General features: G+C 33.0%; 9 protein-coding genes across 12 annotated transcripts; 3 read left to right on the top strand and 6 right to left on the bottom strand.

The window, feature by feature from the left end:
* Nucleotides 1–829: 829 nt before the first annotated feature.
* Nucleotides 830–10782, bottom strand: LOC145630103 (protein trichome birefringence-like 13). Its single transcript, XM_081682344.1, has 6 exons — nt 10301–10782; nt 9423–9600; nt 8741–8881; nt 2001–2121; nt 1240–1374; nt 830–1124 (listed from the first exon to the last, which is right to left on the bottom strand). The coding sequence occupies exons 1-6, from the start codon at nt 10698–10700 to the stop codon at nt 861–863; spliced, it is 1239 nt and encodes a 412-aa protein (XP_081538470.1). The 5' UTR covers nt 10701–10782; the 3' UTR covers nt 830–860.
* A 1614-nt stretch (nt 10783–12396) lies between these two features.
* On the bottom strand, nt 12397–15396 carry LOC145631338 (receptor-like protein EIX2). The gene has a single exon (XM_081683412.1). It carries the CDS (start codon nt 15394–15396, stop codon nt 12397–12399), a length of 3000 nt encoding a protein of 999 aa, XP_081539538.1.
* Nucleotides 15397–17757: 2361 nt separating this feature from the next.
* LOC145631572 (uncharacterized) lies at nt 17758–26128 on the bottom strand. 3 transcript variants are annotated; one of them, XM_081683682.1, is made up of 17 exons: nt 26011–26108; nt 25059–25814; nt 24524–24917; nt 24304–24425; nt 23584–23726; nt 22863–23113; nt 21438–21496; nt 21079–21173; nt 20454–20556; nt 20218–20312; nt 20083–20145; nt 19645–19720; nt 19461–19569; nt 18984–19096; nt 18844–18902; nt 18234–18342; nt 17758–18020 (listed from the first exon to the last, which is right to left on the bottom strand). In XM_081683682.1, the coding sequence occupies exons 3-17, from the start codon at nt 24909–24911 to the stop codon at nt 17886–17888; spliced, it is 1920 nt and encodes a 639-aa protein (XP_081539808.1). In that variant the 5' UTR covers nt 24912–24917; nt 25059–25814; nt 26011–26108; the 3' UTR covers nt 17758–17885. The 3 variants fall into 3 exon arrangements, with proteins under 3 accessions (XP_081539808.1, XP_081539807.1, XP_081539809.1); XM_081683681.1 differs by lacking the exon at nt 25059–25814 and having other exon boundaries at nt 26011–26128; XM_081683683.1 differs by lacking the exon at nt 25059–25814 and having other exon boundaries at nt 20218–20302; nt 20471–20556; nt 26011–26128.
* Nucleotides 26129–26218: 90 nt separating this feature from the next.
* On the bottom strand, nt 26219–30841 carry LOC145631573 (G-type lectin S-receptor-like serine/threonine-protein kinase At5g24080). Its single transcript, XM_081683684.1, has 5 exons — nt 30570–30841; nt 28360–29723; nt 27988–28168; nt 27325–27778; nt 26219–27226 (listed from the first exon to the last, which is right to left on the bottom strand). The coding sequence occupies exons 1-5, from the start codon at nt 30839–30841 to the stop codon at nt 26885–26887; spliced, it is 2613 nt and encodes an 870-aa protein (XP_081539810.1). The 3' UTR covers nt 26219–26884.
* Nucleotides 30842–33795: 2954 nt separating this feature from the next.
* On the top strand, nt 33796–41643 carry LOC145631571 (putative membrane-associated kinase regulator 6). 2 transcript variants are annotated; one of them, XM_081683679.1, is made up of 3 exons: nt 33796–34001; nt 37781–37943; nt 39167–41643. In XM_081683679.1, exon 3 carries the CDS (start codon nt 40623–40625, stop codon nt 41298–41300), a length of 678 nt encoding a protein of 225 aa, XP_081539805.1. In that variant the 5' UTR covers nt 33796–34001; nt 37781–37943; nt 39167–40622; the 3' UTR covers nt 41301–41643. The 2 variants fall into 2 exon arrangements, with proteins under 2 accessions (XP_081539805.1, XP_081539806.1); XM_081683680.1 differs by lacking the exon at nt 37781–37943.
* An 11810-nt stretch (nt 41644–53453) lies between these two features.
* LOC145631570 (S-type anion channel SLAH2-like) lies at nt 53454–56901 on the bottom strand. Its single transcript, XM_081683678.1, has 5 exons — nt 56678–56901; nt 55860–56027; nt 55266–55763; nt 54386–55156; nt 53454–54271 (listed from the first exon to the last, which is right to left on the bottom strand). The coding sequence occupies exons 2-5, from the start codon at nt 56013–56015 to the stop codon at nt 53846–53848; spliced, it is 1851 nt and encodes a 616-aa protein (XP_081539804.1). The 5' UTR covers nt 56016–56027; nt 56678–56901; the 3' UTR covers nt 53454–53845.
* A 30752-nt stretch (nt 56902–87653) lies between these two features.
* On the top strand, nt 87654–93579 carry LOC145631568 (uncharacterized). Its single transcript, XM_081683676.1, has 15 exons — nt 87654–88276; nt 89159–89280; nt 89374–89462; nt 89544–89579; nt 89868–89961; nt 90134–90179; nt 90276–90376; nt 90590–90648; nt 90781–91359; nt 91468–91584; nt 91684–92252; nt 92367–92502; nt 92590–92658; nt 92773–92919; nt 93045–93579. The coding sequence occupies exons 1-15, from the start codon at nt 88059–88061 to the stop codon at nt 93156–93158; spliced, it is 2496 nt and encodes an 831-aa protein (XP_081539802.1). The 5' UTR covers nt 87654–88058; the 3' UTR covers nt 93159–93579.
* Nucleotides 93580–105896: 12317 nt separating this feature from the next.
* LOC145631569 (F-box protein At5g52880-like) lies at nt 105897–109756 on the top strand. Its single transcript, XM_081683677.1, has 6 exons — nt 105897–106378; nt 107018–107172; nt 107986–108073; nt 108275–108474; nt 109060–109193; nt 109470–109756. The coding sequence occupies exons 1-6, from the start codon at nt 106194–106196 to the stop codon at nt 109584–109586; spliced, it is 879 nt and encodes a 292-aa protein (XP_081539803.1). The 5' UTR covers nt 105897–106193; the 3' UTR covers nt 109587–109756.
* A 1012-nt stretch (nt 109757–110768) lies between these two features.
* On the bottom strand, nt 110769–114079 carry LOC145631567 (reticulon-like protein B6). Its single transcript, XM_081683675.1, has 5 exons — nt 113714–114079; nt 112001–112181; nt 111778–111919; nt 111359–111428; nt 110769–111263 (listed from the first exon to the last, which is right to left on the bottom strand). The coding sequence occupies exons 1-5, from the start codon at nt 113991–113993 to the stop codon at nt 111094–111096; spliced, it is 843 nt and encodes a 280-aa protein (XP_081539801.1). The 5' UTR covers nt 113994–114079; the 3' UTR covers nt 110769–111093.
* Nucleotides 114080–121896: the final 7817 nt, after the last annotated feature.

Genomic DNA, 121896 nt, shown 5'->3' with positions numbered 1-121896 from the left:
TAATCTATTTATAGTTAGTTGAACTCAAATATGACCTGACTTGGAAATGACCCGACGTGATTGTATACTGCAAATTATTGGCTGGAACATAACCCGACTTGAAAAATCCGAGAATGACTCAACCTGATTGTAACCCGCAAATTATTGACTTGAACCAAACCCGACTTAAACCCGAGAATGACCCGACCTGATTATAATCCGCAAATCATTGACTTGGATCGAACCCAACTCAAACTCGAGAATGACCCGACCTGATTCTAACCCGCAAATTATTGACTTGAACTGAACCCGAGAATTACCCTACCCGTTTTAACCCGTGAAAACCCGAATTAAACCCAACCTATTGTTCACCCGACTCGAATAAAACCCGACCTTTTACTAACCCGACCTAAACCCAACCCAAACCTGATAAGAAGTATGACCCTACTCAAGCATGACCCAACCCAAACCGACCAGCATAGGTTATAGCTTTAATCTGAATTGACCCGACCCGAGTTGACCCGACCCACTCTTACCCGACCTAAACCCGACCCGTTTACCCGAATTGACAGCTCTATGTGTGGCTAATAGAGAGCAATTGAACCTTGTTAATTCTCTATCAGAGAAATATTTAAGATCTTGTTGACAAAAATGTACAAGTTCAAGCAGTTTTCAGGATCATTCATCCTGCATCAAGGCTATAGCTTGAACCCAAAGTAGCTTAATGGCCAAAACAGACAGGAAATTCTAGGTTATCCCCCTCTAACCAGACTCAGTGGGATATAAAGACTCAGTGCCTCAGTGGCTAATGAGGGGCGATTGGGCCTAGAGATTAATAATGAACAATATATATCAACAAAACTACCAATAAATAGAATGAACTAGCTATGATCTTTTACAAAATTCAAGTATGCAGCAAATAAATCATTCCATGTATCTGTAAGGCCAGGTAAACACCAATGCATGCAATCATCATGCCTCTTTCCACCAGCTTTTGAGGGATGGGCATCTGCTCTATATTCACTCATATGGGTTATGTTCAAAACATAGAAACTGGATCCTTTAAGGGTCTTGTACAAGTGATGGTTGACAAGGCGTGTCTCAACATTTGTTCCATTATTTTCCATGTTGAAAAGTTCTTCAACCTGGGCAGGTCAAACATAAGTCTGGTTTTGGTAACAAATTTTCTGTTGAAGGAAAAATATACGAAGTAAAGACTTTCACATGTCAAAATCAGCAGCAACTGATAAAATGACCTACTTCTTGTGATAACAAAGGCTTTGAGCGCGGGCAAGAACCACCATGGTCCCAGTCGCCTCCCTCAAAATGTCTGGGGGATTGTGTGCGGAATATTCTTATTGCACCAGGTCGCATTTTGCTTTCTACATATGATATCTGAAATCAAGAAGAAAGATTAACATTTACAAAAACTCGTGAACTTGAGAAAGAACATAAGCATAACAAGGACAGAGATAGACAAAAAGACATGGATCTTTGGTTGCTTATCGTTGATGAGTATGCCATGCAAGAGGCCTACTACGGAAATTGTTTCAGGGTGTGAGCCAGGGCAAATGACCAATGCATCTACTTATAATCAATGTTTAACTTTTGCCTCACTCAATCTTCTAAGGATAAGAAGATGTTTGATGAAATCCAACAAAGGATCTGACAAACATGTGGTGCCTTACTTAAAGGGTGGTGGACTGATTGTTATGTATAGGTATAATAAACAGCACAATCGACAGAGGTTGCGAGCCTAACTTGCTAAATGTGATTACAAGCTGCTGAACCGACCTCATAAGATTAAAGACAAGAACATGTGATGCACAAATATAAGCATCCTTCAGCAATGTCTCAACTCTCTCCTCCATTTCTAGGAGAAAATCAAAAAAGAGCAGCCTAACATCAAGAGAAGCCATTTTGACGTTTCTATTGGTTCCATAGGCATAGAAAAGTTTCTAGTTCCCATCATACACTAAATTTAACAGGCGGACGCATAGGAAAATAAAATAACTCAGTACCATTTGTTTCAGGACCATATCCAGACCGACATCAGGAGCTACTGGAGGCAGTATAGGCATTCCTTTCTCAAAAAAGAGCATAGGTGACTTTACTGGATCAAACTTTGAGGGAGCCCACCACCTGCAATATCAGTGAGGTAAACAAAGTTACTCCACTTTTCCCTGACCTATAAACTTTTGACAACAACTTGAAAGCATAGATTTGTTTAGTAATTATCTAGATTCTAATTTTATCTTAAGACAAAAACAACTTTTTTTTTTTTTTCTTCTATAAATGCAAAATAGTTCAAACCTTCCATTCATACTAGACATAGAAGTAGAGCGCGAAATACCGATTCAAACACAATTATTAACCAAACCATCTGAACTCGAAAAGACCCAAACCCGACTTGACCCGACCTAAAACTAACCCTAGACCCGAGTTGACCCGAATACGTGAGACCTGAACCCGAACATGAATTGACCTAGAGATGACCCGACCCGACCCGAATATAACCCGTAAATTATTGACCTGAATAAAACCCGACTTGAACCGAAATTGACCCAAACCCGTTTTAACCCGTCAAAACCCGAATTTAACCCAACTTGTTACTAACCGGACCAGAATTCAACCCGACCCTAGTTTAACCCAACCTGTTACAAACCTGACCCGAAATCAATCCAACTTGTTATCAACCCGACCCAAATTAACCCCGACTTGTTATTGACCCGACCCGAATTTTACCAAACCTAAAACTAACCCGACCAAAAAATTCAACCCGATCTGTTACTAACCCGACTCGAAATCAACACGACTTGTTATTGACCCGACCTAAATTCAACCAAAATTGTTCCTGACCCGATTTCAAATCACCTTAAATACAATTTAGACCACCTTATTATTGTTGATCAAAGCATTTTGTCTAGGGAGACCAAGTCGGTCCACGCAACAAAAGAAATGAGCATCATCCTCAAATTTAAGAATTAAACATAATATATATTTGTTGTAGGGTCAAAGAAGAAAATTATCTTCCTAAATTATAGACTATAGTTCCCTGGTATATTGTCATATATATTACACTCAAAGGAAATAATTAGCTTAATAAAAATGATAATTATCTATTTATAGTTAGTTAAACCCGAATATGACCTGACATAAAAATAACCCAACCTGATTGTAACCTGTAAATTATTGACTTGAACATAACCCAACTTGAATCCGAGAAAGACCCGACTTGAAATGACCCAACCTAACTATAACCCGCAAATTATTAACTTGAACCAAAACCGACTTGAACTCGAGAATGACCCGACTTGAAAATGACTCAACCAAATTATAACCCGCAAATTATTGACTTGAATCGAACCCGACTCAAACCCGAGAATGACCCGACCGGATTCTAACCCTCAAATTATTGACTTGAACCGGAGTCAACTCGAAACCGATAATTAACCTAACGCGTTTTAACCCGTGAACAGCTGAATTAAACCCGACCTATTGTTCACCCGACCCAAATGTGACCCAACCTATTATTAACCTGACCTAAACCTGCTAAGAATTATGACCCGACATGACCCGACACAAGCATGACCCAACCCAAACTCGACCCGCATAGGTTATGGAATTAATCCTAATTGACCCGACCCGACTCGACCCACTCTTAATAATCTAAATCCGACCCGTTTACCAGAATTGACAGCTCTACCTGAAACCTCCAAAATTTCTCAAAGGCGTGGATATTAGTCTTCAATTTTGGAATTTTTTGACTTTTTTTCACCCAGTATTAAAAATTGCCGAAATGTTTACCATGGTCCCTGATACCCTCCGCCCCTCCGGGAGTCCAATTGGCTGGGTGGAACCATCCCATTTGCCTTTAAACGACCAATTTACCGATTTACAACTTGCAACGATTTCATTAACTTAAGCCTACCACGAACATTTATGACAACATATAATGATCATATATGGTTCCAAACGACATTATATGACCCCGAGATGTATCCCCTAAAATCTCAATGCTTTTCGACACCGGGCCCCGAAACAATCAAAATTTCTTAAAAAGCGTGGATATTAGCCTTCAATTTTTTAATTTTTTGATTTTTTTCGCCCAAATTTGAAAATTGCTAAAATGTATACCATGGTCCCTAATACATTTCGGGAGTCCAATTGGGTGGGTGGAACCATCCAATTTGTTTTTAAACGACCAATTTACCGGTTTACAACTTACACCGATTTCATTAACTCAAGCTTACCACGAAAATTTATGACAACATATAATGATCATATATGGTTTCAAACGTCACTATATGACCCCGATATTTATCGTCTAGAATTTCTAACACTTTTCGACACCGGACACCCAAGCCTCCAAAATTTCGCAAAATGCGTTGGATAAATGACTTCAATTTTGGAATTTTTCGAATATTTTTCACGTGGAAATAAAAATAGCCGTAATGTTTACAATGATCACTAATACCCTGTGGGAGTCCACCTAGCTAGGTGCAACCAACCAATTTGCTTTTAAACAGCCGAGTTACCGGTTTACAACTTAAACTGATTTCATTAACTAAAGCCTACAACAAACATTTATGACATAAAAAAATGATCATATATGGTTCCAAATGACATTATATGACCCCGAAATATATTCCCTAAAATTACTAAGCTTTTCGACACAGGGCCCTGAAAACACCAAAATGTCTCAAAAAGCGTGGATACTATACTTCAATTTTGGAATTTTATAAAACGTTTTTCGCCTAAGAATAAAAACTTTCGAAATGTTTACTATGGACCCTAATACCCTACGTGAGTCCAATTGAGTGGCCGGAAGCATCAAATTTGCCTTTAAACGGCTAATTTACCGATTTACAACTCGCACCGATTTCATTAACTCAAGCCTACCACAAACATTTATGACAAAATATAATGATTATATATGATTCTAAATGGCATTATATGACCCCGAGATGTATTCTCTAAAATCTCAAGGCTTTTCAACACGTGGCCCCGAACCCTCTAAAATTTCTTAAAAAGCATGGATATAAACCTTCAATTTTGGAATTTTTTGACTTATTTTCGCCTGAATATAAAAATTGCCGAAATGTTTACCATAATCCCTAATACCCTCCGAGAGTCCAATTTGATGGGTGGAACCATCCAATTTGCCTTTAAACGGCCAATTTACCGATTTACAACTTGCACCGATTTCATTAAATCAAGCCTACCATGAACATTTTTGGCAACAAACGATGATTACAAATGGTTACAAACGACATTATATGAGTTTGAGATGTATTAACTTGAATTTCAAGACTTTTAGACACCAGACCCCAAACACTCTAAAATTTCCCAAAAAGGTGGATAGCCTTCAATTTTTGAATTTTTTGCCTTTTTATCATCCGGAATAAAAATTGCAAAAATGTTTATCATGGTCCCTAATACACTCCAGGAGGCCAATTGGGTGGGTGGAAATCAAATTTGCCTTTAAACGGTCAATTTACCGGTTTACAACTTGCACCCATCAACTCACGTCTAACACGAACATTTATGACAACATTTGATGATTATATATGATTCCAAACGGCATTATATGACCCCGAGATAAATCCTTTTAATTTTCAAGGCTTTCCGACACCGGGCCTCGAAATCTCCAAAATTTCTCAAAAAACATGGATTTTAGCTAATACCCTCTGGGAGTTCAATTGGGTGGGTGTGACCATCCAATTCGCCGTTAAAAAGCCAATTTACCGGTTTAAAACTTGCACTGATTTCATTAAATCAAGCCTAACACGTACATTTATGACAGCATATAATGATCATATATGATTCCAAACGGCATTATATTAACCCAAAATGTATCTCCTTAAATTTCAAGGCTATCAGACACCGGGGTCCTGAAACCTCCAAAATTTCTCAAAAAGCGTGGATATTAGTCTTTAATTTTTGAATTTTTTTGACTTTTTTTTCGCCCGGAAATAAAAATTGCCCAAATTTTTACCAGTCCCTAATACCCTCCGAGAGTCCAATTGGGTAGGTGGAACAAACCAATTTCCCATTTAAACGACCAATTTACCGATTTACAACTTGCACCAATTTCATTAAATCAAGCCTACCACTAACATTTATGACAATATATAATGATCATATATGGTTCCAAACGACATTATATGAACTCGAGATGTATCCCCTAAAATTTCAAGGTTTTTCGACACCGAGCCTCGAAACATCCAAAATTTCTGAATAAGCGTGGATCTTAGCCTTCAATTTTGATTTTTTTTTACTTTTATTCGCCTGGAAATAAAAATTGCCGAAATGTTTACCATGGTCCCTAATACCCTCTGAGAGTCCAATTGGGTGGGTGTAACTGGTTAATACTTGCACCGATTTTATTAACTAAACCCTACCACGAACATGTATAACAACATATAATGATCATATATGGCTTCAAACGTAATTATATGACCCCTAAATGTATTACCTAAAATATCAAGACTTTGCAACACTAGGTTCCGAAACCTCCAAAATTTTTTAAAAAGCGTGGACATTAGCCTTCAATTTTGGAAATTTTTACTTATTTTCGCTGGAATAAAAATTGCCGAAATGTTTATCATGGTCCGTAATATCCTCCGGGAGTCTAATTGGGTGGGTGGAACCATCAAATTTGCTTTTAAACGACCTATTTACTGGTTAACAACTTGCACTGATTTACCGGTTTACAACGGCCAATTTAATTAACTTGCACCGAATCCGACTTGAACCGAAATTTACCCAAACCTGTGTTAATCCGTCAAAACCCAAATTTAACCCGACTTGTTACTAACCTCACCTGAATTTAATCCGACCCGTTCCTAACCCGACCTGAAATTAACCCAACCTATTACAAACCCGACTCGAAATCAACCCGACTTGTTATTGACCTGACCAAAATTAAACCCGACTTGTTATTGACCCGTTTCGAATTTTACCAGACCTATTACTTACCCGACCCAACAATGCAACCCGTTCTATAACTAACTCGACTCGAAATTAACACGACTTGTTATTCACCCGACCTAAATTCAATCCAAATTATTCCAGACCCGATTTCAAATCACCTTAAATGCAATTACGACCACCTTATTATTGTTGATCAAAACATTTTGTTTTGAGAGACCAAGTCGGTCTAGGCCAGCAAAAGAAAGGAGCATTATCTTCAAATTTAAGAGTTAAATATAATATACATTTGTTGTATGGTCAAAGGAGATAATTATCTTCCTAAATTATAAACTATAGTTCCCTAGTATATTGCCATATATATTATAGTCAAAGGAAATAATTAGCTTGATAAAAATGATAATAATTTATTTATAGTTAGTTGAACCCGAATATGACCTGACATGGAAATGACCCGATCTGATCGTAACCTGCAAATTATTGACTTTTACATAACCGGACTTGAATCCGAGAATGACCCAACTTGATTATAACCCGCAAATTACTGACTTGAACCGAACCTGACTTGAACCCAAGAATGACCCGACTTGAAAATGACCCGACCTGATTCTAACCCGCAAATTATTGACTTGAATCGAACTCGACTCGAACTCGAGAATTACCCTAACCCGTTTTAACCCATGAAAACCCGAATTAAACCCGACCTATTGTTCACCCGACCCGAATGTAACCCGACCTAAACCCGACAAGAAGTATGACCCGACGTGACCCGACTCAAGCATGGCCCAACCCAAACCCGACCCGCAAATGTTATGGAATTAATCCGAATTGACCCGACCCGAGTTAACCCGACCTACTTTTACCCGACCCAAACCCGACTTGTTTACCCGAATTGACAACTCTACATAGAAGCAACAAGAGGGAAAAGCCTCTGATGCTACAGAACACAAACAAGTACACACACCACCAACAAAAAAGCCGACCTCCATTGTAGAGAGTGTACCCCATGTTTGCTCCTTTTCAAACCACTTGACTTGCATATAGCCAAGCAAAACAAATCAAAAACTCCCCTTTAAACCAGAAAGTCTATAAAAATAAAACCTAGATGGCTAGATGCTAGTACGTTGACCTATTTCTCACTATAAAAAGCACAAAAAATTGACAAATTTCCGCAACATTGTACTTAGTAGTTAGTACATACTTATGGTCAGATTATATGGCCATGGTGCATCATAATGTTCCTTCATGGAGATAAGTTTAGTATGTCATAACTTAAAATGTGGAACGAAGGTTCTAAATTGTGAAAATTGAAAAATTCCACTGACAAAGGATGCAGATAATATGCATTTATTGTGTATCAGCTCGCCATGGTGATTGGTGGCAGAGTGCAGGTTATATAAGATGGAGGGAGTAGTAGTATAGGAAGTATTTAACCAGGTACGAGGTTAGAAGCATTTTATCCGTGTCTTGTAACCCTGATAGTTATGTTTAATTTCATACTGCAATAGTTCTACTAGCTTGATATGATGTAGCTTCAAAAACTCAGTTCATATAAGGCTTCTTTGTCTCTTATATTGGCTTGTGAAAATGCAACAGTATAGGTCATGGGTTGTAAATAGAGTTTTTTTGGGAAGGAGAAATGCAAAGGATATGCGCTTTCATTGTATGCAGTTCATAAAAGGAGGTAAAAAAAAAGCAGACAAATGATCTGCTTCAATGCTTCATCCAAAACATAAAATTTAAGTAAAATAAGCATGGGCAAAAAAACAATGTAAGTCATTACAGTAATTTAAATGAAGCTGGATCTAGTATAGATTGTAGACATTACCAGTGTCCAGTATTAATGATGACAACATCATGGAAGCTAGGAGCTTCAGCCCATTTGCTATCGGGGACATCAATATCAACTCGGTACCCATCATTGTATCCAAGAGATTCTAGAGCTCCACCTTTGGTATTAGGTGACCACCTATTCAAGGAAAGGAAACATAAGGTCCTCTATAAGTGGAAAGTTAAAAATGATATCTAATAGCTCCATTTTAAACATAGCTTATCAAGATGGTAATTTTAGACTAGTTCTTTTCAACTTGTAAATATTTGAGGAACATATGCTGATAATCTTCTGCATTCAAGAGCACATTTTTATTTTTAATCTCATTCACTGAGCATAAGAAACTGTTGAATCCATATTACACCATAAAAAAGTAATAAGTAGAAGGAAATTTGAGTACAAAGTTTGTTCTATTACATATAATCAAGTGACTTTGTTTTCTTCTAAACAGTTGCTATCCACACCTGTTGGTACATATAAAGCACAGAGAAGGTTGCACAAAAGAGACTGAAACATCTTGGTAAATTCATATAGTATAATTGATCAACCAAATGTATCATCTTGGTAAACATTTGATTAGGTTCAGTGGAACTTTAAACAATTTTACTCTAAAAACAAGCAGTGGCAGAAGCAAATAATTCAATAGCACTTGTACAATAACACAGAAGACATGGCTTACCTACCGTAACGTGCTAATAGATTAGTACGGTGATAAGCAATAGTAAGATTGTACTGAAGAAAAGTAAACCCTCGATCTGCTTTAGCTGGGTGCCACTTCTTCACATCACTTGATACTTGCCTCAGCATGCAAAACAGAGACACAAACATATTTCTATTCAATGAATCACCTATAAATCCTGCACGCACCAAAACTTCATAAAGTCAGTAACTTCAGAGTCTATGCTTAAAAGTTAAAACATATCTAGCTTCAACTCCTTCAAGGACTCGAAATTTAATACTCCCTTTCGGGGTGATTACGGATGTCTTTTACATGCATTTTACTGATGCTTTCTCTCTGATAACTTCATTTCGATTATCTTAACTTTATACTAATACTTCAACTTTGTTGGTATGAACAACAAAAACTTAACAATTTTCCAAAATTGGAAAGTTCTGAACCTAAAACTCAAAATATGAAAATCTATCTAGTACGGCCACCATAACTTAAATGCCACTAAAACTTCCCATTAGCTATGAATCAGCCCCAATCCAACTATTTATCATCTATAAAGAACTGAAATTTTCAGAAAAAAAAAAAAAATTAAAAAATCAAATTCAAACCTAAATAGCCCAACAAAAACCAGGTACCTTAAATAAGTAAAAAATCCCATATTCTTATCTACCTTCTTCAATAGCCCATTTGGTAGGCGATAATAAATAACAATACGATCATGAATTGATATAAAAATATTTTACTGATAAATCGTGCCAATGAAATTCACAACAAAGGCAATCAAAATTAAACCAAAAAATTCCAATCCAACAAAACCCATCAAAATTACTGAGAAATAAACAATACCCAGAAAAATCAATTACAATTAAAATGAAAGAAAGTACCTATACTAGTATCCCTAAACCGTTCAAGAAATCTTCGAGCATCAAAAGGGGGAAGATCACAATTTCTGGGCTTCCATCTCCACTTAGAAATATCAAAAGCATTGGATTTATTATTCAATATGCAATTCCAACCCTTGAAAATCTCCTTGCAAGTGTGATCATATCGAACAGATCTAACAGTAGGATCGTAAAACCAATTCCCATCAGTGAAATCGCAGGGTTCTGATGATGGGTGAAATTGGGGGGTTTGAGAAGAAGGAGATGAAAAGGGGAAGAGAGAGAAAGCGAGGAGGAGAGAGGCGAAGCAGAGGAGAGATAAGAAGAGGAAAGAGGTTAGAGAAAGAGAGAATGGGGTTGTGGGTTTCTTGGAGGTTGCGTTGTAATGGTGGTTTTGCGCCATTGATTAATGGTGGAAGTGAGGAGAGAGAAAGAGAGATGAAGGAGATTTGAGTTCCTCCTCCACCTTCAACAACGGCAGCATCACCCGCCGAACAAGAGTGACTGTAAATTGCAACCAAGCCTCTAACACCGACATATTTTAATTTATTTTTTTCTAATTTTAAAATTTATACTCTTAGACACTCTCTTCGGCTTATTTTCATTTTTATATATATATATTTTTTTTTGAGAACTTTCAGTTATGTTCATCGTTTCTGATTTCTTTCTCTCATAAAATATTCACTTCACTTTAGATCTAATCATTTCACTTCAATTTCAATCAGTTCAGTTTAGATCCAATCATTTCAGTTCAGCTTCAATCAATTCAGTAAATCAGAATAAAGCCTTCTTTATTTTAAGAAAAAATTTATAGTCTAATATCATTCCATAGAAACGAGAAAATACAAGTTTAACATTATTACCTACATTTCCCACACCAAAAAAAAAAAAAAAAAAAAAAAAATACCTACATACTTCTACAAGTATTTTATAAAAAGTACTTTTAGTACTAAACTTTCTTTTTTTTTGAAGACAATACTAAACTTTCTTAATTACCCTTTAAAATTGGTACATGTATACTTCACATTGCTCAAATACGGTTTTTTTTTTTTCCTTATTGTCTCCCTTAAATAATTACAAGTACTTATTATGATTACTCTCAATGACTGCATGCATGTTTTTTTATAATTCATTTATACTCCGTGTTAAAATTTGTAAACTATGGAAAACGAGCCCTTATTAATGAGATGGAGGGAATATTACGTTTTGGTGGGGTAAATTAAAGAGCGAGAAATGGTGGAACTTAAAATAATTTTTGCGCAAACAATGATAAAAAAAAAAAAAAAAAAAAAAAAAAAAAAAAAAAAAAAAAACGACCCACAATGGCAATGCCCTAAAGAATCAACTTTAGTTAGCAGTCCAGTATTGTGCAGCGAAGAAATATGAAGCTACAAAGACCCCAGAGTGTTGACCCTGGTTGCAAGCTTGCTACGCCTTACGCAAGTCGAATTTGACTCTTTGGTAGGGTGGAATGTAGAACAGTCGATGCTAATCCAAATTTAAGTAGTACAATAATCCAATATTACAAACTTTGGAAAGTCTGAATCTTCCACACAAAAGCACCTGTCATTTAATTCCACTTTCAGCAGAAAATTCAAGCTTCTACTCCGTATAGTATACTAGGAGAGTAGGAGCACTCACTTTTACGAGCGAATCATAACTCTGGTAAAATTCAACACCACCAGATTCAAGAAATCAAACAGCTTTATCACGTCGACAAATTGGAAGACTTCAAAGAAACAGTTAGTTCACTACTAATCACACAAAGGAAGGCTTCAAAGAATCAGCAAGTTCACTAATACTCACACGACGCATACAGAGTTATTCACAGCTAAGACTTGGATAAGATTAGATCAACAGGTTGCACTTAGGCATCAGACTATCAGAGCATGCACTCTACAAGAAACACTATCTAAAAGTGCTTGCTCAAAGAAAAACGTTAGCAAAAAAGAGCTTAGACAAAAAAAAAAAAAAAAATCACCAGTTTTATTGATCTGTCTTCTGATTTGAGCATGTTACAAGCTAGACATTTATAAGAGTTCATTCTTTAAAAACTACTTTTGTATTCAGCAAACTGAACAGATGGAGAACCATAGAAATCAAGCTTGGAAACATCTTCGAATAGAAGCAAGTTTCAGAGAAGTGATCACATAGAGCCTGTCATACAAATGAATCCATAAACGAAAATACGCATATCTCCAAGATCTCTTGAATATCAAGAAACCACAGACCATCCAAAAACCAGAGATAAACCCAAGAGCAATGCTAATATACAACCCCAAAAATATATCTTCATCGTTGTTTTTGGGCTCGTGATTATTGTTCTCATCTGCTTTGGCTCCCTTTTCAATGCACTTCTTCGGAAGTGGGTCCCCGCAAAGTCTAGGATTTCCTGCAAACGCTGAAGCATCAAAGGTTTGAATTTGAGTTCCTGTCGGAATCCTCCCGGACAAGTTGTTATTTGCCAAGCTCAAAGTTCCCAAGAAGTTCAAATTTGAAAGAGTTGAAGGAATCTGGCTAGAAAGACGGTTATTAGACAAGTCCAAGGACTCTAGAGACTTCATCTGACCAATCTTTACAGTGATAGGTCCAATGAGATTGTTTCCTGAAAGGTTCAATGAAATCAATCCTGTAAGACAAGAAATTTCAGCAGGAATGATCCCTCCTAACATGTTACTTGAAAGATCGACGCTCTTTACAAGTTCCAGGTGGTTTTTGTACTCATAAATGAATCCTTTCAATACAAGGGAGATGTAGTCTTTGTATGGGCCGATGGAAGAGAAAGTACCATTCGTGTCCTGAATATCTACAGGGGGTCTCAGTTCCTGTGTCATTGCAGCAAAGCTGCACAGACAATTTGGAATCACTCCAGAGATATTGTTTGTAGACAGATCAAGAATTTGAATAGAAGATAAACGGCAAAGTTCTGGAGGTATTTTTCCAGAGAAGGAATTGTTCCGAAGACTAAGAACTGTCAAATTTGGTAGCATATGCCCCATCCACTTTGGTATGTCTCCAGAAAATAGGTTGTCACCAAGATCTAAATAAAATAGTTGGGTTAAGTTGCGAAAAAACGAAGGTATCTTCCCAGAGAACTTGTTATTTCTCAAATGCAAACTGTTTAACCTGACTAAGGAACCAAATGAACTAGGAAGCTCACCAGACAAGTTATTATTTGACAAATCTAAGACAGATAGATCAAAACCAAACAAAGACCAACAATCAGGTAACTTACCAGAAAAGAGGTTATGTGAAAGGTCAAGGCCTAATAACCATGCACTTTTGCAGATAAAAGATATTGACCCAGAGAAACTATTTCTAGAGAGATTAAGATAATCATAAACTTGAAAGAACGGTGTTAAAGAACCCTCAAGGAGGTTAGAGCTCAAATCAATGGAAGAGATCGAGGAAGCCATGATATTTTTAGTTGATGGAATGATTAGCTCACCACGAAGTCTGTTATGAGATAGGTTGATGAATGTAGCTCTTGAAGAAAGATTCCAAAACCAAAAAGGAATGGTATCCGATATCCCAGCATGTGACATATCCAAGATTCGATAATTTGTTTGAGTTCGAAGCCATTCTGGGAAGCGAGATCCTAACCTACAAGAAGCAAGTCCTATAGTGTCCAATCTAAATGGAGGCACCCAACTAGAGCAAACATTAAAAGACAATGAGTTAAAGGACATATCCAAGTGGTGCAACCTAGAGAGGTTCAAGAGGTGACTCACACTAATCTCACCTTTCAATGAGTTTGAGGAAATATCCAGCTGCTCAAGCCTTGAAAGTTGCCCTAGACCTGCATGTATTGTGCCATTTAATTGGTTATTTTGAAGTTGCAACACTCTCAGTGACCTAGATTTGGAAAGATCAGGCACAGATCCTGTAAGTTGATTTTCTTGAAGATATAATGTGACAAGATTTGAACGTCTTTCAAAAGTAGAGGGAAATGAACCATTTAGTGTGTTTGAGGCCAGGTTCAACTCTGTTAAGGAATGAAACTTCGTGAAATCTGGCAATGAACCAGTAAGGTTGTTACTCTGCAAGGAGAGAAACATCAATGACTTGTTTGAACAAGATATAGATTGAAAGATGCTCGAAAGATCTCCCTTGAGAATATTCCCAGATAGATCCAATTTTTGAAGCCTGCAAAGACCCTTAATAGAACTAGGAAGGTCACCTTCGAGATCATTATTAGAGAGATCGAGATGTGAGAGAGAAGTCATTTCCCTAAATCTAATTGGAATTTTACTACCAATCGATAGGGTATCAGATAGGGAGATTCGAACTAGAGAGGTATGGTTGAAAATCCAAGTCCATATCGAGGAAGGTTTGAGAAAATTATAAGACAGATCAAGGAAAACAAGCGACTTGGAGGAATTAATAATAGAATGAGGGTGAAGAATAGCATTAGGAAGACTGCATTCACTCAACTCCAAGTGCTCCAGGGAAGGGAGGCTATTGACAACATGAAGCCAATTTGTAGCTTCACTGAGATCAACATTCAGTAAAATGAGGCGCCTTAGTGAAGTAAGATGAGACAGCATGTTAAGGCTTCTAGCAAACATATTGCTATACTCCGATATTTCCAGATATTGCAACTTTGTAAGATTGCCAACCTGATGAGGAATATCTATATCTCTACTTAAATGAATACTTGTGAAAATAAGATGTCTCAATTTAGGAAATGAGCCAATAAAGCTTAGGTTGGCATGAAATTCATAAGTACCTGCTAGGTTGGTGATCTCTAGGTAGATCAAGTCTTCAAGAGCAATCAAGGAAGGATCCAAATGGATAGTGTAACTTTGAAGAGGCCAAAGACCATCATCACAGTACGTTAAGAACTCACTCAACAAAAGTTGGTTAACATGACCAGTGAGGTTGCTGCAATAGACACCAGGCCAATTGCAGCAGTCATGATAATACTGACTGTAGTGTTTAGCACAGGTGGGGAGAATGCTGCGAATGGCCTCTCCTTCCTTCTCTATGCACTTATGGGTGTTAATTTCAAAGCTAAAGGAGGGGGTTTTTATGAAGCAAATCCCAACTAGAAAAACCAAGAGAAACTGTATTTCTCGTATTAAATGTAATCCTGACATATTTTTTTTTCCAGAGGAATTTTGGGTTTGAAACTTGTTGAGCCCAAGAATAATGTGTTTGTAGAATATATACTGAGAAATCATTGACTAATCACAATGATGAATGATGATACATAAGATGCATAGGAATGTGAGTGGGGCAGATCAAATAGAAGACCACAAGGATGGAGAGAGGTTTGGCGAATGATGGGGATAAAAATTGTACTGAGTGATGGGTCGGGTATGGAGTTTACACTAGACTTGCCCCATCCCCATAAAAAAGAAATTATATAAGTCTAAGTCAAGCATTACTCGTATAATTAAGGGAATTATGGTCATATTGTATGAATAGAAATGGACAAATGGTATATATGTCCAATTAGCCGATATGGGGTGGATATGAATATCCAAGTGGTGGAGCGGGGATAATATTTTTAGGTGGGGAAGGGTGTGGAGAGACCCTCCTCCGCCTCCAACCCACCCAATTGACATCCTTACATGCAATAGCTTAAAGATAACAGTAGTGTCCAAATTCAAATCATGTTCATAAGGTTGCCTAAAAGTCGTAAATTATGAAGTTTTCCTGCTATTTCACATAATAATGCAAGTAACCGAGTTTTGGACTTTGCTTCATCCTCCCCTACTTTAAAGATGAAGAATATCAGTCGAGCTTCAAAGCAGTCACTACTTACAGACGTTACAGTTGGTACTTAATCTTCCACACCCCTTGAAAATGAAAGAAACGACAAGGAATAAAGTCATTCCCACGCTGTATGAAAATTAGATTTTTGATTGCTATAGACTAATTCAAACCTAGGTCCATTAGACCTATGTTACCTAGAAAAGGATAAGTATATAGGTGTCCAAAGAATTAAGTATATGGGTGTCCAAAGGATTAAGTATATGGGTGTCTAAGTATCAAACTCAGCCATTTGATTGAAAAAAGTAAAGTTTTTAGTTAAAAATAAAGTATCTAATTGACATAGCAAAAACAAAACACAACACGCCACGACACAATTTTTGAGGTAAATGAAGGTGCTGAAGTGACATAGCTTTAGACTAATTCAAGTCTTGGCCAGTCAGATTTTCAATGCCTTTAGACTAATTCAAATCTTGGTCATAATAGGGCGGAACTGCATACCTATTATATATTGTTAATCATGGGCTAATTAAGTCTATCCACACCGGAAGTGGAGATTGCACTAATGCATTTTCATGAGATTTTCCCCCTACCCCATTACTGACATTTAATTCAAAGCATCTGTTTATACAGTATTAACATTGACACGAAAAAAAAAAAAAAATTAACACGCCCAACACTCTAACAGCATTTAAGTGTGGACATTTGATATTTCGTCCAAAGAAATACAGGAAATAAAAATAAAATCAACGCGTCATTGGACATTAGTTTCTATCAGGATATATTAATCACAGTTGTACAAATATACAAATGACATACTTTTTAAATATACAATGTCATAATATATGCAAAAGGATGTGGTTAGCAACATGAAGCTTTTATCTACGCAGGCCATTGACAAAGATCATCTCCCTCCATTTACTTCTATGAAGTAGTTATATGCTTATGTAAACCTATTTCTTTATATCAACTCGAACTCCCTCAATCCAAGTCATCTTTGGCCTTCGTTGGCTTCTTCTAAAATCTCGGTGATCTAAACTCTTTACATTAATTATGTATCTTCCGGTCATCACCTCAAAAGCCCAAAACAACACAACTGATTCTTCCTTATCCTCAATATCGGTAACTCCAACTACCCTCCAAATTATGTCATTCCTAATTCTATCCTTAAAAAGTTCCCACGTATCTATCTCAATATATGCATCTTTGCAGTACCCATCTTTCTAAAATGATTTTTCATCGCTGCCACTTTTTAAACATAAGCACAACAAATTCATTCTCACACTATCATGGATTGTATCTAGTGAGAAAGCAACAATTAAAATCTGGTTTAAAAGGCATAGTTGAATGACAGTGGATGGGTGATAAAGTGGGTCTCCCTCATGAAAATACAAGTTTATCTTCATGATAAACAAAAAAGTTTTTTTTTTCTAAAAAGAAATAGTAAATAAAAAAAATACCGTATATATCTAGTGGCATTTCTATAAATAAGTCGACAACTTTTATTAAATACGGGTCCCACAAAGTTGATTTATTTACAAAAATGGCATGCTAATTAAGATGTTTTGTTGATTTATTTACGAAGATGCCACTAGATAAACGATTTTTGTTTATCACGAAGATAAATTGACTGGGTCTCCCTCTAATTTTACTACTTGAATGATTTTAAGATTTTAAAACAGTACACTAAAAGTTCTGGAAATTCATCTTTGCTGAGTAAAGAGAAAAAAAAAAAAGGTTCCTACAAACATGCATCTAGTTATAGCAAGAAAAATAAGATTTTCCAAGCCAAATTCCATACCTTTTAGGCTGTAACTAGAGAACAGATAAGAACCTGTACTATTGCCCAATTAGGCATAAATATGATTTCTTACAAAATGGATGTAACACGAACTGAATTATCACCAGAACCAGTAAGATATATAGGTAGGGTCAGATGCCAATCGACAGTTGTCACAGCAGCACTGTGTGGTAGAGTTTTTGATCCGTTTGCAAGACTTCCAACCTAGAAAACAGAAAACAAACTATAAGATGTAAAGGAAAAAAATGCCAGCCCAGTATCATCTTTACTTCTTTAGTAATATGTGGTCTAGAATCAAAAAAAGATTTTGCATTCTTAGTTAAGGAAAAAAATTTAGGCCAGTGACATTGATGAATTTATTATGGAAATAGACGTACTAGATTGATGTATTAGTTCAGCAACAGAAGTGAACTGTACCTGATACATTGGTGATCGTACTAAATCAGAGGTCACTAGCAGTCTCTTTCCAGTACAGTCCAGCGCCATTTCATGACGGCAGTGTTTCGAGGTATCAGGATTGCAGAACCTACAGAATGAGAAAACTTGTGATTCTAATAATTCATTTTCAGCATCTCTTGATGTCTATATATATATTTTTAAGACAAGTACTTCATAACAACACATAGTACGAGTCAAATATACAGTTGGCAAGAAGATCCATACAACAACAGTTAAAAAACAAGTTTCAGATTAGCAAAGACATTAAGACAAGGAACAAAAATCCACCTCACCATGAGTGGGAGCTGTAGTAATCTGAAGTATTTAGTCTATTTGCAAAATTAATTTAACAATGTTAGGTAACATTGATACATTAGGTACCTCTACAGCTTAACTTGATCCAGGCCGGTTCTATAATGATGCAGCACACGGCAAGAAAAGCAAAGAATGAAGAAGTCATATGATAAACACCTTGCCATAGGTCATTGCGTCAAAAAAGGCATCTATACACAAAATGATACATGCAACTAGCCAAAATGGTGTAAAAATTCACGTGGCATCAATATTTTTTATACAGGAATGCTAATACCTGCTGCAATCTGCTGACCAGACAACTCGACCTTGATTTTGTAAGCTCCATTCAAATACCTGAACCCATAAAATATCCGATTCCTTTTCAGCAACAGTCCAAATTATTGCTGAAGTTGCACAAAAGATTAAACTACTTACTTTTCCATCCGATCCCAAAGTAAATATACTTGTCTCATCATGTCCGAAAAGAATGGAGCTGATGGAACAATCGTGAGCTGGCCATCCAGTAATTTGCAGACCCGCAGACATGTCTTATGTTAGTCAAGGACTCAGAATACTCAGACATCTGGCTACAGATATGAGTATAGCCTGAAATTAATATCAATACATTTCCATGCATTCAAGAACCTGAGTAGCATAATCATGCATCTGGAATTTTTATAATGGGGTAATAAAAAGAAGGCTATTAAAACAATCTCTCTACTTTGAGAACAGATAAGAGGTCCACGATGTAGAATTTTGAATCTCCATGGGATGGATAGTGCAGGGCTTGGCAGGATATGATCCTACAAACTAAGTATCCAGATACTCTCACTTTGATATGTAATGCAGAGCAACCAACAAAATATACATATATCACCACACCAAAGGAGACATGCAAACGTGTAAGGATACCAAACATGTGAATCATCCCATCAACAGCAGCAGCAGCTAAAATCTTTCCATTGTGATTGAAGCACATAGAGGTTATCGCTGGGGGCTCTTCACCAAGCGGAAGGACTGTCTTCACAGAGTAAAATGTCATCAAAAGATTGATCTTTATTATTAAAATAATAATTTTTGGAAAACCACAACATACCACAGGCTTCCACGTCTTCATGTTCCAAACAGTTAGTGAAGCATATCCCATGGTGTTAGCATATGTTGTTTCATCCCTATTCATGAAAAAGAAAATAACAAATGACTATTGCATGTCACCCTCGAGTTATAAAAAATGAACAGAAAGTTCAGAAACATAGAGAAGCACAACCAATCTATGATTCCCGAATCTAGATTCTTTCGGCCATAAAGAGTTTGGACAAATAAATAAGAAAATAATGCTCATATTTAATAGCTATCCTTGATTTTCAAAAACTAAAAGAACAATATGCCTTAGTTTGACTGAGTAAAAGTTTTATAACGAGAAGCTGTCCTCCTTTTCAAGGAACATAAATGAACTAGAATGAAAGATGAACAAAAAATTAAATAAGGATCATGTACTAAAAATGAATAGGAAAAAGTGAAAGCAGATGTATACCCTTCAGATGCAGCTGCAGAAACAAAAATGGGTTCCACAGGGCTGCATTTTATATCTAGTACCCTGTTATGTAGGCACAGCAATCAGCACAATGAATCAACTAGGACTTAAAAAAGTTCTTAGTCCAGAAACAACCTTCGAAATGTTTGACCAGTGCTGAGATCACAAACGACTCTTTTTGCATCCACATTCCATGCCTTGATGCCTCCCTCAGCAGTGCCTATCAGAAGCTTTTGTCAAGCCAAAAAGAGATATAATTAAAGGGTAATATCAATTGAAGAAAGCAAACTTTTCATTGAATGTCGATTAGAGAAAAGTAATGCAATGTACACCCACACACCCCTAAAAGGGATAGAAGAGAAGCAGCATACCAAGCGATCAGACTTACAATCCCAGTCAAGAGACAGAATTTCCGCTCCACAATATATGGTGGCGTTTCTAGATCCTGGCGTGGATGAGTCATACGTCCAAATCCTTTATCACCAACACACCAAACCTAACGTCAGTATTCCACTTCAGGAATCATAGAGAGCAGAATAATAAAACAATCGATTAAATTTCACTGGTTCCCCATTAAAGATATAATATTAAGCCCCTCCAATCTCTGTTCTTTTAAAGAAGGTGACTACCAAAGTACCATGGTCCTTAATTTCTATTTAAAGGAACACCAAATAAATAAATAAAAATACAAGTAAATACTCTCCCATCTCCATACATATCTTGCTTCCCATGAACCAAAATAAAAATTCACCTTTCAAAGAAAGAAGGGTGCTCCATCCAAATAATACAATGACGTAAGCATGTAATTAGCCAGACATCATTAGGCAGCTTATTTAACTTTATATTGCAAGCCCACATTAAAAGATTGAAAACAATTTAAAATACCTCTGCTCAGACAATCAAGTGAAATTGGCATTATGCATTTAAAATTATCACCCTTCTCTTCAAAAAGCAAGAAAGAGCTCAACATTAAACGTGAACAGCTACAGTAGATACCTGACTGTCCCATCTGTAGAAGCACTTGCAATAATATCCCCAGATGCTGAAAAGCGGGACCTACTTATGGGACTTGTATGCCCCAGAAATGTTTCCTTATAACAAATGCCATCAGAATTTTATATGAGCTAAGAGAACAATGATGAAATTAAGATAATAAAAAACAAAGTTAGATGGCATCTTCATCCTCCGAAAAAGTGAAGAGTAACATATAGTTGATTATCTGCATTATCATGAGTTCATGACTAAACTTAATATTCATTGGAGCTGATGAAGTAGGTGCCAGTGTTTGCTGACATGTGAAAGTTGGTGCATCATATAGCAAATTTCCCAAAAATAACTTAAACATGAAGCTCTACCTGGAACTGCACTTTTACTTCTGAAAATTCTTCCTCACCTAGGACCACAGCCGACTTTTCTGTCATAACACAATCAACAAGACGTAATTCAGCAAGAAAAATCTTTAGATAGCCTAAAAGCACATGCAAGTCATGCAATATACATGATTAATAACAAAGGCATTTTTTCATGTCACAAAATCAGAAAGTCAGCAACTGATGCTCAGTTGGCAACATCTACAATCTCGTTACTCCTTAACTAGATAGCTATTTTTTCCCTTTTTTAAAACCCAAGGAGCAATTGGTATCAGGATCCTTGACATGGGATCAAAACTTATATAATTTATATGACAAACCCTGCTTAGGGAGGAGGGGGTGGAGGAAGAAACTAATACATCAAGCTCTACTACCCATTCAAAAAACTAGAAGTCATACTCCTACTAGTTTATCCGGAAGCAATCATAAAAGCAGAAAACAAAACCAAAAGGTGCAAACGCAAATATTACTAACTACCTATAAGATCAAGAGCCTTGAAGTCACTGCTTTTTGGGAAGAAAATAATGGACCTTTTTTCCCTACTCTCCTCACTGAGATTCTAACTTGAGGGCAGTAGTAAAAATTTAATACTTAGTACTTCTCTTTCTCTCCAATTTCATAGTCACCAGGACTCCATAATTCATAACTAATAATTTATTATGCACTTTGATGAGTAAGCCAATCATTCCTCTATGCAGTGAATATTATTTTATCTTAATCTTGGGACAGTGTGGGCCCAAATATCAAATGCAAAAGGATTCTTCCACCGTTCTTTAATACTTGCAACATTTGGATTTTTTTTTTTTTTTTTTTTTGGAGGGAGGACTTTAAAATTATTAACACATTGTCTTTTAACTATATTTTGTGTCTTTTAACTATATTTTGTGACATATACATAAGGAAGATTATAGTCATATGAGATCTTTTCAAACTTGTCTCAATATATAATTTCAAAATATCAACTTTTTATAATTTTACTAAAATATGATCAAATATATTCACGGTCAAAGTTATGCATAGATAAGCATGATAATCCAAATGATGAAAGTAAAACGGAGGGGAGGAAGTAATGCATAGTAAAAAAAAAAAATCAAATGCCACTTTTAAGCCTTATTCGATTCACAATTTCATATAAGGATCAAATGCTCAACTAAATTGGCTTGCTGTGTAGTTAGTTTCCTGTTACAAAAATATAGAGCTCATAAGCTCAACCATAGAAATAACATTTTTTTTTTTTTCCAAATTCCATGTGTTACCGGGTTTTAGGAATTTCCAATAAGAATTCTGCTATAGGTCAACTCATTAGTTTACTTTTACATTCAAAAAAAAAAAAAAAAAAAAACCATTGTTTTGCACAATATGTAAATCCAATGAATATATAATCAGGTACCAAAGATAAGATAATATTACCACTATATATTCCATATTTGGAAACATGGATTCCATTATGATCACTGCTAACTGGTGGATTTCCAGAAGAACTTGGGGCATGATCAGCATTGTAGGCAGTCGTGTTGGACAAATCTGAACATCCAACCACTTCATGGCTCTTGAATCCAGTTTCAAGCTCACTTTTAGATGTAGTGGATAGACTTGCCTCTTCAGAAACCACAGAAGCACTTTTCACAGAGTTATCTTCTTGTCCCATTAACACAGTACCACTGTGCGAGAAAAACAACAAAGTCAAGAATTTTTTTTTTCTCTTTTTTTAGTGTTGGGAGGGAGACAAACACCTATGGAAAGAGCCCATAAGCTACATAACAAGGGAGTTGAGATCATCATCTCCTAACAATTCTATTGTAGTAGGAGTATAGTGAGGCAAAAAACGTTGTCTACATCACTTGACCATTCATTTCAAAGTATTCCTGTTCAATACTCAGATATCCAGATAAAGATGAATGCCAATTTCACTGTGGTTGAACTGACTTTATCCTTTTGTAATTTATGAACTCTAAGTCCGTAATTCAGCTACAACTTAATAACATATAAGGAAACTAGAAAGCTACAATTCCTAGTGTACAAACAAACAACAAACAAGCAGCAACTTGAATCTAAGGAACAGCTTCCGTTTTGGAGGTATTGGGTATAAATATAATAATTGTATAAAAACAGCAATAATGCAATAGACTACCGTCTAAGCTGATGTAGTTGAGCCTCCCTTTCTTCCAGGACAGCCTGAAGTTGTGATAACTTCAAATTTAGCTGCTTAATGTCTTTTCTGAGACGGTTGATAGTGTTCTTCTCAGTGCTTATCTTCATTAAAGCAGGAATGCGTGAAGAGGTCAAGGAAACACCAAGTATACTCCTTTATGTCACTAAAGTATACTTTAATTGGTAATTAAAAGAACAAACATATTGATAAGAGTTCTTCTTTTAAAAATTATAAAAAAAAAAAAAAAAAAAAAAAAAAAACAATCCAAGCCGAGGGCAGAGAGCAGAGCTTCTCGATCCAGAATATTCAGTTCCATGATATACACTTGCTGAGACCATTGTTAAAAAAAAATCAAATATCTTCTTTCAATTTTTTTTTTATTTTTTTTTAAAAATAAAAATATCTAGAGCACCAGAAGTCAACAAAAAGGTAACAGGGGTCGTTCCCAGGATAAAAGTTAATTGGCACAGGGGTGTATTTAGTGTGTTCATTTTCTGAATGTTCACATTGAGTCGAGTTTCAACCACATGTCAAATACCTCAGCAATAACAGTTTCAAAGCTGAGCCAAATTGTATGTAAGAGCAGGGCAATGAGGCAGTAGTCACAAGTCATCAAGCTAACATCAGTATTAGTCACTTCCATATTAATAAGACAGTATTAGTCATGAAATGATAGGAAAAAAAAAAACATAGGATATGAGTTCCACTAAACATCTGGCTCAGAAAATTCCTTAGTGAAAGATGCAAAGCATCCAACCACTCCTTTGAGAAATAAATGCGAAACTGAGGATCTAAAGCAGGATTCTTTAGGTAGGGCATAGCTGCATATGAAGCAAAGGTCAGACAGTATTCGAACAAGGTAATATCTGGAAAAAAAAAAGGTTGGTTAAGAATAACTTAATGAAAAAAGATAACACACCAAACCATGGAGTCCAGTCATCTCCTTTTTGCTGCAAGTCATCACCCAGCATATCAAAAAACTCCTTGACCTTGTCATTCCTTCCTGAACGAACAGCATGTACTATATAATGGCGGAGAATAGAGGCCTCCAGTTTGGACAGTGTAGCATAAAACACTGTCTCGGAGGAAGAAATACACTGCTTAAAGAAACTAAGGAGGCCAACCAATTTCTCAGGCTCAAACTTAGGTATATATTTTGAGAAAATCAAGTCAAGTATCTTGTCCACTTGAAAACCTTTCCCAACATCCATATTTAGTTCCATCTCAAAAGCTTGTAGTGTACTAGTGAAACCTCTGAATACAAGAAATTCTCTTACTAGCTCCTCAGCATAATGCATATTTTCCATCTTCTCCTAAAATACATACACAAAAAGTAAATTACGATCAGCTCACTGCACATAAGAAAATGGCAGTATGATTCCAAATAAAATTATCACTTTTAAAGAATTAAAACACATATTCATATCAGAGGACAAAATGCATCAATACTTTACCTCCAAAAGTCACTTGAATGTGAACTTGGAAGTAGACACTTGATAGCGGGTAACTCAGGTCACAAAGATGTTCAAGAAACACAAAAGGCTACAAGTTACAAAATATTGGTATTCATAAAAGAGAAGGCTTGTTCTGGTATGACAACCAATTTGGCTTTTCTGAAAGAAAGAACACAATATCACTTGTCCCAGGTGACCACTGCCATTCTCAATTACTCCAGCTCCTCATCAATTCCAAGCTAAACACATCCCTCCCTTGGATTTTTACATACAATCAAACACTAGGACACTCAAAAATTCTTCACAGCAGTCAAAATTATTATCATTCTATTTCATTAAATCAAACGTTCAATACTTTTTTCGTACACGATGCCGTAAATCATACCCAATATATCAATATCCATTTTGGGTAGGATGGGGTGTTGAAGACTCAATGTGCAGAATCCCAACTTGAAAAAAGAAACCCTAAATACAACAAAAGACTCAGATTCCTTAATCAGAAGTACTTATGATCAATACTTTTCTAGATAAAGCTTCGGTAACTTCGTTCCAGAGCAAAATTCTAGGGTAAGACTATCTACATTTTATGGGGTGACTTTGATTCACTTATAGAACTCATCTTATCCCAGAATTTGCTCTTCAGTATACCAAATAAAATTTACCCAAAATTAAACCTAAAAAAGCAGAATTTTCACTTTATTCAATCCAATTCTTCACTGTTGAAATTGATAAGCACGCCAGATAACGAATGGGAGCCTAAAATCCAACCAAAACATGACAAAATCAAGAACCAGCGCTCAAATTCCTAATTAAACTAGATGCAGCAGAAATTAAACAATGTATTGAACTGGAAACTAAGAGAGTATTCACACGGAATTAAGATTGAAGGTTGCCGTAAGAGAAGATCTAGGGTTTATAAATTGGGAATTAAGAAATTGGGGAAGAATAGTACCTTCAGCATAGATTAAGATTAAAATGGATGAAGTTGAATGCACTTTGAATCCAGCTGATCTTGCAGTTGAAATATTCAGGAGAGAGAGCAAGAGAAGGTGTCTGAAATCTGTAAAGCCACGAATTCTTAATGTAAATAATTGAATTTTGCAATTTATACATTGCCCCTGTATATTTTTTTTTTTTTTTTTTTTTTTTTTTTTTTTTTTGGTGTGTGTTTCTAGAGTAACTCACGAGGGGCGGATGATGAAAATTGATCGCGAGATCTCCTTGGACTTTAACCACTTGAGCTATATCTCACTCTCTCTTCATGAGTTTCCAGATTTGATGAACTATATATGTGGTTTGGAAATGTGAATTTCAATAAACTTATTTTATTAAATTTTTAAAGATTAGTTTGGTTGGAGTTTAAAATACTTTCATTGATGTAAAGACATAGTGTAAAAAAATATATATATCAAAGACGAAAGATTTTGTAGAAAACCCAACAATTACTACATTTTTATAGAGGAACAATGTTACATTAAAAAAAATTCCTAAAAATGAATTAATACAAAAAAAAAAAAAATGGCATTTATTAACGAGGTGAGACAGTGGAATAACTACATGTAGCTCGAGATGACGGGTTTGTGTTAATGGTAAAGGTACTTATATGATCATCATTTCCTCTTTTGATGAAATTCTTAAAGATCGGTCTTGGAGTTGAAAAAAAATACTTTCATTAATGTAACGACATAGTGGGAGAAAAAATATTGAACAAGAAATATTTTGTAGAAAAATTAACAATTACTCCGTACTACATTTTATGGGAACAATGTTACTTTAAAAAATCCTAAAATTGACTTAATTAATTAATACAACAAAATTGGCTTTTATCATCGAGGTGACACAGTGGAATAACTACATGTAGCACGAGATGACGGGTTTGTGTTAATTGTAAAAGTACTTGTATGATCATCATTTTCTCTTTTCATAGCTTTGTATACATTATCTAAACCTTCTTCAATCAACTCCAAAATGTTTTGTGGCATTGGAGGCATATTGACTTCCATTGTGCCTTCAAACATTTTTACCACTTCTCCCATTGAAGGTCTCACTGATACTTCATCTTGCACACACCAAAATGCTATCTTGAGAGCCCTTGTAACTTCTTCCTCATCGACGGCTACTCCTAATCGCTTATCCACGACTTTGATCGCTTGTTCATTTACCATCTCCTGAAAATAGCGATTGTTATTTACAAACTCGACTTTGAGTAGCTATGTAAAAACAAATATTGAACAAAGATATATAGACGAAGTGCTAAAAAGCATACCTTAAAAGCCCATCCAGGGTAAAAGAAATCTTCTGCATCATAAGACATGTCAAGGTTCCTCCTCCCTCCAATAATTTCTAATAATAGCATTCCATAGCTATAAACATCTGCCTTAACGGTTATGGGGCGATTACTTATCCATTCAGGAGCCAAGTATCCTCGTGTACCTCGAACCATGGTAACAACATGTGAGTGTTCTCTTCCCATCAATTTAGCTAGTCCAAAATCTGAAACTTTAGGGCAGAAGTTTTCATCTAATAAGATGTTTTCTGGCTTAATGTCACAATGAATTATTCGGTTCCTACATTGTTCGTGGAAGTAAGCTATCCCTTGAGCCGTGCCTAAGGCTACATTATAACGTGTAGGCCAATCGAGTACTTTGTCTCGATTATAGTTTGGAGCAAAGATCCATTTGTCCAATGATCCATTTTTCATGAATTCATAAACCAACAACCTACATATAACCACATAAGTTCAATCAAAGTCAATATACAAATAGAGCTAGCAATTCGTGCTTACTAATTGAGTTCAAATATGGCTTTGGATTGATTTCAATTATACTCGACATACGTTAAAAACCTATAACTATCTACATAAACGAGGAGCTTCTCAAGAGTATAAGTAGTACCACATAAGCGTGTCGTGTCACAAAATATTATATACCTGCGTGAACCCTCGGAGCAATAGCCACAAAGACGGACCAAGTTCATGTGATGCATAGAGCCAATTGTATTGACTTCAGTGATAAATTCGCGCTCTCCATGGGGCAAAATTTTGTCAAGCTTCTTCACTGCAATGTAAGTCCCATCTCCTAGGCTTCCTTTGTATACAGTTCCAAACCCACCTGTCACAAATAATATCATAATCCGATCATTAAAATCATAACCTTAAAAATGCTTTATAACATTAATCCAATCATTAACATCATAACATTAGAAATGGTTAATAAAATACAAAACAGAGGAAAACAGAGTCCTCTGTTTTTTCCTCTGTTTTTATGGTTAATTCAAATTAAGGAGAGTTTTGAAGCCATACCTCTTCCTAATAGCTGGGAAAAGTTAGAAGTGCAATGCTGCAAATCTCGGTAGCTGAAACTAATAGGAGCACCCGAGAAGATCAACGAGCTCTCCATTGCTCGCGTCAACAATCTCTTCCTATGAACATTATAGTACAACAAAAGACATAACAACCCTATTAACACCCCCATACTCAATACAATGGGAATGACCAAAGCCTTCTCATGAGCACTTCTATCATCCCCTCTTGAGTCACCTTCTTTTCTCGACGATCCACCCCAATTCGATTCATTCCCTAAGACCTTAACAAAAAGAGTTGAGCTCGGGTCTTGAAATCCTCCGTAATCCAACCTTCTTAACACCCAACAATAAGGCTTTTCCTCATTCAACCCATACACTGAAGCAACACACTCACAATTTTCCAAGCAAGCATCTCCACACTTTGAAACTGTAGGGATGTCACTATAGTTAGCTATCACAGATTCTTCTGAGAAGTGATAGTTTGTTTGTTGGACCGCGATTATCTTGAACTCTTTAGTAAGGTTTTCGTGTTTCCCATTGCATTTCCCGGTCAATGTAGAGTTCTCAAAACACCTATCATCATCCTCCCCTACCCTTACAGTCCCAGGCAAGCAAGAGCAAGACGAATTCGCCTTAGTCCTATCTAGGACACACACACCATTCCCACATATTCCAGCAATGTCACACGAGCTAGTCACGGCTGCCCACTCGGACACCCACTGACGTGACCCATTAACGTCGTTATCCCACCTATACAACCTCAAATTCCCGTTTACCTCTAGCACTAACCGCCTTAGGGACACTGCACGTGTAGACGGTGTCAACGACTTATTGTACAATAATCCATCACTGTCGCGGTCATTTTTGTACACGTACACTGCACCATTAGCTGACCCTGGACCATACACCACCCCAAAACTCCCCTTCTCATCTAGCATTGCCACTACATCACCCGTGGAATTCGATATATCAGGGCCGGCCCAATACGAATAATTCGACAGTGTGTCATCAGGTGCATCAGGTAAGTTATAACTTAATGCTAAGCTAAGAGAAGTTGGTTGTTGGAGCATTTTTAAAGTGTAGTAACCTCCATGAGAAGGTGACTTCTTAGAAGATGTAAGCTCCATTGATACATTCAAAGGTTGACCAGGTAATAAAGTATCAGAAGGATAAGAAAAAGTCTGAAACACAGGCTCCTGAAGTTTATCATACAGGATAAAGTTGCCACTTTCTGACATTACAGCTGCTTCAACTCCTGCCCTTGAAGTGTTGGATGACCATAAGGTGGCTCGGCCGTCGCGGAGGACGAGGTTTCCGGTGTTGTCGAAGCTCAGCACCGCGTTTTTGGTGGCGAAATTGTCTCTAGAAGGAAATCATTGGGATGTTTCAGGACATATTAGTAGGGAAAATGTACATGTGATGATCATCCCCTGCAATAGGATGATGTAAAATGACTAAGGAAAAAAAAAAGTAATGATCTAGGTTTTAATCTTGATTTATGTTTCATTGACTAAATTTATTTAACTAGTTAGTATGTTCATCAAAATTATTGTTCTTTTGGCTAAAATACATCAAATTTATGAACTCATCTAGAAAAACTGTAAAAATAATTTGTTTAATGGTGCAATCTTTGACCAATAACACTTAATACTTAAGAGGAACAGAGAAAAAATGACATAAACAAATACAAGTATATATAATCATTGGAAAGTAGCTAGTCTTAAACTCTTTATCATGGATCTACTCGTATAAAAATATTTGTATACATATATATATATATATACATATATATATATATATATATATATATATATATATACGACTTATGTTAAACTTATGTATACATACAAAAAAATTTGTATACATATATACGACTTATGTTAGCTTGTGTATCATTGGAAAGTAATCCAGATCAATCCTAAAATCGTGTAATCCTCCTCTACATAAAATTTTACAAAAACAACTATAAAATGTAACACAAAGTTTCTAAAGCTTATATCAAGCATATTTAGTACGAGAAATGACACAAGTATGAGTCTATTGATTATATCGATAATACAATTTACTCGAAAGTCATGACCAAAATTCATATAGTTCTACAATGCCGATAGTTATAAACAGATGTGTAGATGATATATGATTTACAACTAGTGTGTAAAAAAAGTTGGACATGCGAAAAATAGTACAATGTGGTGGATTGGAGCTTACCTATTAGCAGACCAAACCAAAATTCTTTCTCCAGGAACTTGATTATACCAAATACCAAGCTGCAATTGATCATTTGTATACATAGGAGTGAACCCAAATGCAAAAGTTCCATTCTCAGAGATCCAAGCTTTGTTTTCCTTAGCTACCAAGTTTGAACCAGGCCTAATTTGGCTAGTCACTGAACCAAAAAATCCAAGTACTAAAATTGATGCAATATAACATAACGTTTTAGTATATGAACAAATATGAAACTTATTAGTATTAGGTGCCATTGTTATATGAAATGACGAACTTATTTTCATTGTGAAACTTTGGTTTATATAGTTGTCAAAAAATGAGTAAGAGGGAAATTGGGTTTTGGACACGTGGACAAAGTGGGTGAGCTAAAACCCTAAAAAGTTCAAAAATAAAATAAAATAGATTAAAAACTGGATATGGTCGGTCCTAAATCTAAAAATTGAACTTTGGAGCTTTGAGATTATGGCACGTGTTGAAGTTGCTATAGTTTTGCAAAATATTTTAGGTAAATTCAATGAATATATTATGGGTGATTTATAGGTGTTTGAAATTAAGATTGAGGCACGTCTCTTTTATGGTTTATACTTGGTTATTATTTCTTGAATTCAAACAGTTTTCAGCCTCTTGTCAATGGTGTATTCACACTTAGGCTATTTAACAGCCCATGCAAAACTATTGTTGCATGGTAGGAGAAATAAAGCTTAAAAAGTCTATGTAATGATTGTGAATTTGTTCAAGATTCAACGTTATTAAAGCCTATGGTTTAGATGTCAATTCGTGAAAAAACTAACACTACGCATAATTTGAATTTGGTAATAATGTCAAAAGTGAAGCAAAGTGAAATGTGTATAACTATATATACATATACTCTCTATGTGTTGTATATATGCTATAATGTTAATTTTAATGAATATCGATTAATTAAAATGTATAATTGATACATTTTTACGTATACTGCATTTTAGAATGTGAAGTGCATGTTTGTTCATCTTTCAATTAATTTGAAGTAATAGTTTTAATTAACAATGATCACAATTATCTTTTTATTTATGTGTTTGTGAGATGACAATGATGTAGTTGTTTAATGTCCATCATGGTGCAACATGTTGTGAATGTCACAATATCAATTTTTATGCCGGGTTTGAAAAATTGATAAAATTGCTAAATCTCAAATTTCTTAATAGTAAAGAATTCAATTATTCAAAATCTAAGATAATACAGAGTAAGAAATTTAATTCTGAGAGTTTAATTTTATATATAAAAATCAAGTGTAATACGAAATCACGAAGTATACATTTACCTCAACCATGAATGACTAAGGAGTAAAATACTTTTCACATTTTGGCAATGGGAAGTGGGAACGCAAGTACTTATATAGTTATATGAAATGAAGTAGCTAAGCCTTTATTTATTTATTTATTATATAGATTTATAGGTGAATAATGCATTGTCATGCAATTATAGTAAGAAAAATTTCCATAGTTAGGTTGTTTGTGTGGGTCATAAGTTGACAAAATGTATTTCAATCATATACTTATGTCTTATCCGCATCTAATCTAATTATAAGAAGAGAGAAAACGACCAAAAATTATAAATTAATTATGTGGAATCATATTGATTATTACTCCGTACGTAATACTCTTACACTATACAAGTAGTATATAGTAGACTATCTGACTATGACAATGGAGGATTAATTAGATTATTGAGGTTAATTAACTAAATTAGGTATGATGTATAGATGATATCACAAGAATATGTTTTGTATTATAAGACATGGATTAAATAGACGATGTAAGGTCAACAGTCTACATTAAGTTAAGGATAAAAAAAATATATGAAATCCACCGGCTTTGAATCACCTTTATTGACCGATCGACATATGTTCTAGTAGCATTCGAGTAGCAAAGCAAAATCCCGCATGTTAATTATATCTTATTGATATAAAATTATTTGGAAGTTTTAACTGTATATGTATCTATGAAATTATATGAAAGTTGTACGCTTTTAAAAAAAAATATAATAATTATCCTTAAATCTAAAATATAAATAATATTGATCGACTACTGATCCTCAAATCCGAATTAGTTCATAGGGTGAACCGGGAGGTACACCAAAAAAATATCACAAATTTTTGTATGTGGCTGGCCACATGGTGTGGCTTGCTGCCAAATCAGTATAAATAACGGGCTCATACGCGCGCATAACGGGTTACTGGTTTTGTCAGGGTTACTTGTATTTTTCAGGGGTTACTTGTTTTTTTTTTCGAGGTTACTTGTATTGATTACTTATCCAGTGATTACTTGTATTTTTTAGGGATTACTTGTATTTTTTTCAGAGGTTACTTGTATGGATTACTTATTTTAGGGGTTACTTGTATGGGTTAATTCAAGGGTTACTTGTATTTTTTTTTTCGGGGTTACTTGTATTGATTACTTGTATGGATTACTTATTTTTTATTTGTTGAATTTTGTTTTCGATGGACCTAATGATAGTTTGGAAGGAATTGTGTTGATTGTTTCCTTTGGCTGAATTAATGGTTTCTCTCTCCTCCATTGTAGGGTGTTACTGGTTTGGTTATGGGTTACTTGTAGGGTGTTACTAGTTTGGTCAGGCGTTACTTGTAGGGTGTTATTGGTTTTGACTAGGGGTTACTTGTATGGTGATACTGGTATAGTATGGGGCCTACAAGTAATCCTTGAATAAGTAACTCATACAAGTAACCACTAAATAAGTAACTCATACAAGTAACCCTTGAATTAACTTATACAAGTAACCCTTGAATAAGTAACCCCTAAAATAAGTAATCCATACAAGTAACCCCTAAAAAATACAAGTAACCACTGGATAAGTAATCAATACAAGTAACCCCGAAAAAAAAAATACAAGTAACCCCGAAAAAAAAAATATAAGTAACCCTGACAAAACCAGTAACCCTGTTATGCGCGCGTCTGAGTATGTTATTTTTGCTGATTTGGCAGCAGGTCACACCGTGTGGCTTGCTGCACCAAAAAGGCTCTGAAAAAATATATATAGTGAATAATAATTATTGTTGTGTATAGTCGTCTACTTTTACGAACACTTTTGAGCACTTCTTCAGCTAGCTTGTACTCCCTCTGTTCCGGAATAATTGAGACAAATTCACAAACAAACTTTTTAACTCTGTATACTAAAATTTGAGAATCCAAGCCAACAACTTAGACAGAAGAGTTCGTTGGTGAATTTAATATCCAACGGCGGGTGCAGGATGGTTTGCAACCGCGCATTACTGTTTTTGGCGCGAATTATTGTCTATCTCCCTTCTCATACATTTTCGCCCAAAATTTCTGCAACATAACAATCTCACCTGCAATTCAATGGCGATTCAAATTCATCCATCTCTTCGATCATTCCTCTTAACGTCTTCAGAGTATCGTGAGTTTTTCTAATCCTTCGAATCAATTATTTATTTATTTTTATATAAAAGTTGATCTATAATTTAGGGTTTCTATACAATTGAGCCTCCGATGTTGTCGATTGGGTTTTAATCATGCTTATTTGACTTGCATTATTGAAATTGCTCAAGTTTTGTGATTATAGTTTGATGGAATTAGTAATTTAGGGTTTCCCCTTTTCAATTTTTCATTTTAGGGTTTACTTGATGACTTGTTTTGTTGTAATTACTGATTGATTACAACAATTTTATTGGTTTACGTTCTTCTAAAGCTTGTTTTGGTACAAATGTTTTGTAATTGTATTCACTCAATGAGTATTGGGGGTGCGATTTGCCACTCTTGCCAATTGTCTTCTTTTCCAATTGAGAGGATAAGTCATTTGTTAGGGTGTAGTGCTATAATTGTTGCTTCTTTTTTTTCATTTAAATTGAGAAACTGTTGATCTTAAAATAGGAGTATGAGATGGTTGATGTAGTATTGTCATGAAATTGAACAAGCTCTTATCTGCGGCCGAATTAAGGAGGGTGTGGGAGGGGGGCTGCTTGTTTGGGTGTGGATTTAGGTTGGAATTCACCACTTTAAGCTCATACATTTCGACATTGAACGGTTTAGAAGTGTTTTGAACTTAAAGGTAACCTTATTCTTCCATCTTTATTGTTGAGGAATATTGATCCTTTTAAGTCTATTAAATGAGACGGTGATCAATTGAATTTCTTATTTTCTTTGTTTTGATAAGTTAGTCTTTAGTCTTGTGGGTGTGTGTGTGTGTGAGAGAGAGAGAGAGAAAAAGAAAATTGAGGTGGTGATAATAGTATATGTATGTAGTTTTGTTCATAGGTTTTGCTGTTAAAGATTTGGTATGAATGTATGATGCTATTGTAGCTGCAAATGAGCAATTCCCAGGCTGGCATAGATGTGTGATATAAGGGTTTGGTTTTTCTTATAATTTCTTGGCTAGAGTTTGAGGTGATCTACATAGATTAGATAGGTTTGGGACCCTAGAAAATGAAATAGTTTCTTGGACTCTCATTTTTTATTGATGCCTTTGAATCTTTGATGGAGTATTAGGGTATACCTTTGGGTACTAAACTACTAAACATAGGATTCCGAGAGATAATGGCATTTAATGGAGCATTTTATTGCATTCATGACTAGTGTTGAATTACTATTGTGTGCCCAATGTCTGTGCCATATGTACCATACAATCACATTGTGTATTCTCTTTATGAGTAAGGTGTTGTCTCACCTGTTTAGTCTTTCACTGTGTTTGTGCTTGGAAGGTGGGACTTAATAAATAGTATGCCTCGTTTTAGGTGGGCACTTTTATGGCTATCACCTGAGTATCCATTATTGATGCTAGTTTAGTCATTTAAGACGTTTGTTTAGTTTGTCCAATGGGTTGTACCATGTGCATTGTACTGTTTTATCGAAGACCAATTGAATTATAATACTGCTATGTGGGGTGACCATCAAATCTCTTGTAACTTAATATAGTGAAGCCCATTTAGATCTAAACTATCCTTGGAACCATCTTGAACTCATTAACTAATGGAGACAAATCAAAGAAAATAGGGAAATTCTCTTTGGTAAACTCCAACTTTTTCATTTTCTAAGTGGTAAACAAAGTTTTATAAAATTATCTTTGGTAAACTCTAACTTTTTATACTTATTACCTATGACATTAATTATTATATTTTATTAAAAATTTAACTATAGTTAGGTTTTTTTTTAACAATAGTTAGGTTTTTAATTATTTTTAACAATTTAAAATTATACTAAAATTAAAAAAATCAACCACCCCTTCCCCCGGCGGCCGGCACCCCTACCAAACCCCCGGTGCCGACGACGTCTGACCCGAAACCTCTTACCCATCCCGACATCTCCCAAACCACCACCTCTAACCCCCCACTAATGAGCCACCTTAGCCCAACAACCTCCCCACAACACCCACCTAGCCTCCTCGCCACCACCGACGCCTGACCCGAATCCCCTTCGCCGGCAGCCCAAGTCCCCTCCCCTAGGCCCACGTCGTCGCCGCCCAGCCAAAAATACCACGCGAAACCTTAAAACCCCAAAATCGAAGCCCTAAAAATCGATTTTGGGGCTTTTAATTTTGGGGTTCGACGTGGTGTTTCAGAGGGTGGAGATGGTAGGGGGAGGGGCGGTTTGGGTTCGCCGGTGCGGGGTTGAGAGTCTGGACACCGGTGGTGGGGAGGAAAGTGGTTTTCGAGGGAGTTGTTGGTTCATGTCGGGGAAATGGGTTTGGGTTTTAGGGGAGTGTGGAGGTGTCATAGGTAGAGGAGAGGGAGGAGGTAGGGGTCGCCGGAGTTAGTGGAGGTAGTTCGCCGGTTTCCGGCCGCCGGCAAGGGGCTGGGTTGGGGGAGGGGGCTGGCAGTGGGTTGGAGGAGGGGTTGGTTTTTTTTTTAAATTATTTTTTTTTTAATATTTTCAATATAATTTTAAAAATAAAAAACTAACTATAGTTAAGGAAATAACACTTATCAATGGTAAACAATAATTTGGGTTTACCATTGATAATAAAATTTAAGAATGTTTACCACTTAGAAAATGAAAAAGTTGGAGTTCACCAAAGAGAATTTCCCAAGAAAATAATCAATTCAACAGAGCATAAGATTTTGATCTATCCTTTCAACTGTATGTGGTAGAATAATGTTGTAGGTAAGAATGTAAGATTCTTTTATGTTTCATGTTTTGGTCTCAAATTTCTTTCACATACTTATGTACAGGCTACCAATTAGATATCAGCATTTATTCACCAATTTCAATTATTTTGTCTTCTATAGCAAATTAACATTCCTTACAAATAAAGGCCTAGCTGTATGAGATCAATGTAGATTAAGCTTGATCTACATTTCTGTAATGTTGCAGTTTTGCGATGAAATCCATGCAAATCTGTTCCACAGACTAGACCCCTTATGTAATATGAAATATATGATTATGATTATAGAAGCTGTAGGCAGAAGCAATGAGTTATAGATAGACTGGGTACAGGCAATTCAGAAAGTTGACCAAAGTCCTCGCCTTTTGTAATTTTGCGGGAATCATCCACTTTTCATGTTTTCTCTCCTTCCCTTTCTTTTTTTTTTAGGCAAGATGGCTTGGAGGTATTTCTCAGGAAAGCTAATGCTCCAATCATAGTATTGTTTAATTTATGTTACTTTGATCTAAAATATGTAACGAATTAAGTAATTTTTGCTAGTCTGCATTACTCGCAGTGGATACTAGATTTAAGTGTCCTGTAACAATACCCTGTCGCTAACTTTTTCTGTTACATTGTCCTTGGTTCTGAAGTTCCAAAAAAAATGTCATTTGTCTGTTGTAATTTTTTCCTCAACCCATGATTGGTGTCAAGTTCTTTGACAGTCAAAGAAATTACAGTGAAACAGGCATTTACTGGGATCTCTTCTGATCACATATCTGTCCTGTTGTTTTTTATTACAGCTTCCTGTGAAAGTAATGGCTAACGAGAATGCGTCTACCAATCTGATGATTCTACTGTTTAAGTTGTGTTGCTTGGAGTCTTCATTTCCTCTCAAAGATTTGTCTTACAAGAAATCGGAATTTTGATGCTTATTGGACCAAAAGAACGTAAAAGTTCCATAAAAGTGTCTGCATCTGACACTTGAAATTTAACTCTGTCCAACACTGGTTCCGGATTTGAGTAATAGCATGTGGCAATCAGACTAATATCTTAGTGTTATAGTTGATCCGCTGACTTCTTATATGGTGTCCCGACAGGCCGACAGAAACAATAATGTGATATTCAGAACATGAGCTGCAGCCTGCAGTAGTTTAAATGATGTTATTATGAGAGTTTCAAGAAAATCGAGGACCACTGACATGAAAAATCATTTGTGACAAACATACCTTTCTGACAGCCATGAAGAGAATTTATTGAGAGGTATATATCTTGGTAAACTCAAAATGTATTCATGTTACTACTGTCTTTCTTTCACTTGCTCCCTACCTGTCTTAAACTTTTTAATTCACCCGTCTTACCTAGGATAAGAACTAAGAAGTTACCTGGGTGCTTTATCTTCTTTAACTCTTTTCCAGCAGAAATGGCTTTAATCTGGGCCTTATTTAGGTTGCAACCTATGACTTCATCTAGGTCATTAAGTGTAGTTTTTAAGATATTGTATGAATGTTTTGATGTACTCTAAATCTGTAAATTTTATGTTATGTTATTGATATAAGAGCATCATGAGATGTATATATTTTGAATCACTTTCTCTTTCTGGTCCTTAATTACCTTGGCTACTGTTCTCCTCTTTACTAGACAAGTATGGGACCCTTGTCTTCTGATTTTGCTGTTCTAGGTTGGCTTTGAGATAGAAGCTAAATATTTTGGCTCCACTTTTATCTCTTGTACGTATTCCTTTTATTTCTTTCTTTGTAAATTGAGAGCATAAGGGTAGGGATTACACTCGTAAGGAAATCTATCTTGTGGATCAAATCTTAAGAAGAACAGCCTTGTGGATGTGAAATTCTGAGCTCTGATTACCAAGAGTATTTGATATTTTCCGCCTTTCATTTTCAGATATGTCTGTACAGTGTTAAGTGTAAACATTTTTAAAGACTCGCCTGCAGATAAAATGCCAACTCATGTTAATGTCTTCTTTGCGTCTCTTATTTGTACTGACCTTTAGTACCTTCTTTTATCTCGGGAGGGGGATGCGGTGTTTGGCTGTACACAAGGACAACACTAACGACAATGATTTAGTATAGATTGAAGGTGAGGTTCTGAGGAAGTTCAAGTATGCAATCTTGTCCTTAAAAATATAAAAACTGTATTAGAGGAATATAGGAGAATGTGGGGAGCATAAGAAATGGCTTAGGGATTTTATGTGCCCGCTAGATTACCTAAACCACTTATTTAGTTGTTTTCTTTCTAAATTGGGTTATTTAGTTCTTACAACATATTGTTCACGTTGATTGTTGTAATGGCCTAATTATTATCAAAATTTGACCATTCATTTTCAATTTAGCCTCATCAATTTGTGATCTAGTTGATAACACTACAAATTTCGATTACTGCTCAATATTTTGAAAGGTTACTGCTCATTTTTAAGCCTACATTTGATTGCTTTTTAAATATTCTACCTAAAACACCATTACTTGCAGGACATTGTATGCAGCCGTCCAAGTTCCAAGTTCCAAGTTCTGCTGCAGCAGTTGGGTTTTTACAAATGTAAGATAATGAGCTCATTCTCTTAAAATTGCTCTATTATTCTCTCCATTAAAAATATTATTAGAGTACCTGAAGTTATGATTATAACAAAACAAAGGCAGGTGGCTCAAGATCAACTTCTTTGTTCAAAATGGAACAGAATGTACCTCTTTAGGAAAAGTTAAAAGCATAGGACTTGATAAAATGCTTTATTATTTTTTTTTTCTGGATGAGAAAAGTGTTTAAAGTATCATTTGTAGCATGCATGAACCTGTTCTCATAATCCCTAATCACTGTTATGCCTTTTTCTAGATTAAGCTATAATTAAAACCTTTAAGTGGCTGTATGGTGCATGAACCTAATTCAAGTTCTTCAGACTTTTACTACTTCATACTAAGGCCCTGCTCTCTTCTTATTTTTGCTGAAGTGAAACAAGTGATTGAACTTAATATCTTTTTACTGGTTAAAATTGATTTTTACTTGTCAACACTGATCTTTACCAATTCAAACTTATCTTAATAATTTCCTTAATTATTTGCTCTTTGGAGTCACTAAGTTCACTAAACTTAGGCCATATTCTCTTCACTTGATAGCTACTGAGTTTATATTATTTGCCTAACTTAAATCATTTTTGTTGAACTTAAGTTATTTTTTGCTAAATATATATTATTTTTACTAATTATAACTCATTTTTGCGGAACAATCTTATTTTATTTTATTTATTTATTTATTTATTAACTTAATGTATTTTTACTATACTAAAATTGTAATAATTGAACTTAACTATGAGGGGAAAATCCAAGTTTATCTTTGAGATGAATATGTAAATATATCTCCTCTCACAACATAATGTTTTTCTTTTATTTTTTTAAATTATAAAAGTGAAATAATAAAGTGACACAAAAATAAATGCATAAAGGTGTAAGAGGAGATAAAATGAAATGTTAATCAACTGGGGATCCTCCAACTACGAGTACTAAACATTTTTTTAAAGGTGAAGAGAACATAGGCCTAGATAGATTTACATCATATTTTTTTCTTAAGGTGTATTAAACACCTATACTCATTTAAATTTCATGTGGAGTAGACTTCGTTAGGAAAACGTGACAGAACTGAATATAAATTGAAAAAGTGACAATAAACTAGAGATGCTGGGAGGGTTACATCTATTGTGGCCTTTGTGGGTACATGTGGGGTTGCTATATTCTGTTTCTTTTTCCTTTTCCTTTTCGAATCATTAAATATCGTTGTCTCTTGTCATAACACAGTCATAATTTATTATATGCTCTCATTGTTTGGTGTGGGTATATATATATGTCCTAGATGCATTTCAGAATGCAGAGGTCAGGCAACTGCTTATATATATTACAAGTATAATTCTGTCTTCTGTGTTTAGTTATTTTTTGCAGTATGGCCATTGTTGAATCATCCCAACCTCTTTCTATTGAAAGCTTTTCCTACAGTTGGCTGATAAACCTAAAACCTTCCCTTGAAAGCCTCAGTGAATCCTTCAGAGCTGCTATGGATTCATCCGATGAATCTTTTTTCATCGAGATGGACCCAAACATGCCGGCTTCAAAGAGGTTTAAGAAACTTGACAAGGATTTTGATTTTAATCTTCCATTCTCGGAGCAAACTACGGCTGCCATTGTACATGCCGATGAGCTCTTCTGTGATGGCCTCCTCATGCCTCTTGTTAACTCATCAAGGAACAAAGCATATAGTGATTCAAGTCCATGTGCTTCTCCTTTGTCAGAATTTCAGAACACAAACACTGCTTCAGGTGATCGTAAGATCCGTTGTTCTTCCTTGAGAAGGTGTAGGAGCTTATTGTCCAGGAAGATGTTTGAAAAATATTTGTACTTTATGTTCCCATTATTGGAAAAATTGAGATGCTGCAGATCAAAGTCCAAAATTAGAGCAGCTGATGATGGAATCTGGGTGAAGAATAAGAGCAGTTCATTTTCACCACAAGCATCACCTCGAACTAGTGTAGGTTCCTTCCCTGGTGACATGAGGCGGTCTTGTGATTCCGAGAGCTCAATTAATGAGGCGGTTCTTCACTGTAAAAAATCATTTGGTATGTAATTTTAGAGTTCTTCAGTATTCTTGTAGTTATGTAATGACAGGTTTTGTACATAGAGAAGGAACCATAATACCGTGATGATAGAAACAAGTACCATATTACCGAGTACTAAATTTTACAATTTTGCAGATAAAGGGAATGAGAGGTTGAGAGATGTCTGTGTTCTCCCTCTCATCCCCTCCATGTACTCTCCCTTTCTTTGCTACCAGTATGGTGCAACTTAATGTAGTGGTCCTGTTATGGGACGAAGAAAAAAGAGAATATTCATCTATAAGAATTTCCTTTTTATCTTCTATTTTTCCCTTGTGACCTAAACAATAGAAGAATATTGCAATTTTGATGATATATTGTATTGATTCGTATTATTCCAATTTTATCGGATGTATGTCTTTATAACATCGATATCAAAATACCGTTTTACATTTCATGGTAGCAACTGGGTTTCTCTATTTGTTCCTCAATAAACAAAATATTGTAAATTTTCTGTGTGTGATATGTATTTGTGATATGACAGTTTAACATGAAGATTGTCTCACCATTTTTTCCAGTTTGGGCCTATAATTTCAATATAATGACAATAATTATATCATTATTTGGTACAGCCTGTAACTAAAATAACAAAATTATTCCTTGTAATATCATTCAAGTATACAGACTCCTTGCTGTTCTCGTGGTGTGTCTCTAACAATTGGGCATTGCTTAACATTTTGCCCCATAACATAATTTCATTGCTTGAAACACGAGTTTATGAATTGAATTGAATCATTTGGTAACATTTTGAATTGAGTTGAGCTCAGCTCGGCTTGATGAATTAGGTTAAGGTATATTCAGTTCAATCTATTCTTATCGAGATCAACCTCGAAATAACCTCACTCAATCAAGTTTGAATCAATCCTCCTCCGTACAAAAACAAGCTCAACCCGTACAACGCTTCAACTAGTTGAGAGTTTTGATCTTGTCTTCCTTTTATTTTAAACGTACTGACCCTCAATTCCTAGTCAAGTCTAGCTATTGTAGGAACCTCTACCAATCCTTTCCAACCAACCAACCAAAAAGAGATGAACATGGATGAGGTGGGGCAAAAATATTATTCTTTTTCAATTCTTTGCTATATATAATTAAATTAAAATTCGACGAAATTGCCTTTAATATTTCGTGATCGGTCTCATATCATAAGTCACGGCACAAAAGTACACCGTATACTATATACTATTAATGCATATATTTATAACAATTATTCTTGAGTAGGTTTTTAGTTGCTTATGTCATAAAATTCTTCCCTTTTTTGTGAGGAAAAAGATGGGGTTTATACTTCATACAAAACTTAAGAGATGGTCCACTATGATGATATATCAAGCAAATTAAGGGAAGCATCCAAACAAAGGAATCCTTATCTTCTCCTAGTTTTTTAAGATATGTTTCGTCTAATTCTAGCCATTCATCATCTAATTATGCCTTTAAATTGGGAGTTTATGTATTGTATTTATATATTCCTTTCATACATAATTCATTACGTTGTATATTAATGGAGAATAATATAATGCAAATCAACTATAATGTAATTAGACTATTCTTGCTATATTTAATAGTCCAAATACCATGAGAATTACTATATGCAATCAAAACTGTATAAACCTTGACAAAAAATCTTTACCATTAAATAAGAAAGAACACATTATTTTGAACACAAACTCTTAATAACACCCGGTTTACACTAAATTAGTGTAAATCGGGCTAGGCTAGGCAACTTCATCACCGAGAAAAATGATTTTGAGGAGAGAGAAAATGATTTAACAGCGAGGTGGTCGTCAATGGAGAGATGATCGAGGATTATGAACAGGAGTTCTTCGTTGAGGAGGTCGAAGGGGTTGTTGTTGTTCTCATGCTTCATCGATTTCGCCATTGAAGAATTGAAGGAGAGAGAAAATGGAGGAAAGTAGAGGGAGAAGTACTGTATGTAGTTGCTAATTGTAGAAGAAAAATGGTTGAATTTTGAGGAAAGTGAATACTCCTATGATGGAGGATAATTATATTGAATTGTATTGTTGGGAAGAAGGTGGTAAGGGCAGACTATAATTGATTTCGCCATTAAAGGAGAGAGAAAATGGAGGAAAATACTTGCTAATTGTAGAAGAAAAGGATAACTTTTTGATTTTGATACTCTGTTTTTGTGGGAAAAAAAAGGTCACTTTTGTGAAGAAAAAAAGGGTCACTTTTGTGTAAAAAAAGGGTAACTTTTGTGAAAATATAGGTCACTTTTATAATAATAATAATAAAAAAAGGTCACTTTTGTAAAAAAAAAAGTGTCACTTTTGTGAAAAAAAAGGGTCACTTTTGTGAAAATATGGGTCCCTTTTGTAAAAAAAGGTCACTTTTATAAGAAAAAAGGGTCACTTTTCGTAAAATGTTCGATATATAATAAAATTATTGTAAATCGGGTGCATGCAAAAGGTTTTGTTTTTTGAATAGAATAAGAAAGAACATATTATGGAGTATTATAATTGTTTTGATGTTAATTTAAACTATCAATCTAAAAGTGAAGGATAACTCAAGTGATTAGAGTCTTCCTCCCAGTTCTAGAAGATCTTAATATTAATTTTCACCCCACTCTTATAGCTTTCTAAACACCCAAAAAAAAAAAAAAAAAAAAAAAAAAAAAAAAAAAAAAAAAAAAAATTAAAACTACCGGTCTTTTATAATTTTTCTACGTACAAAATTTTAAAATTGTTAATCAAATAGATTCTAGCATTAAAAATTCCAAACCTTGGTCTAGTGTGTATGGTAGTTATACAAGACAATATACAGCGTTACAAAAAATATACTTTGTATATATTTATCATTTAATTTATTGTTTATTTGGTAACTAGTGTATTGCACTGATAGGACTATAGGAGTATGAAATACTATACTTGTATAAGACATGATTTTAGAAAAATAGAGTAGGTGATGCATAAATTAAACATCTACGAATTTAATTTTATTTTTGAGGGGAGCATATACGTAGTATGTAAGGCAGGATGCTCCTTTCTCCTCCTTTTGTTTCTAATATAGACTCATATTTTAAAACGAGTATGCATTAAATAATCGAGTTGCCCCCCTTTTTCTTTCAATATAAATCATCATCAAATTGATATGTACTACGATTATTTATGTATGAATTGAGGTCGATGCTTGACCCCAACATACATGTTTAAATTCTCATTTGAATTATAAAGTTGTGCTCAATTTGAAAAAGATATTTTTGAATAAAATGAATTTTTATTTATTTATTTATATTTTTTTAAGAAGGATGGATTGGAATATGGAACCATGGAATTGAATGAAACTTGTGTAATTTATCCCCCATTTAAATAAATACATTTTATTAGTTTAAATACTAAGTTAAAATCTTTAATGGAAGCACAATTATATTATTTTTTCAAACAAATTGCAGTTGAACTTGACAAGTTTATTTCTTGTTTTAATGTATATTTTAAACTTGGATTAATGTACATGAGTTTTCGGTTAAGAATAAGATTGAATCGTTTTGTTTGCTTTGAAACTTGAGAGTATGAGAAACCAAAGGTAAAAGGAATGGAAGCATACAATTAGTCAAATAATTAGGAAGAGAAGACAAAAAAAAAAAAATTTATGAATTTGCTTTTTTATATAGAACATTTTTAACTATATGATGAACCAACCAACCATAGACAAATTTGAACGAGCAAATTCTTTGTAAAGAATCGCGTTTCACATAACGTATTATGTTCAATTCATTCAAATTTTTACTGTAATATATAATATTATGTGTACGTGTTATTATAACCCTTTTTATTACTCATATTTCTTTTAACATAAAAACATTTTCCCTCTTCAAATTCATTGATCTAAGTTGAATCCTATCCATTATTGCATTGATCTCATAGTGAATCTTACAATAAATGAAGTCATGATATAAAAATATTAGTTACTCGTATAGTTTTACTTTTCCAACTTAGTTTACTATTCTCATTACTTAATTTACTTCAATATTCTAGTTATTGATATTATTGCGTGGGAAAATCTTACGAAGTTTCATATTTTATATCACAAATTAAATACAATGGTCCCTCACTAAAATCAGGAAAAAAACAATTTTCTTCATCTTTTTCCAATAAATTAATTTAATATATAATTATATAATGTGGAGTAACAAATAAACATCACAAACTTAGAAAATAAAAATAAAAATTTAAAACAAGCTAAGGGGCCTTCTCTTCCCGACATAGGCAAATGGGATAGAGGTTGTATTTCTTGAGCTTGAATTTGAAAGAACAGTGATATTGTCACATGTCTTTTAGCGAGATAAGGAGACATAGACAAACGTTGCTACCATATATTCCAAAAATCCTTGATAATGTCTCTTTTGTTTGTCTTCTGGAATCATGATACGTACTCTCTCTATTCCTAAATAGTACTCCGATCTGTATTATTATATGGCTATACGCGTATATTATAATATGCTAATCTAAAACTAACAAGAATCATCTTATTGTTATGATGTAATTATTGAAACTAATCAAAACATTGTATAATGTATTAATATTATAAATTAAATTACGTATAAAATGTGATTAATATGAAATGGAAAAAGTATTTTCTCTAATTTCTTTACGTATATTGATTTCTTCTAGTTGAAAATCATGAAAGTTAGGGACCGATAACAAAGTTCTTTATATTCCACCACTTGGAGCCCTAATCCATCGTAATAAGGCTAGGTTTACGGGGGACCAAAACCTTATAATAGTTATAATATTTAGTCGTACTTGTACTTTTGCTAGATTTGTTGCTAACATTAATTTGCTAGTCACTATTGTTTACAAAAATAGTGTGTTTATCATACATATATGTCCAAGATGAATAAATAAAATTGTTCCTATTGCTTGAATATGTGGAGTTCTTCAAATGAAGCTCCAATTATACCAACAACTAATGGTCCCTAATATCATCAATGTCCTTGACAAATTGATAGAAATTCTCAAGGGTCATTGAGGGAGAATTAGGTTTTCTAAATTGGTACGATATTTTATTAGAAGATGAATACTCAATAGCTTTATCTCTTAATTAAGTGACAAATTACTCGAGATGGATATATTATCGTGCAATATTTGATTAATTAGCAATTATAGTGCGTCCTAGTAAATTGACAATCTTTCTTGTTTGTCTTGATTTGATCGTACAAGTGTGTATATATTCTCAATAGATGTATATGAGTAGATTTCGTATTAAATATAACTCTCTCCGAAAAGCCTAAATTCTAAAAGATTTATATTGCATATTAGTGTCTGTTCACTTCAGCTTAATTTCAGTTTAGTTCAGTTCAACTCTAATTAGTTCAGTTTGGTTCAGTATATAGCTCTAATCAGTTCAGCTCCTAATTTCCTTCTCTCATAAAATATTCATTTTACAGTTCAGCTCACCTCAATAAATTTGAACAGACCCTTAATAAAACTGGGATTTTGAATAACAAATTAAAGTTACGATCAAGAATATTTAATTTATCTCCGTTCAGTCACTTGTCTTACATAATATGGTAATAAATATCATTATAAGATTAAAAAACGTAAATTATATTCATCTGTATACGAAGTATGTTGTTAGTAAGAGTATTGTAATGTATTGGTAGCTAAGGACAAACACATCATCTTGAACCCTAGCATGCAATACTGAATTACTGACTTACAGATTGATCGAAGGAATGAATTGAATGATCTTAATACGGAGTAAGTGAACATCTTCTTGTAATTGAAGTATTTTAGGGAACACAAAGAATTTTTTAATGAGAGAAAATTTAACATCAAAGCTAAGGCTTTTATTTTTTTTTTTTTTTTTTATTGCCAACTTAATAAATTGTTTAGAATTCGATGCTACTATATTTAATATTGGATATTTCCGTCAAAAAAAAATGTTGGATATTTTGTAGAATATTTAGTCAAATTTTACACTGCATATGTAAATTGTAGACGAGTAGACCTAATTGATATATTTAATATCAATTGCGAATATCAACCAGTCAATCAAAGTCTTAATTTCATAAGTACTAGTTGCATATATTTAAAACAAATTTAAATAGGATGAAATTAAAGTTAAATAAGTAACCTAATTTAATAAATAAAAGCGGTTTTATGGTGAAATTAAAGTTTATTATAGGTATTTTAGACTAAACAAAAAATGCGTGCGCGTCTACGTGGCAAAAGGAATAGAGGCCAGGGCAACCAATAACGTGTGTACGTAGTTTAGTCGTGAATAAATGTTATTACCCTAAGAGCATTCCCAACAATGAGCAAAAATTGGTTTCCTCATTCTCTCTCTACCCACTTTCTCTCTCTTTTAACCCATGAGCATTTTTGTAATCATATTTTTATCCCACCAATGATCAAAAAAAAATTCTTCCTCATTCTCTCTCTAGTACATCTTCTCTCTTACTTTTACTAATATCCTATTATATTTCTCTCTACTATATTATTTTTAATTCTTTTTTTACTTGCATTGTGGACCCCACATGATTACTATTCATCTTAAAAAATGCTCATCCTATGAGCAATTTTCATTTTGCTCATGAGCATTTTTCAATATGCTCATTGATGGGGAACATCTTCTACCATTTTTGCTCACCGTTTTTGCTCATGAGCAAAAAAATGCTCATTGATGGAGATGCTCTAAGAGTCTTTCAAAAAAATAGAAACAATTAGAAACTGATAGAGCATAAAACATATTTCTAGGCCTCAACCAAAAGCTAACCAAAAGGTTAAACTGATGGTTGAGACCCAAAAAATGTTTTATACTCTATCAAAACCCCCTCACAAGAAGAATCCCTAAAGCAAGAGTCAAAAGAAAGGATGTGTTAGTATAGTACAAAGTAAATTAAAGACGAATATTTCCAGAGCGAGTGTGGCATTCATACTATCACTTATAAGATAGCTAACATTTATAATTCAGTTTGTTGTTCTGTTTGCTTCTCAATAGATGTATGTTTAATTTCTCTCAAGTTGTTAAGGAGACTGGTCAGAGTTTGTTCAGATATCGACAATAATAATGTGTTCTATTTGCTACAAAATCATACAAACCAGCTAGCTAGGTTTCTATGATTCTATCTCAAGTATTTGATCAACTGAACAGAAACTTGTTAACACCTTACATCTATCTACATTCATGATCGTTCATTATTATACTTGGAACACAGAATACTCGAGAAGTTGGCAAAGGACCAAAATGAAACACGTACGTAATAATTAAATAAAAGCAGCATGATTTGCCAATGATATATCAACATACTTGTTGTATATAATATGTTGGTTTTTTCTCTTCGTCTAGCTTCTATCTGATTTGACTAATCTTTGTTTGTAATCTTTTTACGAATCTAGTGAGTCGCTCTTCTTATAAAGTTAAAGACAATCATATACTATACGTATATATAACTCGTAATATAGTTAAAGCATATATTATAATTTAATTTGCATAACTTTAAAGGTTCTCTTCGAAAACAAAAGGCTGCTGAAGTGTTGAATATGACACTCACAAAAAAGATTGTTATATTCAGGGCTTGTTCACATTTACTGAACTGAGATGAAGTGAATTGAACTGAACTGATTGGAGCTGAACTGAACTGAACTGAACTGAACTAAGCTGAAATGAATATTTTATGAGAGAGGGAAATTAAGAGCTGAACTGAACTGAACTGATTGGAGCTGAACTGAACTAAACTGAACTGAACTGATTGGAGCTGAATTGAAATGAACTGAAATTAAGTAAATGTGAACAGGCCCTCAGTATCTATCTGTTAAAGGCATATGCCTCAGCTAAAGGGGGAATTTCCATGCAATCAAAATTCAATTACCATAAATATTATGGTTATTTAGAAAAAAAGTAGTTTAATAGGGCCACATAGGACTTGATTATGATATTTAGCTAGCTAGTTAGTGTTATTTTTCTCATTAAGGCTCTGTTGTCTACACCTCGATAGCTAATACATTCAATAAAAGTTAATTGGTTCAAATAATAAGCTAACTTAATATATATAATAAATGTTAAAAAGTTCAAATTAAATAAAATTAGGGTTGATCGATGGGTTCAAGTTTGACAAGATAATTGTCAATAAGTTTATATAAGATAAATTCAAAACTAACAAAATAAGTAAAATTCAGGTGCTGAGAACACTAGCTTATTAACCTATTAGTGTTTTTAAATTTGAATTATTGAATATGTTGGTCTTGACTTGATCTTGAATACGGCTAGTCACATCCAATTTAATTCATGGCATCAAGGAGGCTAGTTATTTAAGCATGTTAATGTATGTTACAGGTCACCACGGCACTTAAGAATATAAAAACACCACAATTCACCCCTCGATAAATATAAGTCACCACATATGTGATCAATCAACAAGTTATATAGCCATCAACAATGTATTAAGTCATTCGTTTGTTCAATCGAAAAAAATGGTCTTTGATCAGCTGAACAAAGGTTATTAATGAAGTAATATATACTTTAATAATCAAAACTTATTTATCGTGATTTGATAACATGATTATAGCCTTTAAAAAATTACCATGACACTTCATGACATTATAATATATTATATCGACCAATGCAATTTTTGTTTATAATCCCTTAAATTCTTCGCATTATTGTGGTGACTGGTGAGATAAAAACAACTAATACGTTAATTTTCGCTGTTATTTGATTAATCTTGACATTAATTTTTCAAATTAAGAGTGCCTCACTGCATGCCAAGATATCAAATCCAAACGTTAATTACGTCCAAGCTACGAAATTCATTCATGAAAAGACAATATAATCACTAAAATTTTACAACAAAATTCAGCTCAAATAAAACAAATTAACCAAATTCGTCATTGGGCTGGACCAGTAAACTGATTTGGCATTTCAACCTTATATGAGCCGTAAACATTTGGTACAGTTCAACATAAAGCCCATAAAAGTCACACTTCCAAAAAATTAAATACAAGTAAATAAATATATAAATAAAAGTTGACAAATCATTTCAAGCCAAATTCCAAAAGAGAAACCGTATTTTCATTTGTTTTCACTCATTTTATTGTACTTGTACAGTTGTATGGTCTAATATATCGGTGTTGATTATGACGATACCTAGCTAGCTAGATTATGTCACATGTCAAATTAAGATTTAATAAGAACCTTATTTCAATTCATATTCTACATGAGATCTAGTAAAGGAAGATATGAAATTTGATGCTATGCAAAAGTAATTGAAGGGACAATTCTTGAAATAGCATGGATTTAGGTGGACGGTTGGAGAGATATGCACGTAAAGTTTTTTGGTGCATATATGTCGACCAAATTTGTTTCGAAATGTTGATATCATCTTTTCAGTACTTAATACTGTATCAATAAATATAGCAAGCGCTTTCATAATATCAATTGCGTTTTCTATTGAGATTCAACTAACTATACAGCCACGTAGTTTTTCCAATGTGATTCATCAATTGATTGTGAATACATTGCATTGTTTGTTTGATTCATTTTGTAGTTTTCTACAATTAAGTATTGAAACTAAGCTAATTTCCAAAATTGTGTATTCCCATGGCAAAAAATTAAAGAAAGAGGTCAATATAAAATACTATTGAGTACAATTATATGGCTAAAAAAGCATGCAATAAAGTATAAACCTACCACATTGGGCTGTAGCATGCAGTAACCTAAAGATGGGTTGTACTTCACGTTACAGACATGAGTCGTAAACCACTTGGTGCGGATGGTGCAATGCAACATGCAAATCCCATTTCTAATTACTCGCACGTTGAAAAAGTTGTCAAATCACTAGTTATGTAGAAAATCATTAGCTAATAATTATACCTTTGAAATCCAAACCATGTCATTCCAAAAAAAAAAAAAAAAGAAAAAAAAAAGAGTACTAGTATATAAAATTTTAGGAAAATGATATGTAAAAAGTACTACTCATAATATTTGATAAAATGAAGCATTTATTAAATTGATTTACACGTAAATTTATGATGAATTTACAAATTATTTTCATTTTAGGAAGTATAATAATGTCTAGCTTAAACATAGCCCTAAGGGCATGTATAACATTACCCAAAATTTTAAATCTCTGATTATTGTATTTATATAAAATTAATAAATAATGTTGTATTGAAATTTAAAATTGACGAATAAGAATTGAGATTTAAAGTAGAATCTAAAGCAGAATCATAATTGATTGGATTGAGTAGACATATTATGAGGAATAGAAGATGTATTAATTTGTTTCACACATCAAAGTAATAAATCTTAATCTTATGTCATATTCAATAAGAAAAGGAGAAATGATGGTTCATTAAGTGTAAGTTTGTTATCATATAAAGCTTTTTGATTAAGACAATTCTTCAAGTGATATATATCAACGTGATACTTTCGTAAAATGAACAACAAAGAAGTTACTGGGTAGGAAGATTGATGTCTATTACTGCATCAAAAAAAAAAAAGAATTGATGTATATTAGCGTGTGAAAGTCTAATAGTAGCACCAATCGTTAGAACATTTCATCATTCTTGTTGTATAAGAGACATGTGACCCATAATACAACACAATGTGTTGTCGCGTATATGTTGAAACGTGTCAAAGTTATTTTGTACATTCAACAATATACTTTCAATTAGTTACATTGACGGTGCTGATATTTTATTTGTGCCATCATATGTACACTTAATAGATTGTAGCTTAATTTATCGATTTATCATATTTTTGTGTCGTGAAATTCGTGATGCTAGTCCATACTAAGTCACATATCAACAAATTTTCTCACTAACTTGTGTAAAATTGTCCATGTTGATTCATCAATATAATATCTAAGGATATTTTTCGTCAAAAATAAATAAAACGTAAATGTGTTGGGTTGGTCCAAAAGACATAGCTCATACTCTTGGGCTTGAGCCTTGTGCAGTTGTGCTATAATATTTAGTAAATGTGTTGGGTTGGTCCAAAAGGGCCTATTCAAAACCCATATTATTTCTGAAATTTGTATTTATTTTTAACAAAAAGAAAAAGAAAAAATAAAACGTTGAAAAATGTACAAGATGATTTTTTTGGATTGGACAGTCCCAACTCAAAGTGGATTCATGGCTTCTACCCCAATTTATAAAGCAACATGCTTACGTATAATGATTAGGTACAGATAATAAGGATAATTAAAATTGACTAGCAAGACGTAATTAGATTGTTAATGTATGCTTAGGTACACGTAATCATAGGATATAGTACATTTTTTTTATTATTATACATTTTTGATAAGGTTCAAATGATCAAATCATGTGTTATACAAGGAAAATATTTTCCCCTCATCTGCCAACTATTAACCAATTCAATACTTCTAATCTTGATAATGATGATAATATTACTATGACACAAGTTATATCATACAATAATACAACAACATGCATATTGTTTTGTCAATCTACAGTTGTGCTAGCGCACATTTTTTATTATGCACCTAGATACACATATGCCCGATTGAGACACGCACCATGGTGTAAGAGGTGACTTGTGCGCTGATGCACGGGCCAAAATGTGATCAATTACACTATGAAAATATTGGGCTCAGCTCGAGTGATGCACTTTTATTGTTCTTAAAAATAAAAATTTAATTTTTTAAAAAAATAAACTTTTGGACTGGTGGTTTGGCCCACAGTCACTAGCCTAGTGGACTACAGTATTTTGCTTAGGCTAGCCCAATAATCAAGCACTCAAGCCCAACTCACTGAGCTGTCCACCTCTAACTATAAGTAATTAAGTATGAACTGATATGGTGGTACATTAGCAACTTCTCTTTGATAAACTTGGGTGTATGTAGTAGAATTTACAGACCAAGCGCACCAACCCAATCAATTACAAAGTACAAGTAATGGTACCTTCCCTTAGATATATGCATATGTTCTTGAACACTCGAACAAGCAAGTCGTGCGCATGATTCCACGCACCCACACATCAGTGTACTATGTGTGTGTAGCACAAATCAAATGTTACATCATGATGCGATTGCAAAACACAAATATTAATGGGTATAAAAGGATCAGAATTGGTTTGCAATTTCGCAAAAGTAGTAACATGAACAAATTTGACACAAGACTTAAAGCTAGGCTCTACATTTGTTTTGTCAAAAAAAAAAAAAAAAAAAAAAAAAGGCTCTACATTTGTTTGAAGATCTTGTTCATACTATTATGTAAAGTTTTTCACTACAACCTGGAGGAAAGACACCTTCCTTCTAAGTAATAAAATAGCTTCAAGATCCTTCTCTTATCCTCACCTCTCTTCATAATCCTCTAACTCTTTGTACACAATGTACAAACCGAAAATTATTTATATACTTAATTAACAAGATCAACTCATATATTAGTAGCACATATTATTAAGCCTCTGTCTCAATACTTGGCAGTGTTAAGAGAATTCATTGGCTCTGTTGCTGAGTGATGAAGCTTAATCCGATTTAACAACGTGTTTAGTCCCTTGCTCTTCATCATTTGACTGACCGAAACATATTGCAAGACTATTTCTAGACTTCAACATTTTCCTTTTCATTGCTTTTAGGAGGTTCAACAGAAGCTTCCAAGTCATTATTCCCTTCAGCATTGACAAACTTTAGGTACTGTTCAATGTCTTTAGTGTCTGAGCTACCATGTCTCAAGTGTGGAAACCACCTCTTACGCGATGCCTTAACTGGCCTGTCACTGATGGCAATAGCAATGTCATTAGGGAACAGGTTCCGGAACACAAAGGCGTGGAGGAGAGTAGACACAAGTAAGGATGTGACTACAAGTGTAGATATCGCGGTTAGGATCAAGGCCAAGGTCCGTGTTACCCAATTTGTTACTTCATTAGAGTACTTTAAGGTAGCAATAGCTGCTCCGGTCATAGGAAATGTGTAAGCCCACCACGCCAATGAGAATGTAAATCCTCGGAAGAAATTGATCCGAACAGCCTGTTCAAACATACAAAGGACTTAAAATGTTAAGTTACTAGTCACCAAAAACAGAACAAAATTAGCCTAAATTAAACTTAACATTTTGTTGACAGGACTAATAGATAAACTTACCAATGAGAAGTATAGGAAGAGGGCAATAAAGTAAGCAATTCGCGATCCATAATCAAAAGAGCCTTGGATCTTAGCCCAAGCCATGGATGCAACACTAGGTGCTGCAACAAAGAGGAAAAACACAGGGTGAAGCTCCTTAGGAAGTGTCTTATTAGTAGGAAGACGTTGGTAGAGAGTCACAAACAAGACGGTGTAGTGAGCCATGCCAACGGCGAAGAAGAAGATAGGTCCTTCCTTAAGACCCATAGATGCACCCAACAATGCACCAACAAAGTTGCCAACAACAGATAAGTGGTTCACAGGGTTAGCCACTTTGGAGAGCCTTCGTTGCCCCCCGGACATCCACTGGCCGTAGATCTTAAGCTCGAGGCACAAAAATGGGAACATTAGCACATACCATAGTGATTGATGAAGGTCTTTAGTCACCGATGCAGGGCAACCAAGGGCTAGGAAAAGGAGCGATATGAACGGAGCAAAGAAGAAATTCACCCTGATTGGATGGTAATACTCACGACGAACAGCCTCGAAGTAGAAGATCAACTTCAATCCATAGATAATGGCAACTATTACTACCAATGCAATGGAGATTGTCCAGAGTATCAAGTTTACCAAAGGGCTAACTTTGAGGAAACTTGTGGAAGACGAATTCGCAATGGTTTTCCACAATATGGCTTGGCTACTCACACCAAGACATATACCAAATGATGCAATAGGAAATCTAAGAAGAAATGGCCACGTCTTGTCATCCGGGAGCATCAACTCCTCTGATGGCTGCAAAAAAAAAAAAAAAAAAAAAAAAAAAAAAAAAAGTTAAACTTATAACCTCGTTACATCTTCTAACATGGTATCAGAGCCATTAAAAAAAAAACTAAAAACTCACCCGAAGAGTATCCAACTCGGGCCCTTCTAAGGCATCAAAATACCGATCCACAGGCATAGCCTCGCCGTCTGCATGATCACGAGGCTTACGTTCCTGCTGAGGCTCAACCGGTTTGCCTCTAAGTTGCGATAACGACCTCTCGAGTTTCCCTGACCATGTCTTAAAAGAATCAAACCTCACATCCTTAAGACGTTCGACATGAGGATTCCTTGGCATGGGGCCGGAATACTGAGAAGCACTCGCACTTGACCTCGCACCCTCCGCATAAGTTGCCGCTCTTGGCATTGGTTGCGAATAAAATTTGGCCTCAGTATTTGGTTCAGTGGAAGGCGAACCATGTGGAACAACTTTGGATGAAACTTCTTGAGGTTGATCATTAAAATAAACCTTCTTTGGTGTTTGTGAACGACTTCCTACTGGTGTTGCTGGCATACTTATTGAAACAGAATGAATTCTTTCTGCTTCATTCATATTTTGCCCAATTATTACTTCACTTTCCTGTTTTTTTATCAGAACATATAATAAATTAATTAATACAATTACATCTTAAATACTTGTATATATTATTAGTACAAGATTAATATTAAAACTTACTCTGACAATATTTTGTTGATCTGTTGTAATCTTATCAATGCCTTCAATAGTATCAAATCCTTGAATTTCCTTAGATGATATAACAGTAAACAAAGTTGGAATCTCAATTTCTTCTGGTTTCGGGTTCGATCCCGGGTGCTCGCCGGCCTTCTCCATCACCAATTCTGACTGCAAATTAAGGATTTCTTTTAATCAATCAACAATACTCACTAGAATATTCCATACAAAAATAATTAAACAAACTAATCAAAAAATGTAATATGAACTAGTATTGAAAAGTACATTTATACCTGTACCTAATAATAATTAAAACTCTACCAAAAACTGGTAAACAAAATATGAATCACTTGCTTAAAACCCAGTTGCTTAATTTGATTAGCTACTTATAAATATTAATTAAGATGGATGCATCTAGAAAAGTTTACACAATTACACCTACTGTTTACTTTAAATAAATTTGTAGCAGTTGATTTTGACTTGGCTGCTTTGCTTTTTTTTTTTTTTTTTTTTTTTTTTTTTTTTGGTTGGGATTATCATTTGATAAACATTAATACTCATAATCCGTTCATATTGTCTGCTAATATGGTATCTAAATAAGTAAAGGTAAAGAAGCACGGCTAAATCTCGACCTTACATTAGAATGCACCAATGTACAATAACTAAGCCGCGAAAAAAAGGTAAAAACATTATACGGGAATAAATTCATTAATTGAAAGTCATACGACCACACATCAAATATGGTACACCTGCATGTTGCGTAAGTACTGAAAAAACATGTTATTGCATAAACATTAGATGTGATTCAAAATAATTCTTACCTGAAATCTGGAAAATCTGAAACGTTGTTCAAATCTAAGTGATGATTTTGTACTTGAACCAAAATTTATGCCGCGATCTTAGCCTTAATGTTTTTGTAAAAATAAGATAGTATATTTTATCTTTTTCTTTTGGGAAAATGAATAAAATTGAGAATATGTAAAGAGTAGTAAACAAAGCCAAGCTGTATTCTTGGTTTTGTTGGTAGAGCATGTGCCTTAGATTGAGAGGAGTGAGTAATATATATAGCCTACAATTTGTGGGAGATTTTATTTTTTCGACGAAGTTACGTCAAAGGTACTATTTTTTTTATGTATATAATATAGTTTTATTTTGTTTTATATGACCCTGACGTGTATTTATTTATTAATTTTGAAAATATGTGTTTAACTTAATTATTTATCTGATTTTGAAGTGGCAAATCAGGTAAAGAAAATGGTGACAATATATTTGCAAAGGTTATAATCTGGGATTTTTTGTTAGGTCAGCAAAATTGTTAATTGTATAAATAAATTATTATATACTCCATTGATAATTGATTGGTGTAAAATTAGTGATTACTATTGGGATACTAACCTCCTTGTTAATGGGAAACTTTAGAATAACGGTTTATTAGAAAATGAGGGTATAGTGGTTTTTTATGCGTGAAAATAAGTGGTATGTTGGTCATTTTAATGGTTATAAATAAATGAAAATTGAAGAATATAGCCTTATATTCGACAAGTTTATATCTCATCAATACTAAGGGTCTGTTCTGATTGACTTAACAGAGCTTAATTGAATATTTTATGAAAGAAGAAAATTAAGAATTGAACTGAACTTATCGAAACTGAATTAAACAGAAAATAATCTGAAAAGAGTACAGGCCCTAAATACATAGTAAAAAACAATTTTTTGTTAATTTTTTGTTACTTTTTATCGTCCTACTTGACATATAAGACCAAATAAAGGACGTAATAAAACAAAATTAAACCATTAAATAACAATATAAAGAGGGATTTAGTTGGGTCATTTGAGTGAAAAAAGTGAGGTTAAAGTTGAAACAAATTAATAAGTTATTGACTCAAACCAAAAAAAGATGTCAAGTAAAAAGGTGAAAAAGAAAATGTTTCAAAAAAAAAAAAAAGGTGAAAAAGAAAAGGGGTCACTCATTCAATGAATATTTCCAAGTGACTTTGTTCTACTATCTACAAAGTTTGTGCTATAGAAAGAAAGCAAGCCTTGCTCAACTTGTATTGAGCAAACGAGCACAACACTTATCAATAGACAGATATATATACTCCTTTTTAGTACTTGTATATATTTTTAAATTGTTAAATTTTCACTATATTTTTCTTTAAGACTAAAATTACAGTCATATACTACTTCTGTTAAATATTAGTTACAATTTTGAAATATTTTATATCTCACAAATATTACCCCAAACTTGCAACTAATATTTACCCCAAACTTGCAACTAATATTTAACGGAGGTAATAAAATACATTTTTTACTTAATTGAATTTATATCACGGAATACGTTGGAGAGGGTAAAATGTATTGACAAGCCACTGTGTTTAGTTTAACTAAAATTACAATGTTGCATAAATTCTTGTTTATACTAATAAAAAATATCATATAAAGTATATATTTCTTTGTTGAAGGGAGTATAAAGTGTTTTTAAAAACTAAAAAAAAGTGCTCTCATATAATTAATTCACTAAAGAGACGACACAAGCAACCATGTATATACTGATGTACATCCTTAGGGATATACTCATACACGTAAAAAATTAAAAAAAAATAATAATAATAAAAAAAAAGATACATAGAACTGAAAATATAGAGTACAAATAAACAAATCCCGAATACAATGATATAAGCATCATTTTTTCATGCTAATAAAAAGTATTATAGCATACATTCATTTAATTTTACAAATCTAAAAAGCAATGCAATTAGAATGAAGATGATCGAGGTGACGAGATGAGATGATAATAGTAGGTTGTAATGTTTTATGGTCGACAAATTAGGTATACCATGGATATGACGTGCAAAATGCAAACTTTTTATTTTGAGTTTTGGGAGACAAGAGTTTAAAGTGCAACTTTATTTTCTTGAGAATTGCAAAGTGCAAACTTACTTGTACAAAAAAAATAGGGAAATTTTCTTTGGTAAACCTAAATTTTTATACTTAATCAAATTAGGTATACCATGGATATGACGTGCAAAATGCAAACAATTTTAATTTTTATTATCAATGGTAAACCTAAATTTTTATACTTAATCAAATATAACATTAATGATTAAATTTAACTACATATTTAACCATAGTTAGTTAGGTTTTTTTTTTACATACTTTAAAAATATTTTTTATAAAAATAAATAAATAAATAAATAAAAAAACAAACAAACAAACCCTTCACCTAGCCACCAGCACCACTACCGGCGGCCAACCCCCAGCCGGAACGCCTGGCCTCCCCACCTTCGACCAGCGATGTCCGGCCTCCCTCACCTCTCGCACCTCCTCTCTTTCCCTTTTCCCCCACCGCCGCTCGCCCCGCACGTTCTCTCTTTCCCATTTCCCCCACCACCGCCGGCAGAAATTCGACCAAAAATCACCCAGAAATTCGACCCAAAACCCTCAGAATTTCGACCAACAAACCCCCACAAATTCAACAACCAAATCGCCGATTATCCGAGCAAATTCGATCCTAAAGTCCCATCAAACTCAACAACAAAATAGCAATCAAATCAACACCCATGCATAATCGGAAAAAATTCAGAGCTACAATCCCCCAATTTCGAGCAAAACACCAAAAAAAAACCCTAAGAAATTCGAACCCACACCAACCCATAAAAATTGAGCAAATTCGAGCATAAATCCTCCATTTAGAGCAAAAATCGGGTAGGGGGGAAGGAGTTGGTGGTCGGAATCGGGGAAGGGAATGAAGATGGTGGCTGAAATCGGGTAGGGGGTCGGTGGTTGGGGCGCCGGGATCTGGGAGATATCGGGATGGGGGAAAGAGAGAAGGTAGGGCGGGGGTGGCTGGGCGTCGACGTCGATGGGGGAGGTCGGGCATCTCCGGCAGAGGCATGGACACCGGCAAGGAAGGGTTACCGGTGGCTAGGTTGGGTGGGGGAGGGGTTTAGGTTTTTTTTTTCTGAAAAATATTTTGAAAATAATTTAATTATTAAAAAAATAAAAAACTAACCATAGTTAAGAATTTTTATTAAAATAACACTTATCAATGGTAATCAATAATTTAAGTTTACCATTGATAATAAAATTTAAGAACATTTACCACTTAGAAAATGAAAAAGTTGGAGTTCACCAAAGAGAGTTTCCCAAAAAAATATTTACTCGTAGCGTAATATTACTTTGTTGACTAATACCATTTAAACAAGATTATCTCCTAAAGTTATTGGGCATAATGTATATGCATTTCCTCTAAAGTTGATAAACTTTACTACTATGAAATTTGGTAACGAGGTCATCAAGGAAATTAAATACCTTATTTTTTTACTTTACAAATATTAGGTTATCGATCGTATCTAATCTATATTAACATGTTAAATCTTCTTAGAATATGTATTGATTTATATATATCTTAGGACAAGATAAGATTAATTAGCAACTTCTAAAATTAAAATATAAAACAATACTCCAATCAAGCTTTTAGATATGTAGTTACTTTTTGACAAAAGATATGTAGTTACTTTTGTTTGTTGAAATACGAGTAATTAATAGTACAGAGTATTATACTCCGTAATTATTACTCAGTACTATTATATTACTTGTCGTAATTTGACAGGGAAAACTGATATCAAACAAATTAATTAAGTTAAGTACAGCAAAGAAAGCGGCTAGAGATAAAGAAAATAGTTAATTAAACATTAGAAGTATATTTTTATAATTATAATTATTAATTTAATCATCAAGCCGGCATATGAATGGTTGCTTGTATGCTGTACCTATAAATAGATTTAGACGCGAAAAATAGACATTGAACATAAAACAAGCATCTTATACCATAATACGGAGTATCCAACCTTAGTTCATCATAATAAATAAATAACCTCAATTATTTTATTGATTGATTATTAAACAAAATTTTACTAGTTTTCCTATTGAAATTATTCTCGTATACTCTTTCTAATCCTAATATGTAATCCTTCTTTATTGCAGTATTTGGAAAAGTCAATATTAAGCTAAGCTAAGAGTTAGGATCGGTTCATATTTACAGAACTGGGCTGAAATGATGAGCTGTAGTATAAGATACAAAAAAAAAAAAAAAAAAAAAAAATAAAAAAATAAAAAAGAGCGCTAATAATACAATAGTAATAAATTTTCAAAAATTTATCTTTACAATATGATCCATTCTAAACCCACCACTGTTTGAAAGTACAGATATTTGTTTTTGTGTACATAAATATCATAAATTCGTAATAAATGGTGAAAGAGGAACTCAAATGTGGCAATAAAAATACAGATAGGAGGAAGTATGTAGTTGTTAGTCTAACACAATTTGCATGCCGATCACATAAATTAAGGAGAATTGTCAAAGGATTAACACCAACTATATGTAGCAGAATTGGTAATCATCAAATTAAAGAACTCCATATATGATTACCAATACATGATTAATTAGATCCTTATCGTCTAACTAACAACTTGTTAGACAGCTGTGGCAAAAATGCTTGTAATTACATACAACACATAAATTAAAGATTATTATAAAATTAGTAGACTACAATTGGAAAGAAAATGAAGCTATAAATATAACACATTTAAAGCAAGGTCGTTATTAATGGCGTAATATTCAAATAACTAGCCCGTAAGATGAAAAGGAAGTCAATAATTTTGTTACAACAAAATAGAAATAAAAAGTCAAATTAGATGTACTGGTTTAGAGTGACAAAAATAGTAGGTCCCGGGATTACAGCTAATTCCAAAAATAATTCAACAGGGATTTGACACGGACACCCAGCTGTTTTTAGTGTACAGCGTGTACTCCGTAATATGTACTTTGCCAAAGACTGTTAATTACGGAGTACTTTAGGGGGAAAAAAAAAGTACTTCGATTTTTTATTTGTATTTATTTTTTTTAAGGTAAGAAGAAATGGATATTAGAAAGTCATTCTCACGATGAGAAATCCTAATGTGATGTAGTAATACGTAAATGACTTTTTTACCCCGGCTTTGGTTATTTGTACAAGTGTAATTACCGATCAAGTATTACTGTATTAGGGATAGAAATGGACATGCATGCAGGGGCGGAGTCAAGGGGGGCTGGCGGGGACCTTGGCCTCCCCCTTAGCTCAAGATATTAATTAAATTTGCTCTTAATTGTCATTAATTTTGGTGTAGAGGAGTTGGTTTTTTTCCATGTGATAGTATGCAAGTTGTCAAGAAATCGAATCTTGTACCTAAAAAAATTTGTTTTTTTTTTTTAAAGTAAATGTGATACGTAGGTATAATCTTGACCACCCTCACTTAGAAATTCTGGCTCCGCCACTATGCATGCTCTGGGCCTTCACAATATAAAACATTTGAGAGTTCAGACTTGGATCCGAAAAATTCGAATTCGGGCTGATCTTGAAGGATGAGAAAATGGGTACGGCTCTTAGCTAGGTATGAGAAAGAAGAAGAAATTGGAAATATCCAAGACAATTCTTTATTATAATAAAAAAGCAAATAACAAGTTGGATTTTGGATTGTTATACACATTATGCTCCCGAATTGATGGATGCTTTGCAAATTTATCATTAGTTAAGTGAACAAATACGAAATACATAGTACCTGCAAAATTATATAATCTATTAATTAATTATAACTAGCTGGACCGAAAAAGATAGACTAATAATAAACAATTCTACCAATTTTTTGTAGAAAGTATAGTACAATCTTACACTTTTACTAATCTTTTTTCATTAAAATATTACCTGAAAATATTTCATTGTGTTTCAAAGATAATGCTATACACTGTTATTACCTGAAAATGTAGTAGTGAATTGTGACAATAACCTAACTTAGCTTGAATAATTGTAGATTTATGTTTTAATAATTCAATTTGGGTTGATCTTTATGTTAGAGAAAATCTAATGTCCTCCACTCTTAACAATTTGATTATAAATTAAACATCATTATTATTGTTTGGTCAGAACAAAATATTTATAAGGAAGAACAATCAATTACTCACGACCCTTGTTACAAATGAATTGATGATTAGATGAGATGTAAGTATTTTAATTACGAGTAAGTTGCTTTTCTTTTTTTTACGTATTATTTGTCATCCACCTTAAATTGTTTTGAAAATTAAGACCGACATAACGAATTTAAAATAGAAATAAAGTTGATATATTGACGTCTAAACCTAGCCACACCCTCACACTGCCTCGATCACAAGTCACTACTATACTGTGTGTGGAGATTGAAGGATGCTCATACAACCATTAAGCTTTATTTTCATTGGTGTTATTGTAATTCATAATTGCTTTGTTGATTGTTTATGATATTGTTATGTTTGGTTCTCATATTGCCATTATTATATTATTGTTTGTATCTCAAGATCTCTACTTTCTATTCCCCAACATTATTAAGGTCCACAACAAATAGATTCAAAGCCCTAGTCATGCATCATCATTGTTTCATGGTGTTTTCTTTGCTCCCTAACTTGTGATTTTATTTGTTCTTGTTAATCATATTCTATCTTAAAGTTCACATTTGAAACCCTAGTGATCCAATATCTTATTTGTGTTTAAGATTTTCTCAGTATATTAATTACTATAGGTGTACATAAGAGTCTATTTACGAAAACTCTAATAAGTTCAAAATTACATAAATAATATCTTTCAATATACACACAAATTCTCTGTCGTCATAATAAAATTATTTCGTAGAATACAAAGTGCAACATTTTCTAGTGTATAAAAAATTGTAATAAAATAAAGAAAAAGTAATCCTTAAAATAGTGACATTAAAGCTCACAAAACTTGACCAAATTTAAAATGAAAACCCCTTGTATGAAAAAGTACGTATAAAGTTGCAACCATGACATGGTATATATAGTAGAGCCAATTCAAACTATTGAGTACTCACACTTTAGTCACATTGAATTGCAAGTTGGTGAAAATGAGAGTAAAAAAGTTCATTTGGAAATTGGAATAAAAAAGTTTGAATGTATGAAATTTACAAGTGGAAAATAAATTGACTGTTTTGGAAAGTAGATACAATGGAAAACAATGCAACCTATACTAGGATAATGATAGAAGAGAATTTTCCTTTGAAGAAAAATTGATGTTAATTGAGTGGAAAGCACGGATATTTGATTTTAATATTGTCTTTCATTACTGTTTTATCCATATCTATAATTTGATTCAAACTTATTGACCTTATTCGTTAAAGAATTTTGTGTAATACTTTGTTGAATTTCTACAAAATCTCGTTTGCTAGACTCTTACTAGACTATTATCTAATTCATTGCTAAAAGTAAATGCTTAATGGTCTAAGTTTGATGAGGTTACTTAAATGTGTACAGGAGAAGTATGATAATAACACTACAAGAAAAATCTCTTTTCGTAACGATTGTACATTTGCTACAATATGCAAGTATGTTTGTGAAATAATTAAGGATGTCGTATCATTTTTACAATCGTCATGGTTTTCCCATATAAAATCGATACGGAAAACATAATAATACATATCCACACTATTTTTACGCATTTATATAATTTTGAGAAATCGTATCATTTACAATCGCCACTAAATCCTAAAAATCGATACGAAAAACCTTTTCAACACTAGATATATAAATATAGTTTGACAAAAAATACATAAAATATGTCATAGCTTATTGGTGAAACATTTAATATAAGAGTTTGAGGTTGCATGTTCGAATCTTGTAAAGATATTTTATCGAATGACCATTCGTTGGGAAAACTTTTTGTTGCAATTACAATCGATACTAAAAGTTAAAATAATCGCTACGAAAAGGTTATTTTCTTGTAGTGTAAGTTAATTATACTATATTCATTTCATATTTTTTTTGCAAGTATAATTATCGTAGTTAATTGCTCAGACTCGTACTCTCTCTTTAAGCCGAACCCTCATTTTACAAAAAAATCATATTGAGTCACAAATCGTGTGAAAATGTGAGTTATTATCCGGTTCCACCTTTCCCACACTCGATTATGGGACAGACCTACTAGAGATCACAAGAAACCAGTTCCCCTAAATTTACGAGGCCTCTGATAATTATACTCACACTAATTTATTGTGGACCACTAACATTAGAGAAAGTATGGTTGTTTTATTAATAAAAAAAAAGGGTCACTATAATTAAAAAAAAGTTCATTATGTTGAAATAAAAATCATTTTGGTAATGTATAGGCCTAAGTGGTTATTTTTGTAATGAAATATTTTACATATTGATCAATATGAATAATAAAGGTCACTATGTTAAAATTAGGGTAATAGCGTCGTATTTCAAGTTCACAATATTATTAAACGTTGTAGTAGTTTTAATAAAAATTACTATGTTATAAATAAGGTTGCTATGTTAAAAATAATGGTCAATATGTTCAATATAATGTCAGTTGCATGTGTATAGACCTCGGATCCACAATAATATTATTGTGGACCAGGTCCACGCAAGTCTTAATAATGTCTTAGATTCGACTGGTTCGTTTCAACCCCATTTTAGGTTATAAAATTGCGGTATAATACTACGATAATTATCGTTGTCCAATAGCTAGGTCCCCATTATATTATTAAAAAGAGGACGTTGAATTGCCACTCATATTTGTAGTTATATTTTTTTTTTAATTTTTTTTTTCAAAGTTAGTGACCTTTTTTTAGACAAAACGTAAAATACAATTAAATATTTAGACTAGAGATTTTTATAGGTAGATTTTTATAGGTTCATCACTAAAAAATAAAAAAATAAATAATAAATAAAAAAAGAAAAGAAAGAAAGAAAAGAAAAGAAAAAAGTAGAATTTATGCAAAATTACAATATCAAATACAAAGTATATAATTGACAGATTAGGTCTTAGATGGTGGTGGTAACAAGATTTAAGATCAAATTTAGCTTATATGGAGTAATATTTATTTTTTGTTGTTCTCTTTATCATATCTTTTTTTTTTTTTTTGAAACCGATCATATCTCTTTTATAATTTTACTTGTATAAATGTTTATATATATTTCCGTAATTTGAAAAAGGGCTAGGAGGCAAGAAAGAAATTCTAACACATGACAATTTAAAGTAGTAACCAACAAGAGTTGGCTCAACCGCTCAAGTGGTTTGTATAAACTATTAAGGCCCCGTTCTTTAGAGTTGCTTTGCTCTGCTCTGCTCTGCTGAAATCTGCTTTGCTCTGCTCTGCTTTGCTGAAATCTGCTCTGCTCTGCTTCAATCTGCTCTGCTCTGCTCTGCCATGCTCTACTTAAAATTAATACTTAATATTAAATTATTATAATAATAATTAATATTTTATAATAATAATAATAATAAATAAATAATATTTAATAATAATAAATAAATAATATTTAATTATAATAATAATTAATACTTAATAATAATAATAATAACAATAATTAATTATTGATATTTAATAAAAAAATAAAAAAATAAAAAAATAATTATTACTATTTAATAATAATAATAATAAATTAATAATAATAATAATAATAATAATAATAATAAAAATAATAATTAATATTTAATAATAATAATAATAATAGTAATAATAATAGTAATTATACTAACAGTAATAATAATATTTGTAACTAATAATATTAATTATAATAACAATAATTGATTTTTATAATAGCAATTAATATTAAGATAATGACTAATATTTAAAGATAATACTAATTATTAATTTTTAATAATAATAATTAAATAATATTTAATAATAATTATAATTAATATAATAATAATTAATATTTAACTTTAAAAATTTAATGATTATAATAATAATGCGATAATATTAGTAGTAGTAGTAGTAGTAATAATAATAATAATAATAATAATAATAATAATAATAATAATAATAATAATAATAATAATAATAATAATAATAATAATAATAATAATAATAATAATAATAATAATAATAATAATAATAATTAATATTTAATAATAATAATAATTAATATTTAATAATAATAATAATAGTAGTAGTAGTAGTAATAATAATAGTAGTAGTAGTAGTAATAATAATAATAATAATAATAATAATAATAATGATAATAATAATGATAATAATAATAATAATAATAATAATAATAATAATAATAATAATAATAATAATAATAATAATAAAATCTGCTCTGCTCTGCTCTGCTCGGCTGAAATCTGCTCTGCTTTGCTCTGCTCTGCTCTGCTGAAATCTGCTCTGCTCTGCTCTGCTTTGCTTTGCTCTGCTGAAATCTGCTCTGCTCTGCCCAGAAGCTCAAAAGAATAGGGCCTAAGAGTCTCACCGTATGTAGAAACTCTTGTTAGGAGATTAACCAACCATAAGTCAAGTGTGTGACCCGGGTTGGATCCGGATATAACTATGGTGAACCGGATGGACATCCTTTTAAAAAAAAATAAAAAAAAAATAAAAAAAAAATAAAAGTTGTAGAAGTTTCTAGACCTTAGTCATTAGAAAAATGTGGCGAATAAGCAGTAAGCACCCATGACTCCTTGAGTCAAGTCTAAAAAGGTAAAACATGTGATGATAAATTAGGCACTTAAAGAGTTGGTAATTTACCTATAGTTAAAATTGACTCCACTACTTATTTTGGTATCCTTCTCATGAAGCATAGAGAAGGAGCCGAGGAGTAAGAGACACGCTTTAGGATAAGTATACCATGGATTTGCATTGTCGATTTTATCAATTACCTCTTACTTTGGATTAAAATTCATCTATATAATAATCATGTGTTACCTATGTAGTAGCAAGCTGTGACGACAATTCGATGTATGTTTGTTAATTTTTTAGGAGCACATTTTTTTTTTATATTGGTGTTTAGAGATCGAGCCACACAGACGGGGTGATAATCGATCCCATACATCTTGAAATCGAAAAAAAAAAAAAAAAATCTAATTACTTGACTTATCCCTTAGTCTCTTAGAAGTACATATGTTTGATCCAACATGGAGAATATATACTTTACTATTACAAGTATAAGATTCCTTCGATATTTATGGTGATCCAAAGTTGTGGCCTTGTTTTATTTTACATTGCACAATTGTCAAATGTTAGCATCAACATTAATTAGCTTGCATCAAATCAGGCTCATCGAGAGGATCTTAAGTTCCGATCAGCTGCCCCTACTACCCTACCATTATTATTTGACCCTTTTTTTTCCTATTATTTTTTTCTCATATTATTTTCTTCCCTCAGATCTTATTTAGTTGGAATTTGTTTTATTATCAGTCGACTAAAATTAACAAAAGAAATTATTAGCTCAACAAAATTTCCATTTTTCAAATACTAGACCAATAAGAGTTCTGGTCGTCAAGACGACAAATTGGACACGGCCACACAGGTCTCTTTCATTAGACGTAGAGATAACACAAATGGAGTATGTGGTTTAATTTGATACAATTTATAACTTGTTGAGTTACTATTCCTATCTTTATCACACCCCTTTAAATTCTGTCAAAAAAATATTCTATGTTCCATCATATTTAAGAGGTCATAGTAAATTTGAGACATAGAGAGTAATTTGAAAACGAATTTATTAGATGCTGAGATATAATATTGTGTTAATCTTGTTATTGCTTAATGCATATCATAGGCCCTCATCAAACTCAACATAAGGATAGAATTCCAAATAGATTCCCTTTTAAAATCTTCCAAAACTCAACCAAACATTTACTATAACACATGTGGCGAGTTACCTACTGACGTGGGTTGGGCGATAATTCTTGCCTTTTTTTTTAACAATAATTCTTGCCCTTAATTTAGGGCTTCCCTGCAATTCATTAAATTTATGTGGTGGTCGACTGGTGGCATTAGTGATCGTTGGTCGGCTAGTGTTGCTAATGGTGGTGCGACGAGTGATATTAGTGGTTGTGCGGTGGTGATAGAGTAGAGAGAAAGGGGTGTGGCTGCTAAATGTACTTATTTACAAAATAACCGTTGATATAAACAAGTTTTGTTAATATATACTTCGTAGGATATATGAACTTGTGTTTTTTCATATTTTCAACCCGATCTTATACTTTATAAAAGTTTCTTGCTGTCATTTACAATTGATCACATTAAATAAATAAAAAAAATTAAAAAAAAAGAAAAAGAAATTGATAGCTTGAAAATATACATTAATACTAATAATCTAATAATATTTTCTTCAAAATAACAATTGTTATTATTACTTACATTAGCTTAGTACAAAATATGGAGTAGGGTCAAAGTAAGATATGTGTATATAATATTAATATATATTGTATGTGAATTAAAGTGCATTAATCTAAATTATTTTTATTAATTACTCCGTATTAATATTGAATTTGTTTATGATTATTTATTATTGATTCTTATATTCATTAATTAATTCCCTGGCCCCTTGTATATATACGATTATACCCCAACCCCATATAATACTTTGTATCATATTTGTAAGGTGTAATGTACAAGCAAGGTTTAAAGCCTTTAATGTGTGTGTGTGTAAGATTTTCAGCTGAGTAATGAGTACTCCCTAGTCCCTACTCCCTACTCCGTATGAAATTAGACAATTATGGTGTGTTGATTTATTGAGACATGCAGACCAATTTGAGTGATACTAGTCAATATTTCATTCTATGTTGCAAATCTATTTCCATTATTAATTATTATTGGTAGTACTTGAGTAAATAGATCCAAGTAATTCAAAGATTGTGCCATTCTTATACGAAGTATAAAAGTGCTGTCATGTAGTTTGGAGGCTTTGAACCAATAAACTAAGAACACCTTAGGGCCTATGACACGATTATTTTCAGTTCAGTTCAGCATTAATAAGTTTAGTTCAGTTCAGTTCAGTTCCTAATTTCCTTCTCTTATAAAATATTCATTTTACTTCAGCTCATTTCAGTCAATGAAAACAGACCCTTAGTAAAAAACAATTTCTCCTCGACATCTACCAATCATTGATTTGTTGAATTGTTGGTAAAGGGTCGAGTAATTTTAGAGTTCTTTTTTTTTTATAATTTTTTTTTTCTTAATAATTCTAAGATATACCGGTTTATTACATTCAAGTTATGGCTAAAAAATCCTTTCAAAAAAAAGTTATGGCTAAAAAGTTGTACTCAGTGTATGATTTATATCCGGAGTTATTTTTTTATAAAAGTTTTTTTCCAATTATATTAATATATATATTCAATTCTCAAACTGCGTATAATTAAATAATGTCTTATAATACGCATAAAAACTTAAAAATAGAGATATTTAGACATTAATAACTCCAATAAATACGTAATGCAACGCTCTACATAAAAGATCGAGTTTCTTGTTTAAACTTTGCTTGTGAGGTTATGTAGCCAAGTAGGCATGAGATGTCTTGGTCATAACTCATCTTAACAGCTCCCAACAACTCGGCATGCAATTTGCAGGCTTAACATATCAAAGTCACCATCAACATTTTTAAGCCTAAGGAAAATGACTTTCTTTTAAAATTTTCTCATAAACCAATAAAAAAAATATAAAAGAAAATAATTTTATAAATAAATCACTAAGCATCAAAGTTTGGAATTATGATGATGCCCTCAAAAATCAATAATAATAAGAAAAAGAAGTCTTTTTCCGTGCTGTTCCGTAAAGAGGTATCTTTGCATGATCATAACCATAAATGTAAGAATTGCATGGCTATTGTTTACTCAACTTATTAGCTGTTTTGCACAATTTTAGTTGTTTTTATTTTTACTTTGTAATTGTATGTCTTTTTGATGATATTCGTTTGTTTGGTACAGAGGAAGTGTGGAACTTCCAATTGGTAGAGGAGAAAATTCAAAAACCTCTCGATCACATGACGGTGTAATGATAAAACACTTTTAATGATCGAATATTTTAACCAGTACAATTTTGGGACAATCTTTAAAACTTTTTGGCTTTTATGTAGGGGTATTTTAGGTTTTTGAAACTAAATGACAGTAAATTAAGAATAAAAATGTACTTAGTAATATCGTACTTTTTATTTTGTGTAAACATAACCTCCCCACCAATGTACGAACTTCTTAGTTGTGCCTTCCTTTCCCCCTTTCTTAGTACCAAGTGTGGGACTCGTATTAATTGAATTAAGACAAATATATTTGCTTTGCTTTGTTGTAAATGTAATACTTTACGCTTATTGTATTGAGGATATTCATCATATCACATGTTATTTAAATGACAACTATAGTATTTTCAATTGATGTAGCATGTATTGAAGATATTGATCATATCACATGTTATTTAAATTTTACCTCATACAAGTTTATGGGCCAAATATTTGCTTTGAGATGATTTTATTTAATGCTTATGGTCCAAATATAATTAATAACAGTTGTGTATTACTTATGTTTCCTTCTTATCTTATTTTCTTCATTTTTGTGGACTGACATAATCACATAAACCCATATTTCCAACCCATAACCATAACCAATATTAACAATAACTTTCATTGGTATATGGACCAACTCCACCTAAAAAGTCAAACTTTTGCTACGCAAACCATAAAACCCAAATAGGCATACTTCCTCCGTTCTGTTAATATTGCAACAAGGAGGAAATTACGCATCCCAAAATACATTTTATATGTTAAATATCTATAATTGTGTAAGAGTAAATATTATAAAAAGTTGATATTGTGAAAGTATTAAATGAGACGAATCCAACAAGATCCCACTTGACTATATTTTGATTAACGTATAACTCATATTATATGGTCAAACAAAAGTGATGAATAGTGCAAAAAGTCCATTATTGTAATATTAATAGAACGGAGAAAGTATATACCAATATAAAAATTTGTTCTATTATATCTATTTCGAATAATGATGTGATCCTTTCTACCAATAAGTGGCAGACGGCCCATATTATATTTATTGGGCCAAGGTAGTCTGGGCAGCAGTTATAAGCGACAAAACTCATAAAACACTACAATACTATTCGACTGTCCTCGTTGATGGGACAACTTTTGCATCTTCGTTTTAATTATTCGAAGTACTCCGTATAAGTCAGTTAGTGTGTACTTTATTGAGCACTCTGCTTTGGGTTCCCATATAGAACTACTACATATAATATAAGGTACGTAAGAGGCTGAATAAGAGTTGAGTGAATCGACCTAGTCGTTGGAGGTCCTTCTTTCACCCAAAATAAAAAAATAAAAAAAAAAAGAAGAAAGAGTTACTACATATATTGTCATAGACTTGATAATACTCAGCTCGATCCGCTGATCAAGCACGACCCGGTCCTAGGGTTTGGTGAAATTGTTGGGCCAACTTTTTTTGGAGTTTGGATAACCTAAATTTAATTTTTAGTTATAATTTGGCCCGGCCAAAAAATGACCAAAAAAGCCTGATCTTATGGCCCAAAATAACAGGCTTGGACCGCACATGAGTTTGACATATTCTTAGGTGCACACTCATGCACCTAGAAAGGTGTAACAACGGCACAATATGAACATTAGCTTTTCAGAAAAAGAACATTAGGTTTCTTCTCCTTTATTTTTCTCCTTCATTTTTTATTTTCTCTCTCCTCTGTTTTTTTAATTTTCCCCCTTTTTTACACTTTTTTGATTGAATTTGTTCCTTACAACATGAAAATAGTTATTAAGTATGAATTTTTGTGTGAATTTCGATTTTGTGCTTTAATTTCGATTGATTAAGGTAGTATATGAATCTTTGAATTCACAAATTATACTCTATTTTTTCTCCTTCCTTCTTTAATTCCTTTTTCCTCTTTTTTTTCAATTTTTTTTTCAATTTTTCTCGTTTTTTTCGATTTAACGATTGAATATGTTACTTACAATATGGAATTGGTTGTTTATTTGATTTTTTGAATCCATATGAATTATTTTTTTATTTTATTTTTTTTAGCTTCGATCAATTTCATTTGTGTATGAATTTCATTTGATTTTCTGCATTTTTTTTATCAATGAACATAATCATGCAAAATATGAACATATGCATAGGTTCCCTTAAATGTGAACATTAGCTTTTCAAAAAGTGAACATAAGCATAAAACATATGAACATATGCATTTCAGAAATTAAACATAACAATTCAAAATATGAACGTAAGCATTGGTTTCCTTAAAGTGAATATAACCATTTAAAAGGTGAACATATGCGTAAAAAATATGATCATATGCATTTAAGAGAGAGAAGATATGCATAACCAGACTTAATGAGAACAACAAACATTTATTATGAATATTTACATTATGAACATATAAATTATTATTATGAATATAAGGCATTTTATTATGAACATAAAAAATTGAAGAAATAAAATAATATGATTATGAAACATATGCATCATAATTCATAAGTATTAAAAATATGAACATATGCATTGGTTCATTTGTGAATGCGTATGAACGTAATTAAGCATTTCAGAAGGTGAACATATACATAAAAAAAATATGAACATATGAATTTTGAAAGTGAATATAAGCATTTCAGAAAGTTTACAAACGAATTCAAAATATGAACATAAGAATTCAAAATATAAACATATGCATTTCGAAATGTGAACATAAAATATCCGTTTGATTTCACTAATTTTTTTTTGACAATTTCAATAATAAATTTCGAACAATATTCAAACAAAATTAAGTGATAATCATATAAATTTAAACAAAATTAAGTGAAATTTACATAAAATTGCCTTTTTGGGGAGGATCATTTTGATTTTGCATCTCTTTTCTAATGTCCATTGAAGTTTTTGCAGTTTTTTAGTGAAAGAATGAAATAGAGGAGAGAGAAAGTGAAAAAGAGGAGAGAGAAAATCATATAGAAGAAGAAGATTTTTGAGTTTGGAAATGCCGTTACATTTATTGGGTGTGGGTGTGTGTATTGGGTGTAGGTGGGTGTATTGTAGTTTCCGTGTTTTTTAATTTTAGGGCTTTTTTTAATTGAGTTGTGTGTAGTTAGGCTTTTGGGCTACGTTGTTACACCTATTTAAAGTGCACAATGGTGCACCTTAGACTAATTGCACGAGTTTTGGCCCAAGCCCAAACTGGTTAATGTTTTCGCCAAAGTTGGCCCATAATTAAGTCTACAACTCCACCGCTCCACGTTGCTTGATAAACTATCTCTCACTAGTCATATGAAGAGCCCGGTAGAACCATTCACAAAGTCAATCTCGCCCGAATTAGCAACCTAAACACTTCGGAGGTGGAGAGAAAGGTGAGGGTCTCCCAAAGTGTCCATAGTGATCCTACCCGTCCATAATCAATAACATAGATGCAATTTGATAGCTCTAAATTATAATACGGAGTAGTGAATTTTTTTTTTTTTTTTTTATTTTTTTTTATTTTTTAATAGCAAAAAATATTTCATCAATTAAAAGTCATACGACATCTACAATAGAAATTCGACGTTAACAAATACATAAGATATTGAATCAAATAAAATTTTCCTTCATAAAAATTAGTATCGTTAGTCTCCAACAAGACGGAGTAGTGAATCTAGTGAAAGACAATTAAATAATTTCACCGGGTGGAACACAGTTCGCTAAAATAGTAGCTTAGGATAGGATAAGGCAGACCAATTTAACCACACTAGCATACTTTCAGCGGAGATTAAACTTGAAAAAGAGCGGCGGGCTACTGCGTAATGGAGCGTGGACAGTCCATGACGTTGTTGGGTCTTTTGTCGTTCATACTTTCGGCCCAACTTCCTTAGCCCAATGAATTTAATATTGGGCCATCTGCTGGACTACTCATTATAACCTTTTATTCACATATTTCTAAACAAAATGACTATTTCTTGGTTATTTGCTATAAATCCATTTAATGTATGCAATTCTTCTCCACATTATGGATACGTTCAAAGGTTCAATGGATCAATTGTCTCATCTTACATTGAATAAACTTAATCCAATTGGAATGAATTCAGATGTACATTTACGTAAATTACATAAATATTAGCTGAATATATATAGTATTGTTAGATAAAAAGTTGACTTGACTTGGCATGAATGAGACTACCTATGAAATTGACTGAATATGATTCAAAATCACTCAGAAAACGATTCATTAGGAACATAGGCCAAATTTTGATGTATGTGTACGGTTGTGACATGTTAGAAATACTATCTTAGAAGTAAAATTCACCCCAATGTAACTGTGGTGTCAACTTAACGTGACAAGTCAATTCTCCTAACAATATGGAGTCAAATAAGGAGGGTTTTTGGGTTAACTTTATCTAGTCTTGGTCCCCTTAAATTTTTATTCATGACTTCGCCCTTGGTGCTCATGCTCAGAACTACGGTGGCATGGACTACACCATGCACATTATATGGACACGAACCGGCTAGGCGGTAGCACAAATGAGGATGCCCTTTCTAGTCTACACTACCCATGGGAGCTTTTCAAATAACATTTATAAAACTCACTACATAAGTAAAACTTCAATTCATTGTCCTTCCAAAATATGGGACAAAGGTTTCTCAGATCACAAACAAAAGTAGTAACTAAAAGCACATATCTCCCATCATTTAAATTACTTTCAATAACTAACCCAACCTGAACATTTGACTTGACACCTCTAATACCGAATATGACCTACTCCCTCTGTTTAAAGGTATTTGCAATAGCGGCTTGAGCACATAGTATAAGAAAATTTGTAGAGAGGAGATCAAGTAGGAGAGTTCATAATATGAAGTATAGTTGTTGACACCTTAGTAAGGGTATATTTATTGTATGTAAAAGAGAGAAACAATCATGATGAGTGATAAAATATCAATACAAATGGGGTTATTAGGAGTGAATAGTAATGAAATAATAGTGGATCCTTATTAAATACTGTAAGAAAGTGTAGCGAATAACTTAAAAGTTCGTTAAAACATATACGAAAAAAAGAATGTATTGCAAGAAAGGAATAATAATCTAACCTCCACTAGAATGATATGTATGTATACCTAGTACGTATGTGAATGAACGACCCTAAGTTTAGGATACCACTAACACCTCGAATGGTACGGTGTAGGGAATGAACCAATGAAGTTAGCCCATTGACGTACAACAATGACAACCTTCATATTTTCGTACACAAGCTTAAGAAGAACATGATGAAAGACCTACTTGAACTTGTTCATTCATGCAAATGGATAGTATATTTCATATCATATCATATAATTTATACAAGTGTGGTCAGTCTTTGTTGGTTTTGCCTTGCTTTTGGCCGGCTAGAATGTGACTTCTCTTCTTTATTGGTAGTGCTTTCTGCTAGCACTCCCACTTAACACAAAGTAAATCATCTAAACTAATTTTGGCCGTTTCTTTCTAAGCCAACCTGGTTTTATTACAAGTATAAACTATGAACCATTAGATCTAACTTGTTAAACCCAAAATTGGTCCATCAATGTTTTTTATATTATTATTATTATCATTATATATATAAAGTCCTATAGTATGCCAAATAATGGTCTAGTAGCCAACAAATTGATGTGGACCAACTAATTGATTTGCATAATCATGTATGTCTAATCAGTTTTATTTTATACTGTTTGTTATGAATAATATAATTGGTTGTTATTTGTTTTTATGTGATTATATATAACATAAGTGAATGATTTTTGTATAGTACGTTTAGGTGCAATTTAGCTATATATTTATCGTGATGAGTTATATTATTGTGTTGTTTTTTGTTTTCTAATTGGTGTTTGGGCATATAATGATGTACTTATACGGTTATACCTATATAATCAAGGACAGAAGCAATAAGTACTACAACTTTATGAGAGAAGGAATACTGAATAAATATACAATACTAAAGTTTTTTTATTTTTTTTATTTTTTTTGGAAAGCGAGTACTAAAGAGATTTAGTTTATTATTTACATTATTTATTTTATTTTATTTGTTTATAGAGAGTTACAATTAAAAAGCGTTAAAATGACTAATATTGACCATAATACATCGTTAGATTTAAACTAGCTAGATGCTTAGTCAAAATAGCATTCAGTGTATACATACTAGTGAAGTTTATACTAGTAATATTTATGTACTTTGTATATCATATACTTGTGGAGGAAAATGTAGCTAAATTACACTACACATAAAAAAATTAAGTGGTTTATATTTTTTACATATAAATAAAAAGTAAAGGAAAAAGTCATCATTATGTTAGCATGCACAAATTAAGTGGTTTATATTTTTATCATTTATATATAAAAAGAAATTAAAAAAAGTTGATTATTATGTTAGCATGCACTCCTTGTGATTGACCTAACACATGATGGAATAAACAATGTCTCTCTAAAACAAACCTTCTACTGTTCAATACAATTCCTTGAAGTTGACTCAATCAATTATGAATGAATGTATAAATGCTACTAGCTCACTATCAATGTAACCCTTTTATTTTAGTTTTTTTTTTTTTTTTTTTTTTTTAGCCAATGGAAAACTCCTATGTTGTCTCTTGCTTTCTACATTAAGTGCTCAAACATGTGTGGCCTTAAACAAGCCAAAAATATGGTGCTGGATGTATACCATTTAATTCTTTTTTTTAAAGAATATACAATAATATTTTTTTTATTTATCATTATTTATTACAAATGCAAGCTAAATCATATAGGACTATAAGAATATTTGATGTAAATTCAACTTGCGTTGTTATCCTCTTACTTAAATTAGTCATATGCCTAGCTAAATAATGGTTTTCAAACAATCAAAACTGCATTCTTGTTGATTATTTCATGTCCATTTTAACTTTGAAATTGTTAGAAAAGAAAGTCCACTAAATAGTGGCAATTCATTCCATTATATTAGATGTGAAGATGCTAGCTATAGATTGCTAGGCATGACCCTCAATACAACTCTTTAACCATTTAGAATAGGCTTTATTACGTGATATGATGAACTTACATTTTCTACTTGCCAATACCACTGCACAACATATTTAGGTCGGTCTAGTTGGCCGCTTTCTACATGCATCTTTATTAGACTAAACCAAACATATATCAATGGAGAGTACGTCTTGCCAAATATATAAGCCTAATGGAATTTTATCTTAAAAGCCCCTTAATATGTGGTTATTAATCACCCTTTTTTTCTTGATATAATCCAGTAGTTTCTATAGAGTTGGATTATACGATTTATATATTTGTTAACATTGTCCACTACCAAATATATGAATCATCCTTAAAATGACTAATATTATATTAATTTTATATTGGTTGATTTTTTAAAATTATTTTTATGTCAAAATTAATTATAAATATTTTTTTAAAATATTTTTAAAATTTATTTTTTATTTTCATAATTAATTTATGAATTATTTTTAAACTTTTGTAATAATAAAATAAATTTTGTAAATTAATTAGGAAAATTATAAAAAAAAATATAAAATTATTTCAAAATTAATAAATGATCTTTAAAATTAAATCAATGATTGATAATTAATTTAGACATTAAAAGATAAATCAAAATCAGCCAATAAAAATATTATAATGATGGTCATTTTAAGGATGACTACCATAGAATCATCCATGTATGAATCATAAAAAAAAATAAAAAAAAAATAAAAAAAATAAAAAACACTTTTAAATTTTATCTTTTCTCTCAAGAAATAATTATTTCTATTCCAATTTCCACATTGGGAAATTTACTAAGATTGTATGCATCATCAAACATGCGAAATCCAGTGTAATAAGGAAAATTGGAAGAAGATGGATGGAATTTTACAACTCAACTTCTTCTTTACTTTGTTGAAAAATTGAGGACTTTATTACATGCATGTCCATTCCATTTGTCTTCAAGTAGGCTTCAACTTTACGGATTCAAGAAAGATATGGCATGCACTTGGTATCAACTTTCTACAAGTCAACCAACAACTCTAAAAAGATAAAACTAGAGCATTTTTTTCACAAAATTTTTAATGTATTTTTCAATTCCTTCTTCATATGGAATTCTTAATTTGACTAGTTGGTAAGGAAACTATGAATGCGTGCATGATTTAATGAGTTGAAATTCTTGATATTAAATGGTTTAATGAGTCGAAATTTTTGATATTTTATGGCCGATTTAATGAGTTAAATATTTTGATATTATAAAGTTTTAATGTTTAATAATGAATTAAATATTTTGTTATTATAAAGTTTTAATTTAATCCCTAACAACCCCCACCCCACTTCTCCAACAACAGAGGATGTGTAACGTAACATAATTATTCTCACGTGACTAACTGTTACTGTCAGTTCGTCCAAAGGCTAGTTAGAGATTAATCTCTTACTAATCTTACTTAACTACAAAGCAAAGCACATGATAATGCAGAGCTACTTAGATGCCTGATTACTTTCTAGGATAATGATTTTATTTTTGGAACCAATGCTTAAGCACTTAATCACATGATTATGCAGTGTGCAGGTTTTAACTTTTTTACTTATTTTTTGTTATAAGGTATAAAATTTTTTAACAAGTTAATTCAATGTTGTTTACCACTACCTATATGACGTATAACGTACAATAATCTCAAAGTACTAGATAATGGAAGCACAATTCAATGTTCAATACTCACTAACGGAGGGATAAAGTGAGTTCTTAAATCTTCAATGGGCAGGCACTCGGGTCAATAACTAACAAAGTCAAACCATGTTATCACAATATCACATACAAATCTAGATGATGTTCCATCCTAATTTGAATGTCATGATAATAATCCACCAAATTTATATATAGTCCATCTCTTCTTATTCCATGTGGGATCTCATCATATTTATGTATGAGTTTACTCTTATCAATATGCGTTATATTTAGTACAGTACTCTATAATATTTACGCTTCAGCAAATAAATATGCAATAGGCGTTATATTTAGTATAGTACTCTGTAATATTTATGCTCCAGCAAATGAATATGATCAATAATAGTTCCTCCTTTAGCTAAGAATGTGATGGATGAAAGTCAAGACATGATCACAAGTTGAAACCTTAACTACCGACTACACAAATATTTCAAGGTGATCGATCAATAAGTATGTACTTTGCACATTGTATATTTGTATGCAATTTATAAAGTTATTGAGCATACTACTAGAACGCACCATGAAATTTCTTGATTCTGGGTCCACAACTCCACGAATGGAGTACAAAAGCATCACTCACAAGTCACATGCCAACTCGTTAAGGTAGCGACAAGTCCTAAGTTCAAAAGCATAAAGTTGCATGAATACTTGGCATGCAAGGAACTTTTCTAGCTCCTTCACTTTAAATTGCTTAGAAAGTTGATCGATAATTTTACTCACATTTAGAATATAACTTTTAACAATTCTCATATTTCAATTTCAATTTAATTCTTAATCATGAAAGGTGAAGAAGAAATTAAGCCTTTAAAGAACGAACAAATTAATTTAAAGTTCTTACAACAACACTTTGCCTTCTTCTTTAGGAAAATACTTGTACTTCAATATTTTAATTTTACTACATATATGTGGTATGTATGTGTAACATTTGATATCGTGGATTATATAATCTTAAATTTATAGTTTTTTCTATAAATATAGGCAAATGGTAACTAACTGTTAAACTTTTTTATTATAATATGTCAATTGTAACTTTTAGTGTTTGCGATGAAAAGTACATACCAAACATTACATAAAATAATTAATTAATGCAAACTGATTTTATAATCAAAACTCGAATCACAAACTTTCAAAACTTACTGCACAACTAAACATTCTTTTCTTGTAAAAAGAGGTTAGTTGCTTGATGGGTAAGTGAGGGGTTATAATCACCAAAACAGCCAGCAACTCAAAATTGACACTTGTAAATTAAGGTCTTTTAACTTGTTTACATTTGTAAAGTTAATCCAATAATCAATAAAGCATAAATAATACAGCCCCTTTTCCACTAATAAAACATTAAAACTAAAGGACCACCCAAAAAATATAAAAGCACTTATGTTCAATAAACTATATTATTGTAATATAATAGTATATAATAAAGTTGTCAATGTACATTTTTAGTTTTCTTGCCAAAAAGTTAGGTTTTACGTTGTTGACATATGACAGATTGACAGCATCCAAATTTCTTTTTAAGTTTTGAGACAATGACATGATTTTGATTATGTGGAGGAGGAGAAACAAAGAGAAATATATTAATTAGCTAAGAATTAATTAATTAATTAAGTAAAGATGATCATGAAAAATTGTATTGTTAATGCATTAGCATGCACTGAGATTTATTTCCATCAACGAAAAGTCTAGCATCTTAAGCCACACCTAGTCATAAAAAACGTCTTTTTTTAAATCACCAATCTTTTTATTAGTTTTATTAAAGCACTTGTAGAGGAGAAAGTTTTAATCTACTAGGATTCAAATGGAAAATATATAGAAGAATCAACCGACATAAAAAAGACGGAATAAAGAAAACTAAAGGAAAAAAAAAACATACAAGACTACTACTCCGCACTTTTACAAAACACTATCCTGTATTATCTCTCAATCAGTCCAACTCAAAATCATACGATATCGACCACACAATTTAACATCACCCAATTGCTCAAATAAAACGGTTCAAAAATCTTCCAGGACCACTTATACATTAATCTATATCCGACTTGACCAAACACGGAAGTTAGCTAACTAATTGTATTGGCTACTCAATTAGCTTCCTTATGTCCAACAGTCTTCTCCCGCCCTTATATATCACAATAAAAAAATATCTTGATCGATCTTGCTGCATGTAGATTGCATTATTGTAGGGATATCACATTGACAAACTCTAATCTTTTTATTAAAAAAATAAATAAAAATAAAAATAAAAAATTACAAAGAGTATTATTTACAATAGGAAAATTACACCATATTACTATTTGCTGATTAATCTAACTATTCCGATCCTCACTTAATTATGGAGTAACATTTGCCATACACTATCTTTGTAGATTTTTTTTTTTCCAATTTTTTGATCAAATGAACAATATTCATGTAAAACAATAATTGGAATTTTGTCTTTCATGATGTCTTTTATTTTTATTATCATTATTATTATATTTTTGAATGTGTAGTAAGGTTTAAATGATATAAATGTTGCAAATAATAATAATGGGTTGGTCTAGCATGTATTGCTTAATTGACTCATTGCCACAAAAGCAAGATGACAACAATACAATGAGATGGCACTTTTTTGGCAGTCTTTGTAATCTGCCTCTATTTGTTTGTGATACATGTGCTTTTATTAGGAGCTAGTAGTTGTTCCGTACTACAGTTTATCTTTCCTCTTTAATTTGTTTCATTGCTTGGAGCCTTCAATTCAGTCTTGGATGCCCATTAGGCTGTTAATCTGTTACACATCCATCTCATGCGATAAGTGGGACCGTCATAGGATTCTGAAGATTTACCAATATACTTATACGAGTAACCATTATCTAAACTTATCCTTTCTTTTCAACATCGACCATAAAAATAATTGGCTTTTAAAATTACCTGTATTAAGAATGTGTTTAAGGGCGCATAACAAGGTTGTCGTGTTGACATGAACAATAGGCAAATGAATACCACTTATATAGTGTGTGTATATATATATGAAAACCAATTAGTTTATATCACGTCCTTTATATTCTATCACGTCCCTTATACAAGAACCCTTTTAATATAGATTTTTGCATGGCATGCATGCACTAATATTTTCTTTAATATTGGTTTTATGTTCTATCATGGCTGAATTTAGACATGGACACCACCGACTCCTGACTCCTGAGGGCCTTCCTTAACTGATTAAACTCATTATTATCTTTTGTTGTGGCAAATGTATGAACTCTCAAAAATATTTCTGACTTGTGATTGATCCAAAAAGTAAAAGAAAAGGTGTAAATAGTGCTAAAAAATCCATAGATCTAGAGATTCTTGGGGGGCAACAAATGCATCTTTCCTAGTCGTCAAAATCCTTTTCCAGATCAGCATCACATGGTGCAACTTATTATTCAATTTCCACATACAGACATTATGATTTGTGGGTTACACGAAATGCCATTTTATATATTTACTACTACTGTATATTATTATTATTATTATTATTATTATTATTATTATTATTAATACTTGTCATCATTTAACCCTTAATAATTTACCTTTTAGGCTTTTACCAAATTGATATTCATTCCTTTTGCTCTAATAATATTATCTTAATAATTCCATTTTTAAAATATAAAAACATATAAAAAAATTTAGATCAGCTGACTAGCTAGTTCTCCGATTTTCAAGCATAAAGCTAAGTTAAAGGATGAATCTCAAAGAAATCGTTTAAGAAATAGAGAGAGATTGATTTTATTTACTATTAACTTACTTTTTGCTTGGTCACAAAATTTAGCAACCTAACCATTATTCTATGATTTTTAGCTATATAATATATCCAACTACATGATTTAGCTAGATGGCCAAATTAATAGGCTTTAAGCAGAAATTAAGCTTAACTTAGGATCAATTATTTTTAATCTCTCCCTCAAATGGGATTATATACTATAATAATGTAAAGGCAGTGAGTCAGTGTACAAGTAAGAGTTTTAACTACTTGTCGTTATTATTGATTCCTTTCTAAACTTGCAATAAAATTTATAACATATTATTATTATGGAGTGATTAATTTATACACCTAAATATTAACCAGCCGCCTTAATTTTGTCGTTGGTTTATTTACACAAGGGCTATGCCATGCTTTTTACAGGAACGTACGTTTCGAAGCCGCACAGTTGGTCTAATGGTTACAACTTACAAAAGGGGGGCTTAGAGATCGATGTAATTAAAGGTAAAACACTATTTTATGCACCAAATAAAATCCTAAAGTAATTAAACCCGATTATAAAAAAATGCTTGAATTTAATCTGATTTGTTTCAAGTTATATGTTAGGTCAAGTACCTCGCCTATTGTTTTATTGTAATATTTAATTGGGATGTTATTCGATTTTATTAGACAAATAATTATTTAATTGACTATTTTTTTTCTAAGCTAGCTAGCAATTGCATGACCACGGCTTAAGTGCGGTTTAGGTCGATCAGAAATACAGAGTAGTAATTTTGTTGAACTTTATGGTTTGAAGTTAATGTAGATAGATGTATATATTGCTGATACAATTTTATAAAAATCTTTAGTGAGGTGCATGCAGTAACATTTATGTTTTAAAAAGAAAATTTCACATAATGGAAAAAATTTAAAATTCCTTAGAAATATAGACAAGCATTTCTTAATTAGTGGTAGAATTGAAATTCTTATGATCAAAAATCTTGTTCTCGTTAAGAATTGACCTTGTAAATTTCCTGGGATATTATTCTTTTTTCTTTTTTCTTTTCTTTTTTTTTTTTTTGGAAAGTACCACCTCTAATAAGAGCCAAACAAGAACTTAAATGCATAAAAGTTTTTTTTTTCCCATCAAGTAAAAAAGGTTTGTGTCATACCAAATTACCAACAAAGGAAAGAGAGAGACACATTGCATTATATGTGTGTCAAATTGCTATTACGGAACTATCCTATTTTGACCCTACTTTTCACCCATTTATTAATCTCTTTCCTTAGAGTACGTAACTGCATGCATCCAATTCATGCATGATACATATCTCTAATTTCATATCGTGTTGATAAACTTTTCTTAATTACAATCATTTTTGTAGCTACAACATATAGAATCCAACGTTATAATTTTCTTATAATATTATCATACCTATTTAAAATACTCCATACAAGACTAAGTCAAAAAATTACATGCGGTAACAAGATAATAATGTAAATAAAAATTAAAGTAAAAAAGAATTGATTCGGTAGCATTTATCATTTTTCACTTAATTATTATAAAAACAGTTCAGATAAGAAGTTTATATTATTGTTCATATAGTTTAAATCATGCAAATTAATGTCATTTAGGATTATTTTGACAAGGGTGTTGTTCATAAGATAATAATTTTTTTTTTTAATAATTGTCATAAGATAATTTACTTAATTTGGCCTCAAAAAAAAATACTTAATTTTAATTTACAACTAAAATACGTTTTATAAAGGTCAAATAAATACATACTAAGCTGAAACAACTTCAAATTAGCTTAGATTAATTTCATTGAGTTATAGAAAAACTTCATTTATGTAAAAATCATGTGAATAACATACATCCACCATCATTTCAAGAGGCATTAGAGAGTAATTAATTTTTAATAATAAAAAAAAAAAAAAAAAAAAAAAAAAGGTGTGTGGACTGTGGAGTTAGTGACTTAGTGGGGGCAAGTATGGTGACCCATAAAATGGGTGATCAATTGGGGTTTTTGAGGGTAAAACAACATCATTTGAAACACTTTGATAAACAAAGTAGCTTAAGTAGGGACGATGACAATATTAAATTGACAAATGATAACTTAGTAAAAAAGAAATAAATTAAACGAGTAACATTAGAATTGAAGTCGAGTATATTTGATCTATCCGTGATTAAGGCTTTTGAAACACGTTCACGTTCAACGACTCCTTTTTTAAGTGCCTAATATTTTAATGTGGATAGTGATATCATTCATCATTTGAGGTCGAAAATGGAAAGTAAAACATGCAAAATGCGATGTATACTACGTACTCCATTATAAATTTCCTCTAATATAATCAAACTCAATACCTACAAAATTAGGAAAAGGAACTGGGTGATTACTAAATGCTAATATTCCAAAGTTTCATTAAGCAAATTCTTAAATATGACTTCTATTACCTTAAAATGGTCAAAAGTTATCCCGGTATAAAACAAAAGTCATTTTTTATGGGTAACAATATATTTAGCCCCACTTAAGCTTATATATAAGCATCAAATTAAATAGGAATTCTAATTTAATATGGTATAAAGTTCAGAATTCATGTCAAAAATACACGTAAATTGGTATAATTAATGTTTATCTAGGCTTATTTTTTTAGCTTATATAGCCCTTTTAGTTTCCTTTGTTTTAAAAAATTAAAATAAAAAAATACGTCTTCTAAGTTATTGTTACTCGAAAAAGATTGTAAGAACATACGGTGTCTTGGGATCAATCTATCAACAAAATGGTATAAAGTCGACTTTGTTCCCTATATTGATCAATATCGTGATGTGACCGAGTGTAAATGGACTAAATTATATTATTAGCATTACTACTTAACTAATAAGAATAAGTTAGGTAAACTTATAGCTCTAAAATAATTTTCAAAAATAAAATTGTCTTAATCATATAACAACCTAAGCAAATTATTAAGTGGGATTAAACCCCACATTCCTCACTTATGATAGGCTTAATCCAAGACATAACCGCAAAACTCCTGAGACAACTTACTCTTATATATAATTCCATGATTTACATAATAACCTGATCAAGAGAGCATGTAATATACACTATAATTGGACGTTACACATTTTATATAATTTAAAACATTCATAAACTAGCTATATATGGAGTACTTTGTATATAATTGTATCACATAATTAATCATATAAATTAATTAGAATGGCCCTCTTCCCATAAACAAACAGCTGACAAATTACAAATTGTATAAAATAAAAATTAGTTGTACAAATATCAACCGTTGAATATGCCTCGAGATTTGTGAAATAGTTTAGAGGACCATGCCAATAGCAGTGGGATCATTTAATTTGTTAAGATTTTACTACAAGTTAGTGCAATTTGGTGCAACTTACAATAATAATTGCTATATTTATGTGTATCTCCCATGTTGGAGGAATCTAATTATATATCTTAGCCAATTGGCATTGTGCATGGCGAAGACGTACCTTGACCTTAATAATCCATTCTTTGACGTTGATTGTCAACAACATGATATATTACACACTTAACGTTTACCTATTTTGATTTTACATATTATTACAAACATTCTACAAACATAATTATCACCATTCAATGATTTGATCTATATAATATAACATTGTACTAGTGTATGATTATTGCGAATACAATAATTCTCAAGTTGATTGATTAAAGCTTTCTTATAAGTTTAAGTAGACCAGATTTATAAGTTAATTATGTTGAATCCAGTACTAGCATGGTCTTATGACCATGTTATTGGAGGAATCTAATTATAGCTAGTCAATTGGCATTGTGCATGGTGATGGTTGGATATGTTCAAGCATATTGTTCATTTATTAAATAAACAAATGTAAACAAGCTTATTCATTTAAAATACTTTCTTCGTTTCTTTTACAACAACACTTCGACTTTAACATATTTGTTTATATTAACAAAACTTAGCCATGTGCCATTTTATTAGATTTATCTTCCCCTATACTTTTTAATTTCAAAATTTTATTAATTTTACATATTAGTAATAAAAGATTTTAACAAATAAAATAACGCATCAGCAAATATGTAATGAGAAAGAGAAAGTACTTACAACCATCTATTCATACATTAAAACGAACTTTATTATGATAATTACCTATAATCAAAGAAAAAAGTTGTCACAAACTCGCAATTTCTTCATATAACATGACATTTCAAATTACCATAAAATTAGTTGACATCTAAAAACAATGAATTATATAGCTCATATACAAAGTAGATTTTTTTTGTTTTTTTTTTTTTTTTTTTTGTACTTTAATTAAAAAATAGCGACAATGCCACATTAACAAACCAAATTGTATGGGAAAGAACAAAAAAGGCGGGGGTGAGTCAGAAAAATCTCCCCTGGAAAAATAAAACAACCAATTACAAAACTAAAAATTAATTTTAAAAAATTCCAATCAAAATAAAATTGGAGTCGGAAAAAAGTGGACTCTCCTTCGTCTGTAAGTCAGAAAAAGTTCACTACACAACTGTGTGCCCAATTGCTTTTTTTCTCTTCTTCCTTTTTTATTTTTTTAATTTTTATTAATCAATTAATTAATCAATTGATCAATCAATACAATACTACTGTAATAATTTTACAGAAAGCATTTATTTTTCCTTTATTTTAATTTAATTTTTTTTTTTTTTAAGCAAAATGCATAATAAACCCTCTATAAATAGGATGAGATAGAACATCACACAACAATTACAAAGCTTCATACAAACCATTGCTTGTTGAAAACCAACACACCCACCAAACCAAACCCACCCAATTAAGCAATAATTCCCCACATTTTTTTGTCTTCATTTTCTCTCTCTTCCCCTAAAATTACAACCCATTTCATCAAAAATATTGAATCCTCTGTTTTTTTTGTTAAAAATTTCATCTTTCTATGATTATTTTGCTCACATTTCAAGAAAAAGATTGAATCTTTTTTGGTAAAATAAAGGAAAAAAAAATGGAGCAAAAGAGTTTTTTGTTATCAGCATTGAGTGTTGGTGTTGGTGTTGGAGTTGGGCTTGGATTGGCATCTGGCCAAACTGTTGGTAAATGGATTGGTTCTAATGAATCTTTGGATAGCATCTCTGCTGATCAAATTGAAAATGAGTTAATCAGGCTTCTTGTTGATGGCAAGGATACTAAAGTTTCATTTGATGAATTTCCCTATTATTTAAGGTAATTTTATTATTTTCCTCCCTTTTTTTCCAAAATAAAAAAGACATGATTTTTGTTATTTTCCCCTGTTTTTAATAGATATTGTTTTTTGGATAGAGTTGTGGATAAATAAAGGTTGTACTTTTATGATTATTGTTGGGTTTTTATGGGTTTGATTATTTATGGGGCTGTATGAATCTGTATCTTTCTGAATCATACATGATATAAATCTTGATGCTGAACTGGGTTTTATGCAATTTTTAGAACATGTTAGATTTTGTGAATATATGCTTTTAAAGATACTATTTTATATGAGTTTCTGTGAAAACCTTTTTTTTTGGGAATAATATCATGATCCCAGGAATAGTTTCTGTGTCTTAGCTAAATATTATTGGAAAAGATGCAACTTAATTTGAGTATTAGTATATTCTTTCCTAACTTCTGAGGGTTTTAATTTACTGTATGGTTTTCTGGGTAAATCTGTAATTCAATTATTGTGGCAGTCATTTTGTAATTTGATGCTGAAGTTGTAGTTAATGATGATTAATAGTATTTCTTAGTGCCAGATTTGATGAATTGGTAAAGTTACAACTTTAATTTTGGATACAAGTTAGGTATGATCTTTGGTGAAATTTTCAAGGTTTATTTTTTAACCTCAACTCAGTAAATTACTTTACTGATTTTGTTTGATTCTTAAGTAATGATGTGATAAAATAATTTCATACGAACTGTCTTAATCTCGAGTTTCAATTAATGATTTGTAAGAATCATAGACTAAAATCTAAATCCATATGAAAAGAATAAAGATGATTTATGATACTGATAAAGGATGTGGCTTTTTGCTATTAAGATCTTGTTAATTTAGTGATTTTGACAACCTTTGGTTTATGATGTTGATGACAGTGAACAAACCCGAACACTATTGACAAGTGCGGCATATGTACATCTGAAGCATGCCGAAGTTTCCAAGTTCACTCGAAATCTTTCACCTGGAAGCAGAGCAATTCTGCTATCAGGGCCAGCTGGTATGTGATCTTTCTATGTCTGAAAGTAATTTTAGTTTTGTTATGTTGTTACCTTATGATAAATGTTTGATTTTCAATTTAATTCTCTTGCAGAACTCTACCAGCAATTGCTCGCTAAAGCGTTGGCAAACTACTTTGATGCTAAGTTGCTGCTGTTGGATGTTGCTGACTTCTCCATGAAGGTAAATATCCCTTTGATTGAATAGACTTGTTAATAATTTGTTGAATTTGCACTAATGTTCATTTGATATTGGTTCTTGCAGATGCAGAACAAGTATGGCTGCAACAAAAAGGAACATGTAAGCTCTCCCTTCACAATTACAAATTCTAGTCCTTTAGATTCTGAATATCGTGTCAGCTAATCTAAACACGCGATATGCTTTGCTTAAAAGAGTTTGAATTTTGAAAGATGCCAAGCTTCTTTTATATAGCATTATTGAGGCAGAATTGATCTTTCAGATCTTTTGTTTGACTTGTGTTTTTGTTGATTCACTAGATATTTATGCAAGAGAAATAGTTTACTGTATAATACAAGCAAGCTTTCATGATTATCTTTGCTCACCTTGTCGTTTTTTCCTTTGCTTTAGCGAATTTCAAGGTCCATATCAGAAGCAACATTGGGGCGTATGTCCAGCATGCTAGGCTCCTTCTCTATCCTTCCTCCAAGGGATGTGCCCAAAGGTATAAAACTTCTGTTACCCTTTCTTAAATATATCATTTGTGAGTTTGAAATTGTAGCTAACTTGTAATTTTGCATTTGTCGATCAATATGAAGTATATACTTTGGCATACCAGCATTTTTTGCTACCTTCTTGGCTTTCTTTTCAGTAGTTCTCATGATTGTTTCTTTCAGGCACATTGCGTAGGCAAGCTAGCACAACAGATGTCATCAAATCCGGGTATAATACCTTTGATGTTGTTGTTGGATTATTAAAGAGACAGTGTACTGCTATTTTATTTTAGTATGTTAGTTCTGAGCTTATACTTTTGTGTAGGTCTGGAGATGGTGCTAGTTTCCCTCCCAAGCATCGCAGAAATGCCTCAACATCAACTGATATGAGTAGCCTTGCTTCTCAATCCTCTTCAGCAAACTCAGGTCTTGTCTTTATACCAATCATCTACTAGCTAGCAAATTCTAAATAAAACAAGAAAAAACTAGAAACATTTTTTGGCTAGATAACTATGATTTGGCTTGATCCTATTTTGTTCAGTTTGCACATAATAGTGTATGTCAGAGAATATAGTATGGATTGATTGAATTAGTATTCTTAATCTGATTGGTGGTTCTTTTGATTAATTTTGGCTTCAGTAAAGCGCCCAACAGCTTGGTCATTTGATGAGAAGCTGTTTCTGCAAGCACTTTACAAGGTGAGAATTAGAATTTCAGTACTTTCTTTCTCATCAGTCCTTATTAAGATAATACTCCTTCTGAACTCTATAATCGCAATAGAGTTTGAACTATGGACTATTAAACTTAAAAATGTCACATTTGATCTGCAGGTGTTGGTCTCCACATCGGAAAAGAGTCCCATCATATTGTACGTCAGGGACATTGAAAGACTGCTGCTTCAGTCAGACAGGCTATACAATTTGTTTGACAAATTGTTGAGCAAGTTGAGTGGTTCAGTCTTGGTGCTTGGTTCTCGTATGTTGGATGCTAACACTGACTACGAGCAAGCGGATGATAGGCTTACCTTATTGTTCCCTTACAATATTGACATAAGGCCTCCAGTGGATGAGACAAATTTGGTTAACTGGAACTCCCAATTAGAGGAGGACATGAAGACGATCCAGTTTCAGGATAACAGGAACCACATTGCTGAGGTTCTTGCAGCTAATGATCTTGTTTGTGATGATCTAGGCTCTATCTGTCATGCAGACACTTTGACCCTTAGTGATCATATCGATGAAATTGTAATGTCTGCAATATCCTTCCATTTGATGAACAACAAGGAGCCAGAGTACCGAAATGGGAAGCTGGTCATCTCTTCTGGCAGCTTGTCCCATGGGTTGAGTTTATTCCAGGAAGGCAAAAAAATGGGCAGAGCCAAGATGGAAACAAATGGTGAAACCGGAAAGGTTTGTCCTTAAAATTGATACTGTAAAAAATACAGCTTTTCGAACAGACTAGGATAACTGAAGTGTACTTCACATGCTTATGTTCATTTTTTTGGATGAAATTTTCAGGCAGTGGATGATAGTGCTGCAGTGAAGCCAGAGGGGAAGAATGAAACCTCTACTGGTGAAAACAAAGGCGAATCAGTCACTCTGACAAAGAATGCTGAGAATCCGCCCCCTGTGAAGGTAAATTGTTTCTGGTGCTTTTACAAAATTGATGACAGTAGAACCATCATCAGCTTAATTTGCCAATGTCTTTACTGAAAATGAGATCATATTGAACAGGAAGTGGCTCCGGACAATGAATTTGAGAAGCGAATAAGGCCAGAGGTCATTCCTGCAAATGAGATAGGAGTTTCTTTCAATGACATCGGATCCCTGGATGAGATTAAAGAGTCCCTTCAGGAGCTAGTGATGCTTCCCTTGAGAAGGCCAGACCTGTTCAAAGGCGGCCTTTTGAAGCCTTGCAGAGGAGTGCTGCTCTTTGGTCCTCCCGGTACTGGTAAAACTATGTTGGCAAAGGCCATTGCCAATGAAGCCGGTGCTAGCTTCATCAATGTGTCAATGTCCACCATCACATCAAAATGGTTTGGTGAAGATGAAAAGAATGTCCGAGCATTGTTCACCCTTGCAGCCAAAGTTTCTCCCACCATTATCTTTGTAGACGAGGTTGACAGTATGCTTGGGCAAAGAACTAGAGTTGGGGAGCATGAGGCTATGAGGAAAATCAAGAACGAGTTTATGTCACATTGGGATGGACTTATGACTAAGCCCGGGGAGCAGATTCTTGTTCTTGCTGCTACCAACAGGCCATTTGACCTTGATGAAGCCATTATTAGGCGATTTGAGCGCAGGTTTGTTCACTGTTATTAATCATGCACTTGCTGTTTATATGAAGCATTCTTTGATATTGTCATTTATAGTTGCAGATTTCCATTGACTAAACTCTGAAATCTTTTTCATCACAGGATAATGGTGGGTTTGCCAAGCATTGAGAATAGAGAGAAGATCTTAACAACTCTTCTGTCTAAAGAGAAGGCCGAAAATTTGGACTTCCATGAGCTTGCTACCATGACTGAAGGATACACCGGAAGTGATCTGAAGGTATATAATCCTCTCAATAACTTGAATACATTGTATTATGCTATAATTAATGCTTATAATTTACCTTCTGTTACGTCTTTCCAACAGAATCTTTGTATCACTGCTGCATACCGTCCTGTTCGTGAGCTGATCCAGAGGGAGAGGCAAAAGGATTTGGTTAGTGATATCTTCTTATGCTTCCCTATTTTTTTCCTGGGGTGAATTAGGGAGAAAAACTTCTTGAAATGCTTGTATCGCCTTTTAGCCTAATTTATTCCACTGATCTTACAGGCAAAGAAAAAGAAAGCCCAAGAAAATAATGACGATTCTACTGATGCTTCATCTGAGAAAAAAGAAGATGAAAAGGAGGCTGAGACCCCTGAACCAATTATTTTGAGGCCTATAAATATGGAGGATTTGAGGCAAGCAAAGAATCAGGTAATGAATTGTAAAATTCAAGAGTATTGACACTCATAGATATGATATTTAATTTCTTACTCTTAACATATGAAATTCAAAACTTATTTCAGACTAAATTATATTGTAATGTTTTTGCTCTGCAGGTTTCTGCTAGTTTTGCTTCAGAGGGTGCAGTAATGAATGAACTGAAGCAGTGGAACGAGCTGTATGGAGAAGGCGGTTCAAGAAAGAAGGAGCAGCTTACTTACTTCTTATAGAAAGGATGTCCATCACAAAGTCAGTAACATAATTTCAGGCTTTTCTATGAAGCTCTAAGTGAAGTCCAAGGACATTTTATAGCAAAGGAATTTACTTGATAGCTCCATTGCCGGAGTCCTCTTTGGTAATGACATTACAGGACAGAAGGAAGCATTCCATGTAATCTGTATTTCTTGTTGGCAGCGAGTTTGAAAAGCGAGTTTTAGAGATAGGTGCAATGTGAGCTTACATATCTACTTACCATAATCAATATTATGAGTTTGCTCATGTTGTAAGCCTATGCAATGTAGTATGTAATTAGATTTCTAGTTAATGAACAAACTATTATATTTTTTCTGTCACCTTTGTAATTTATGTACCAATTACTGTGGCAGTAGCCATTTGTACTATATATTTCTTATTTAACTTACAATTAGTACTTGTTCTGTCTCTAGTACTTGATTTTAGAGACTAAATGCCTAATGCTTAATACAGAAGTTGGTTTGCAAACTTCTTCTGTTGTTAAACGAAACACAGACGCGTGATCATAGAAAAAATATAACTTGTTAAAACTACAAAGTTTGATCATGGACATCTATTTTGGGAATATTGAGAACTTATATTGGTATATCTTGTTGGGATCTTGAGAATTTATAGGGGGTGAGAATTTGGTTATATAAGTGAATGTGGTATTCATGTTTGCTTGGGTTGTCTCATAAAAATTGTGTTTAACTAGTGGCATGAGTCCTGACTCTCACAATCTCGCCTAGGATTTTTCCTATTGAAAAGGTTGATGTTATGATTTTCAAAACTGAGGAATGGATACTCAAAATTTCAACGCCCTCGTCAGAAATCATACAATCAAAAGTACAATCATTTGCTCGTTTTTGCAAATGAACATAACAGTTATGCTCATTTATGCAAATGACTGAAATTAGAGCTGTCAATTCGGGTAAACGGGTCGGGTTTGGGTCAGGTGAGAGTGGGTCGGATCAACTCGGATTGGGTCAATTCAGATTAATTCCGTAACCTATGCGGGTCGGGTTTGGGTTGGGTCATGCTTGAGTCGGGTCACGTCAGGTCATACTTCTTATCGGGCCTGGGTTAGGTTTAGGTCGGGTGAACAATAGGTCGGGTTTAATTCGGGTTTTCACGGGTTAAAACGGGTTAGGGTAATTCTTGAGTTCGAGTCGGGTTTAGTTCAAGTCAAAAATTTGCGCGTTAGAATCAGGTCGGGTCATTCTCGGGTTTGAGTTGGGTTCGGTTCAAGTCAATAATTTGCATATTATAATCAGGTCGGGTCATTCTCGGGTTTAAGTCGGGTTCGGTTCAAGTCAATAATTTGCGGGTTATAATCAGGTTGGGTCATTTCCAAGTCGGGTCTTTCTCGGATTCAAGTCAGGTTATGTTCAAGTCAATAATTTGCAGGTTACAATCAGTTCGGATCATTTCCAAGTCAGGGTAATATTCAGGTTTAGCTAACAATAAATATATAATTATCGTTTTTATCAAGCTAATTAATTCCTTTGACTATAATATATATGGCAATATACTAGGGAACTATAGTCTATAATTTAGGAAGATAATTATCTCCTTTGACCATACAACAACTATATACTATACATATTTAACTCTTAAATTTGATGATGATGCTCCTTTAATTTCTTTTGTTGGCCTGGACCGACTTGGTCTCCCAAGACAAAATGCTTTGATCAACAATAATAAGGTGGTCCAAATGCATTTAAGGTGATTTGAAATCGGGTCAAGAAAAATTTGGGTTGAATTTAGGTCGGGTCAATAACAAGTCGTGTCAATTTCGATTCGGGTTAGTAACAGATCGGGTTGAATTTTTGGTTTGGGTAAGTAATAGGTATGGTAAATTCGGGTCGGGTCAATAACAAGTCGGGTTGAATTTGGGTCAGGTCAATAACAGTCGGGTTGATTTCGGGTCGGGTTTGTAACAGGTTGGGTTAAATTCGGGTCGGGTTAGTAACAAGTCGGGTTAAATTCGAGTTTTGACGGGTTAAAACGAGTTTGGGTCAATTTCGATTCAAGTCGGGTTCGGTGCAAGTTAATAAAATTGGTCGTTGTAAACCGGTAAATCGGTGCAAGTTGTAAACCGGTAAAATTGGCTGATTAAAAGCAAATTGAATGGTTCCACACACCCAATTGGACTCCCGGAGGATATGAGGGACCATGGTAAACATTTTGGCAATTTTTATTTCTAGGCGAAAAAAATTTTAAAAATTCCAAAATTGAAGGCTAATATCCACGCTTTTTGAGAAATTTTGGAGGTTTCGGGGCCCGTTGTCGAAAAGTCTTGAAATATTATGGGATACATCTCGGGGTCATATGATGCCATTTGGAACCATATATGATCATTATTTGTTGTCATAAATGTTTGTGGTAGGCTTGTGTAATCCCCCATATTTTAAAATATATTATAAATGAAATTATATATTATTTATAATATTTACTTGTATTTTTCCGGAATTTAATTTCAAAAGTTTCAAATTATTTTTGGGGTTGATAAACGATTTTATTACAAAGAACTTTTTATGAACCTTCCTTCTATAATTTATGTCCAACAAACAAACCAAACCCAGTTTACTTTCTTAATTGACCCATTAATTTAATGAGGCCCAATATCCCTACTTACCCTACTACCCTCTCTCCTATAAATACCTCATACATCCCCAAAAATTTCCCCACACAAAGGTTAGTCTTATTTTCTTTCTCCTTTGTTTTATTAATTTGTGTAATTATAATTATTGATTATGGGTTTTGATTTTATTGTTTGAAACTAATTTAATTAGTATCAAATTGTATTTTGATGATTAAAATTTATAATTTCAGATTTTATAAATGTTATAATTTTCAGATTTTGTAAATTTAATAACCTAGGGTTTTTAATCATTGAAAATCATGATTTTAGGGTTTTTATGAACAATCGATTTAGGGCTTTTATAGTAATGATGTTTTGAAATTTTGGTGATTATACTACTAATTAGTTTAACTTAATTCCAGATTATTTTGAACACGTAAATTCGTGTTTTAATGTTTAGATTTTGGTTCGTTAATATTAATCCCGTTTTAATCCCGATCAGGTTCTGAACTCATCCGATTTTGACAAAAAGGTAGTGTTTTAATCCCGATCAGGTTCTGAACTCAGCCTCTAAATATGATTTTCGGGCAGTTTTTGATTTTTATCGAAGTTTTTTTTATGCTTAATGTTTATGATTAGTTTTGGGTTTTGATTTTATAGTATAAAGTTTACATTTTTAGTATCAAAATCATGTTTTTATGTTTTAAACTAATAATTTCAGATTATATTGTTGTTATAATTTTCAGATTTTATAAGTGTAAAAACCTAGGGTTTCAATTTATTTAAATTGGGATTTTAGGGTTCTTATGACTAATTAAATTGGGGCTTTTGTTCCTATTGTATTTCTAATGCATAATTAACCATAAAAACATGTTTTTAATGAATTTTTAAGAAGTTTTAATCTAAATTATATTGCTGGAAATTTGGTTAAGTATTAATTTATTATTGTTGCTTGTTTTCTAGGAAGTGATTATTTCTTAGGAGACTTTTAAGTGATTAAAAGTGGCACAAAGGATTGTTTATACGAGGTACGTACATGTCTACTTCGTTGTAAGTAGTATCATGTTTAGGTACCAAAGAAAAGAACTTAGTTTCATGATTAGAGAACACTTGGATGAAAATTGTTTGGTTATACATTTAATTAATTCATGTGCTTATGTTTATGAGACAAGTTTTGGTGAATTGATTATGTTTGTATGGAATTATGGATGCAAACATGTTGAATTATATTGGATTAATTGTTTGTATGGAATGTTGATACAGGCATATTTTTATTGGATCGGTTTGTTAACCACATTTGGATTATTAAAGGATTGAAATTGAATGGTTTAAGTGGAGTGAATTTATTAATTATTCCACAAGGTTGTTATTTATTTTATTACTCGAGCATGACTTGTTAGTATGTTGAGTAAAAGTGGATTAAGCCGAAATGGCTAGGTGGGTTGACTATGTTCAACAATTTTGAATAATTTGGAAGTTTAATGGAATTAAAGGTCAACTTGTGATGTGATCACCATTGTCCTAAATAAGATTAAAAGTGAATTGATGTATGATTGTTATGTATGGTCTTCTTGAATGAGTCGGCTATTAATTAAAATTGTAATCACGTAAAGTGAAACATGGATGAGCAATAAAACTCTGGAAAGCGTGCACTTCTAGAGTATTGACAATTATGGGTTGGGGTACACGGTGGTAGCCCGTGGCTTTTCGAGGCTTGTTTGATCAACATGTCCTCTTTTCTTTTGGTATTTACATTTTTATTTTATAATGAAAGTTAGATGGGATCCTAGACTAACTTTGTGAGAATGGAGTCGCGCCCATTCTTGCATCGCGCTAAACTTTTATTTTAAATGGTCATTTGGGACCAAAATGATTTGGTGGATTGGACAACCTCGTCTATTGCTTACTCCAACTAAATTAATTAAATTAAATATAAAGAGTCAAGTGTTTGGAATTGATTAGCAAGTATGTTGAGTCGATTGAATTGTTTAAGTGTGGAGTCTTGATTAATGAATTTATGTTGTATGTTTATTTACTTTAATTAGTTGAGCATGCTAGGCTTGGTACGTTGTAGCTTGTATGTACTCAGCTTTGCTGATTGCGTGCTTTTGTGTGTTTTCTTTTGGTCATGGCCTTCGCCTTTCAATGACCCTGTGATGATCCAATTATTACACTTGTATTATTGGGGAGCAGTATTGCACAGGTTAGCTTGATGATGTGAAGTTCGGGGATTTGACATACGCATTGTCAAGGGATTGGTGTGATTGAGAGTATTCGTTCTTTGTGTTGAACTTATTTATGTTTTACTATTTTAATTATGTTTTGGGATTTTGGAAAATTGGTTTGGTTTTAATAAGGGCCTTTATGGTTCTAATTTGTAAGCTTTGACTTATTGATTTTCTAAATTATATTATTTTAATATTTAAGTTGGATTTCCGCTGCAATACTTTGATAAAGCCTTAACGTTTTAACACGTGGCGGTAACATGCCAATGGTTCTCCTCTATTTTTATTTAAAGTAAGTGGTTTGGAAAAGGGAGAATTATTGGGGTGTTACAGCTTGAATTAATGAAATTAGTGCAAGTTGTAAACCGGTAATTAAATTGGCTGTTTAAAGGCAAATTGGATGGTTCCACCAACCCAATTGGACTCCCGAAGGGTATTAGGGACTGTGGTAAAAATTTCGGCAATTTTTATTTCCGGACGAAAAAAAGTCAAAAAATTCCAGAATTGAAGACTAATATCCACACTTTTTGAGAAGTTTTGGAGGTTTCAGGGCCCGGTGTCGAAAAGTCTTGAAATTTTAGGGGATACATCTCGGGGTCATATAATGCTGAACCATATATGATCATTATATGTTGTCATTAATGTTCGTGGTAGGTAATGAAATCGGTGCAAGTTGTAAATCGGTAAATTGGTTGTTTACAGGCAAATTGGATGGTTCCACTCACCCAATGGGACTCCCTGACGGTACTAGGGACCATAATAAACATTTCGGAAATTTTTATTTCCGGGAGAAAAAAAAAGTCAAAATTTTCAAAATTCAAGGCTTTATCCACGCTTTTTTAGAAATTTTAGAGGATTCGAAGCCCGGTGTCGAAAAGTCTTGAAATTCTAGGGGATACATCTCAGGGTCATTTAATGCCGATTGGAACCATATATGATCATTATTTGTTGTCACAAATGTTCATGGTAGGCTTGAGTTAATGTAATCGGTGTAAGTTATAAACCGGTAAATAGTCCGTTTAAAGGCAAATGGGATGGCTCCACCCACCCAATTGGACTCCGGAAGGGTATTAGGGACCATGGAAAACATTTCGGCAATTATTATTTTCGGGCAAAAAAAATTAAAAATTCATAAAATTAGAGGCTAATATCCACACTTTTTGAGAAATTTTGGAGGTTTCGGGGCCTGGTATCGAAAAGCCTTGAGATACTATGGAATACATATCGAGGTCATATAATGTCGTTTGGAACCATATATGATCACTATTTGTTGCCATAAATGTTTGTGGTAGGTTTGAGTTAATTAAATCGATGTAAGTTGTAAACCCGTAAATTGTCATTTAAAGACAAATTGGGTGGCTCCACCCACCCAATTGGACTACAGAAGGATATTAGGTATCATGGTAAACATTTTGGCATTTTTTATTTCTGGGCAAAATAAAATCAAAAAATTTCAATATTTAAGGCTAATATCCACGCTTTTTGAGATATTTTAGAGGTTTCGAGGCTCGGTGTCGAAAAGTCTTGAAATTTTAGGATTAAATCTCGGGGTCATATAATATCATTTGCAACCATATATGATCATTATTTGTTGTCATAAATGTTCATGGTATGCTTTAATAAAATCAGTGCAAGTTGTAAACCGATAAATAGGTCGTTTAAAGACAAATTAGATGGTTCCACCCACATAATTGGACTCCCGGAGGGTATTTGGGACCATGGCAAACATTTTGGCAATTTTTATTTACGAGCGAAAAAAAAAGCTAAAAAAATTAAAAAATTGAAGGCTAATATCCATGCTTTTGAGAAATTTAAGAGTTTTCGGGGCCCGGTGTCTAAAAGTCTCGAAATTCTAGGGAATAAATCTCGGGGTCATATAATATCGTTTGGAACCATATGTGATCATTTTTTGTTGTCATAAATGTTCATTTTAGGCTTGAGTTAATGAAATCGGTGCAAGTTTTAAATCGATAAATTGGTCGTTTAAAGGCAAATTGGATGGTTCCACCCACCCAATTGGACACCTAGAGGGTATTAGAGACCATGGTAAATATTTCAGCAGTTTTTAATTCCGGGAGAAAAAAAGTCAAAAAATTCCTAAATTTATGGCTAATATCAACGCTTTTTGAGAAATTTCGAAGGTTTCGGGGCCTGATCTGTCGAAAAGAAATGAGATTTTATAAGATAAATCTCAAGATTATATAATGACGTTTGAATCCATAAATGACCATTATATGTTGTCATAAATGTTCTTGATAGGCTTGAGTTAATGAAATAAGTGCAAGTTATAAACAGGTAAATTGGTCGTTTAAATGCAAATTGGATGGTTCCACCCACCTAATTGGATTACCAGAGGGTATAAGAAACCATGGTAAACATTTCGGCAATTTTTAATTTCGGACGAAAAAAAGTCAAAAAATTCCAAAATTAAATGTTAATATCCACGCTTTTTTAGAAATTTTGGAGGTTTCGAGTCCCGGTGTCAAAAATCCTTGAGATTTAAGGGGTTACATCTCGGGGTCATATACTGTTGTTTGGAACCATATATGATCATTATATGTTGTTATAAATGTTCGTGGTAGGCTTGAGCTAATTAAATCGGTGCAAGTTGTAAACCGGTAAATTTGGCGTTTAAAGGCAAATTGGATGGTTCCACCCATCCAATTGGACTCCCCGAGGTTATTAGGGACCATGGTAAACATTTCGGCAATTTTTATTTCCGGGCGAAAAAAGAGATAAAAAATTCTAAAATTGAAGACCATGGTAAACATTAGGCTAATATCCACGCTTTTTGAGAAGTTTTGGAGGTTTCGGGGCCCGGTGTCGAAAAGTCTTGAAATTTTAGGGAATACAATTTGGGGTCATATAATGTCATTTGGAACCATATATGATCATTATATGTTGCCATAAATGTTTGTGGTAGGCTTGAGTTAATAAAATCGGTGCAAGTTGTAAACCGGTAAATTGGATGTTTAAAAGCAAATTGGATGGTTCCAACCACCCAATTGGAATCCCGGAGCGTATTAGTGACCATAGTAAAAATTTCGGCTATTTTTATTTCCAGGCGAAAAAAAGTTAAAAAATTCAAAAATTGAAGTCCTATATCTACGCTTTTTGAGAAATTCTGGAGGTTTCGGGGCCCAGTCTCGAAAAGTTTTGAAATTTTAGGGAATACATTTCAGGGTCATATAATGTCATTTGGAATCATATATGATCATTATTTGTTTTCATAAATGTACGTGGTAGGCTTAACTTAATGAAATCGGTGCAAGTTGTAAACCAGTAAATCGGCTGTTCAAAGGCAAATTAGATGGTTCAATTCCACCCACCCAAGTGTACTCCCGAAGGGTATTAAGGACCATTGGAAACATTACGACAATTTTTTACTTCCGGGCGAATAAAAAGTCAAAAAATTCCAAAATTAAAGTCTAATATCCACGCATTTTACGACAATCAAACCCACCAACCCAATACTATCCAAAAATTAAATAAAAAAATCAAAAACAAAATAATATTTAAACGTAGCTTAAACATTAAAAGGCTTCGAAATTCCCTCAAACTTGGTTTAATAAGGCCAAATTCGTCCATGAAAACACTAGAATTTGACCTTAAAAACCATTAATTTGCTTAAAACCATCACCACAAATGAAAGAGCGTGATAAGAGAAGGGGGGTGGTTTTGTTGATGTAGGTCTTGTTAGCGGCGGTGGTTGGTGGCGGTGGTTGGTGGCAGTGGTGGTGGTGGCCTTTGACGGGAAAGAAGAGGAGGGCGACGAGAGAGAAGAAGAGAGAGGGGTGAGACGACAATAAGAGAAGATCAGGAAAGAGGAGGAAATAGAAGAGGAGATCGACAAAGAGAAGAGGAGAGGAGAGAGCAAGAGAGGAAGAAAGGAGGAGAGGGGACAGCAAAAGAGAGAAAGAGAGAGGCTGAGGAGAGGAGAATTTAGGGTTAGGGGTTTATTTAGGGGGGCAGGTTTTTTTTGTAACAAAGCCACCGGTTTTGAACCGGTGGGATTAATATATATCTTTCCCACCGGTTCAAACCGAACCGGTGGCAATACCCTTCCCTCATAATCCCGCCCAATTTTCTCCATATTTTCCCACCGATTTTTAAAAACCGATGGACAGTACTCGGAAGCTAATTGCATTAATCTACTAGTGTAGGGGATACATATCAAGGTCATATAATGCCGTTTGAAACCATATATATGATCATTATATGTTTTCATAAATGTTCGTGGTAGGTTTGAGTTAATGAAATCGATGCAACTTGTAAACTGGTAAATTGACCGTTTAAAGGCAAATTGGATGGTTCCATCCAGCCAATTGGACTCCCGGAGAATATTAGGGACCATAGTAAATATTTTGGCAATTTTTATTTCCGAGCGAAAAAAGTCAAAAAAATTCAAAAATTGAAGCCTAATGTCAACGCATTTTGCGAAATTTGAATGTTTCGGGACTCGGTGTCGAAAAGTCTTGATATTCCAGGGAATACATCTTAGTGTCATATAATGCCGTTTGGAACAATATATGATTATTATATGTCGTCATAAATGTCCATGGTAGACTTGAGTTAATTAAATCGGTGCAAGTTGTAAATCGGTAAATTTGTCGTTTAAAGGCAAATTGGATGGTTCCACCCACCCAATGGGACACCCGTAGGGTATTAGGGACCATGGTAAATATTTCGTCAATTTTTATTTCCGGGCGAAATAAAGTAAAAAATTTCCAAAATAAAAAGCTAATATCCACGCTTTTTGAGAAAATTTGGAGATTTCGGGGCCCGTTGTCAAAAAGCTTTAAGATTTTAGGGAATACATCTCGGGGTCATATAATGCAGTTTGGAACCATATATGATCATTATATGTTGTCATAAATGCTCGTGGTAGGCTTGAATTAATCAAATCAGTGCAATTTGTAAATCGGTAAATTGGTTGTTTAAAGGCAAATTAGATGGTTCCACCTACCCAATTGGACTCCGGGAGGGTATTATGGACCATGGTAAACATTTCGAAAATTATTATTTTCGGGCGAAAACAGTCAAAAAATTCAAAAATTGAAGGCGAATATCCACGCTTTTTGAGAAATTTGGAGTCTTCGTGGCCCACTGTCTAAAAGTCTTGAAATTCTAGGGAATACATCTCGGGGTGATGTAATGTCGTTTGGAACCATATATGATCATAATTATTTGTTGTAATAAATTTTCGTGGTAGGCTTGAATTAATGAAATCGGTGCAAGTTGTAAACCGGTAAATTGGTCGTTTAAAGGCAAATTGGATGATTCCACTTACCCATTTGACTCCCGGGGGTATTAGGGACCATGGTAAACATTTCGGAAATTTTTATTTCCGTGCGAAAAAAGTCAAAAAATTCCAAAATTGAAGGCTAATATCCATGTTTTTTTAGAAATTTCGAAGGTTTCAGGGCCCGGTGTCAAAAAGAAATGAGATTTTAGGGGATACATCTCGGGGTCATATAATGCCGTTTGGAACCATAAATGATCATTATATGTTGACATAAATGTTCGTGGTAGGCTTGAGTTAATGAAATCGGTGCAAGTGGTAAACCGGTAAATTGGTCGTTTAAAAGAAAATTGGATGGTTCAACCAACCCAATTGGACTCTCGAAGGGTATTAGGGACCATGGTAAACATTTCGGCAATTTTTATTTTCGGGCGAAAAAACGTCAAAAAATTCCAAAATTGAAGGCTAATCGACTGAAAATTTTAAGGTGCAGGCGGCTGTACCTTGCTTGGTACAGCCAAAAAATGCAAAAAGAACATGTAATTATTTTGTAAAGAGCATACAGTTATTTTGTAAAGAACATATAGTTGTTTTGTAACGAACATTCAATTTTATATATTTTTTTCATATCTAAAGAACATCTGCAATATTAATAAAGAACATGATAATATTATGTAATAAACTTTATCTATATATAACCACCCTAATTTGAAGACAAAATTTAATAAACATTTCACATTAAACAATGATCTTTATGTTGCAAATAAAGTACATTACACTGACTGATCAATGAACATAAACATATGTTCTTTTTATGTATTTTTTTGGTGCAAATATGTTCTTTTCACTCTAGGTATATGTTCATTACATTTTAATAGTATGTTATTTTTACTTTAGGTATATGTTCATTACATTTTAATAGTATGTTCTTTTCACTATAACTATATGTTTATTACTTTTATATATCATGTTCTTTCCTACAAAACGACTGTACGTTGCACCGTACAGGCGCCTGTAGGAACCAGCTATTGCTAATCGACTCTTTTTGAGAAATTTTGGAGGTTTCGGGGTCCGGTGTCGAAAAGTATTGAAATTCTAGGGAATACATCTCGGGATCATATAATGTCGTTTTGAACCATATATGATCATTATATGTTGTCGTAAATGTTTGTGGTAGGCTTGAATTAATGAAATCGGTGCAAGTTGTAAATCGGTAAATTGGCGTTTAAAGGCAAATTGGATGGTTCCACCCAGCTAGGTGTACTCCCGAAAGGTATTAGGGACCATTGGAAACATTACGATAATTTTTATTTCCGGGCGAATAAAAAGTTCAAAATTTCCAAAATTAAAGTCTAATATCCACGTATTTTGCGAAATTTTGGAGGTTTCGGGCCCGATGTCGAAAAGTACTGAAATTCTAGGGAATACATCTCGGGGTCATATAATGTCGTTTGGAACCATATATGATCATTATACGTTGCCATAAATGTTCGTGGTAGGCTTGAGTTAATGAAATATTTGCAAGTTGTAAACTGGTAAATTGGTCGTTTAAAGGCAAATTGGATAATTTCACCCACCCAATTGGACGTCTGGCGGGTGTTAGGGACCATGGTAAACATTTCGACATTTTAATTTCTAGGCAAAAAAAAGTAAAAAATTCTAAAATTGAAGGCTAATATCCACGTTTTTTAAGAAATTTTGGAGGTTTTGAGGCTCGGTGTCGAAAAGCCTTTAGATTTAAGGGATACATCTCGGGATCATAAAATGGCGTTTGGAACCATATATGATCATTATATGTTGTCATAAATGTTTGTGGTAGGCTTGAGTTAATGAAATCGGTGCAAGTTGTAAACCGGTAAATTGGCTGTTTAAAGGCAAATTGGATGGTTCCACCCAGCCAATTGGACTCCCAGAGGATATTAGAGACCATGATAAACATTTTTACAATTTTTATTTCCGGGCGAAAAAAAGTCAAAAAATTCAAAAATTGAAGGTTATATCCACACTTTTTGAGAAATTTCGAATGTTTCGGGGCCCGGTGTCGAAAAGTATTGAGATTTTAGGGGATACATCTCGGGGTTATATAATGCCGTTTGGATCCATATATGATCATCATATGTTGTCATAAATGTTCGTGGTGCTTGAGTTAGTGAAATCGGTGCAAGTTGTAAACCGGTAAATTGGTCGTTTAAAGGTAAATTGGATGGTTGCACCCAGCCAATTGGACTCCTAGAAGGTATTAGGGATCACGGTAAACATTTCGGCAATTTTTATTTTCGGGTGAAAAAAAAGTCAAAAAAATTCAAAAATTGAAGGCTAATATCCACGATTTTTGAGAAATTTTGGAGGTTTCGGGAAGAGCTGTCAATTCGGGTAAACAGGTCGGGTTTGGGACGGTAAGAGTAGGTCAGGTCAATTCGGGTCGGGTCAATTCGGATTAATTCCGTAACCTATGCGGGTCGGGTTTGTGTTGGGTCATGCTCTAGTCGGGTCACGTCGGTTCATATTTCTTATCGGGTTTGGGTCGTGTTAATAACAGGTCGGGTTACAAATCTGTAATAATGAACAAAACCAATTGAGCTAAACAATTTGAAACAAACTAGAGTGTATCCGTACTAATGCATGGTATATACGTAACACGTGTATTTTAAAAAAACAAATTTTTTTTTTTTTTCTTCAAACTCTTGCCAGTTTTGTTTACACTTTTTTTTTCCCCTTCTCCTCCCTTCCTTTGGGTAGAAAGTGGGAAGGGGAGAACCAAACACCCACCTCAACCACCACCGCCAAAAACATTGGAAATTCCCCACCAATTAGGCAATCACTCCTTAATTCCACTTCTTTTAATCTCCAATCTCTCTCTCCTCCCACAAATTCCTTTCAATGGAAAATCTATTAAATTCAAAGACTAACATGAACCCTAATCTCTGCTTTCTTTAAAAAGTTTTGATTTTGATCTTTACCCATCAAATTACAAACACCAAAAATGTCGGGAGCATTACGAAGATACCAAAAATTGGAATTGCGAAAATCACTTACTCTCTCATACCGCTACCCAATTGCTTGCACAGAGCTTGCTGGTATTCTTCGATCAGCTTACGCCAAATCCCCTAAACCACTTCAGTCTCTTCTTCTTGAAGATACAATCGCCGCTTTTCGCCTCCTTCCTCAGTAATTTCCTCCTCCTTTTTTTTATTTAAATTTCTATTATGTTGATTTTATTATTATTGTCATTGATTTTGATTTTTAAACTATGGTTTAATTTTTTATGATTGTATAAAGTTTTGATTTTTGATTGATTTCTTGCTTCCTGTATATTAACTGGGTTGTTGGTGAATTGAATTGGGTTTATTTGGCTTTATCCTATAAAATCTATGGTTTTGTATGAATATTTAAAGTTTGAATTTTGATTGATTGGCTGCCCTCTATATACACTGGGTTATCAGTGAATTGAACTGGGTTTGATTAATTTTGTTGTATGTGATTTGCTTGATGTTGTGGGTTTATTCATTATTGTTTTATCCTTGAACCTAATTAGTCTTTTTTAATGGAATATTAAGTTTAAACTTTTTTTAGTGTAATGATTGTTCATTGAATACAATGTTGTGATTATTTGTGAAATAATTTCTGATGGTTGTAAATTCAAATGATGATTACATGGATTACACAGCTTGATGTTTAGACTCGGATTAGTGAGATTAAATACCGAACATTTTGGTTTCTTGATGATATGAATTTGTATTAAGCCTGGCATTGTTTTGTTCATCCTGATGAGCTGAAGTCCTTCAATAACTTTAAGTTCTGTACTAGAATGCAGACACAAAGTGCTGTTTCAGCAGCTAACCTTCTCAGCCAGAGTGCGGAGGCTGCTTTGCCAAAGCAGAAACGAAGTCTAGCAGCTGCAGAATTCAAGCAAGCAAAGGTTGCTTACAAGAGACGTGCCAAAACTCAACTGGAAGAAAAAGGTAGCATTTGCTGAGATCAAATGTCTAAATTAAATATCAAAGCATTTAAAATTCTGCTATGAAAGGATCTAGGATTCCTGTCAGTTGGTCAATGTATCCTTAAATTGCAGTTAAATTTCAGTGAACACATAACTTAGCCTGCAGTGGCAAGGTTGATGAATGATGACAACACTTGAGATTTCACATCCTTTATCAAGAAGAGGAAAAAAATTAGGCAATTGCTGTAATGCATCTAAATGCTATCTCAATAAGTGTAAAATTTGTTTTGCTGATAGTTTGCTAACACAACCACCTAGAAGTTATAGGAAGGAATCAAACTATTAGAAATTCAGTTTATTTTCCTAGGCACTCTTTTCTAATATCATGGGAGTGTTGTGATCCTAGCACTCAAGGACACAAGATTGGTACTATGACCTATTTCTTAGTGTAACTGTTTGTTTGGATAGCAAAGTGGAAGAGAAAGGGAAGGGGGAGAATATAAGGAAGGGGAAGGAGAAGGTAAGGTTACATTTTCCCTCTAAATCTTTCTAACGTCGGAAGGATTTGTTTTTTTTAAAGAATGAGGGAAAATGAATCCTTCTATTTTCCTTCCCTTCCCTCCTATCAAAAGGTATCCAAAGAAGGGAGGATAATTCCCTTCTTTTTTCTCCTCTTCCTTTCCCTCCAATTCTCTCAATCCAAACAATGTGTAAGTCATATAAAATACAAGTATGAAGCAAGGAAACAAGATATCCCTTTATATCTTTGGTCTCTTGTCATTGTTTATGTATTTTATTTTGAACAGCTATATTGATGACAAAAATGACCTTTCAGATCCTGTCCAATTGCCTCAAGATGTTCTTGTACATCTCTTCAATTTCCTGGACCTGCCATCTATAGTATCTGCTGGTATGGTGTGCCGGTAATATGCCTTGCCATGCTTTACATTTTTAATTGCTTTGCAGTTTCCATTGATTTTTGGAAAATCCAATGATGGAGTTTTTATTTATGTGTTTGAGTTATATCATATATTCATATTGTTTGCTTCATGCAACTTCAGTCTTCGAAATGTTGTACAACTCTTGAATGTTATAATAGCACTTGTTCATTGTTGTTTTTGAAGGTCATGGAATGCAGCAGCAACTGACAACTATCTTTGGCAGTTCCATTATAACTGCCATTTTGGTGACTCCCAGAGTATTTTGAAAGGTGAGGGGTTTCAAGGTGGTGTTACTGCTGATGGTCGGCAACATACAGCTTCAAATGGTGTTTTTAAAGATGCAAACTATGACTGGAAAGATGCTTTTAGAAGAACATACTTGGGTGCGTATATAATACTTCGTATTCATAAATTAATATGCTTTTGCATTTAATTCTCCCTCCTCTAAAAGTTCATCTTATTTTTGACTTTATTGGGAGACAATCACCGTTCTTCAATATAGGAAGAACTGTTAGAGACGAAGGGAGATAATATTGCTTAGCAATATCCTGTTGGCATTGTTGTATTTTAGCTTTGACATTTCCTTTCTAGTATTTCTTATGTCCCATATAAAATGCCCACCTTCTTAATGAGATGTCCTCTGAATTTTAGTATTCCAAAGGTTCCTACATTTATTTTTCCTCTAAAAGACATTACTTGAAGTCAAGATTCATTGTCCATTAAAAAAATATACTATTTTTAAAACTAAGATGATGACGCTTTTGACGCAACACAGAGAAATCAAAGAGAGGGGTAGTCTGGTTGCAGACCTCAATTTTTTGTACTGTCAATTTGGTATGCCTTTTCAATAGACTGCTTTGTCAAGCCAGTTTTCTCCTTGCCGTCAACATGCAATGTGGAGGTGATAGTAGACACCTTTTCCAAGTCGTCTATCTGGCTTTATTGATGTGTTTTTTATCCACTGCCAGGCCTTCCATCATGGAGATACAAGTATAACAGAGGATACTGTTGTCACTGCAGTTCAATTGTTTGGCTTAGCAATTTGAAATGCCCAAAGAAACACTTGAGTCAACAGCAGCTGAGGCCCATGTCGCCTAGCCAGGTCACTTTCTCACCCTTTCTAAGAGATCTAGTTATCGACTTAATAGTTGTCTTATATACTTGATTGCACCGTTGTATTATTACTTAAAGGTCAGCTGTATATATAATGTATCCCCTGCCATCTCAATAAAAAAAAAAAAAAAAAAAAAAAAAAAAAAAAAAAAAAAAAAAAAAAAAAAAAACTCCATAGCCTTTGCTGCCCTCCAATTGCTGCTATTAGCCTCATTTTGACACAAGTACATGGTCTTGACTTCTTTTTTTTGTCCCCTCATTGCAGATTGTTAGATACATTTTTGATGATTTGAAGATTTGGTGGTTGATACACGATAGTGATAGCGAATCAGATGAAGATGAAGGTCCTGGTAACAGGTTCTGGGCATATATCATGCATTAATTCACCAAGGGTGCTTGATTAAAAAAGCGGAGCATGCTGAAAAATTATGATATCTCTTTGAGACCAGCTTCTTTGTTGTCTCCAATATATGCTGTATAGAAATAGGTAGGGTATATTGGTTGTAGAACTAACAAATCTGAAATAAATACAAGCACTATTCTGATTTTTTACGAATTCCCTGCTGGAGAGTGATTTCTAGTTTTCTACACTGGAATATATTTTTGCACCCCTAGAAGAAGGCTTCACTGTGCTGAACCCTGGGCTGGACATGTAAAGTCCTGAAATCAAGTGCCTTAAAAGTTCGCTCTCTTGAGCAGGAAAGTAAGAAAATCTCCTTCAAGGCCGAAGTAATTGTGGCCATGCTACTCCAGAAGTGTCTTCCTTGAATGAAATTTAAAGCTCCGTAAGGGGTGTGTTAAGAGCAGTGACACTATCAATCTGTTCACGCCTCTATTAGTGAGTCAATTGGTGCTTTATTTACATGACTAACTTCTCACTCCAGTTCCTTGATCGCCTTGCTGCAATGTGCACCCACCATGCTCAATGACATGCTTCAAGTTATGAATGCAAACCTTGTCTGCACATCTTCCTAATACTCTAAGGGGAAGGACTAGCAGGTAACAAAGTGAACTGTGAGAACTACCAAATTTTGTGAAAGGGAAAACGAGATCAAGTCATAGAAGTAGATATCTAATGTAACAAAATGCAAATACCGCGCTTTAGAAAGTGAGTAAAACTGTTTTATTGGCCATAGTAAGAACTTCCATGGAAAGTCTTACTTAGAGAAGGCTGGGTAAGCAACTTCCCTCACTGTTTGGGACGGATAACGTTTTATGCTAATGTGACCCAAACAATTTGTCAAATTTGTGGAAGTCAATCAAACACCATATCTTGTAATGAATGTAATATTATCAAAGTTTCAGAGACCAAAAGATGAAAAGACCAAAATATTGGAAAGACGTCAAATAACTCCCTGTTTTTAGAAAATTACAGAAATTGTCTAGGATTACATCATTGTTTCAATTTTTCAAAGGAAAATCTCCTGGAAGATTATAGTGAACGAACAGACTTATCTAAATTATGTCACTCACAAATCTGATAGCTTTTATTCTAACAAGATCAAAAATTTACTAGATATTTATTCACCAACATTACTCCTTTAACCCAGCTCATGCAAGAGGATTGAAGGAGTGACAGAAAGCAAGGCATAATCGAGGGTATGAAAGTACAAAATTACATTATTGTTCATCTACTTCATCCTACAATATTGCAAGGTACTGAATATAATACTAGAAGCTATAGGTGTTTAAACAGATTCCAGGACTAGGAACTATCTTACAAAGCACCTGGTTCATTTCAAATATGAACTCATATACGTCGAAAAACAATTAACAAGGGGTCCTAAACCACATAAAGAGTTGAAACTTCTACCCAAAAAACAACAGCAGCAGGGCAAATGTCAGCGTGAACCTTGTCATAGACTCATAGCTAGCTCTAATTTATCTCCTCATGCAGCCTTCTTGTCTTTCAAGGGCCCTCTTGGAATCTTACTCAAGAACTTCTCATCGGCTACAGCATACTGCCTCTTGAGCTCCTTTGATGCCTTCTCAGCGAAAGAATCTACATGGTCCTCATACTTCTCATAGAGCACGGGTACAGTGTGCAACAGAACAAACACTGATTCAAATACCAAACGCACTCCAGTTAGAGAAACAAGTAAAATGTATATTCACCACTATACATCATCACGTTTGTCAAACCAAGTATCTTACATAGGTAAACAAGAGTCAGGAAGTTGAACCAACTGCCTACAATTGACAGAACCCACAAGCCTGCTACCACCTGTTAACAAATCAGTTTCAAATGTAAACAATAAGCTGTTAGAAAAAGAAATAAGCATTGCTAGACACCATTAGGAATGGAAAACACGACTGTATCTATGCATAAATACTCAAAAGCACAAAATACATGTACAAGTATTCCATAACAATCTTGGAAACTTAGCAATATTGTATTAGAGCGTGAATTCCCTCACATAACAATGTGGACAAGACAATTAAGCTGCCAGGTGAATTGAGGTTACTTTGTCAGTTGCTTATGCCATCATATCCGATTTCTCTGAACAACTATATTTAATATCATACCCCATGCACATAACCCATAAAAATTAAGAAAAGCTTAAAATACATACTGCGAGGAATTTTTTAAGCTCTTTCCCAGAGGCAATGTCCCGTAACAATGAAAGAGCTCGGTTGATCTCAAATCTTAATACTGAGATAAATTCTCTGAGAGCATTATCGGGAATATGAACATCGGGAATACTTGGAGGAGCCCTAGCCAACACAAGATAACAAAATTAAGAAGGAAGATCATAAAAGCAAGGGTGGACAAGCGTAATAGTACGCACTACTTACTTGTTGAGAAATGCAGATGCTTTTGACCAGAGGAAAAGGACCGAAAGGGTAAATATCAAAATGTGGCAGAGAAGGGTCAGCAAGTGATATTGAAGCAACTCAAAAACAGACCAAACAACAGTAGCTACACCAAGTGCAGAGGCAGAAATCTTTTTGTTCCTCCATAGGAAAACATCAGCAGCTGTAAACGAACGTTCATATCATTCCAAGTTAGAGGCGAACAACAGCTAAACATAGGTTGGAGTAAAAAAAAAAACTCACAGGAAGTACATGAAAGTAAAGATTCCACGTTATAGACATCTACATATTAGAGCAAGATTGTCTAAAACTCTTGTCAATCGCTCCGTGGTCTTTAACGCATGAAAGTAAACATTCCAGGTTATAACTACTTTACCAGTCACACTTTCTAATCAGGAAAAAGGCATTATCCGCCCCAATAGCACTTAAAGCCATATCAAGTTACAGCCACACAGAACAACAACGGAGAACACCCACTCCCCAAACAACCCTCACAAGGGGTTAAAAAAAAGGCTACCCCATCCTAAGAAGTGGACTCGGTCCTTTAAGGATTTACTCCTAGAATACCTCCAATCAGCATATACATCCCAAAATCGTACCTAATTATCAAGGATAACCCCAATGTACATCTAAGAATGGACCCTCTGGTAGTTATTAATAAGTAATGATCTCCTAAGCGTACTCTAGCAAGAAATAACCCCGATAGTCATGAAAATTAAACAACGGTACATAATTCAGAACCAAGGAATTGACTCCACAACACAAATCATATCTCACTATAACATGGCAACACTCCTTTTCACCCCCCGCCTTCCTCATCTAATTCTCATTCGTCTACCATGTCAATATGTCTTACTGTAAGTACCCTCCAAAAGACTAATGCAATATGTTGACCCATCGCAATCCCCTGGAATCATCAAATATTGTGCACAATAAAATCTTTGCAACAAGATATGACTAAAGATCATGTATTGAAAGAATCTGTATTCGAAATAGACTGGTTGTGCGAAAAGATTACAGCATTTGGTACACGAAAAGGCAACACAACAAGTAAATGAACACGATCACAAAGGTGAAAAAGAAAGGCAAAAAAATTAATTTCCTTTTACAAAAAGTCAATATTATTAAGCAATCCTCTAGAAGTAATCTAACTCCAACAATTCCTCAAAATCATTAAAAAATATACTTATATTTTCCCAAAAATCACATCATACTTTTTGCAACACCTTTTTTCAATCACACAAACCAAATACGAGTACTTGATTTTTATAATTTTTATAATGAAAAATCTGATACAGTTTCAAATACAGCACTTCATTTTTATAATGAAAATTCGATTAATTTTGTAATAAGAATTCATCATTACATTAAATCACTAATCAGACAAAATTCCAATCTACAGATAGCAAACACAACAGGAATTCAACAATAAAACGAAATTAATTTTTAATTTAAACCCTCAATCCCACACCAAAATCAATTACATAAGCTCATGAAATTAAGTATTTAACCTACATCATCAACTAAATTAATTTCGTTATAAAATTAAAATCATTTTGCACCTCTTATTACATCAAACAACATATCAACAATCAATAATCAATAGCAAATACGATACTTTACTAAAACTTAACCTAATAAATTGAATCAATCGAAAAGAAAATCTGAAACAAAAGAAAGGAGAGAGAAACGGACGTTTGCCACCACCGAGAACCTGATGAACAGGCTTTTCGCGACCAAAAAGGCGGTAGATCTTAGACGAAGTAGAAGAAGGAACAGCAGCAGAAACCTCAGGCTCAGGAAGAACATCAGGAGGAGGAACATGAGCAGAAGAAGGAGAAGAAACAGGGGATTTCTTCTTCTTTTCATGACCTTCATCATCTGAAGAAGACGAAGAGGAATCATGGTGACCGTGAATCTTATCAGAGATCTTGTCCATCAAGGATTCATGGTGTTCTTGGGGAAGGTCGGACATGGCTGCTTCAATGGCGGAAGAGGAAAAGGAGGAGAGAGGAAATGGAGGATGAATGGGAGAATGTGAGGGTGTATGGAGGGGGGGTGGGATGTTGGAGGGTGAAAGAAACGAGGAATGGGTGAATTGACGGAGTTAGATTTGACGGAGAAAGGGGAGGTGGAGAGGAAGGGTGGGAGTGACGGCGTTAAAAGGGGAGATTTTTGAGGGAGAGTGTGACACGTGGGAGGGTGGAATTTTAAGGAGTGGCATATGGAATTCAAGAGAGAAATGGTATATTTTGTGGGGTCGTCGGATCTACATGTGGTGCACTCATTGCTTGCCATTTGGGTTGTCTTTTCTAAGGGGTTTTTTATTTTATTTTTTTTATAAAATTAAATTTGTTTAAGGATCGGTTCTCTTTAATTTAATTTTAGTTCAACTCCAATCAGTTGAGTTTCTAATTTTCTTGTCTCATAAGTCATAAACAATTCAGTTCGGTCAGTTCAATTCAATCACAATCAGTTCAGTAAATCAGAACATGTCCTGATTTATTGAACAAAGCTGAACTGATTGGAGCTGAACTTAACTGAACTGATTGGAGTTTAAATGAATTGTTTATAAGAGAAGGAAATTAGAAAATGAACTGATAGAATCTGAATTGAACTAAACTTTGTTATGGTTTTTTATATACAAACAATTACCCGGGTCATCGTCCGGTCCAAAAACTATTTCTATTATCAGTCAAAACTACTATTATCAGTCAAAATTTCATATTTGCATATGTATTGCACAACCTCACAAAACAAAATATACCCTTCCATGAGTAACTTCTCCTTAAATGGGTTTGGGCTGCTAGCCCAATAAATTAGACCTTAAACCCAATAGGTAAGCTAGCTCCAAATACGTATACAGTACTTGTTATATTGAGGTTAAATCTAGGTCATCAAGCTCATCATCTGAAAGAATGGTCGGTAGAACAACGATATATATGTTCTGAAGTTCCAAAAATTACTCTAAACTTCTAAAAGCTAAAAATTCAATATAAAGGACTTGAACCAAACTCATCAATTCATCATTCTATCAAATTCTCAACAAAAACACAACAACGCACGTAAACATACGTGACTAAAGATGATGCAAATATGTACGTCGTAGATTAAAAGGTTCAAAAAAAGAGCATCCTATAATTTTCTACCAAAAATGATACATAAATCATAAATTAAAGGTGTAACAAGCTTGTAACTAAGACTTACCAGTAACATGATGAAATTAACTCCAAAGTCGTGAAACTCGAAACGAGTTTCTTCTCTTTCTCTCATTTTGATGGAAGATGAAGGTGTTTTGAAGATGATAGTTGTAGTAAGTTTTCATGTTATCATCAAGAAATAGACATCAGATTTTTCTAAACAAAAGATGGAATATTGGCATATGCTCATATTTTGCAAGGAAGTAGGAAATGCTGAAATGGAATATGCCTTCTCGGATAAATTGGGCCTTTAATGTTGTTAGTTGTAACTTGTAACTACTATGATAATGTATGGCCCATGTTTCGGAGAGTGTCTAGCCCAATAAATGAGCAAATTGGCCTCCCATTATATACAGTTGGCCCAACATTTATTACATGGGCTCAAAACTTGTGTGTTTATCATTTAATGGTTTTTTCATTTATAACCCCACTCGGACACTCCATATCACATGAGCAGTAAAAATCTATTAACTCCGTTCTATAATACGGAGTATAGTTTTTGTTTGTGTTTTTCCACGTTATTTAAGAAATAAGAAGAGAAAGTAGATGATGTACATTAATAAAAGTAAAAGGTACAATCATAAACAAAGTTAGAGAAAGAAAATGGAAAAAAGTACTCCGTACAAGACATGTGCAAAATTTAAGGGTACATTGATTTACAATAAATAAAGTTAAAAAATGAGGGTATAATGATCTCTACATAGTATCTAAAAATACAATAGAAACAATATTATGGGACGGATAGAGTAAAAATTAAGCATTGCAATGATTCATAGTTTCATACTCATATTTTTTTTTTTTTTGGGCATCTTTTATTTAGGTATACTGTGTTTTTTAAAAAAAACAATTAATAAAAACATTTCAAATACAGATATAGCTATAAAAATAATTTTAAGAAAATTAAAATAAATAGGGTCAAAATTGCTGTCTAATGATAATAGATTTGACTATAAATACAATCATGCTTATGTAAGTCATAGGTCATCAAGTGAAGAAATTACCAAAAGAAAAAGTAAAACTCTCACATAGTTACATTTTTCTAACATACTTTTACCATGCCATATTCATGAAATTAGAAAGCAAAGCTTACATTCAATGGAAAGTGATAGTCGTAGAAATGCTATAGATTTTCTAACACTATGCGTAATTACTAATTAAGTAATAAAATTTCAAGCTAGGGTTTTTAATCATTGCCTTTGGAATAACTATTAGTGTCAAAAATTCATACAATGATGTTCAGCAATTAATTTGAATACCAATGTTTAGCTTATAAGGTATATATATTACAGTATATACTTAGCTAGTATCCATACCAATACATCAAAAAGTGTCATGAGAAATTTTACTACTAAGTCTCTTCTTATACAAATATTTCATTTTTACGTCAAACGCTTTAGTTAAAATGTACATAACAATCATTTTTCATAAAAACATTTTACATCAAATATATGGGGCCTTTATGGTAGTAATGAAAAATTGTTACTTGTCCTTTTCTTAATCCATGTATTTCTTCAACAATTGATATCCATTTAATTATTTATCACCCATGGTTTTCGTGGTCACTAAATAAAATAATGTTACACTTAAATGATTGTTCAAGACATTCACTAGCTTACTTATAATAGCCAGTACGTTATAGTATTCGTTTTTGTGATATATTTTATGACACAAATTCTTGATTTAGGCGGACTTTCATCAAAATATTGTAAGATGGGTTTGGTTACCCTGCAAATATTTAAAGTTGTCATTTTTATAAAAAAAGTATTTACCCTTATTAAATTAATCATATTAGCCTTTAAAGAACGTATTTATTAGAAAATACACATTAAAATACAATCAAACTTATACAAATTAAAAGTTACCGTTAACAGGGTTAAAGTTAACATAAAAACTGTTAAAGCTCCCCTTAAATTGATCGTCTTGCAATAAAATTAACGTAAGTCTGTTCTACTACTTATTAAGAAAATGTCTTAATTTAGCAAGTTTGTACTTGTTAATTAGTTACTAACTACTAATAGATTAATAGAACAAATGAACAATCAATAGTTGACAACTACTATAATAAGTTAATTCATTACAATTTGCCTATTCTTCAAACAGAATAAGGTAGTAAGAGCCTGTTTTGATTTACAGAACTGAAATGATTGAAACTGAACTGATTGGAGTTGAACTGAACCAAACTGAATTGAACTAAGGTGAAATGAATATTTTATGTGAGAAGGAAATTAGGCAAGAAACTGAACTGAACTAAACCGAACTGAAATGATGAAGAGAATAAGCTCTGAGAACAATAACAAATAAATGCTAATAATGGCTACAATGTATGCTTATATAAATCTAGTACTAATTCAAATACTCCATCATTTCATCATCACTCTGAGAAAGACAAACATGTACATAGTACAAGTTTAAATTAAATCCCTTATGTGATGATACATTAAAATGATAATAAAATGAGTTCCAAAAATCAATTAAATTTTAGTATACATATACTCCATAATAATTAATTTGGATTGAAATTATTGCTCATTGTAACTATAATTACGCGATACACATACCCGAAATCAACGAAATTGCTTGCTAGCTTAGTGATATAATTAGATCATAATAGTATGGTTAATAAGCATAATCAATCTTAATCCAACAACATAAATTCAACTACCAACTACCACTATCGATTATCTTGTTGATGTTCCCTAACTCACCTACAATTAAACAAATAGAGAGAATTATCCAAGGTAAAGAAACTTGTTACTCCTACTAACCATGAAAATTGTGGGGGCCATTAAATCCAAATTGTAGCTTTGGCTTTGTTCATCCTCATGAATTTGAGGGCATAGAATCTTTGATTGCAATGATTATTATGTCCATAGTATATATGAGTCCGTGAAATCGTTGTTTGATTGATAGATTTTTCCCATGAATCTAATTGACCAATTTGAATTTTTCTTATTTTTAAATTAATTAATTTTTTTTTTAATTTTGTTTATTAATTTGTATTAAAATTAATGAGAGTAAAAAATGATAGCTAGGAGACAACTCTAGCCGACCCATGGCAAAGTCTTCGATTGTTCACGAGATAATGTTGGGCTTTTTGTTCTTTTTTCATTCTTAGCTTTTTCTTTCTCACTTGTTTTCTTTTGATAAATTATTCTTTCTTATCATTGCATTTAGATAATTACAAAGTATTAGTGAGATTATTACAATGTATTATTGACAAATTGAATAGGTAGAACACTTTTCAAATGAAGTATATCTTTTATCCAATAGACTAATAAACTATAACATTATACTGTTGAATAAAAGTTGTATTTTAGTCATCTAATTTTTACATGGTTGAACTTGTAGATGAACTTAATAGAAATTACTTTAGCTAATTGTAATTGGGATAGCCTTAATGGATGGACCTTTATTTTTTCATAACTATTCTAAAATAGTAGCTTTAATTAAATTTGAAATCAATGAAAATAAGGTGAATTATGAACGAAATAGTATCTTAATATAATAACATGTATAAAATGTCAAAACGCAGATTTTATTAATCATTGGAAAAATACAAGTTAATCTGCTAGATAAATGAATTTTTGTTACTCTGATGACATTTTTGTAAATATATTGAAAAAGTAGGGTCATTTATTCAGTACTTTTGGTGAGCTGTCCAATTACTGTTTGCCTTTTGCTTTTACTGTTTGGTGAGGAAATTACACATGTACCCCTTAACTAGTACATGAAAAGACGCATATACCCCTCTACTGGTACTTAAAAAGACGATTATACCCCCAGATAAACAAATTTTGTTTATTTGGGGAATTAACAAGGTATCCCTCTTAATCATTTGGTTCTTATCAATGCTATTAATTAGCAATTTTGAAGCATGATCAATTCAAGGTTCTTAAGAGTCTTAACTAACAAAGCTATATAAAGATCACTTGTGCTAATACACTTTATTCATAGTGTGTTGTATACACCTATTAAGGCAATATAATAGTTTAAAACTCTCAATAGCATTACACATGAATGAAAATTACTTTTCATAAGCTTTTAATCTTTTATAAAATAAATACAGATTTCTTTTAGTTAAACATTTCAATTCACCTTCTAATAATTACGAACACAATTAAAAAAATAAATTTCCAACCATAAAGGAGTAAAAGAAATTGGTCACATCACCTTTACTACATACGAGTACTCTTTCTTTGCTAAGGCTCCTTTGAGCCTTTAAATTTATCTTTTAACAAGTATGAAAAATTATATACATTTTACAAATGCTCTTTATTTCTTTATCTTTAGTACTAAAGCTAGGAGACTAAAATTAAAGTGCAATTTACGAATTCATGTTATATAGAATAGCTAGGTGGACTTTACAACTTCGGATACCTCCTCTTTTCTTTGAGTCAAAATGGATAAATTACCTTTAAATAACTCGAAAGGATAAAAAGGCTGAATAAAGGAATTTCAAAGTATAGGTTAGTAGGACTACAAATAACTGTAAAGCTCTTTTTAATTTTTATTTTTAGAACAAAATTTTTAGGAGGTTTTAATTTTGGGTCTAAATAGCCTAAATTAGGTCAAACCTTTTTTTGGGTGGGCAATAACTTAATAGGATGCTCCTCTTGAAGTCTTGTTTCAGAATATTTGCTAACATAATTATTTAAGTACAAATTTGATCACAAATGTATACGAAGTACAATTATAAAGACCAATAAAAGTATAAAACATTGTACAACGTATTACACTGCACTATCACATTTTACTTTTATGTTAAAAAAAAAAAATAAAAAAAAAAAAAAATAAATAACTCCGTCCATAGTTACAGTTTATTTGTTTATGAGTATTGTACTCCGTAATCTATATGTGGTACTCCGTGTATATATATATACATGGCTACAAGTATATGTCGCAAATAATATGAACCGGTAGATGGAGTAAATAAAAAAAATGATGGAACTTCTTTTGATGGTGAAAGTAATTGGCTTGTGAAAGTGTACAAAATTATTCTGCAAATAAATGAAGGGTGCTCTCTAAAGTCTAAAAGCAAAGGAGAGACACTTCAATAGGTAATTGGTGTATTTTGAGGAGCTCTATCTTTTTGGCCTGTTCTTTCGACACACACGCATATTTACTCACTTTCTTTTGGGTATTCTCTGCTCTTCTCTTCTTCTTAACCTTTTTAAGTTTTTACTCACTTGGTTGTTTGTACTTACAACTAGACTATTCTTGAGCTTTAGGATTCACCATGAAGTAATGTCCATATTCAGTATTGACTCAAGTTTCAAACTTTCAAATTAGTGTACTATAGTCAAAATCTATTAGGTATACCAATTAATGTACTACACTATATTTAATTCTTGAATGATTGAAGTTGTATTCCATTCCACTCGAGTGGCTTGGTCGCTTTGTGACCATATATTGAAAAAAGGTTTATTGTATACGGAACTAACCAAAATGCATACAGAGAGAGAGAGAGAGCGAACGAAGAAATAAAATAATCCACCTAATTACGAGTACTTTGTATAGATTATAGAACCATTGAGTTACTTTCCCCTAACTTTTTAAAATTGTGTACAAACATCAAACATTGTTATTCTAACATGCATGATGCATCCGTATTTTATTTATTTATATATATATATGTACATTCTTTATTCTTTGTGTCCATGAAACTTCTTTACATACGGATTATACAAATGTGCCTAATTTAAATTTTTTAATGGCATTCATACATTTCTAGCGTAAATAATGCTTGTTTTATACTACGATATACATCCAAGATTTGTTTGGTATATACTTTAAATATACCTATGAACAATTAGTATAACAAGAATGGTGTGCTTGTTATGTAGGTAGTACTGTTCTTATACGGTGGAAATCAAATGTTGATGATATCCTTGTGCCAAATTCTGTTTTGTAGATTGCGGTAAATTAATTCGAGTTAATGTTGGCGATATCAGAGGATCATTCTCCATTAATCTAGAGAAAATTAAGGGTTTAATTTTTCATAAATTTATGGCTTTTACCCATGTTGTGCTGATTTGCGGTACCACGATCAACCAATTGACCTAGCTAAATTAGTACAAGGATGGAGTAATGAAAAGTTTAATAGAAGAAGAAAAAGTGTACAAAAAGAAATAAATATGAAGGTAAAAAATAAAAATTAAAAACTAACTTTTTTAATCAATGTATGAGAAAACAAGTTGACTTGTGACTTTTTGAGAGACTGAGAGGTTTTTAATCGATATGACAAAGGTTTTAAACTAATGTAATACTGATAAAACAAACAAGATGATCTAGTGAATAGCAAAGTTGTTAAGTCCATAGAGAAAACAAAAGAATAGGAATATATACTTTTAATTAGGTTTTTAGAAGTTCTTAAACATATTTTGTACTTAATGACATGCAATTAGGTATTAACTTGCTTGTACTAGGTCACTTGATGTACCAACTTAAAGGCATCCTAACAATGCAAGTACATTTGCCTTGGACTCTTGGAGGTTTATGAAATATATGTCATTAATCAAATAGACCAATACCACATTTATGAGCAATTAATTGGTTGTTTCATAATTTTGCATACAGGGTTACTATCAGAAAAATTGAGAAAGGGACTTTGATAATGTTGATACATGCATTTCTATTTTTTTTTCGAAGAAGAAACCATTCTAAATGATGTTGTATATA

Source organism: Chenopodium album, chromosome 5 (genome assembly GCF_948465745.1).
Source record: "Chenopodium album chromosome 5, dcCheAlbu1.1, whole genome shotgun sequence".
In the NCBI taxonomy this organism is placed as follows: domain Eukaryota; kingdom Viridiplantae; phylum Streptophyta; class Magnoliopsida; order Caryophyllales; family Amaranthaceae; genus Chenopodium; species Chenopodium album.
The sequence above is the reverse complement of the archived record's forward strand: the minus strand, read 5'-3'. Positions and strand labels throughout refer to the sequence as shown.

Excerpts from the sequence above, each read along its gene's own strand:
- LOC145630103 (XM_081682344.1), bottom strand. The coding sequence starts at position 10,700 with ATGGCGCAAAACCACCATTACAACGCAACCTCCAAGAAACCCACAACC. Across the intron at positions 8,882-9,422 it reads CTATTAGCACGTTACGGTAG|GTGGTCACCTAATACCAAAG; the intron begins GTAAGCCATGTC and ends TTCCTTGAATAG. Across the intron at positions 2,122-8,740 it reads ATCATTAATACTGGACACTG|GTGGTGGGCTCCCTCAAAGT; the intron begins GTAATGTCTACA and ends CTGATATTGCAG.
- LOC145631338 (XM_081683412.1), bottom strand. The coding sequence starts at position 15,396 with ATGTCAGGATTACATTTAATACGAGAAATACAGTTTCTCTTGGTTTTT.
- LOC145631572 (XM_081683681.1), bottom strand. Across the intron at positions 23,727-24,303 it reads GCCAGATGTTTAGTGGAACT|CGCATTCCTGCTTTAATGAA; the intron begins CATATCCTATGT and ends TTGACCTCTTCA. Across the intron at positions 20,557-21,078 it reads TCTACAGATGGGACAGTCAG|GATTTGGACGTATGACTCAT; the intron begins GTATCTACTGTA and ends TTGGTGATAAAG.
- LOC145631573 (XM_081683684.1), bottom strand. The coding sequence starts at position 30,841 with ATGGCACCTAATACTAATAAGTTTCATATTTGTTCATATACTAAAACG. Across the intron at positions 28,169-28,359 it reads TTCCCAGCTATTAGGAAGAG|GTGGGTTTGGAACTGTATAC; the intron begins GTATGGCTTCAA and ends TATTTGTGACAG. Across the intron at positions 27,779-27,987 it reads TGCTCCGAGGGTTCACGCAG|GTTGTTGGTTTATGAATTCA; the intron begins GTATATAATATT and ends GGTTATATGTAG.
- LOC145631571 (XM_081683680.1), top strand. The coding sequence starts at position 40,623 with ATGGCCATTGTTGAATCATCCCAACCTCTTTCTATTGAAAGCTTTTCC.
- LOC145631570 (XM_081683678.1), bottom strand. The coding sequence starts at position 56,015 with ATGGAGAAGGCCGGCGAGCACCCGGGATCGAACCCGAAACCAGAAGAA. Across the intron at positions 55,764-55,859 it reads ATCAACAAAATATTGTCAGA|GAAAGTGAAGTAATAATTGG; the intron begins GTAAGTTTTAAT and ends ATAAAAAAACAG. Across the intron at positions 54,272-54,385 it reads TCTTCCTATACTTCTCATTG|GCTGTTCGGATCAATTTCTT; the intron begins GTAAGTTTATCT and ends ATGTTTGAACAG.
- LOC145631568 (XM_081683676.1), top strand. The coding sequence starts at position 88,059 with ATGGAGCAAAAGAGTTTTTTGTTATCAGCATTGAGTGTTGGTGTTGGT. Across the intron at positions 88,277-89,158 it reads GAATTTCCCTATTATTTAAG|TGAACAAACCCGAACACTAT; the intron begins GTAATTTTATTA and ends TGTTGATGACAG. Across the intron at positions 89,281-89,373 it reads TCTGCTATCAGGGCCAGCTG|AACTCTACCAGCAATTGCTC; the intron begins GTATGTGATCTT and ends ATTCTCTTGCAG.
- LOC145631569 (XM_081683677.1), top strand. The coding sequence starts at position 106,194 with ATGTCGGGAGCATTACGAAGATACCAAAAATTGGAATTGCGAAAATCA. Across the intron at positions 106,379-107,017 it reads GCTTTTCGCCTCCTTCCTCA|AATGCAGACACAAAGTGCTG; the intron begins GTAATTTCCTCC and ends GTTCTGTACTAG. Across the intron at positions 107,173-107,985 it reads AACTCAACTGGAAGAAAAAG|ATCCTGTCCAATTGCCTCAA; the intron begins GTAGCATTTGCT and ends ATGACCTTTCAG.
- LOC145631567 (XM_081683675.1), bottom strand. The coding sequence starts at position 113,993 with ATGTCCGACCTTCCCCAAGAACACCATGAATCCTTGATGGACAAGATC. Across the intron at positions 111,920-112,000 it reads GCATCTGCATTTCTCAACAA|GGCTCCTCCAAGTATTCCCG; the intron begins GTAAGTAGTGCG and ends TGTGTTGGCTAG. Across the intron at positions 111,264-111,358 it reads CCTGACTCTTGTTTACCTAT|TGTTTGTTCTGTTGCACACT; the intron begins GTAAGATACTTG and ends TATTTGAATCAG.